General features: G+C 43.5%; 1 protein-coding gene across 2 annotated transcripts; it reads right to left on the bottom strand.

The window, feature by feature from the left end:
• Positions 1-40,822: 40,822 nt before the first annotated feature.
• On the bottom strand, positions 40,823-133,199 carry PAXIP1 (PAX interacting protein 1). 2 transcript variants are annotated; one of them, XM_077808383.1, is made up of 21 exons: positions 132,838-133,199; positions 128,058-128,192; positions 119,825-119,868; positions 111,476-111,539; positions 109,969-110,082; positions 91,128-91,763; positions 85,765-86,500; positions 84,915-85,009; positions 77,303-77,398; positions 75,767-75,904; positions 70,342-70,463; positions 69,565-69,749; positions 69,365-69,408; positions 67,484-67,551; positions 64,564-64,666; positions 57,944-58,112; positions 53,428-53,528; positions 51,575-51,709; positions 51,407-51,482; positions 42,121-42,180; positions 40,823-41,307 (listed from the first exon to the last, which is right to left on the bottom strand). In XM_077808383.1, the coding sequence occupies exons 1-21, from the start codon at positions 132,922-132,924 to the stop codon at positions 41,291-41,293; spliced, it is 3,225 nt and encodes a 1,074-aa protein (XP_077664509.1). In that variant the 5' UTR covers positions 132,925-133,199; the 3' UTR covers positions 40,823-41,290. The 2 variants fall into 2 exon arrangements, with proteins under 2 accessions (XP_077664509.1, XP_077664510.1); XM_077808384.1 differs by lacking the exon at positions 91,128-91,763.
• Positions 133,200-144,179: the final 10,980 nt, after the last annotated feature.

Genomic DNA, 144,179 nt, shown 5'->3' with positions numbered 1-144,179 from the left:
AGAAAATAAATAGAACAAAATGATACTGAAATGAGAGATTATAAACCAGAGTGGTGAAAACACATCCCAATCAGGGTTACCATTATTGTATATAAAATGAAATGCAGAGGTAACTATGCACATCAAGCTAATGAAATTATCCCACAGACTCACTACTAGCTAATGAAATTGCCTATTTAGTATACATTAACCAAGCTGCATCTCAAATTCCAATACAATTGCATTAACACAAACACATAAATGTTCTATCACTAGTGAAAGAGCAGGGATCCTCCTAATTCTCACCACTCAGCTAGAGGGAGACAGGTTCATATTATATCATAACTACTGCAGACATAAGCCCAAGGTACAAAGCAGAGAGATTAGAATTTGAATTTAACCAAGGTTCAGGAATATTCTTATAAAAGGTTCTGGTCCATCTCTCAGTTATGCCCACAGCAACTGACTGCAGAGATTGGAAACCATAGGACATAGTGCATTGTGTGTCCTGCTGGTAAACTCAGATGAACAAGCTCATAACTATGTAGCCCTAGTGTGAAAAGCAATTCTATACCAATGACATCGTGTGGTTCCACATTTATGGTTTTTCAGTGACTCCACGTCAGATTTTCTCACGTTATAAAAGTAAAAGATAGTGTCTTTACTTTGTGCTGGCCCTGCATATTTCACCTGGAATACAGAATTCAAGCCAAGTTCTTTCTGGCTCATGGATCACCAGCAGTAATATTCTGCAGCTGGAACTTCATTAATTAACAATTCTGTTGATTACACTATAAACCAGAATAGAATATAGCTCATAGTCCTGCAGAGATAATATAGCTCTGGGAGTAATAGAAGTGAATTTAAAAAAACAACAACAAAAAACCTACCTTACTTTTACCTCTAAAGTATGACTGAATACAGATAGGAAAGTGACATGATGAGTGAGGAGGTGAGATTTCTACACCCTCATTATTCTGACTATAGTCAGAGAGCCCTATTTATTTTGATGAAAACTGGAAAAACCTGATTTCTCCTGGTATAAAACAGATTAGTCACCTGTGACTAATACACCCAGAAGGCACTTTCTGGGGAGTCGAGCATCTCTAGTATTTGCTATGAAGAGGAAGATATGAAGTCTTCCAGCTTATGGGTGATCTAACGTTTTGAGCACATGCGATCAGGTGGATTAGGATAAGGATAGTTAATCATGTTGGGAATCACAAGAGGTAGACATGGAAACTGTCTAATGAATGATCCAGATTTTCTTCCTGGCAATGCAGGATTGTCCCAGTTTTAAATTATCAATTATTTTGCCAAGGCTAATTGTAAGTGTCCCAAGTGAGGCAGCTTCCACCATTTCCCTTTGCAGATTATTCCACAGCCCAATAGAACATACAGTCACTCCTTTACTTCAGTTTACCTATCTGTAACACAGACATAATTGACCAAGTGAAGTCAGGCCCTACATTCAACTCTATGGCATTTCTCTCTGTTGCTCTGTAACACTATAACTCTTGAACGGTGTATCCAATCAATTCAGAAATCTCAGGGAACATTCTCAGCATCAATGGGAATAACCCTACTGATTTTGATGACAACTGGAAAAGCCTGATTTCTTCTGGTGTAAGCCAGATTAGTCACCTGTGCTTTGCTGATGATATTGACCTGACTGGATTGTCACAAGAAGAGCTACCAAAATTGCAAGAAAGAGTAGCTGTGGAAGTAGAAAAGTTAGGCTGAAAGATATCACACAAAAAGAGAAGAAGATGGTGACATTTAAGTCTGTTGTAAAGGTGAAGCTATTGCTACCCAAATCTGAAGATGCACTGGACTGTGCTGAGCACTTCAGATACCTGGCTAGTATGACTACTAGTGATGCTAAACATCATATAGAGATCCGACATAGAATAGGATTCGCAACTGCTGCTCAAGTGACACTCGGCCGCCTTTGGAGAAACAAAGGTGTTACCGTGAAGTGTAAAATGCAACTGCTGCTGTCTCTTGTCTTCAGCATCTTGCTATATGCACGCGAGATATGGACGCTAAGGAAACAGGGCATTCAGTGGCTTTCTGCCTTTGAATTGAAATGGTACAGATGATTGATACGCATTAGCCATATCTTGGAATTATACTAGATATCATCAAGAGGATCAGACAAAGAAAACTTGAGTTTGCGGGATGTGTGGGCTGGATGGAAATGGAGGAAGATTTCCAAATACCAGGGATTGGTACTAGCTGTCAGAGGCACACCTGGCAACTATGGTTTGACGATGTGGCTGTCTGGACAGGATGTGATATGGCGCACTTCTCAAGGCTGTGTGTAGACTGTGAAATGTGGAAGGAGATTGCTGGCAAATGACTCCCATGTGTTATATTTTGCTGTTCATTGTGATGCGACTTTACAGTGCTTCGCACTGGGAGAGAAGGGAGAGGGAGAGGAAAATCAGTCCCACAGAGTGCCCGTTTTGGAGCCATCAGGCGGAGGAATCTCTCTGAAGCCTCCTGCGGCTCCCTACACATATCACAGGCAGCAGCTTAATATGCTGCTCTCACCACTTAGTACACAGCTTGGCCTACAGAAGCAATGAAGCATGAGACGCTCTCGCGATACCAGCTTTCAAGTGTGTAGAGATCTGTGGATGAAAAGTGCTGCACAGCAACTAATATTGCGGATATCGCTGACAGCCAGCTTCATTGGTGTCCTCCTGTCCAGTGAAAGCTGGAATTTGGGTGCTGTATTGCTGTTGAAATTCAGCTGGAGTTTCATAGAATCATAGAATCATAGAATATCAGGGTTGGAAGGGACCCCTGAAGGTCATCTAGTCCAACCCCCTGCTTGAAGCAGGACCAATTCCCAGTTAAATCATCCCAGCCAGGGCTTTGTCAAGCCTGACCTTAAAAACTTCCAAGGAAGGAGATTCCACCACCTCCCTAGGCAACGCATTGCAGTGTTTGCTGCCTAATCATTTCAAATCTGAAAATCCCACGCTGCAGCCCTAAGCAGACACCTAAAATGTTCAACCGTTAACAACCATCTATATCTTTTCACAGTTTAAATACACTCAAACGCCGACGTGTTTCCTGTGGAAGGATGGGTTTCAGATTACATGCTGAGCAACATGAAGTTTCACATAGTCCTCAGATTTCAAATTGGCATTTATCAGGACTTTTTTTTTCCAAATCCTGCCACTCACCTAAACAGCCAAGCAATCCATCTTCTAGAAATCCTGACTGAAAAGGTTGGCTTCATGGACAAATCCATAGCCCCATAGGCTGGAATTAGATCTCAGGTCTGGTCAGCATTTGGAGGGGAAAATGCAGGTATTATGGAAGTGCTGACCCCCCTGAGTCAATATATTAGCATGGCTCTAGTACAGCAGTTCTCAAACTTCATTGCATCGCGACCCTCGCCTTCTGACAAAAGTTATTATATGACCCCAGGAGGAGGGACTGAAGCCTAAGCCCACCTGAGCCCTGCCACCCCGGGTGGGGGGGCGGGGAGGAGGCAAAGCTGAAGCCCAAGAGCTTCAGCCCCAGGAGGGAGGCCTCTAGCCTGAGCCCCGCCACCCAGGGCTGAAGCCGAAGCCTGAGCCCTGCCAACCAGGGCTGAAGCCCTTGGGCTTCGGCCTCGGGCAGTGGAGCTCGGGCTTCAGTTTTGGTCCCAGGTCCTAGCAAGTCTAATGCCAGCCCTGGAGACCCCATTAAACAGGGTCATGACCCACTTTGGGGTCCCGACCCACAGTTGGAGAACCGCTGCTCCAGGAAGGACCATGCTGCTGGAGGGAGGAGCCATCTTTTAAACAAGGCACAAAGGTTAGGCCCTTACCATCAGAGGTCGTTAAAGAACCCCTGCACTGTTCACAAAGTCAGGAATATTAATCCCATTTTCGGAGGCAAATTCGAACCTGGGCAAGTACTCTACGTGCTGCCTACAGACATTCCTCATCTCGCTTCAAAGTTATTCTTTGCCTCTCTCTCCCAGAGATGCAGAACAAACACTGTGAGCCATCCCAGAAGGGACCACTTTTCACTAGTGGGTGAAGCAACCTTTCTACATACAGCTCTTTGGGTTGAAGATTGCCACATCAGATAAAAAGGCCTATGAGTCAATCTCCTCTGCTCATTTGATTGGTTCAGTCTTTGATGAGCCAAAGAACTGGCCTCCATTTCCCACATATCCATCTTGCTTCAATCTCAACCCTTCAAGGTCAGTTAAAGTTTTCAAAATGTATTTGAAAAAAGTTCTATCTCCTGAGCAAACATTTCCATCTCCTGGACACGGCCTCATGTTAATAGCGTAGAGTGTCTTTCAGCTGTCTTTATGACTGATTCCCTGCTTGGATCCTATTATCACTACTCACTGGGGACACCAGGTATGTTTGAAAGGAGCCAAGTCTTCCAGCTTGTCAGTTCTGAGATATGTCGCCTCAGGCGGCTCGAGATCTTGTTATTCCTTATTCCTTATGTGGTCTCTGGCTAGCTGCTGCTCTCACCCCCTTCCCTGCACAAATGTCTTCATGTTTCAGCTGCTGCCATTTACAAAGGGATGATTTGTCTGCCTCTTCGGACACTGAAGGCCTTTATATTACACACACAACTTTATTCAAGGCTGAGGAGCTGTGAAGTACAGTCTGAGGGCAGGAGGCATTGTTGTCTCATGAGAACCAATAATAAAACCATATGTAAATTGCATTCAAATACAGGCAGCAATTGCAGGTCTGCACCCTGATGTGCCGGTTTTAATTTCCTGAATTTATTTAATTTCCTGGATTTATTTTTAGTTCTTCATCAACTCTATCAACACATTAGTTTTCTCTCTCTCTACCCCCCCACCCCCACCCATGCTGTGGTCTCTAGGTGCAGCTGCCAAAACCAGCACGTCAATAGCCATTCCAGGTGCCTACGTGCCAGCCCAAGCACCCAAAAGGAGGACTGGGTGCCTAAGTATGAACTTTTGGTTCAGTGTGTGTAATATGGCCCATTTACCTAGAACAGGGGCAGGCAAACTTTTTGGCCTGAGGGCCACATCGGGTTTCTGAAATTGTATGGAGAGCCAGTTAGGGGAGGCTGTGCCACGCAAACAGCCAGACATGGCTCGGGCCCTGCCCCCTATCCGACCCCCTCCTGCTTCTTGCCCCCTGACGACACCCCCACCCCCCGGGATTCCTGTCCCATCCACACACCCCTCCCCACTCCCTGTCCCCTGACCGCCTCTGGACCCCCCGCCCCTGACTGCCCCCCACTGCCCCATTCCCCCCCCTTGACTTTGCCCCCGGCACCCCTGCCACCATTCAACCCCCCTGTTCCCCACCCTCTGACCACCCCAACCCGTATCCACACCCCCGCCCCCTGACCACCACGCTGAACTTCCCTGCCCTCTATCCAACCCCCCCTGCTCCCTGCCCCCTTACCGCGCTGCCTGGAGCACCGGTGGCTGGCGATGCTACAGCCGTGCCTCCTGGAGCACCAGGACAAGCAGCCGCGCTGCCCGGCTGGAGCCAGCCACACCACCGCGCAGCACAGAGCACTGGGTCAGGCCGCGGCTCTGCAGCTGCGCTGCCCGGCAGGAGCTCGCCGCCCCGCTGCCCAGAGCATTGCGCCCGCGGCACTGTGAGCTGAGGCTGCAGGGGAGGGGGAACAGCAGGGGAGAAGCCGGGGGCGAGCCTCCTGGGTGAGGAGCTCAGGGGCCGGGCAGGAGGGTCCCATGGGCCGGATGTGGCCCGCGGGCCCTAGTTTGCCCACCTCTGACCTAGAAGCATGACGCCCCAGATTTGCCAAGTTATGCAGATACAAATGTACAGAAATTTGCATATGCAGTTTACAGCAGCAGTACCTGAAATGCACACACAGATCTAGTATTTGCATGTGAACATGGCAAGCTATACTTCAGGGCATAAGTCAAACTCCTGCTACTATTGGGTTAGGAAAAACCTTTCCATGTGACCAGGTTATCCTACCACTGACTACTTCAGGGTTCTTTTGCACCTGGCTCTGATTTATCTGGGGGTCTGATCCAGTCCAGCAATTCCTATGTGCCACGCTGGCCATTGGCACGCATTGTGCACACGCATATCGGGCATGCATGTGTATCAATTAGGCATATGCAAATTTATGCATGTGGTTGCAGGCACCTTAACTTTAAAAATCTGGCCCCCAGCAAATAAAGGTGGGACTGGAACTTACTGACCCACATGTGTTTGTTAGCAGCACACCTGGCATCAATATTATAAATGAGGTTTAAACTGTGAAATACCAATAGGGAATGTTTAAGGAAGAGCTCGGCGAGCCTGTATGGTAACAAAGGGAATGCCAACAGGATGGCTTTGGGGACCTGGGGAGGGTCTTGGAGATCATTCCAGCGAATGGAAAAGAAAAGAATGATTCTGCTAGCCAATGGTAAGGAGGGGAGGGATTTGGAGTCACCCAATCTGCCAGAGGGATGGGTGGCTGTTTATGTTCAACACTCTTTATTCAAACAGACTGGGTACTGACCCCACATGTTCAAAGGATCAGGGCTTAGGAGATCAAACTTTAAACTAGGTTTCAAAGGATAGGTGGGCAGCTCTCGATTCAGCTACATTGCCATGGACTTCCAGGGTAAATAGTCAGAGGGAGGACAGACCTGCAGGCTGGGCTGCTCCAAAGCATTGGCAGCAGGGTCACTCCTGACAGAGGCTAACCAAGCCCATTGCCCAGCTCTGCCGGCTGAAAAGGGGCTGCATCGGGGGTGACCCGAATGCTGCTGTGGGATAGTCTTCAAGGGAAGTGGTGGGTCGTTTAGGACTGGACTGAACCCGACTCCAGGAAAACCTACAAATAGGGAACAGTGCTTCATTGGCTGGGGAAAGGGGAGACCTAGTGGGTCATCTGGTTTATGGCCAGTTTCCAGAACTCTCCCATGAGCACTCTCCAAGTGGGATTTTGACACCGGAGGTAAATCAGACAGATGTGGCCTGCTGTGGCGGGTAAACCTGGTCCAATAATAGTCACAAAGAATTTGACTGCATTTTTTAAAATCAATGGTTTTGGTTCTGTTATTTACAAATAAACGTTTCCCACTCCCTGCCCAGCCCTAGAGAGGCTCAGACACCTATTAGCAAGTTATTCATTATCCTTGTCCTGCCCTGACCCACTGGCCAGTAATTCACTCATTAATACTTCCACCCGCGCTTTCTGCCTGCTCTGCTGGGGGGATTGTGAGATCAACAAGCCAGCCCACCGCTTTGTTTTCCTTTTCTCTCCTTCCTCCACTACCCCGAGGTCATCACTAGTGCCAATGCAGTGCAATGCCGGAGCTCCTTACTGGCCCCGGTACGCAGCACAGACGCAATGTAACATTATTATATTATAGAATTATTTAAGGGATATGACTAGACTCCTCATTACAGAGATTGAGGAGTCGTTCAGTTTCAGAGCGATGTCACCGGAAAGCTGTATTTCACTACAACGAACACACAGCTCGTCGGTTACATCTTATCTGTAAAAGATACCCTATTAAGGAAGTGATCAATCAAACAGGAATATTTTCAACCTAAGGCTATTTATAAAATAGTCAGGCAGACCCAGAGCTTTAAAAGCTCTTCAGAGATGACAGGAGCACAGGCAATGCGCCCTCTAGTGGAAATCTGCCATTAAGTTGTCGTAAGACGTTTGTTTATAAACATTTGAAATCTTATTGGCTAAGTCCAAAGAATGACCCATATAGAAGGCTAAAGAGACAGCCTAGAAATCCCTCAGGCTTTGCATTGTGGTTTCTCTATCATCAGAGCCCCTGGATGGGCATGTTCTAAGCTCATAATTTCCAAAGTAGCACCCCGTCCCCTCATTCAATAGGAGTAACAGACATGCTAGTCAGAGCTAGAAAAAAAACCCCAAACAAATCATAATGTTTATCGGCTGCATAGAGTCCACTGGCATTCACCCTCACCAGCCTTTACCGTCTAATTTTTACTGCAGTAGCATTTAGAGGCTCCAGTCAAGCTTGAGGTCCCATTGTGTTACCAGCCATATGAACAGATGCGGGCACAGTCCCTTTGCCCAAGAGCTTACAGTTGAAGCTGGCAAATATACCCAGTGGTACAGTCAAAATATGGACCACTTTTTAATATACATATCTATTTTTAAATGATAAATCAATACAGATCAGCTATATCCAATTGCCCCTCAGCCTCTTTTGAGTGGTCAGATTTCTAGGGGGATAGCAGAAAGTGTGGGTGTTGAGGGTGGGGATTTGGAGGAGGAAAGTGGAGCGAGCTGGTGGATTGGTCTGAGGAAGGCATTTCATGAATGGAAGGAAGCATGGCCTCATTTACAGAAGTAGAGGACAACTGAGTCATCACGTTGGGTATCACTGCTGGAGAGAAGGAGACGAAGGAGTGATGGAATGAGAGACAAGAGTAGATAAGCAGGGAGGGGCTGAGCTGGGAAGGGCCCTGAAGACAAAGGGAAAAAAAGCTTAAATGTGATGCAATAGAAAGGGGAAAGCCTATAGAGGGATTCAAAGAAGGTAGGGGAATGGTGATATGGTCAGAGAATTAGGCAAGGAAGACTATCCTGGTAGCTATGTTTGGAATGGACTGTAGGGGACAACTGTAGGGGCCAGTGTGGGTGGGAGGGGGCAAGAGAGGAGGAGGCTGCAGTAGTCAAGATGGAAGATGAGGAGAGCCTGGCTGAGATGTATTTTAATGGTGTGGACGGAGAGAAACGGCTGGTTCTGAGCCTCCTAAGCATCTTCCAGCTGGTTTTATAGATGAGGAAACAGGCAGAGAAAGATTAAGGGACAACATGACCAAGGCCACCAAAGGAGTCCATGTCAATGCCAGTATTAGGATTCCTGGCTCCCAATCCCGTGGTTAGTCAAATAGATCAGATGCAGTCACACCATAGCTGAGATAGAATTCAGAGGGCAGCTATCACATAGACATGATACGGTGGGAAATATGAATGATGTTCAGTCCTGGCAGAGAACAGGTATAAAATCCCTGACTCAAGCAGAGATGCACCTATCTGCACCCGGGCTGAATTTGGTCTCAGAGATGTTTGAAAAAGATTGTGGGCAAAACCTCAAGACTACTTGCCCAGCATTTTTCAACCCACACAATTACAATTTCTGGAAGTGAACTGTCTGAGCCCAGGATGAGTAATTCAGCCTGTCATCTGTACATACAGTATATGGCACCTTCCACACAAGTTACTCAGATTGCTTTATTAGCACTAATGAATAAAGTCTCATGCCACCTCTCTGTGGAATGATGGGCCCCGTGTTATGAATGAGGAAACTGAGGCACAGCCAGGTGAGCTGTGACTAGCCCAAGGTCACACAGGGAGTTTGTGATAGACTTAGGGATAGAATCAGGTCTCCTAGCTCCAATCCTGTGCCTTAAAAACAAGACCACTCCACTTCAGCCAATGGATACAGTAGACCGGCAACTCTCAGAAAGTTCTGTTTGGATACATCTATGAAAATTTGGCTGCTTAGCTAAACTAGACTGGTCTAGCAATAGGACTGAAAATTTTGCTAGGGACCTGCTGTTATCAAAATCAGTGGGACTTCTTGTGTGCTTAAAATTCAGCATGTGCTTTACTGCTTCGCTGGATGGAAGACTCAGTGCTGATTGTGTTGTATCTCTCATTTTATAAGAATTCAGTGAGGTGAACCATCTCATCTGTTAGGACTGTCTTTACTTTGCCAACTGATGTGTTGCAGATTCATTATGATGGGTACATCTCTTGTGGCTGGCAGATATCTGCTAAAGCAAGAGTGGTGGTGGTGGTGGCAGTGTGTTGTATTTAATAGTTATTACGTTATTATATTTAAACACAAGGACTCCACATTATGTCCTAGGAAAGTGTGACAGCTATGGTGTAATTTTTAGTGTTAGCCCTGATCCCATAAAAGGTGCAACTGAAAGGAAAGACAGGCCCTGAAGAAAAAAAGTCCTGTTCAAATAGTCCCTGTTTGTTCAAACACATCCAACCCAGGATGGCATAAAACAAACCAGAAGTGCAATGCGTCCAGTGGGTATTGCCACTCTTGGCTTGATGCCCTAGGCAAGGGCTTTAGGATTTTGGCCAAAGAAACTAAAAACAAACACCAGATGGCAGCAAAGGACACGTTGTGGGGAAAGCGTGGCCTTGAATACATTCCCATTTTGTCTTGTGGTTACAAGCGTCTCCCACCCTAAATATTATCCTCTGGTTAAGCTTTTCATGTTGATTAGGAGCTCAGATCCCAATGGAGAAAGTTAATGGGATTTGTGCTCCTAAAACACTTAGGTGCTTTGGAAAATCCCACCCAGAGTCCATCAGTGTTAGGCCCCTTTCTCTAAAAACCACTGACATTTTAAGGACAGAAGGATTAATGAGTTATACTAAATGGCAAATAAAGGAAAAGGAAAAAAAATATGTTGAATTATGAGAACTGAGGCTGAACTGCATTTATGTAGACTCACTATACATGGGCCTGCATGGAAACAACCGTGAACTTAGTAGAGGGATGGAGGCAGCAAACCTGGAGCTGAGCCCATCTAAGCGAGGCAAACCAAACAACAGCTGTGGGAAAGTTCACATCCAGATGTTGCTGAGGCCCATCTCTAATAAATACCCCACTTTCTTAAAGACTTTCAGAAAGCCAGTGGCAGTTATCGTTCAGGATGAGCAGAAGAGTAATGTAGCTACCCCTTGAGAGGTGGAATTTACGGGTTTAATGGCATGCTACCCTGTAGAAGCTCCCAGGAGAAAATGAGTTCACTTAGGTTACCTCCAGTGCCCATTCTTTTAAAGGAGAGAGAGACTGTGAGTCTCAAGATTTTCATAGGTGACTAGTCATTTTGTGTGGCCCAGTTTGGGGGTGCTCAGCTTGAGACACCTTAAAAGGGCCAGATATAAGGAAGGTGCTGAGCACCCTCCTTCTGCAAATCAGACCCCTTTAAGCTGACCATCCCAACACTGAACAAAATCACTAGCCACTTTTGAAATTCTTCCCGTCAGATTTTCCGCTGGCAAAGGAGAGGTTTTTTTATTTATTGCTGAGAAGGCTGAATTTCCTACTATAGGATGGCCCATCTGTAATATTTAGATGCAAACATAATCCTAACCATCTGTTCTCTGTACATCTCTAGCTACTTTCCTGTTTTCTACTCTCTCGTCTTCCTAGTAGCATTCTTACATTGCTGACAGGGACTAATTTATTCAAGTTTAGAAAGACTTGGCAGAAGTGCTAGTGTTTATTCTGTTAGAAGACTCTCTTTCCTTACTACCCTCAACATCCTAACAGCTCTGTAGATTGTTTCTGATGGCAAAGCTTTGCGAAAACATAAAAACAGGGAGAACATGTTAACTCAGCCTACAGAAGACAAGGCAGCATCTTTGTCAAATGATGCCAATGTGTTCAGTGCTGCAGCTGTAAATTTGTATGGGCAAAATTAAATTAACTACAGGACTAATTTTTAAAAATGTTCTAATCATGCCAGCAATACACATATAAACTGTAGAGTACAAAATGTACAACAAGACATAATTAGGTGCACTATTTATTTCAATTAAGGTGTATTATTAGACATAATATTCAGTATCCCTAGGGATGATGCGTCATTAGGTCTCCAAAGGAATCTATGCAAACATCCTCTTGTGCAATGAGTCCACTCTGCATACTGTGTATTCCGTACAATAAGTACAAAAACAGGACAGCTGCCACCTCCTCAGTGATGTGTGGGAAATAATTGCTAGGTGACCATGAAAAATATAGTTTTGTGAAAAATATTACAGGGAAGGGTTGGATAGGAGACACGCAAATCTTTCAAGGTTACAGATTCTAACCTAGTCTCCTAGATCAATGGGGACTGAAAGTTGCCAGCTGGCAGCTGTCCAACAGCTGTCTCAGGCAAGGCCCTATGGACAGATGTCCAGACTGTGGTTGGCATTAACTGCCAGCAAGAGTACTGTTCTCATACAGAGATGCCAAGTATTGAATGAGCATTTAGACAGAACTATGGTCTTGCCCCTACAGGTGGCCCTTCCGGGCCATGGTTGGGATGTGTTGATGGTGAAAAGTGGGGAAGGTTGTGTTCTTGCCGCCTAATGAATAGAAGGTTTGATCCTGCAGGGGGCTGAGTGCTCTGGCCCCAATCCAGCACATGACTTATCCCACTTGAGGCAAGCACACATTTACGTGCTTTGCTTGATTAGGGTCAGGTGTTCAGCGTCTTGCAGGACTGAGCCCAAAGAAAGAACTTCAGAGCTGGCTACCTGATTACCATCCAAAACACTGAAGACATTTGAGGCCAGACTCTGACCCCATTGACTCTGAAGCCTATGGTAAGAGTCCCTTTGACACCAGTAGGACTGGGTGTTGCCTCTTTATATCAACATTTCAAAAACCGACCCCAACACCGCTGACATTTTTCTTGCTAGCTGGGGGGCTGGTTCTCTTAGTTTTTCACTTCTGGGATATGAGAATACAAGATATGGCTCAGTTCTACAAGTGCCTCTTGCACTGAGGTCAATCCAAATATTGTCCAATACGGATTGCAGGACTGGACCCCCCGCCCAGGAGTAGGGGGAATTGGCAATGTTATATTCGACATTATGGGATGTCTGTAGCTGAATGGGAAAGTAGGCAAATGAGCGAGTTCAAGCTATGGCAGAGTGCCATGCTCTCTCAGAAATCTGTATCTAACTTTACATCTGCAAAGCTATACCAAGAGCCACACGCTGTCCTCAGGCCCTGTGTGTGTCCAATTCCAGGTGTGATCCAGAGCAGGGGTGGCCAAACAGTGGCTCACAAGCCACATGCGGCTCTTTTACAGTCAAAGTGCAGCTCACGGAGCCCCCCACACCCCTACCGGGTATTTTACTCCCTAGAGGAGTTTTAGCTGTCCTAAGGATTAAACGTTCTTCAGATCACATTTTAATAGAACCAGAGTGGTAGCTTGCTTGCTTCTGAGCTACAGCATTCGACGTAGTTATGGGGTACATTGCTTTTCTGTTTCCAAAGGGGGAAGAAAGAAGTCCACCAATGGCATTTCTAGCACACCTCTTCTTGCAGAGCAAGTGCTTGGAAATCGGCTGCCTGACTGAGTGTGCTTCATGCATTCAAAGAAGCAGAATAATTTAAAATCTTTCCAAAGCAGGAGGATGGTTTTGAAACTAAGGCACTTGACTGGGACTCAGGAGATCCGAGTTCAAATTCCCAACCTTGCCAGGGATTTCCTGTGTGACCCTGGCATGTCACCTTAATTGGCTCCCAGCCTGCACCATGGGGATAATACTTCCTTTCTCCCACCCTTTGTCTGTCTTGTCTGTTTAGCCTGTAGGCTCTTTGGGTATGTCTACACTGCAGCTGGGTGCATGCCTCCCAGCCTGCACAGCCAGACTTGCACTAGCTTGGCTCAAGCTAGTGCTCTAATAATGGAGTGTGAATGCTGTGGCACTAGTGATGGCTTGGGCTAGGTCACCCAAGCTTGGACCCAGCTGACACCCTAAGTCTGAGCTTGGGTGGCTAGCCTGAGCCACTGCTTGGGTTGCAACATCCATGCTGCTATTTTTAGTGCTCTAGCTCAAGCTGAGCTAGCTCAAGTCTCTCTACCTGGGCTGGGAAGCATGCTCCCAGGGGCACTGTAGACATCCCCTTTGGGCAGGGATTGTCTCCGATTAGGTGTGCAGCACTTACCTAGCATAGTGGGGTCTCAGTCTTGGTTGGGACCTCTAATACAAGGAGCAAACACCACCATTATGAATGGGGTAGCACAGTGTAGGTAAGAGCAGCATTTTTCCCACTGCAACAGTTGCAAGTGGAAATAAGGCCATGGCAACTGTAATTTGGAAAGTGACAGTTATTGCCTAGAGTATGTTTACACGAGGCAAAGAAATTTTAATTAACACTTACAGTGCATTCCAGCCCATTCAGTCTTTATTAACCTGGAAATCCTGGACGCCCCATCATCTCAGGCATTGGCACCGGGACTGCAGGATTGTCTGGCTATGTAGACTCTCTCCTCAGGCCCTACGCTACCAGCACTCCCAGCTATCTTCGAGACACCACTGACTTCCTGAGGAAACTACAATCCATCGGTGATCTTCCTGATAACACCATCCTGGCCACTATGGATGTAGTTTACACCAACATTCCACACAAAGATGGACTACAAGCCATCAGGAACAGTATCCCCAATAATGTCATGGCAAACCTGGTGGCTGAACGTTTTGTGACTTTTTCCTCACCCACAACTATTTCAGATTTCTGGACAATTTATACCTGCTAGTCAGTGGGACTACTATGGGTACCTGCATGGCCTCACTGTATGCCAACATTTTTATGGCTGACTTAGAACAACGCTTCCTCAGCTCTCGTCCCCTAAAGCCCCTACTCTACTTGCGCTACATTGATGACATCTTCATCATCTAGACCCATGGGAAGGTGGCAGTTGAGGAATTCCACCAGGATTTCAACAATTTCCACCCACCATCAACCTCAGTCTGGACCAGACCATACAAGAGATCCACTTCCTAGACACTACAGTGCTAATAAGCGATGGTCACATAAACACCACCCTATACCGGAAACTTACTGACCGCTATACTTACCTGCATGCCTCCAGCTTTCATCCAGACCACATCACATGATCCACTGTCTACAGCCAAGCTCTAAGATACAATTGCATTTGCTCCAATCCTTCAGACTGAGACAAACACCTACAGGATCTCTATCAAGTGATCTACAATACCCACCTGGTGAAGTGGTGAAACAGATTGATAGAGCCAGAAGGGTACCCAGAAGTCACCTATTACAAGACAGGCCCAACAAAGAAAGTAACAGAACTCCACTAGCTGTCACCCACAGCTCCCAACTAAAACCTCTCCAGCGCATCATCAAGGATCTACAACCTATCCTGAAGGATGATCTTTCACTCTCACAGACCTTGGGAGACAGGCCAGTCCTCACTTACAGACAGCCCCCCAACCTGAAGCAAATACTCACCAGCAACTACACACCACACAACAAAAACACTAACCCAGGAACCAAACCCTGCAACAAACCCTGGTGCCAACTCTGTCTGCATATCTATTCAAGGGACACCACCATAGGACCTAATCACATCAGCCACACTATCAGAGGCTCGTTCATCTGCACATCTACCAATGTGATATATGCCATCATGTGCCAGCAATGTCCCTCTGCCATGTACATTGGCCAAACCGGACAGTCTCTACGCAAAAGAATAAATTGACACAAATCTGACATTAGGAATTATAACATTAAAAAACCAGTAGAAGAACACTTCAACCTCCCTGGTCACTCAATAACAGACTTAAAAGTGGCAATTCTTCAACAACAAAAAACAGATTCCAGTGAGAAACTGCAGAACTGGAATTAATTTGCAAACTGGACACCATCAAATTAGGCCTGAATAAAGCTTATGCCCAAATAAATTTGGTAGTCTCTAAGGTGCCACAAGGACTCCTTGTTGTTTTTATTAAAACCAGAACACTCTTAAAAGTTCCAGAACAGTTTTGCAGATAATGCTTTCAGTAGTACAAACAGTTAATAATCTGTTAAAAAAATAAATCAATGCACATTTTCATCATTTAGTGAACAAGTAGGCCTGAGCTGCAAAATTTGGGTGCACATCTAGATCTGAAACTCTCCAATGGTCTTTTTTTATTTCTTTTTTCAGAGTGGAGTTGGAGGGGAGAAGAGAATTTGCTGAGTCCAGTTTGATGGATCTATGTAGCTTAATGGAAAAACATTTCTCTTTCTACGTATGTACTCATTACCATTGCACTCAGACTACACAGCTATCATTGCAGTATAATTGCCCATGCAAGTTCTAAAAGAAACACAAAGGTTCTCGGTTTCTCTTCATCTCCCTAATAGAGGGATTTTTTTAAACAAAATAATTATTGCGGGAAAGCAAATTAATATGGTCCCATATTAATGTACTGCTTATTAAACAGAAAGGAAAACCTTTTCATGAAAACCTCCTCAGACACACACAGCCACAATTATCTTTTAAAATTCTAAATCAAAGCAAATTAGCAGCCTAGTGCTGAGCAGTAAACTTGAATTGATTAGGCATTTCATAGGCAGGATGTGACAGAAGTTTTTGAAGAACTCAATTGCGATTTGTGAATCATGCTTTTTCTGTATTATAAAGAGCTCACAACACAATGATGACAGCTAATGCACACAGGGCCAAGGCTTCAAAGGGACCTCAACCAAGCATCGAGATTTAGCTTGGCACAGTTGGTTGAGCTGAAATGTTTAAACTCCATGTTACCAGCTCTCATAGTTTTATCCCAAGTCTCATTATATTCGGTGTTTTAATTAAAGCCCCAGCTCCTGGAGGCCTTTGAATGCATCAAAATCTAAGCCTTCGGATTTTTCAGAAGTAAGGGTTCAACCTCAGGGTTCAAGAAAAAAGGCTTGAAAATGTGATACCTGAAATCTCAAAAGCCATTAAGTAAACCCAAACTGCTATTTTAAGTCTTCAATTTTTAAGCAAATCTCATTATTCTGGCCAGACCAACTCCTGATTTTCAGTGCTTCGGGTTGGCAATATTGTAAACTACCTGACTGGGAGAACAGTCTATCATCTGTGTCATTAATTGATTGTGGGCATAATTATATCTATAATATGGCAGGGTCAGTTTGAGGCAGGCTGTGAAAATTCTGACCTAGAAAATCAACAGTTCAGTAATAGTTACCTGACTTGGGTGGCATTTATGTCACTTGGCCACAAAGCTTTAAGTCACACGAAGCTTCAAGTTTAAGCTTTCAGCCACGAAGCTTTAAGTTCAGCTGGAGCAAAGATGTCCTTCGGCACCGTGCTTGCAAGAGTGTAATGAAGGATAAGAGGGCACTTTACACTTACTCTACTCTTCATTGAAGTTGGGCAATTAATGGGCTTGCTGGGTTGCTCCGAAGCTGCTTGTGTTCATTCACAGCATGCTAAGGCCAAAGTTTTCAAGTGGGGCTCAGTTTGGCAGACGCCCATTTTAGCTCACAGAGCATGCACCTGTCATCCATTGCAGGTGCACGTTTCGTAGTTGGAGTAGTTTTCAAAGGTAAAAGTGGCAATTTGGCACCTCGTTTCTCTTGGTTTTCAATGGAAGTTAAGCACCCAACTGCTATTTGTACTTTTGAAAATGTCCCTCTTGAGGCTAAGTAGCTCCCCATCTGCCAGTCCAAACAGTGTGAGGTCTAACTACTATTTGAGCCTGCAATCAAGTGTGGGTACAAAATTGAGCTTGGAGAGAAGAAAAGAAGCTTCTTTTCTGGTCCTAAATGTGCTAATCCAAGATGATGATTTTAAATGCCCAGAGCATGCTAGGTGTTTTCTAGACAAACAGAAGACATGACCCCTCCCCTGATAACCATGTGGGCTAAAGGGACGTGACAAGAGACTGCAAAGCCAAAGGGAGTGGGATAGGACCAGGATGAAATGACAAGGACATGACTTTATGTAACCTGGTCTATCAGCATCTTGGTGGTGCATTGTCATTAGAATATAAGCATCTTGGGAAGGGATCTCCATGTAGAGCTGCCAAACAAGCTTGCACACCTAACAGAGCTATAGTTTATCAATAATAAATCTGAGCTAACAATAAACGGATGGAGAAATCTGGTTTCTCATCAGCTCTTGATTTTCTCCAAGACCGAAGCAGGAACCGAACATCGGGAACATGCCGTTCTGACAGATTGTAAAGTACAAGAAAATCAACAAACAAAATAAACCAGCATTAACAAGCTTGTCAAAGAGGAACTGAAACAGGGCGCTGTTGCCTTACCTAGCTCCTCAGAACATCCCCCTTTCCTTCTGCATCAAAGTAAAACTGTCAGTGCTCACCAGTTCCTTTGCACTGAGTCTTCAGGTCAGTGTAGTTGTAAGGAATTGTGTGCCAGAGAGCAACAGCGTCAGCCAAAGGTGACACAGGAGGTAGCTAATGGATTGTAGATAGGGACATGCACAAGTGGCAGACACACTACTACTAGTCATATATTACACCACACACAGAGTACACAAGTGGTACTTGTTAGCCACAACAATCCACTGTGGTCACATTAAGAATTCAGATTTCCCCACCCCCACCCTCAAAACCAACTTTGTAAGAAACAGAAGCCCAGAGGACATCTTCCAGAAGATTCACAGTAGCTAAGAGACCGCAAAAGCCCCGTGTGATGTGCCTGATGCTGCTATGCAGAGGCCAGTCAAATGGAAGGTGCATGTAGGTTTCCTACAAATAGTCCACAGATTAGTGGGCATGATGTTACAGGGCCATGAAACCAAAATCACTTTTCCTTTTCAATTGACTTGTGTGTCTATGTGCAGCTAATTCTCCCTGGGGCTCCCTTCCACTTGATTGTTGTTGGCTCCGCTCTCTTTGAATAGGCCTGGTAGCTATTTGCGTAGGAGGAATGGAGCCTTGAGGAGTTGCCAGTAATGATTACAATGGAAGCAATGCCACATCATCATGCCCCTGCTGACAATTTGTTCAAAGTGGCAGTCATGGATCTACAATAGGGGCGGACAAACTTTTTGACCTGAGGGCCACATCGGGTTTCCAAAATTGTATGGAGGGTCAGTTAGGGGAGGCTGTGTCTCCCCAAACAGCCAGGCGTGACCTGGCCCCCCCCGCCTCCTATCTGACCCCCCCCACTTCTCGCCCCCTGACAGCTCCCCCGAGACTCCAGCCCCATCCAACCCCCCCTGCTTCCTGTCCCCTGACCACCCCTGGACCCTCCACCCCTGACTGCCCCCTGCTGCCCCATCCAACCCCCCCTCTCCTTCCTGACTGCCCCCCTGGGATCCCTGCCCCATCCAACCCCCCTGTTCCCTGCCCTCTGACTGCCCCAACCCCTATCCACACCCCTGCCCCCGACTGCCCCCCAACTCCCCTGTCCTCTATCCACCCCCGCCCCCCTGCTCCCTGCCCCCACTCCCTGACTGTGCAGCCTGGAGCACCGGTGGCTGGTGGCCCTACAGCCGCGCTGCCCAGAGCACCAGGTCAGGCCGCGGCTCTGCCCCGGCGCTGCCCGGCCCCCCAGAGTGTTGTGCCAGCAGCACGGCACGCTGCACTGAGGCTGCGGGGGAGGGGACTAGCCTCCTGGGCTAGGAGCTCAGGGGCCGGGCAGGAGGGTCCCGCGGGCCGTAGTTTGCCCATCTCTGGTCTATAAGGTTCTATACTGTGAAAGTTTTCAGTAAAGAATATGGGTTATTCCCCTGCCAATAAGCTGCCGATGTCAAGGACCTTTAGTGTTAGAAAAGTTGCCTGCAGTAAGATACATACAGTATATCTGTCAGTCACGGAGGCGTACACCCCATGAAGTCAAGATGAGCCACGCCTACTAAAGATCCATCTGAGCCAATGAATTCTGCAAGCAAAGTATGTTAGCCAAATAGGAAACAGCAGTGATACAGAGGAACACCAAAGATTGTTCCAAAATCCATTATATTAATATTTTGATGTAACTGCCACAACACACCTGCCAGTTGAATGTGCTTCCCCATTTACAGATGGAAAAATGGAGGCAGAGATTAAGGGTCTGATAATTTTTTTTAAATGCATATACAATTGCTTGGCTAATTTGCAAGCAGAATTTCTGTGCTTACAAGCACAGACTGGATGATTGTTCATGCAAGTCAGAGGCAAAGATAGCTGCTTCCCTTTACGCATATTTGCAGCAATTTTTGTACATGTTGTTGCATGCGCTTTCCGGGGTGCGGTGGTGGGGAGGGGTTGGTGATTTGACAAGGCCATGGGGGAAGGGAGTGTTAAAGCTGGGAGGTGGACTTGTGAGTTTCTAGCTCCCAGTCTCGCAATCATTAGGTGATGCCTCTGTCTACTGTGGGCTAGGTCTGCGATACAATTGGTATTCAGTTAGGCCCTGATTCAGCACTGCATTTAAATAGGTCCTTTCAGCATGGAGGTAGTCCCAACAGAAGCTAATACAACTCATGTGCTTAAGCTATTGGGCCCAGTACAGTGGCACTTAGGTTAATAGGAGTCTCTCCATTGATTTCAGTAGGGGTTAGGTCAAGCCCTGGTTGAATACGGATGGTACTGTTCACATGATTTAACTGCTTTGCTTTGCTTAAATTCAATTCCTATGAATCAAAGATGGGGGTGATGGGTATTCCATGGAGCCCTCGTTCATCTACTGGCTGTAACCAGCAAGGGAGCTGCCAAGGATGTCAGACCTAATTCTCAGCTCTCATTGCTTCTCTGTTTGATAAGCAGCCAACCAGAAAAGAAGGCATGGCTACATATTGGTACGTTGCTATTTTTCCTAACCAATCTAACATTATGCTAGTTTTAGTGCCTAGTTTGACAGGAGAGGGAAAGTCACTGAGGAACCCAAACTGTTTATCGAGCTGGGTAATTTATGCCTTCTGTTTTTTCTGCATTCTGTGTTAAGCCTTTAGTGCTGCCAAGACAGATGGCCATTCTATCGTCAGTTCAGTGCAGACTGCTGCAGAACATCCTCCCACCCTACACACAGTGGACTCAAAGATGGCATCTTCACCTTTGTTCATTCTCGTTCTCAAGCTAACAGCCAGGTCAGTCTGGCTGGAAGTAGTGTTTGTGATTTATGCACGGGGGCGGGGAAATAACTTCTGAAGAGTTAGAAGAATGAAATCTTGATGACTAAAAAGATTAGGTCAGTATTTGATAGATGACCAAAGAAAAGCCAAGGTGATGCATGAAGTTGTGCTAGTGATTCAAGTTGCAGTGGGGGAAGTTTAGATTGGATATTAGGAAAAACTTTTTCACTAGGTGGTGAAACACTGGAATGCGTTACAAAGGGAGGTGGTGGAATCTCCTTCCTTTGAAGTTTTTAAGGTCAGGATTGACAAAGCCCTGGCTGGGATGATTTTTGGGGATTGGTCCTGCTTTGAGCAGGGGGTTGGACTAGGTGACCTTCTGAGGTTCCTTCCAACCCTGATATTCTATGATTCTATGATTCAAGAGTTAGCTATTAAGTCAATGCTAAGCCAATGCCCCGCACAGTGCTGGAAGCACAATGATGATTGAGCTTCTTTCTTGTGTTTGAAATCCTGCCCACTTGCTGTCACTAAGCTCCTACCATGTGGCATTTATCACCAAGATAAGTGTGTTAGACATTGCATCCTGGCAAAAGCCCCTTGTGGATATTTACTGCCTGGCTACACTCCACCTGGAACTTTCATCTGGATCTTGATAAATTGGAGAACTGGTCTGAAATCAATAAGATGAGATTCAGTAAAGACAAGTGCAAAGTACTGGGGTTGCTTTTGATTGTGGGGTGGGGGGGAGTGGCAGAGCTCAACAGCCCAGAGGTTCACTTCCAGTTTATGTTTTGTGTTGCTAAAGCTCATGCTTCGGGGTTTCAGCCAGCCACCAGCAGGGGTCAGGAAGTGATTATCCCCCATCCCAATGTATTCTGGGAGGGTTTTTTAAAATCTTCTTCCTCTGAGGCATCAGGGATGGCCACAGCTGGAGATGGGACACTGGGCAGGATGGGTCAGGGTTCTGAGGTGGCACCGAGTACTCTGTCTCTCAGCGGCTTAGGTCACTGGTTCTTGCTCACATGCTCAGGGTCTAACTGATCGCCATATGTAGGGTTGGGAATAAATTTTTCCTCGAGCTCAGATTGGCAGTAACCTGGGGGATTTTCACCTTCCTTAGCAGCATGTGGGTGTGGATCACTTGCCAACATTATCTGGGTATAGCTCATTTAATCAATTCTATGCCATTGCAGTGTACTTACAGCACTTGGGTCCCCCCTATTCTCTGAATGTGGCACAGAACAGTCCAGTTTCCTGTGGGCTGTAGTACGTGGTTTATTTTAGAGAAGAGAAGGCTGAGGGGAGATATGATGAGAGTCTTCAAATATGTAGAGGGTTGTTATAAAGAGAAGAGTCATCCAATTGCTCTCATGTTCACCAAGGGCAGGACAAAAAGTAATCGGCTTAGTTTGCAGCATGGGGGAGTTAGGTTAGATATTAGGTCAAACTTTCTAATGATAAGACTAGTTAAGTACTAGAACCAGTTAGCTAGGGAGTTTGTGGAATCCCCATCACTGGAGGTTTTTAAGAACAGGTTGGACAAAAACCTGTCAGGGATAGTTAAGGTGTACTTGGCCCTGACTCCGTGCAGGGGGAATAGACTAGATGACTTCCAGAGGACTCTTCCAGCCCTACATTTCTCTGACTCCATGCCGGATGACTTCTCAGGTTTGAGACAATTCTAAATATTGCAGAATTAATCATCATAAATTAAAAATGCATTTTGAATGTGGCCAGCAGCCCTGCTACTCTGTGCTGTGATCCTGTCCGAGCAAAGCAAGGACAGGTAGGTTTGGTTAGTACTGACTGGGAGACGTCTTTAAAATACACCATCAGGGTGATGCAGGAAGTGGTGCTGGTAACTCAGGAGCTATCAGTCAATCCTCTAACTAACGAGACAAACCTCAAATATATTGAGGGAGCTCTGGGCTGCTAGAGTTGCCATTTTTAAATGAAATGTATGATCTGAACACATGTGATGATCACCCTTATTCTTAATAAGAGTGTCCTGGCGAAATGCAAACACCAATAATTTTGTTCAATCCAAGGGTCTGATTCGTATTGAAGTCAAGAGGAGCCTTTCCATTGACTTCATGAGACTTCAGATCAGGTCTTGAGTGTTTCACTGTTGTAGAGTATTCATCCCCTCTTTTCTTAAACCATTTATGATTTTGGTGAGCTGTTACACAGCTGCTGCATTTCACCCCCAGCGGTAACTGCATTTCAGCGGGTGATTAAATGATCCTTATGTAGAGCTGGTCAGGAACTGGAATTTCCATTCTAGAAGAAATTCTGACTTTTGTGGAGGGGGCAGGGAAGATTGAATCAGAACAAAAAGCCAAATTTTCAAAATTTCCCACGAAATGAAAATGTCATTCCAACTGTGTCAAAATGTTTTCCTTCTAGTTTATCATTTTGACCACGTATATAATATTTTAATATAATATAAAAAGTCTAAATGAAACATTTGGACTTTCTCCTTGCAAAAAAAAAAAAAATTTCATTGAAATCCGCATATTCCTGCAAAATGTTTATATTTTGACAGAACTGCATTTTATGATGGAAAATGGTCAAAAAAATTCCAGCTGCCTATATCCTTGGGAAACAGTTTTGGGACTCAAGATGAAAAGCCACAATTCCAATATAATATCATAATTTAGCAAATACTACTTACAGAACATTTGAAAAAATGGAAGAAAATATTTGCCCATGGTCTTCTTGATGAAAGAGACCAAAAACACCCTACAAGGGAAAGAAGTGGAATGCTATTAAAAACAAGATTTTAATTGGGAAAAAATCCACAGCTTTGTTAATTAAAATTTTGGAAGAATGTCTGTTTAGAATATTAGACACATATGCTTGAAAATGAGTGCAATTCCCCTCTTGCAAATAATAGAGAATTATCTGCAGTGTGGATTGAAGAGAAGGGTTTTGCTCAGAGGATTCATGGTGCATTAAGTCAGAGGTTTCAATGGACAGAAAATGCTTATTCTGACTAAGGGAGGAGAGAGATCGCTCTTTAAAGTCACAACGCTTCTGGTTCTGGGCCCTGATTCAGCTTAAAATGAAACATGTGCGTGCATGGGCACTGACTCTTGTTTCTGTTGGTGTGTGCTTCTCCCCGCCCCGTGAGCAGTGGGCGGGGCCCCAGGGGGAAGAGGCCAAGCAGGGACGGGGCCTCAGGGCAGAGCACGGGCGAAGCGGGAGGCTGGGCCACAGTCTGAGCGCCAGAGCCCACAAAAGATTAATACGGCCCTGCAGGTGCTGAGCTCCCCCTATTTTTTTGGTGGGTGCTTGAGCCCCAGAGCGCCTACAGAGCCAGCACCAATGTGTGCTTGAGTGTCGTACTGAACTGAGGCCCTGGTGACTGTTTGGCTGGCTCAATGCCATAAACTTGAAGAAAACAAAATCACTAATATGTTTTCGAAGGGAGGAAAGGATTCGCTCTCTCGCTCTCTCTCTCAGCATATGCGCAGTGTGCCCAGCCATTTAATTGCATCGTCAGCAGCCAGGTGAAGCGCCGGTAGCCCACGGTCGAAGTCAGTCAACAGACACTCATTAAAGGTGTGCAACGTAGCCTGAAGTTGACTGCATCTACATCGTGGGTCATTAGATAAACCCCGTTTGAAGAGACTGACCGCACAGTTGCCCTGTCCTGTTCGAAACTGTTTCAGAGATGACCACGGGTGCCGTGGTCGGTCAAAACCTGGTGGGCAGATGGCTGGGTCGGTGACAAGAGAGTGATTAACAACTGTCATTGCTGACCACTAGTTACACCAGGAAAGGATTAGAAATGCCACACAAATACCAATGAAGTCTGTTCTATTCACAACAGGATTTGGTTACAATTCTCTGCCACCTGAGAGAAGCTCCCCTCAGTCTTCATCTAGGTTCCTGTACTGGCAGCCAGCAGCACAGCCTCTGAATGCCACACACTGGTGCCCTCTTTGGGCGGCCCAGTCATGCACCTCTACCTGTGGCTGAAATCAATGGAACTCTTCACGTGAGCAAGGGAGGACTACTCACACCAGTAAAGTTTGGATTGGTAATTTAACTTTCAATCCTATCACATGTTTATTAGATGGGGACAACCTCCCCCTCCCCAGTCAAAACTGAATAATTATCCTTCTTCAACCTCCCAAAGACAGCACTTTTTTCTTTTTAAATCCTGTTTTAGAAACTAGAGATGTAGCGATCAACTGGATAGGGCACTGCTATGACCTGTTGTATGACCTTGCTCAAGACAGGTTTCAGAGTAACAGCCGTGTTAGTCTGTATTCGCAAAAAGAAAAGGAGTACTTGTGGCACCTTAGAGACTAACCAATTTATTTGAGCATGAGGTTTTGTGAGCTGAGCTGTAGCTCACGAAAGCTTATGCTCAAATAAATTGGTTAGTCTCTAAGGTGTCACAAGTACTCCTTTTCTTTTTGCTCAAGACACTATACCTCACTGTCCTTCTGTTTCTTTCCCACCTGATGCCTCGCTTGTCTCTTTAGACTGTAAACACTTCAGGGAAAGGGCTGTCATACTATTCATTTGTACAATACCTAGCGCAGTCGTGATTCGGTCACAGTGGAGACCTCCAAGTATACAAATAATAAACAGCAACAAATAATGCCATTTGCACTTGGAAAGCTAAAGGAGAGGTATGGCTGGACAGGAGGCTATTTTGCTGCTGAGCTGAGGATTGTCATTTAAATAAGTTTTACAGGTAATTTTAAAACAACACATAAAAGGTTGCAAGAAAAGCAGTTTTTCCATCTCTAGCTGAGGATATTATTTGGACTTGGCCAGACCAAGCCAACACTGCACCCTGAACATTCCCTGTAAATAACAACTGGATATTTGGGGAATAAAATGGACTTCACTTCTGACCAGTTTTCCTTTAATGTGTTTTCTACTGTAAGACAAAAAATTAGCAGTTTCCACAGTAAACTGTTTTTTCCCTCTACTTAGGTTACAAATTGCTCTCTCAGAGAAAGACATTTAATTGCTAAACTTTATGAGCCAGTATATTCAAAGGAAGAAAACATAAATCATACTCACGTGCTTTACAAATTAAAAAAAGCATGGTATGGCATGGTAAGACAGGAAATGAAGTCGTATCAGTCACTGCTAACTTTCAGATAGGGCATTAGACATTAGGAAGAAGTATTTAAAATGTGAGGGAACCGGGAAATTTATCCTAATACATCAACTCAAAGCATCTTTTCTTGTCAGGCAGCACATCATGAAACAAAGTTGTGGAGAAGCTGCTCGTAAACAAGCTGCTTTATTTCCTTTCTGGAGAAAAAGCATTCGGCTGATGACCCCATGTACAGGAGAGGAATAGACTAGATCACAGGGAGGAGCCAGTATGCGAGCCGAAAATGAGAGCTGCTGGCGGCAATGCAAACCTGAATGATCCTGAAGGGGAAAAAAAACAACCAAACCATCAGCTGTTTTTGAGTTTAGATGGAGACAGCAGGCAACCAAACACTCCATCATTGAGGTCAATTGACATTATTAACTTTTCACATACATAACTGTCGTGGGGCGGCTGCCCCACTCCTATGCCAGATTGGGCTACAGCAGGCCAGAGCAGCTGCGCAAGGCGGCAGCCAATCAGGGAGGGCCTGTTAGAGAGCCAATCAGGGCTGAGCAAGAGGCAATCAATCAGGGCCAGGCTAGGTCCTATATAAAGGCTGCCAGGTGAGAGGTAGTCAGTCTTTCCTAGACCTTCAAAGGGGAAAGTCTGTCTCCTGAGTGAGGAGACCAGCATCTGGGATAGTGCAGCACTGTGCAGGCTTGGGGGAGCAGAAGGGAACTCCAGCCTGGTACCTGCCAGGCTGCAGGACCTGATAGAAGGTGAAAGGGGGCCAAAGGGGAAGTGGCCCAGGGAGGAGAGGCAGACATGGGGAGTGAAGGAAGGCAGGGAGGCTGCTGCCAGAGGGTCCCTGGTTTGGGACCCAGAGTAGAGGGCAGGCCTGGGCCCCCCTCTTGTATTACACCCGGCTGTTAGAAGTGGCCATTGTGGACTGCACCTGACCTCTGACAAAAGGGGTTAAACTTTGGAGGTGTGGTTGGCCACTGCGTCTGGGGTGAAGCGGAAAGACTGCTGCCAACCCACCCCTGGAAGGGGGTGAGTGTGGACTAGGGGGCACTGTCAGAGGGCAGTGAGAAGGGAGCAATGGGGGTCCAGATGCCAACAGACGGCAAGAGATGGATGGGACACCACCAGCAGAGGGCGCACCACATGGATTGAACTAATTCCTGGAAGAACCAACAGGAGGCGCTGTGGTGGTGAGTCCCAACCCTGTCACAATAACCCATAACATTAACCACCAGGAATTATGTGAATTTACCTCAGTGTTAACTGTACCAAGACTAAGAAATGATAATATATGGATACCTTGCCCTTTGGGAGGTGATGAGAGAGAGGAGAAAGTAGAAAGAGTGAGGATGCATGAATGACATGGAATAGGAGGTTGCAGAAATCTAACTGGCCTGATGTTCTGCAGCTGGATGAAACCTCACATTGTCACACATGAGGACACTAGCACAATCAAAGATTTCTGGAATTATATTTTACCCTTAACAAATCAGGCAGAATCAGAATGGTATTGACCAGAAAGAAAAAAAGTTACTTGTTTGTTTGTTTTTAAATGAGCCCCTAAGATTGAACAGATTTCCCTTAGATACTAAACTTCTAAAAGCAGGAACTGTCTTTTGGTCATGTGTTTGCACCTAGCACTATGGAATCCTGGTTGGAGCCCTTCAGTGTTACTATAATACAAATAATATCCTCTTCAGAAAGTAAGTGCTAAGAGCTCACACTAAAACTCCCATGGACTCCCGCAGGAGAAGAATGTGGCCAGCACCTAGTGCTTATGAAAATTCCACCCCTACACTAGATAAACACTTAGTAATAGTATTCTGTGGGTTAAGAGAGGAATAGAATTGATAATGGCAGTGGCAAGATTCAGCTACTCAACCAGAGTGAAACTGTCCCCTGTGTAGATGATCAGCCCAAGGCATATATATATTCCTCAAATAGGTGTGGTGGGGTATACAAACGCCACACTGGGATGGAAAAAGTTAAAGAGCAGTACTGGGCCCAGCTAGCACCACCCCTCCAAGCCTGCAGAGCATGCTTTACTGGAGACAGGGTTAAAAACTGATCAACCCAGCTCAGAAGGCTGGAGAGGAGTGTAAACCTACCCTGAAGGCTACTGCCAAAAGGGGCTAGAGGGGCCTTCCTGAAGTACCAGGACTGTATGCTGAGCCTGGTTGGGGCTGACTGTTTGGTTTCCTTTTCCTTACCTGGGAGAGAAGCAGTGATGGGAAGTAGCCCAGGGAGGGTAACTCAGAGGGTTCCCCCAGGGGTCAAACACTACCGACCTTCCTAGGGCTCTGGGTCAGAGCCTGGTGGAGCGGGCAGGGTCCCCTACCACTGCCCCATGACTCAGTAGATGCTGACAACTGGGCCTCCGAGCCCCCTGAGGACATTATTGGAGTAGGACATTGGTGGAGAATGTGGGCAGCTTAGGGATCTAGGCCCAATAGTAGGCCAAAGAGAGAAAACGGCACAGACGGATACTGAGAATCTGCTAACGTGCATTCTTGAAAATCACCAGCAGCAGCAGACAGCCCAGCAGCAGCTACTGATTAGAGAGATGGCTGCCCAACAGCAGGAGCAACAAAAGCAACTCATCCAGCAAATGGTAACACTCCTACAAGCATCAGGAGCAAACTCAAGCCTAACCAGTGGAGGAGGGAACGCCAGTCCAACTTTGCCCATCCCAGTGAAGCTGACCAAAACGGAGCCCACGGATGTCCTTGACGCATTCCTGGTCACTTTCAAGCAGGTGGCTGTCACAGCCCAATGGCCCAGAGAAAGCCATCCTATTGGGTTCTTACTTGACCAGACTGGCCCAGACCACCTATTGAGGTCTCAACAAGATGACTGTCCTGGACTACACAACTAAGCAGACGCCTTCAACATATTGCCTTCAACAAACCTACCAACAACGGTTCCACCTTGAGAAATGCCGTGCAGTGCACGGCCATGAGCAGTTGCTCAAAGCCTGAAGCAACACCGCTGTCAGTGGCTCTAGCCAGAGGGTATAGTGGGGTCCAAGTGGCAGATAAGATCGTCACGGAGCAATTCACCCAAATCCTACCAATGGGAAGACGTGTGTGGGGTGAGACATTGGCTGGGGCAGTATCATTGGCAGGGAACTACCTGATGTCAGTTGAACCAGAGGCTGAAACACTGAAAGTCCGTCTGGCTCACCCTGGATCCTGTTGGAGCACCAATACCTGAATACTGACAAGGTAACAGGGAGCTTGGGTGCACAACCCTACTATGGGGGGCACAAGTCCACCCCACACTGACCAGAAGCCCCCCACTTGGCCCTTTGAATGACCTCACCCAAGGGGATTCCCTTTCTTGGGAGAATCAGCCAAGAAACCAAATATTCCCAGTGGGAGTGCTTTGCATATGGTCAACAAGGACACTTCAGAAAGGACTGCCCATTCATGGATTGTAATTACAGGCATGACTGGCAGCCAATAGCCAGGCCTGAAAGAGGAGCCTTGGGAAGATGTGGGTCCCAGTACAAGTGAATGGGGTAGCCATATAAAGGCTGATGGACTCAGGCTATAGCCAGACCTTAGTCCAGGAGAGGCTGGTGGGGACCGGAGGTAAAGATGAAGATATAATCTACCTCCAGTGTATCCATGGGCACATATGACTCTACCCAATGTGAGAAGTACAACTGACTGTACAAGATGATATGGAAACAGTTCAGGCTGGAATGGCAACAGACCTGGCCTGTTCAGTCACACTTGGGGGCGACTGGAAGTTCTTCAAGGAAGTGGTCAAAGGGTGGTGGGATATCTCTATGGCGAAAGTGGAGCCAGGGCCTGGAGACCCGGGAAGGCAGGATATGGCCACAGTAGCCGAGGAGGAGCCACGGGAAAAACATGGCTCAGGAAGAGAGAGACCTAGGAGAAGGACCATCCACACGGGGAAAAGGCCCATCATCCGGACCCATCTAGGGCCATAGGAGTACCCTACTGCCTGTCAACCTCAACCTGATGTCCAGCGATGCGGACTTTGTGGAACAATGAAGAAATGACCCCACCCTGAGCTGAGTTTATGAGCATCTGGCCCATGCAGATGGTGAGGTACTGGATCCCCAGAGTTAAAAGCATGGCCCATTTTGAACTGACAGGGGAGAGGGCATACCACATGATGAAGGATCCCAAGACGGGGGAGGTAAAGATGCTGCTCCTAGTAGCAAGGAAGTACTGGGGGGGGTATTACAATTGGTCCATACAGCCCCATATGGGGGTCACTTGGGGAGGGAAAAGACATTTTGATAGAATGACCCTGAGATTATACTGGCCAGGTGTCCACCTGGAGGTGCAAGACTATTTTGCTGCATGCCTGGAATGCCAGAGGACCAGAAGGCGGTCCCAAAGGCCACTACCCATTGTGTGAATTGGAGTCAACATGGTGGGCCCATTAGAGAAATCCATTGCGGGCACAAATATATACCAGTAATCTTGGACTAAGCTACCAGATATCCCAAGACTGTCCCATCTGGTCTGCAACAGTGGCTGCCATTCCTAGCGAACTCATAAAACTATTTGCCAGGGTGGGAATCCCAAAAAGAAATATTGATGGACCAAGGGACAAATTTCACCTTCTAATTGATGAAGTAGCTATGTGACCTAATGAAGGTAAAATCCTTAAGGACATTAGTCTACCACCCCCAAATTGACAGGCTGGCCGAACAATTTAACAAAACTTGTTTAACAAACAAATTAAAAGAAAATTCTGAGTTTGTGACCACTGGGACTGCCTGATCCCGCCTCTTTTGTTGGCAGCCTGTGAGGTGCCCCACTGGGTTCTCCCCATTTGAATTATTATATGGGAGACACCCAAGGGAGATCCTGGACCTCCTCTGGGAAACATGGGAAGAGCAAAGCACCAGGACAAGCAATGTAGTGAGGTATGAGAGACAGCTGCAGGAGAAAGTGAAGACAACCTATAGAAGGTGCAACACGCCCAGGAACAAACCTATAACAAAGGGGCCCAACTGCACGAGTTGCAGCCCAGAGACCAAGTGTTACTCCTGCTACCAACTCAAGTCCAAGTTGTTGATTAGCTGGCAAGGCCCCTTTGAGGTGATAAAAACGGTAGGGGTGATCAATTATAAGTAAGGTTAAGATTTAGTCATGGGTAATTTTAGTAAAAGTTATGGATAGGTCACGGGCAATAAACAAAAATTCAAGGCCCCATGACCTGTACTATATACCCCTGACTAAATCTTGGGTATTCTGGGGGCACAGCTACTGCTCTGGAGGGGTGGGCTCCAGGGCACCTGCTGGCTCTGTGTGGGCCTCCAGGGCACCCACTGGTCCTCAGGGTGGGCTCGAGGGTGCCCACTGGTGCTCGGGGTGGAGGGAGCTCCAGGACTGCCGCTGCTGCTGCTGGGGGTGGAGGTGGCCCGGGACCGCTGCTGTGGGGGGGCAGCCCAGGACTGCCGCAGGGGGCGGCCTGTGACTGCCACTGTTGCAGGGGAGGGTGGTGCTGCTCTGGCAGCCCTGGGGTCATTCTCATCTGCCAGCTGCAGAAGTCACAGAGATCCTGGAAAGTCATGGAATCTGTGACTTCTGTGACAGACTTGCAGCCTTAATTATGAGATCCAGAAACCCGGGAAAGGAAGTCTGACCTGATACACCTAGATAATCTGAAGGTCTGGAAAGGGCACGAGGGGCTCCCCATCACCCAATTTTCCCCTCCCCAGTCCCAGAGCTCATGCCTCAGGCCTCAACCCCACAAAGCTATGTGACAGTGCCTGGAGGAAAGGGTCTGCAGCCCGCATAAGAGCGACAAGCATGCCAGCTGATTGAATCGTTCCCAGAGGTGTTTTCAGCGGTACCCAGGTGGACCTACTTGATGTTATATCATATAGACACCAAACATGGGAGGAAGGTATGTGAGAGCCGGAGGAAGATGAGGGAGACAGTTCACCAAGTTATGATAGAACTGGGAGTCCTTGAAGAGTTGTACAGTGAGTGGAGGAGCTCCATCATGCTTGTACCAAAACTGGATGGGTTGACATAGTTCTGTACCAACCTCTGGAAGATAAATGCCATTTCAGGGAGGTGTTTGCAACACCTAACTTTGAGGAACTTAGAAAAATCACTGGACCAACAATGGGATCAACAGAGACTGAGTTGGCACCTACACTATACGTGGAGCAGATGTGTCTCCGCATGTGGAATACACATCAGGATCAGCACTCCAAGGTTTTCTTTCTTTGAAATGTACAGTAAGTTTCCCTTTTAGCATGTCTGTTTTCTTCTTCATTCATCCATATGTGCTTCTTGTGAATTGTATCTAATTATTACTCTGTTATTCCTTTAGCCCGATTGGGTTGGTATTTCTTTACTCTTCCTGTGCATATACCTTGTATTTGAAGCTTGTGTGAGGAAGGATTTTTCCAGTGGTTAGAGCTCTAGCCTAGGACATGGGAGACCTACATTCAACTCCCTGTTCCACCAGACTTGTGACCTTGGGTGTTGAGGATAAAACCATTAAAGATTGCGAGGCGCACTGATACTACAGTGATGGGGGACATATCAATACTCTAAAAGAGAGAGCAAACTGGATTCTCAACATAATGTGAGGGATAAATGGATTCTCAGAACCAGAATGTTAGTATTAACACATCAGAATGAAGACTTTCTACAAAGAATACCCAGGAATGTTATGAGCTAAAAATGTCTGCTTCATGTTGCTGTTTACATTATTCTGGAAGGGAACAAGCTGCTCATTTTGTCCTCTGAAGGAGAGCCATTAGGATCAAGTCAGACACCAAGGGTATGTGTGCAATGCAAGCCCAGGGTTAGTGGAACTTGAGTTAGCAGACCCTAGTCTGTTAACCCAGGGCTTGAGTGTCTACACTCATTTGTAACCCTAGATTAGGACTTGTTGAACTCTGGGCCTCAATCTGGAGCTCCAGTGTCTACACTGCATTATGCAGGCCTGAGTCCAACCACCTAGATCCCAGACTTCCTAGTGCCATCCCAAAATGTGCTTCCTCTAGCCCTTTGTTTTTTGGTGTAGTGTGGGAAAACTGGACTGCCTACCAAACTTGACTGTCCAGAAGACACAAAGTCAGGCTGTAGGATTGTGGAATACTGTTGCAGATTCCCAGAGCATGAGTCCGGTGGGGCTGTGCCTACACTGCAAAGCAATAGGGCTTGAACCCTAGGACCCAGCTTGACTCCAGCTCAGAGCTTCCACCCCCTTGGGATCCTAGGTCCCTGGTTCCAAGCCCTGGACTAGCATGATTTGTGTGTAGATGAAAGGGGGGTTAGGTTTGAGCCTGATTTCAAAAGCTGGGCTTACATTGCAGTATAGATATCGCCCAAGTAACTAACTCCATAAAATGCACCATTCTTTGAAAATACTCTCTCAAAATCTAATATTGGAATCCTGCATCAAATCCTCCCTTGACCACCAATCATACACCCAACATCTGTGCAAGCCAGTTGGCTCTGGACAGCTCCTGTGGTTCTTGAAGGACTATTTCTTGGCAGATTTTTTTCTTTTACTCTAATTGAAAGGTTAATCAAAATCCTTCATATTGTATGTTGGCTACATAAACACTGTCTCCACTGATGATGAAACAGATGCTTTACAGCTCACAGTTCTCAGGGGGTTCATTTGTTCCATCATTGCATTAACTTTTCTTCAAGCTACTCTATGCAATAACTGACAGTATTTTGGATAGCTTTCATGAAATGAAATTGTTACCTTTAAGAGGCTACAAGATTCTCCTCTTCTCACTGTTCTGTATTTCTGGTAAATAGTAATACATCAACATCATAGCTGCTGAAGAGAGAAGAAATTAATCTTAAAGGTCAGAACAGTTATAAAAAGATACAAGTAGGGCCAAATCCAGCAGTTCTATTTCAATCCCTAGGCAAAATTTCTATCCCATTCAATGCTACATTTGCCTGAGTAAAGATGACAGGATTTGCACTGCAGTAGATAGCTCTAACAATTTTAGCAGTAAGATCCCAGTCCTGCAAAGGCATATGCATGTGCTTAATTTTATGCACCGTGAGTAGTCCCACTGATTTTTGCCATGAGTAGTTACGCACACATGAACAGAGGCAGCTAACAGGAGAGTTTCAGAGGGAGTAGCTCCAGCAGCAAATTCTGTGCTTGGAGGTAGTGGAACTTGGTGGATGGTCTGTTTGTGAGCTGCTGTTCTGTGTATACAGGTTATGTAGCTGGGCCGTGGGCCTGAGTAAGCCCTTGGAGCTTTGATCACTGCCTTGCTAAGGCTGAAGGGCACCAGCAGTGTCCTGTTCCCTTTCCTGCCTGAAACCAGAAGGAATTTCCTGTGCCTGAAGCGTGAACTGGTGGCTGTGCTGGAGGGAAAGACTCCTGAATGGGAGGACAAGCTGAGACACTGTTGAACTCCTGGGCAACCAAGTTCAGGAAACACCAGGAAGGAAGAATAGAGTTGGCTGTAAAGAAAAATCGGTGAGAGGGAGTCAGGCAGGAAGCCTGGCAGTTCATAACCACCAGAAGTGAGTATTTGGCACTGGTGCGATCGCTGCTGCAATACTGTGTCCACTTCTAGTGCCCACAATTCAGTTGATAAACTGAAGAGGGTTCAGAGAAGAGCCATGAGCATGATTAAAGCACTAGAAGACATGCCTTCTAGTGATAGACTCTAGAAGCTCAAATCTAGTTAGCTTAACAAAGAGGTTAAGGGATCTTCTTGTTGTGTCCTCATACTGCTTCTTGCTACATCTGTGCACATGACTGCCCAATCAATGCACTCCACCAGGCCATATTTTGAAGCTCTCTGCTACAGTCATAGGCATTGGGGCCAGTGGCATAGCCCCACTTGATCATTGCATCTCTAGTCTGGCTAGCTCCTGTGTGGAGTTGATTAAGGTAACACCATATAGTCCTCAACTGATCTGTAAAAAGTGGAAGGTGGGACTGATCTGTAGCAAGTGGGAGCTAGAGCACACAGGCTATAGGGTCATTTTCTACTCTTTGCCATAACTGTCACCCAGACAAGGGTTCAATGTTAGGTGTTTAATGGTGGCAAGAAAACTTTGTTGTGACTTCAGTCGACTAAGCATCCTGGTTATACAGTGGATGTCTTGGATCTGTGCATCACCTTGTACACTTGACTCTTAACAAGTTTGTGGTGTATATATAAGGAGCAATATCTGCAAGGATGTAGAGGCTGTTGAAGTGAGAGAGCCTAAGGCATCCTGCAATATAGTGGCCTGCAGTGTGAGGGGATCTGGCCCGCGGTGTGAGGGGATCTGGCCCACACTGCACAGACTTATTCAGCAGAGAAGTAGAAAAGGGCCAGTACTGTTCCATTGATTGGAGAATGGACAGGTCAGCATCCCACTTTGATGTAACCAGCTTGCTGATAATGTTTCAGATGCCAACCTTGGCTTTAGTTTTCTCAATGTGGACTCTACAGGAGAATGCACAGTTGAGTAACTCTGCGTTATACAAGATTTATGGAGTTTGTGCTTGGTTTTTGAGCCAGAATGCACTGACTTGTGACTTTACTAGGTTTAGCATGCAGTTCGTTGGCTGCCTAGTATTTGTCTAGGGTGCTAAGTGCATTCACCAGAGTACTCTCTAATATGCCAAACTTCTTAGGCTGTGTGTCACAGATCATCTGCGCAGATAAAGCATCTTGTGCAGGGTAGGTTGGCTGGTCATTTGTGCAGATGTTGAAAAACCTAGATGCTAAGACACCTCCTTTTGGGGGGGTGGGGGTGGGGGGAGACCCATTCTTCTGTTGTTCCCATTGGCTCTGTTTGCCACAAGTTCATGAAGACTCTTCTGTTCTCCAGTATGGTCTGTATTAGCTTTGTGAAGTGGTGGCTCTTCATCACCATTGATACCTTGGCAAGGAGCCTGTGATTGACTGTATTGTAGGCGTCTGAGAAACCAACAAACACTGCGTCCATAATCAATCCCTTTTCATATCCATCGTTGATATATGGTCAAATTTGGAAGCTGTCCAGTATATAACTGACCTGGGTGAAAGCCAGCCTGTCATATAGAACAGTTACATCAGTAGGTTAAGGGGTGACTTGATTAGTCTATCAGTACCGACATGGGTGTGATGGGGCTGTGGGTTGCAGCCCTGCCTTTACAAAAAGTACAGACTGCACTGAGACCTTCTTGTTTGTGAACACCACTATGTAGTTTAGTGTTCTAATCCCTCCTCCCATACATAGTGGTGTCTCCACACCATTACACACTGTATCTCAACTTTCTAACCCTTTTCCCAAAAGGGGTGTGTGGTAAGGTGTCACTGGTTCTCCAAGCCTTCTATTTCTCTCCTTCTCTTCCCCCCCGAAGCACTCCTTCCTGTGCCCTTTTATATGGCTTCCCTATTAATGGGCTAATTGACTCATTAGCCTCAATCTGGCCTGGTAATCAAGTACACCTCTGTCCAATTAGGTCTTCTCCAGGAGATCCTAATTAACACTAATAGTGACTAGGAGTACTGACTTAAATGCTAGCCTTCAGCACTCTGCCACAACTGGGAACAAATATTTAGTAATGGGTTCTTCAGTCTAGCAGAGAAAGGTATAACACAATCCAATGGCTGGAAGCTGAAGCAAGACAAATTCAAACTGGAAATAAGGTGTAAATACTAATTAACCATAGGAACAATTTACCAAAGGTCATGGTGGATTCTCCATCACCAACAACTTTTAAATAAAGAGTGGATAACTTTTTATTATTTTTTTCTAAAAGATCTGCTCTAGCAATTTTTGGGGGGAAGTTCTATGGCCTGTGTTATACAGGAGCTCAGACTAGATGATCATAATGGTCCCTTCTTGCTTATGAACCTATTAATTGCAGGATCAGGGCCTAAATTTGTTAGGAGATTAATCTTTGTAGTGTACTGTGAAGACATGAAGTTTTGTAGAACTCAGACTGGCACAAATGATTATGCATTGAAAATATTTCTGCTTCAGAACAATTGCTTTAAATGCAAGGCCAGGAGCAACAAACGCAGGGTTTTTTGTTTTGTATAACAAAAAACCTCTTAACCCCCACAAACTGATGCACAGCACAGAGAAAATGCTTTTTAAACAGCATATAACAGCTAACACATCAGTTTTAATTTTTATATCACAATCTGTGAAATTCATAAACATACCAAAAGGGAATATTACCCCATTTAATTTAAAAGTTTTTTATTATACAACCATAGAATAACAGAAGTGTAGGACTGGAAGGGACCTCAATAGATCATCTAGACTAGTCCCCTGCACTCAAGGCAGGACTAGGTAAAAACAAACCACTCAAATGGTCTATTCTAATCTTAAAAACCTCCCGTGACCAAGATGCCACAACATCTCTGGGCAATTTGTTCCAATGCTTAACTATCCTGACCGTTAGGAAGCTTTTCAGCCCATTGCTGCTTGTCCTACCCTCAGAAGTTAAGGAGAACAATTTTTCTCCCTCCTTGTAACAATTTTATGTACCTGAAAACAGTAACCATGTTCCCCCTCAATCTTCTCTTCTCCAGACTAAATAAACCCAATTTTTTTCAATCTTTCCTCAGAGTTCACCTTTTTTAGAACTTTAATAATTTTTGTTGCTTTCCTCTGGACTTTCTCCAATTTGTCCATATCTTTCCTGAAATGTGGTGCCCAGAACTGGACACAATACTTCAGCTAAGGCCTTCTCAGAGCAGAGTGGAAGAATTACTACTTGTGTCTTGCTTACAATGCTCCTGCTAATACATCCCAGAATTATGTGGTGTGTTCGGTGTGAGGTTTTTTGTCCCCCCAAGAGTATTACACTATTGACTCATTTAACATGTGATCCACTATTAATCCCAGATCCTTTTCCACAGTACTCCTTCCTAGGCAGTCACTTCCCATTTTGTATGTTTGCAATTGATTGTTCCTTCCTAAGTGGAGTACTTTGCATTTGTCCTTACTGAATTTAATTCTGTTTAGTTCAGACCATTTCTCTAGTTTGTCTGGATCATTTTGAATTATAATTCTAGCCTCCAAAGCATGTGCAACCCCTCCCAGCTTGGTATTGTCCACAAAATTTACAAGTGTACTCTATGCCATTATCTAAATCATCGATGAAGATCTTGAACAGAACTGTAACCAGGACAGATTCCTGCAGGACTCCATTCAATATGCCCTTCCATGTCGACTGTGAATCACTGATAACTAGTCTCTGGAAACAGTTTTCCAACCAGTTATGCACCCACCCTAGAGTAGCTCCATCTAGGCTTTATTTCCTAGTTTGTTGAGAAGATCACGTGAGACTTTTGATAAAGTCTTAGGCTGTCTACACTACAGCCTATGTTGCCAAAACATATGTTGCTCGGGTGTGAATATTCCATCCCCTCAGAGACATGTTACACCGACATAAGCATTCATGTGGACAGCACTATGTCGGTGAGAGAGCTTCTCCCACCGACATAACTTACACCACTCATGGAGGTGGGGGTTTTTATGCTCACAGGAGAGCTCCCTCCCATTGGTACAGCTGTGCCACTGAAGCACTGTATGTATAGACATATCCTTACTAAAGTCATGATATACCACTTCCCCCATCCACAAGGCTTGTTACCCTGTGAAAAAAGCTATTAAGTTGGTTTGACATGATTTATTCTTGACTGTTTCTTATCACCTTATTATGTTCTAGGTGTTTGAAAACTGATTGCTTGATTTCCTCCATAATCTTTCTGGGTACTGAAGTTTAAACCGATTAGTCTAATTCCACAGGTTGTCCTTATTCCCTTTTTTATAGATTGACACTATTTGCCCTCTTCCGGTCCTCTGAAATCTCTCCCATTTTCCATGTGTTTTTGAAGATAATCACTAATGGCTCATATCTCCTCAGTCAGCTCCTTGAATATTCTAGGATGTATTTCATCAGGCCCTGGTGCCTTGAAGACATTTAACTTGTCTAAGTAATTTTTATCTTGTTGTTTCCCTAATTTAGCCTCAGATCATACCTCATTTTCACTGCCTTTTGCTATGTTAGACATCAGATTGCTGCTAACCTTTTTGGTAAAAACTGAAAACAAAGAAGTTGTTTAGTAATTCTGCCATTTTCAGATTTTCTGTTATTGCCTCCTCCCCTCCCCCGTCATTGAGCAATGGGCCTATCCTATCCCTGGTCTTCCACTTATTTGTATAATGTTTTCTTGTTACCCTTTGTCTCTAGCTAGTTTAGTCTCATTCTGTGCCTTCGCCTTTCTAATTTTGTCCCTACATGCTGCTCGTTTGTTTATATTCATCCTTTGTAATTTGTCAGTTTCTCCTTTATGTAGGACTCTCTTGAGTTTCAGATCATTGACAATCTCCTGGTTAAGCCAGTGTGGTTTATTGCCATACTTCGTCTTTCCTACACAGTGGGATAGTTTGCTCTTGTGCCCTTATAATGGCTCTTTAAAAAACTGCCGATACACAGCAGAAATTCCTTTTGAATGAAAACAATAACCCATCAGGAAATACCCAGCTAGTTGACTCCAGCTGCATTTTCGCACCTCTTATGTGATTCCCAGAAGTATTAAAATTAAACAAATACTGTGACGGTTGATTTAAACATCAACAATGAGAATTATTTCACTGCTGATTAAACCCTACAAGAAAGAGATCATATTACAAAAAGCTGCACAACTTGCTGAGTGGCATCCAATTTTGGTGTCAAAGAGGTGGAAGTTTGGAGAGTCTTGGTTTTTTTGTTTTTGTTTTCCCCTGTTCTGATCCTGGCTAACATCTGCTCCCTTTCAGCCTCTCCACCTACCCTGAAGCAAGAGACAACTTATTTCTCATGGCTTTGTCACTTGTTGATAGGACAGCCATACCAAAACTCATGCCAATAAAACCTTTGTCACCATCATTTTCTGTACCCCCCACACACAAATCACTACTCAGAGTAAAAAGATAGGAAGTGAAAACTACAATGCTAAAGAAAACTTAAGTGATAGTTCCTGTAGCTTAAGATATTTTCCATGGTGGTAAGAACCTAGGACAACAAGGCTGTTTCCTTAAATATCTTCACACTTAACTCTCAGATTCTAGAAGAGTGCAGTGTACCAACATTCACTGCTTTCTAAATAGTTTCAGAGCTCTTACTGACAATGTCCACATGCCCAAGAGTGAGACTCTGCAGAGGCAATTCTCAATGAAGAATCAATATTTATTTTGAATGATACATGTTTCAACAACAACAAAAAAATTTCAATAGATATCACTAGAACTGGCAAAAAAGTCATGAAAATTTTTAGCAAAATTTTTAACTCAATTTTATCCAGCTCTAAGATCAGCAGTAAACAGACTGTATAGTTTGAAGATGTCATGTACTATAGCAACCCCAGGGAGGAGCAAAAAATGGTTAAGAAATCACATCAGAGTGCAGGACTCCAGTTCAGCAAGGTACTTAACCATATGCCTAACTTTAAACATTCCCAGAAGGGAAGCAACAGAGAGGTCAAATACCACAGAGATTTTATGTATTCTCTAATAAAGGAGTACTTGTGGCACCTTAGAGACTAACAAATTTATCTGAGGATAAGCTTTTGTGAGCTACAGCTCACTTCATCAGAGTGAGCTGTAGCTCACGAAAGCTTATGCTCAAATAAATTTGTTAGTCTCTAAGGTGCCACAAGTACTCCTTTTCTTTTTGCAGATACAGACTAACACGGCTGCTACTCTGAAACCCATGTATTCTCTAAAACAAAGTACGTAGTTTTAAATTAAATAGTATTTGCTTCACCAGCAAGCACAAACTCTTCGGGGGAGAGGTAAACATAACTGCTTGTTGATTAAGCAAAATATAGGTGCTCTCAGACTTTTTTAAATTTATTTGTTGATTAGGATTAGGAATCTAAAGCAATAAATAAGATGTAATGGCATGTGTATTGCAAGAACAGTTCACTTTTGATAAAATAAAAGTGAAAATTGAGAGATTTTAAAAAATATTTCATAAAATTGATTATACAGAAGAAAGTTATCACAACAGAGTTAAGAGTGTGGGCTGTAGTCACTCCCTCCTCCAAGTTTATAAATGTGTTCCTTCCAACACATTTATACACTTACAAGAATTTCCCTTTAATTTACCTGGCTTTCATATATTTACATACCCCAAAAAATAAACTTATAATCTTACACCACTTGCAAAAATGATTCACTTTCTTTTACCAGAGTGCCATAACTGCACAATATTTAAAAAAACACCACTAAAATTTAGAGTAAAACACTTATAGTACATTTATTTAAAACTTGGGAAAAATACCAATATAAAAGAAAATAGAGTAAGAAATAAAGTACAAAACATTTTCAGTCTTCAAATCCATAACTTAAGAGACAGCAAGCCCTTTTTATTTTTATTTTCACATCCAAATTTTCCTTTAGGTTGAAGTACCATAGTTAAAATGTTTAAAAACTAGCAAACTAATTATATCTAAAATGGGATCTTTTAAAACAGTAGTATAATACAAAACATAGTAAATTATGTTTTTCTCATAATAAAATTACACATCCTAAAAAAGATGCAGTTTATTTTTGCTTTCCTGCTTTGAACTGCTCATCATCCCAAGGAACACAGCTGGAAAACAGCACTCACAGGAAGTATTAGTTACTTTACACGGTGGCTGGAACAGCTAGATTTAATGCTCCAAGGACTCCAAAGCAATAAGGCATTTTACTATCCATCAAGTAAATTTATATGTAAGTTTGTTAAGGGAACACAACTTTGAAAAATCAGTGCAGAAAACATTTACATAAAACATTAACTCAAAGTATACTACTTGCTTTTCTTAGGTGAATATTACTGATAGCTACAGGGTTTACAACATTCTGGACTAATGAGCTATTTGCTACTTCTAGAAACCACTGACATAACATTAAGCAAAAGTATAAATTCTATGTTCAATCTAATTTTTTTTATGTTCAGAGTAATCTTTTCTAGAATATACTTCAAACAAGCCACAAATTTTTAGGATTCCTCCCCCAGCCCACCAATCAATTACATCGTATTTATGTAGTACCTTCTTTATCCATCTTTGATACATTATTGCAATCCAAAAATGTTTAGTTTCAGTAATCCAGATAAAATCTGACATTTTAAAATTAATTATTCAGATCACTCCCCAACTCACCTACCGCAAAGTGTTCTCTGCTTTGGGGCATCCGAAGTAATCTGTCAGGTACTGGGAAAACAGCAAGTAAGTTTTCCACAAATGCACCCAAGTCTTAAATTCAAGACAAAGCAGGCAGTGTCTAGATAGGTCTAACTGTGCAAAAAGGGAGGAGGATGAATATGACAGAGGAGATTACACATATGAGTGATTGTAATGCCTTCTGTGACTGGAAAAAAGTCACCAAATTCATTCCACTTTAAATTGAACCTACATCTCCAGAAACCACAGACTAACGTTGTAACTTACCTTGTCTCCTAGTATATAAATACATTTAGTAAAACCACAGAACCTTTCCCAACAATCACTGAAGCATTTCTTGGTTTTCATATAAAAAGGATATGATTCATAATCCAGTGTTTGAGTAAGTACTCCAGTCAGAACAAACTCAGCATTATGGACATCTAGAAATATTAAAAAAAAAGATTAATATACTACAGAGAGAGCCTTCTTCATTCTACATCACAAGGAGCATGGGGGAATCAGCTGAGATATGTCCACTGACAGACCTAGAATTGAACACTGAAGAACTGGAAGATGGGCATTCTCTTAGGATTGTTTTACTGTGACCATATTTCCTCTACCAGTGCAACACAGCTGAAGTCTACTGACTTGGCCTATCTGCTTGACCACTTGCCTGAAATGGACCCTGATCCTGCGCAAAGTTCTGTTTGAGAAAAACCCTGTAAATCACTGAAGCACCCCAGGAGTGCAGTCCTGTCAGTGAAGCACTACAGGAGCACATAGGGAGAGGGGTCTGTCCACACGGAGTTCAGTGCAGGATCAAAGCTTTGGTTAGGAAGGTGGTGTTTTTTCCTTTTGTCTGAAGCGTGATTACTGTTGGTTATTGCACTGGGTCCGTATTTGTGGCTACTGCATATAGACGTTCAAGTACTGTCTGTGTGGATCCCGCTATTGGTGTTTGGGCATCTCATGCACGCAGGTTCAGAAAGTTTGGCCAGCAGTGTCAACTGGGTCCGCACATGCACCCTGCATGTCCCAGTTTCCCAAACCCAAGGGCATAAAAGGGAGTGCAGCCCCAACTGCCATTCAGTTCCCTCTGACTGCCTATGGCAGCGAGTTGAAACTGCCTACAGTCCTCCCTGCTACACACAGCAGAGTCAGAACGTCTCTGTTTGTCCCCTCTCCAGCGCAGGATTAGTTTGTGTTCTTCGGTCCTATTGACAAATTTATTTTCTTCAGATCCTTCAGGATTGGTATCAAGGCAATTTCCCCACCTCACACCAAACACAGACCCAAGTGTTTAAGCCCTGCCCTTCAATGATGGCATCATATCTGTCTATGAAATGGATTCTCACCCTGTGGTTCTTAGGGGGACGCGTCTCAATGGGTGCTCCACTCTCGGTGTACTTGTGCCCCCGTGCCTTTGATGGGAGATTTCTCATAGCGGCGTCTGTTCGGCCTGCACATGCACTACGTTGGGGTGGCTCCGGAGCCACACGCGGCTCTCCAGACGTTAACGTGCGGCGCCTTGTCTAGGCACCGACTCCGGGGCTGGAGCTACAGGCCCCAACTTGCCAATGTGCCGGGGGGGGGCTCACTGCTCAACCCCCGGCTCTGCCACAAGCCCTGCCCCCACTCCACCTCTTCCCACCCCCTCCCTTGAGCCTGCCATGCCCTCGCTCCTTCCCCAACCTCCCCCCACTCCCCCCCGAGCCTCCTGCATGCCACAAAACAGCTAATCAGGATGTGCGGGTGGGCGCTGATCTGCGGGGCTGCCGGTGGGCAGGAGGCGCTGGGAGCGGGGTGGGGGGCTGCTGATTTATTACTAAAAAGAAGAGGAGGATTTGTGGCACCTTAGAGACTAACAAATGTATTTGAGCATAAGCTTTCGTGAGCTACAGCTCTCTTCACTGGATGCAGCTGTAGCTCACGAAAGCTTATGCTCAAATACATTTGTTAGTCTGTATTCGCAAAAAGAAAAGGAGGACTTGTGGCACCTTAGAGACTAACATGGCTGCTACTCTGAAACCTGATTTATTACTGTGGCTCTTTGGCAATGTATATTGGTAAATTCAGGCTCCTTCTCAGGCTCAGGTTGGTCATCCCTGCGCTACGTCGTCTCATGCTCCACACCGCGTGCAGCATATAGTGCTGTGCAGAACTGCCCTCAGTTCCTTCTCTGCTGTGACGCTCCACAGCACACAGCTCCAAAGCAGAGGGGAAGGAGGGCGAACAGTGAAGCACCTCTAGGGAAACACCTCTCAAAGAGCCAGTTACTGCACTGAGTAACCATTTCTTCTTCTCGTTTGAGTAGTGTCTCCGTCTGTGCTCCATTCTAGGCGACTATGAGCCGTTCCTCTTAAGGAGGAGGGGGCTTCAGAGTTAAGTCCATATTGAATAAAGTAATAACAAAGCTAAACACAGCAGAGATGACATAACTGTGGATAGTGGAGGGGCACAACTGAAAGGCTTTGGGAGGGGCAGGTGATCTCCCCACGTGTTGCCTCTGCTTCCACTCCCTGACTCACCTCAGAAGGTGGTCTACAAAGCTGGCAGTGGGAAGTGCTTGCACTCCAGCAGCAGGGATGGAGAAGCAGCCCCGTACACCGAGGGGGAAGGAGCTCAGCCTGCAGCCAGTCACCCTGCTTCTTATTCCCTCCCCACGCTGCATGGACAGACGAGTGCAGCCACCAGGGGAGCTGCTGCTGCTTTGCTGCTGGGCGCCCCAACAAATCGGGGCGGGAGGGGAATGACACATGACCCGGCATGCCCGCCCCTCCACGCGTCACCTCTGAAACACAGCACCAGAAGCAGAGTTGTGAGGTTTCGCATAGTGCTCAGCAAAGGCATGTACAGGGGTCAAAGTTGCAGTGCTACATTTTCAGTAATGGGAACATTCTTCAAAAAGGCTTAGACAGACCACACAGAATGAGTACGTATGTCCAAGGCTGCTTGGAAATTGCAAGATTGATAGCAACAACTAAAACAGCCGGATATCCATTTGGAAAGCCTTGAGACTGCAGACCTTTCTGATCTGTCCCAAATTGTTTGTCTCAATTGCAGACACTTTCTGAAAGATCTAGTCCCATCAAGACAGAAGGCCAGGGCTCTTCTCACTCGTAGAAATTTGGGGAGAAATTGTCATGTGACTATCTTTGAAAAATAAAGTGAAAGGGGGAGTATGCCATAAGGGCCTCTATTTCCCCAACTCGTCGAGCTGACGTGATGGCTACCAAGAATGCCATTTTCATTGATAAATGGAGAAGTGTACATGTAGCCACTGGTTTGAATAGAGCTCTCATAAGACATTTAAGAACCAAGCTAAGGTCCCAAATTGGAGTAGGGTTATTGACTTGCGGAAAGAGATTTTGGAATCCCCTGAGGAATCTCACTGTAATTGGATAAGCAAGCATGGAATAATCCTTTATTGGGTAGTGGAAGGCTGTGATGACCGTAGCTAGACCCTACTGGAGCTCAGCAACAAACCCAAGTTTGTTTGTTTTTTTAAAACTTTCAGGATGTATTCCAGTGTATCTGACAGCAATGAGGTTACTAGTGGAAAGGTCACACGAAGCAGTGATATTCTGTCCATTTCTGCAAGTGATTGTAGCACCCTGACTGCTTCCTGCTGCGTAACTGTACTCTTTGTACTCCCTCCGAACAGGTTGTCTCTGAACCTGTGAACAATCGACTAGCCATGCTTTGAGACAAAGAACTTAAGAGATTGGGACAAAGGATCTTCTCATGTTCTTCGGAGATAAGATAAAGAATGGTCCGGAGAATGATTGGTGAGCAAGCGGCCAGCTGTATGAGGTAAGAAAACCATGTTTGTCTGGGCCATATCTATCTGGAACTCTTAGAATAACTCTGCCTTTGTCCTTTTCATCTTCAGCAGAATTTTGGATATTAGAGGAGTCAGAGGGAAGGCATACAACAGACCTGATGTCCACTGAAGGTGAAAGGATTGGTGACCCTGCCTGCCTCTGGAGAGAAACTGAGCACATTTCTTGTTTCTGGCCATGGCGAACAGGTCTATCCAAAGGATGCCCCATTGCCAAAATATGTGGTGAAATGCAGTGGAATCTACTTCTCACTTATGGTTCTGAGAAAAGTACTTGCTGAGTGTATCCACAGTCACAATCTGAGCACCTGGAAGGTAAGCTGCTGTGATGGTTAAAATAGAACATGCCTGATATGTTGTCCACCATGACCTTTATGTGTTTGCCCTGATCAATGGTAGAAATTGGATACATGCATATGATGTCCCTGAACTCTAGGAGGTTGATGTGAAGAGAGGCCTCCTGAGAGGTCCACCTGCCCTGGGCTATGTGGGTGTCCAGATGTGCTCCCCAACCTAACAGGGATGCATCGGTCGTTATAACAATAATTGAGGAATGGCAGGCAAAAAGGACTCCTGTGCAGACGTTGTGAGATTCCTTCAACAAAGGTGGGTATGGAAAATAATGTGGTTAGTCTGGGTCTGCCTGGTGAATAAACCGTCCTGAGCCACCCTTAAAGGCAACGCATTCACAGTCTTACATGGTCTATAAATGAAAATGTCAGCTGCTATATGTCTCAACAGCTGTGGACAGTTCTTGACTGGAGTCTGTGGGCTGATCTGGATTGTGCTATGTTGGATAGGGCCATGAATCTGTGCATTGGGAGGTAGGCTCTTGCTGCTATTGAATCAAAATAAGCTCCTATGAATTCTAACCCTTGTACAGATCAAGGACTTGTGAATGTTCAATTGTAGGCGCAGCTCAAGGAAGAGGTCCATGGCCTTGCAAGTAGCCAGTGAAGTTTTGTCATGAGAACAACCTTTCAGAAGCCAATCATCTAGGTAAGGGAACACCAGAATTCCTTGTCTGCGGAGGTGTGCTACTACTACTGATGTAACCTTTGGGGCAGATGAGAGACCAAAAGGGAACCCTGCTCTGAAAGTGGTCCTGACCAACAGTAAAACATAGGAATCTTTTGTGAAACAGGTGGATCGCTATATGGAAATATGCGCCCTGAAGGTTGAGGACTCAGACTCAATCCCCTTGGTCCAGAGATGGCATTACTGCTACAAGTGTCACCATTTTGAAATTCATAGAATCATAGAATCATAGAATATCAGGGTTGGAAGGGACCCCTGAAGGTCATCTAGTCCAACCCCCTGCTCGAAGCAGGACCAATTCCCAGTTAAATCATCCCAGCCAGGGCTTTGTCAAGCCTGACCTTAAAAACTTCCAAGGAAGGAGATTCCACCACCTCCCTAGGCAACGCATTCCAGTGTTTCACCACCCTCTTAGTGAAAAAGTTTTTCCTAATATCCAATCTAAACCTCCCCCACTGCAACTTGAGGCCATTACTCCTCGTTCTGTCATCTGCTACCATTGAGAACAGTCTAGAGCCATCCTCTTTGGAACCCCCTTTCAGGTAGTTGAAAGCAGCTATCAAATCCCCCCTCATTCTTCTCTTCTGCAGGCTAAACAATCCCAGCTCCCTCAGCCTCTCCTCATAAGTCATGTGTTCTAGACCCCTAATCATTTTTGTTGCCCTTCGCTGGACTCTCTCCAATTTATCCACATCCTTCTTGTAGTGTGGGGCCCAAAACTGGACACAGTACTCCAGATGAGGCCTCACCAATGTCGAATAGAGGGGGACGATCACGTCCCTCGATCTGCTCGCTATGCCCCTACTTATACATCCCAAAATGCCATTGGCCTTCTTCGCAACAAGGGCACACTGCTGACTCATATCCAGCTTCTCGTCCACTGTCACCCCTAGGTCCTTTTCCGCAGAACTGCTGCCTAGCCATTCGGTCCCTAGTCTGTAGCGGTGCATTGGATTCTTCCGTCCTAAGTGCAGGACCCTGCACTTATCCTTATTGAACCTCATCAGATTTCTTTTGGCCCAATCCTCCAATTTGTCTAGGTCCTTCTGTATCCTATCCCTCCCCTCCAGCGTATCTACCACTCCTCCCAGTTTAGTATCGTCCGCAAATTTGCTGAGAGTGCAATCCACACCATCCTCCAGATCATTTATGAAGATATTGAACAAAATTCTGTGCCTTCACAAATGTGTTGAGTTGCCTTACATCTAGGATGGGTTTCCAACTGCTATTCTTATTTTTGGAACCAGGAAGAACCTGGAATAAAAACCTTTCCCTCTGTGCTGCATGAGAACAGGCTCTATAGCACCCAAGAGTAGGAGAGCGTCTTTCTTATCTTAGAAGGGGCTCACGAGAGGGTTCCCTGAAGAGGGATGGGGAAGGGGGATTGGCAGGAGGAAGAAAAGTGACCTCGATTGGAGTACTTGATGGAGATGATTTCCAAAACCCACTTGTCTGTAGCGATAGACTCCCAAGCCTGCCGAAAGTGGTAAAGGCAGTCTCTGAAGGGAGGAATGCAGGTGAATCATTGCAGTTGGTATGAATGGGGATGGGAGCTCAGTACCTTGACAACCCTGTCAAAACTGGTTTTCAAGGTGGAAGGGTGAGAGGTCAAAGGTTGGGAAATGGGTACTTTTCCTCTCCTCTAGAACTTCTGTCTCTTGTGTTGAGGTTTATATGATCTCTGGGAGCTTGAAAATTGGACAGGGCAGGATCTCTGCACTGTGTGGGACTTACTAAACTTGTGGGTAGGTATATAAATCCCCCAAACACACGAAGTAGTCCTAGAGTCATTTAACATGTGCAGAGATGTGTCTGCCCTGTCAGCAGTTTAGTGCCTTCAAACGGGAGGTCTTTGACCATATTGTGGACCTCCTTTGGAAATCCGGAGAGCTGCAGCCAGGAGGCCCTCTTCATAACTACCGCTGTAGAAACGGAACGAGCGGCAGTATCAGCAGCGTCGACAGAGGCCTGCAGAAATGTTCTGGCAAGAAGCTGGCCTTCTGCAATAGTTGCTTGGAACTGCTCTTTGTTCTGTTGGTAGATGCTCAGTAAAGGAATTCAGCTCGGTATAATTTGGATAGTTGTATTTTGCCATCAATTGCTGGCAGTTGGCTATTCTGAACTGTAAAGTAGCTGACAAACAAGATTTTCTACTGAACAAGTTGGAACTCTTATGATTTCTATCATAGAGCAGACATTTAGTGTGGTGCTGCCTTCTGTGTGCATTAACCACCTTGACCACCAGGGAGTTAGGAGAGGGATATGAAAATAAAGATTCTGAATACTTACAGGGGACATAATATTTCTTATCCGCTCTCTTGCACATGGATGGAATTGTGCACAGGGTGTGCCAGATAACCTTTGCAGGGTCTAGGAGACCTCATTAACAGGCAGGGCCATGTGGGCCGATAAAGCTGTATGAAGGATGTCAAGCAGCTTACGATATGGCTCTTTAACCTCCTCATGAGGGATCTTCAAAGAATCCACGAGTCTCTTGATAAGGTTCTGGAACTGCCTAAAATTGTCAGCCAGGGATGGTGGAGGTGGCTTAACAGCTTCATCCGGGGATTAAGGAGAGATGTTGGCTGGTGGAAAGACCTCTTCATCAGTCCTAGCTTCCTGTTCCTCAAAGGCTTCTTCCTGAGGTTCTGGGGCGGGGGGGGGGGGGGGTGTGTGTGTGTGTGTGTGTGTGTGAGAGAGAGAGAGAGAGAGAGAGAGAGAGGGTGATGAAGGCTATCTATCTCTCTGACAGGTGGTACTTGAGGCCCTAGAGAATTGCTGATGGTAGGCCACTTAGGGGCCCAGTATGGCCAATGGGGTGGTGCATATGGCATGGGTGGAGGCATCCATGGGTGCTTCTATCAGAGAGAGATGGTGGCTGTGGACATCTCTCATGAATGTGATTAAATTCCTTAGAGGCCTCTGGAAAAGTGCCTTTATAAGGGTGGAGAGGGCAGCCTTGGACAGATATTTGAGAGACCGAGGCAAGATCTTCATCAGAATCCTCCTTTTCCAGATCACTCTGGAGTGGTGGAGCACTGGAAGAAACAGAAGGTAAAACTGTCTGTACTGGACAGGTGTCAGGAGAGCTGCAGGTCGTTGGTACTGAGAGCAGATCAGAGTCAAACAATGGTGAGTCAGGCATCTTGGAAACAGCGAGGTCTTGGGGAAAACAAAACTCTTGCAGTACCGAGAGTGTTGTCAGTACCACGTCCATGGCCTGAGCCGAAGTAATGGTGGCTGAGGGAGTTGAGGGGACTATGTGTCTCAAATGCTCTGAGGTGAGTCCAGATGGAGCCTGAACAAGTACCAAGTGAGAAGAGGTAGAGCTCTTCTTGCTGCCTTGCTTCCCTGACTGTACCAATGGCCTACTGGAGCCCGACGATCTGGAGTCTTTAGGCTTAACCGTGTCCTCGGTACTCGAGAAACCAGCAGCCTAGTGGACGCCAGGTTGGAGACCAATGGGTGCTGAACTAGCTGGTGTCCTTGGCCACCAAGGCTTCTCTGAGGTAGATTCCATTCCTGGAGAACTCAAAGCACTGTCTTTGGAAGACTTTGAGAGGAATCGTGGGTTCTCTTCTTAGATGGGAGACAGTAGAGGTAGCCCACTTATTCAGACACCAGCATATAGCAAGGTGCAGCGAGGTTCAGAGGCTGGGTGCAGCAAGTTCTCCATCATGAGGAGCTGAAATCTGATCCTGTTTTTTCTGGCTCTAGATTTTAATGCCAGGCAGAAGTTGCACTTTTGGGATATATGAGATTCCCTAAGGCAATGGATGCACTAGGAGTGTCTCTCACTCACTAGCACTGCCTCCCGGCATGATAGGCAGCATCTGAAATCAGGATAACCAGGCATGCCCATAATATATATCTTTCTAGTTGTTGTTAATGTGTAGTTATATATGAATAACTACACACTAACAACAACTATTATAAGAGCTATGGGGTCCCAGTTGAGGTAAACATCAACACGGATGGCTGCTAAGGCTCTGTCTCAGACCAAGGCAGTTAAGAAGAAACTGAGGGTGGTTCGCCCACAGAGTGCTATATAACCACGGTGTGGAACATAAGACTGGGTAACACACATGCACAGGCCAAATGGGCACTTATCTGAATATCTAAACGCGCAGAAGGAGCAAGCACACCTAGAATAAAGTACCCAGAGGGACACTACTTGAAGAAAAATTGATTACTCTGCCTTGGAGACACTGACAACTTCAAAATCACATTTCCATCTGAAAATGCTGTACCTACTATTTAAATTATGAGGATTTTAGGAGATATACTGAGATCAGAAAATAAACCTAAAACAGAGAAAGATATGCAGTTTGTGCATTTGTTGCTAGTCAACTGCATTTTCTGTCTTATGAATTGGTATGATGACATTACTCAAGCACTACTGAGTTGGCAAGGACTAACCCTCTTTTTGGTCCTGGAAGAGTATTCTGCAGTAGCAGAGATGAAACTGAAAGGCAGCAGAAAATCTGCACATAAAGGTGGCAGGAAGGAGAAGGTAGGGGTCTCACCTATTGGGGGACAGTAATGGGTCTACTCAAGCATCAGCAGGTGAACAGGAAAACCCCTATATATTCTATTTTAGAACCGAGGACATAATATTAAAAAGGTGCTTCGTCATATTTGGATTTTTTTTTTAAGTAGACAGTATTCCTTTAGCTGCATTTTAATCTAGGACTGTTCCCAGTAATAGGTGCATGTACTTAAACAATGAAAAATAAATACAGTCAACAAATTCATGATTTGGAATTCTATTAGTAGTTCACACGTACCTATGCCTCTGGCAAAATATTCTCGACATAAGTGAAGATCATTTTCACAGGATATCAAGATTATCGCTGACAAACTCTACATTAAAAAAAATACTAAATATGAGTTCAAATAAGAGAACAATATATTTTATACATAATAGTTAGAAAGCCAAGCGATACTGTACTCACTTTGTTCTGTTTGTGTTCCATAAGTTTTCGAAAAGAAGGTTGTTTGGATAATACTTTCCCTCCTGCACATTCCACAATTGCCTTCATGGTGGAAAGACTAGGACAAATTCCAGGCGTAATGTAAAAATATTTTCCCTAAAAACAAACAATGTTTTAAAAAACACACACATACACCTATCAATAAGATGTAAAAAAAGGGGAAAGTAAAGGGTACAACTTTTGATCCTTTAGCACCTGATGTGTTGTATAGTGCTGACATCCACTATAATGCAAGGGTCATTTTATAAATTATGAAGCAGATCTTCAGCTGGTGTAAACTGTCACAGCTCCATTAAGAGCTATGACAATTTACATGAGATAAAGATCTGCCCCTATTTACCTAAAATCTTTCTGTGACACTTACAATAATGACCATAAAACCTTCAAATGGTAAATATTTTCTGAATGAATATTAAATATTGAATGAATATTAGGTAAGGATGTAAAAAGAAACACCCTATTTCAACTGTGTGGTTGCCCAATGGCTTGCAAAAGGACTTCTACAAAGAAAAGTTAAGTCTTATTGTCCAATTTATAACCACTAAATTTCTATTTCTATCTAATTTCTGTATCTAGCTATCTAATTTCACAGACAATTTCTTACTGTCCAATTTATAACCACTAATTTCTATTGTCTGCCAACAAAACTACAACTAGCTTTCTGCCTGCTTGAGACTCTTAATACAGGGGATCATATACAGTGTATTTTATCTGTTCCTACTTGCTAGAGGGAAGATATGTTCTTGCCATCTGAACTGGTGAAGAGATGCTATTTTAACTTCTTTGATCCTCCAGCCAACTTTACTTCCAGAAAAAAACTGAAGTTTTACATTATTTTTGGCTTCTGAATTTCTGACTGAAGTATGCCAGGTGCAAAAGGTTTTATGCTAGATCCCTCACGAGTTATTTTGACATGCCTAAAGTGACAGATTAAAAAAAAAAAAATGTCTAGGTAAATTGGTCTCTGTTAAAACAACACTTCCACTCCAAATCTCAAATTGTTTCGTATAATGCACAATCCTGGGGCAAAGTTCAGGAAAGTCATCTTTTAGATGAGATATGTCTCATTATGTATTGCTTTCAGGACAAAGGTGAATGTGTTTTCTTGTTTGCTGTGAAAACACAGCACAGAAAGGCCAACAGAAACAGTTTTTCTTTAAGTATAAGAATAAAACCAACAGTGAATAGATGTAGTGTATTCCAATAGCAATACTATCTGACATATGATTTTAGTAATTTCCAGGTTATTTCATTGTAAGTTTTTACATGAAATATTTAGAAATCTACCCATACAAATATTCTTAGAAGAATCATATCATTCTGCTCTTAACAGGAGTCTGAAAGTGAAGTGATTGTACAGATGAAACTAGTTTGCATATATGTTTTCTATTAAGAAGTCAGACTGCTTTGAAAGATTATGAAACTGCATTACAACTTTGGCTCTAAGTGGAACTTTAATTCAAAGCTAACAATAAAAATATCACACTTGTATCAACATTGTGCAATAAACATATATATAAGATTGTTTCCCCTATAAGTGCATGTATAAATTTCAGCTATAAATAGCAATAACACATTCTAGAGAGTACTTTCATTTGGTTTTAGACACCCAAGTTTTTAGCCTTTTGTGTTACTCTGCCTTCTTGCAGAGGAAGGCTGTCTTATTACTTAAGCACATGTTTGGGAAAAGCATTGATAATTATCAGAAAAATGTACTTAAGATTGATCAAATGAGCGACCAAGCATGTTTTGTCCTTTATTGTAGCAATGAAACAAAAAATATGTATTTACGCATGTTATTAAAATGTGTGTACCTTAAAAAGCGGAGCCACTTGTGCTCTCTTTAGAGACTCCTCTAAACTGAAGCAGAAAAGCACCTCAGCTTCTGCATCTCGGAGCATGAAGTTCTGCTCATCTGAAAAAGAAAATATACACATTACAAATGTGACAAAGGAAGAAAAGATGTCAACGTAACTCTTTATCCAGATTCAAACCCTATTTCAAACTTAGTTATAAAAAACTAATGGTAAAAAAAATTAAAAATCTCACTTGTTTTGATGTGACATGAACATAATCCCATTGTTTTTAAGAAAAAGCTGCCTTTTATTGAAGTCAAGCAACTAAAAAATGTTGTACATTTAAAAGTCACGACTCCTGTATAAAATGTGTTTTTATTATTATTTAATTTTACTATTATTATTGATGATCAACCAAAATTACTGACTGACAAAAATTCTTAATATTTCTTTATTTTTGTTGTGTTTACTTTGTCCATTTGACAGCATTTTCTATCCTATATGGGCCCCACAATTTCTGTACTGGAGAGCTTCAAGCCACATTAATGCATTTATCCCCATTTATGAAACAAAGGCACAAAGTGGTTAACTGAGTTGTGCCCAAGACACAAAGGAAATATGTGACAGCCCATGGAATTGACTCCCAGTCCACAGCCGTAGCCACCTGGCAATCTTTCCATTTGTTTCCCCTGCATAGTCAGTCAGCATTCCCTTTTGCTTGGGCGGGATTTTCTTCCCTCAGGTCTCTCACTCACACCCCATCCCTACCCTCATACCAAAACAGGAGAGGGAAATTATTATTATTATTTTTTTTAAAAAGCATAGTAAAATCAAAAAGACAGTAGGGTGACTTGGGATAGATGTTGTACCTGAAAATACATAACTCCTTTTACTACAATCGATTACATTTCAAACTGATAGTCTCCCTTCAGTTCTATACAGTGTGAGAATGTCACATGTTTTAGTTACACCTTTTAATAGCTTTCTTACAGTTTATTGTTTTGTTTGATATGGCTGGACAAAGCAAGATAAAACTCTACCTCACGTTTATAAACAAGAAAATATTTCCTGCTTATTATCTATAGTTTTAAGTCTTTGCAGTGGTTTGGCAGCAACACCATGTGTTTAACTAACCAAATAAATAAAAAGTTCAAACACATATTATATATATTATACATACACACACACACGGTACTGTGAGCTTTTACAGGTAGTCGTCGTACATGTAGGTACCAATGACAAAGGGAAGGATAGAAGAAAGGTGCTGGAAGCCAAATTTAGGCTGGTAGATAAGCGATTGAAGTCCAGGACCTCCATGGTAGCATTTTCTGAAATGCTTCCAGTTCCACGCACAGGGCCACTTAGACAGGCAGAAAAGCAGGGTACCAATGTGTGGATGAGACAATGGTGTAGGGAGGAGGGGGTTTAGATTTATTAGGAACTGAGGAAACTTTTGGGAAAGGGGGAGTCTATACAGGAACGATGGGCTCCACCTAAACCAAAATGGAACCAGATGGCTGGCACTTAAAATTAAAAAGGTCATAGAGCAGTTTTTAAACTAAGGGCTGGGGGAAAGCTGACAGGTGCAGAGAAGTACATGGTTTGGACAGAGACATCCCTAAGGGGAGGATCTATAAATGGAGATTCTCTATGTCCTAGTAAGGAGGAGAGGATGGAAGATGATAAAATATGGGTAGGATATGATTAGAAACAGTTACATGAAAAAGAGTCCCATTCAATTACAACATGTCATGGCAGACAGCTAAAAAGCGACAAGTTTTTAAAATGCTTACATACCAATACTAGAAGTCTAAATACTAAGATGGGTGAACTAGAGTGCCTCATATTAAATGAGGATATTGATATAAAACAGGCATCACAGAAACTTTGTGGAACCAGGATAACTGATGGGACACAGTAATACCAGGGTACAAAATATGTCAGGAAGACAGAACAGGTCGTGCTGGTGGGGAAGTGGCACTGTATGTGAAAGAAAGGGTAGAATGAAATGAAGTAAAAAATCTTAAACAAACCAACCTGTCCCATAGAATCTCTATGGATAGTAATTTCATGCTCAAATAAGAAGAATATAGCAGTAGGGATATACTACTGACCATGTGACCAGGATGGTGACAGTGATTCCGAAATGCTCAGGGAGATTAGAGAGGCTATAAAAATAAACTCAATAATAACGGGGGATTTCAACTATCCCCATATTGACTGGTACATATCACCTCAGGACAGGATGCAGAGATAAAGTTTCTTGACACCTTAAATGACTGCTTCTTGGAGTGACTAGTCCTGGAACCCACAAGAGGAGAGACAATTCTTGATTTAGTCCTCAGTGGAGCACAGGATATGATTCAAGAGGTGAATATAACTAGACCGCTTGATAATAGGACCACAATATAATTAAATTTAACATCCCTGTGGCAGGGAAATCATCACAGCAGCCCAACATGGTAGCATTTAATTTCAGAAGGGGGAACTACATAAAAATGAGTTCTGCGGAAAAGGACCTAGGGGTGACAGTGGACGAGAAGCTGGATATGAGTCAACAGTGTGCCCTTGTTGCCAAGAAGGCCAATGGCATTTTGGGATGTATAAGTAGGGGCATAGCGAGCAGATCGAGGGACGTGATCGTTCCCCTCTATTTGACATTGGTGAGGCCTCATCTGGAGTACTGTGTCCAGTTTTGGGCCCCACACTACAAGAAGGATGTGGATAAATTGGAGAGAGTCCAGCGAAGGGCAACAAAAATGATTAGGGGTCTGGAACACATGACTTATGAGGAGAGGCTGAGGGAACTGGGATGGTTTAGTCTGCAGAAGAGAAGAATGAGAGGGGATTTGATAGCTGCTTTCAACTACCTGAGAGATGGTTCCAGAGAGGATGGTTGTAGACTATTCTCAGTGGTAGAAGAGGACAGGACAAGGAGTAATGGTCTCAAGTTGCAGTGGGGGAGGTTTAGGTTGGATATTAGGAAAAACTTTTTCACTAGGATGGTGGTGAAACACTGAAATGCGTTACCTAGGGAGGTGGTAGAATCTCCTTCCTTAGAAGTTTTTAAGGTCAAGCTTGGCAAAGCCCTGGCTGGGATGATTTAATTGGGGATTGGTCCTGCTTTGAGCAGGGGGTTGGACTAGATGACCTCCTGAGGTCCCTTCCAACCTTGATATTCTATGATTCTATGAGGAAGTTAGTGAAACAGCAATTAAAAGGAACAGTGCCAAAAGTGAAATCCTTGCAAGCTGCATGGAAACTTTGTAAAGACACCACAATAGAGACTCAATTTAAATGTATACCCCAAATTTAAAAACGTAGTGAGAGAACCAAAAAAAGTGCCACCGTGGCCAAACAACAAAGTAAAAGAAGCAGTGAGAGGCAAAAAGGCATCCCTTAAAAAGTGGAAATTAAATCTTAGTAAGGAAAATACAAAGGAGCACAAAAGCTCTGGCAAGTGATGTGTAAAAATATAATTAGGAAGGCCAAAAAAGAATTTGAAGAACAGCTAGCCAAAGACTCAAAAAGTAATAGCAAAAAAATTTTTAAGTACATCAGAAGCAGGAAGCCTGCTAAACAACCAGTGGTGCCACTGTACGATCAATATATATATACACACACAAGCACACACACTTCCAGTCCTAAATGCACTTTTATCCACAAGTGCATTGGACTCAAGCTTTCATCTTTACTTAAGAAAAATTCCTGTTAAGCACACCTCCTAATTTAATTTAATAAAAGAGGTGGATCAACATTAGTTATTTTTTCTTTGTCTACATTACAGTCATGCCTACCAACATAATGCATAAAATGTGCACTTTTGTTTTTGACGGTTTTTCCAAATAAATAAATTAATAAATCCCCTCCCACCCCCCAAAAAAACCCAACCAACCAACCTGGACACCTAAAAAGTAGCAGAAGTGCAAGTGGGTGAAGCACTCGTTAAAATTATGGTTGGCAAAAACAGAAATACAGAAAAGGGAGGGAGGGTTATGAAGGCTTGAAGTAATATTAGTGCATACTATGCTATTTGATAATTCAGAAAGTTTAAAAAATAAGGAATAATGTTATTAAAAGTTAAGAAAAAAGGAACTAGTTTTCTTTCCTTTGGGTAAAGTAATTGGTATTAAACCATGCGTAAAGCTGAATGCAGAGGACTTTAATTGAAAGAGAAAAAGTTAATAGAAAACCAAAGTGAATTTTGTTCCTGTGATAGCACTAAACCGATATCAGAACCCTTATGCAACCATGAAATATTTTTAAAAAATTAAACATTTTGTCAGTTCTAAAATACAAAACAGACTGCTAAAGTCTTAGCTGTCAACTATGTGGAGAATTATGTTTGAAGTTTTACATACAATTTATTCATACAATAACTGAATGCCTAATATCACATTCCAAAAAGGCTGTCTAAACAAAGTCAACCACCAAAACATATGTTTTGTTCAAATATAATTACCACCCTTGCATACTTTTTTTTTTTAAAGTTCAGTTTATCGATAGTGAATGAGTGATTCTAGTATTCACTTACCAACAAATTTCTGGCATTTGAAACACTCTTCTAACCACTCCGGAGTTACTATGTGCTTGACTACTGAAATTGCTGTCAGGAACTTTACAGTACGGGTCACTTTGCTGGCAACTAAATGTGTGCATTTCTGTGCAGATTCTGCTACTTCACCCCCAAGAATGTAGAGTTTCTGAAAGTTAGAATCATAGAATTATAGAAATGTAGGGCTGGAAGGGATCTTCAGAAGTCATCTAGTCCAGTCCTCTGTGCTGAGGCAGGACCAAATAAACCTAGATCATCTAGATTACCTAATCTGTTCTTAAAAACCTCCAATGATGGGGATCCCACAACCACCCTTGGAAAACTATTCCAGTGCTTAATTATCCTTATAGTTGGAAAGTTTTTCCTGCTATCTAACCTACATCTCCCTTGTTGCAGATTAAGCCCATTATTCTTGTCCTATCTTCAGCGGAGATGCAGTACAATCGACCCCTTCATAACAGCTCTTAATATATTTGAAGACTATTAGGACCGCTCCCTCCCCTCCATCAACCAAGTCTTCTTTTCTCAAGACAAAACATGCCAACTGTTTTTTAACCTTTGCTCACAGGTCAGATTTTTCTACTCCTTTTATCATTTCTGTTGCTTGCCTCAATTCCAAACAAACTAGGAACTGAATACTCACTAAAAACTAAATGATATCTCATCCACAGCATCATTATGAAAAACAGCAATATTATGCAATACAAACGAGGTACCGATTAAATAAGAAACATAGGATATTGATGGCTTTGTCTAAAATGCACATTAACAAGAGGTCCATCATAAACTCATTCCTGTATCTATTAGAACTGGTTGGAAAACTGAATTTCCATCAAATGGGAAATTCCACATTTTAAAATTGAAATTTCTTGCAGAAGAAAAATTAAAAAAAAAAAAAAAAAAAAAGATTTGGAATCATCAAAATATTCCAATTCACTAATGTCCAAACATTTTGATAATGTTAAAACAATAAAATATAAATAAAATACAGCTGAAACAAAACATGTCAACATTCTCAAAATGAAATGGGAAAGTCAAAATGAATCATTTTGGACTTTACTGAAAATATCATCAACATAGACATGTTTTGCAGTAATGTTTATTTTGACAAAACTGTACTTTTTGACAGAAAATTGTTTGGCCTAAATGTTTTGAGCAGGTCTAGTAACTATTAAATAAAAATATATATTTTTGGAGACATGTATCCCATACTAATCACAAGAAAATTACAAATAGATTCTCACAAATGCAGTGAAATCTACCGTGGTACAGACTACTGTGAACACCACTATTTAACAAGGAACCAGAATTATTACTATCAAATATAGCTCAATCATGAGCATAGTTGTCCTCAATTCTTCCTGTTTGAACTAGAAATACTTCTCCCCAGCCTGAATTTACATTTTTAAGATTACATTAATAAAAACATTAAAAAGGATAGAGTGGGAAGCATAAAGCAGTCATCAACACTACTGCAGCCCAGAGGCTGCGTTAGCTGCTATGTAGTTCTATAGTGATGCTCTGTTGATTGCTAGTGGTGATGGTACTAAGGTAGGCAGACTCCGTGACACCCCAGCAAATCCTCCTCATATCATGCTTACTTGGGCGATGTTCAGGCAAAAGTATCTGGGCCTGAGGGAAGATGTGGAAGTTTCATTCCAAACCAATGAAACTCCCCAATATTCACTTTCTGTAGAGCACATATATGCATCTTATAAATGCCAAACTGGTAAATCTATGAAGTGTACACACTTCCTACATAAAATAAATAGGTGATTTTTAAAGTTTCAATAGGTTTACAAATCTATGCCATGTAAATATCAAAGACAAAACAATTGTACCAACAGTGAGCTTTTGTTTAGATAAACATTATACAGTATAAATAGAGGTTACTGGAGGTTCTTCGAGAAGTGTGGTCCCTATCTGTGTTCCACACATGGGGATGCATGTGCACCATGTGCCTGAGTCTGGAGATTTTTACTAAGCAGTGTCCATTGTTCTGCATATGTGCAGTTGTTCTCCTCATGCTCTGAACCTAGGGTATATGTGGGAGGCGGTGCAGAGTGGCGCCTCTCCAGTTCCTTCTCCTACCACAAATCCAGTTATGATCTACAGCAGAGGGGACGGAGGACAGGTAGTGGAATACAAATAGGAACCGCACATCTCAAAGAGCCTTAAGTTACAGGTTAGTACCCTCCTTTTCTTCTTCGAGTGGTGGTTCCTATGTGTATTCCGCATGTGGGAGATGAGCAAGCAGTAGTCTAACAGGAGATGGGTGCACGGATGCAGAAATGATGGCTGACTGTAATACCTCTGTCCTCATAGTTGTATCTGTAGTAGAAGACTGGACCAAAGTGTAATGTTTTGTGAAGGTGTGAAAGGAGCTCCAGGTAGCTGCCCTATATATCTCTAGTGTCACATACATGCAGTAGAGGTTGCTTACACTCTGATGGAATAGGCCCTCACCCTCTCTGGGGCAGGGATGTGAGCTAGTTGATAACAAAGGATAATGCAACCAGAGATCTATTTAGAAAGTCTCTGTGCAGATATAGCTTGACCACTCAATCTCTCTGCTATAGTAACAAAAAGTCTCTAATTACCGTTTTTCTTTGCAGATAAATGCCTGTGCTCTTAGGATGTCCAGAGATTGAAGCTTTCTCTCTCCTCATCAGAGGCATGCAGTTTTGGGGGAAAATATCTGGAAGTGGATGGTTTGATGAATGTGAAACTCTGGAATTATTTTGGTGATGCATTTTGGGTGGGGGAAAAGAGAGACCTTTTATTTATAGAAGGTAGTATATGGTGGGTCTGCCATCAGTGCTTCCAGCTCGCTGACTCTCTTGGCTGATGTGATGGTGCCTAGGAAGGGAACCTTCATTGACAGATGAGATATAGAACATGTGACTAAAGGTTCAAAAGGAGGTTTGGAGAGAGAAGAAAGAATGAGGTTGTGGTCCCAATGAAGAATTGGCTTCACCAGCGGTGGGAAGGATCTAAGAAGTCCTTTCAGGAATCTAGTTGTCATGGGATGAGTGAAGATAATGTCAGACAATATGACAACCATACTATCAGGATATCCTGGGACCAGATGAGTGGGAGGAAAGCATTGCTGGCCGGGTGGACTGCTCTTAGTTCCAGTAAACTGATAGGCACCCTGGACTCCAAAAGGGTTTGGATGCCTTGTGCAGTATATTTGTCCAGATAAGCTCCCCAAACTAAGAGGGAGGCATCAGTAGCAATAGTTGCCTTAGTTGTAGGTGTGAGGAAAGGAGTCCCCACTCAAACTTTCTCCAGCTTTGTCTACCAGATAAGAGAGGCCAGAAACTTGGACAAACAGTTATTCTGGCATGGACATTGACTTTTTCTGGTGAGAAGATTGACTGAACCTAATTTTGCAGGCAAGAAAGATGAAGCCTGGCAAATGGTGTCATGTATGTGCATAAGGCCATGTGACCAAAAAGGGAAAGGCAAGTTCTGACCGAAGTCAGAGGTCAGAGAATGACCTGTTTTATGAGCTCTTCCATTGCATGGAATATCTTGATAAGTAAATAGGCTCTTGCTGTAGTTATGTCCAAGGTGGCTCCCATGAAATCTATGGACCTTGTGGTAGTCAAAGTGGACTTTTCTTGGGTGACACTAATTCCAAAGGAAGATAATAAATGGAGCAGGAATTGGGTAGCCAACTGGACTTCCTTGTATGATCTGCCTGTCATAAGCCAGTTCTTAAGTTACAGGAAGATGGTAAACCAATTTCCTCTTATCCAAGCTGCCACCACTGATGACTTTTGTAAAGACCCAGGGTTCCGTGGCTAGCCCAAACTGGGCTCTGTATTGGTAATTGTCTTCACCAAGAAGGAACCTGAGGAACCTTCTGTGGGATGGGTGACTGTCTATATGAAAATTAAAATTCCGCATGGTCACACTGGCATCAATAATTCCCCAATAATTCCCTATTTAACAAACAGTTTGCCCTCTTACAGAGAGGGAATTATTGATGCCAGTGTGACCATGCGGAATTTTAATTTTTGGATGAATAATATATTTAGTTGGCACAGAATATGAGAATCAGACTCCATCTCCCATTCATTTTGCGGACTAACGTGTATGAGGAGTAGACTCCTTTCCCTTGATGCTGAGATGGAACTCTTTCTATGGCTCCCTAGTGGAGAAGGGAGTCCACTTCTTATGCAGAATTTCCTCATGTGACTAGTCCCAGCAAAGGAGCCGGGAAGGAAGTTTGTGGATAGGGATTGACAGAAACTTGATCAGATAGCCATAGTGAATAATTTCCATCACCCATTTGTCCGTTATGAAAGCCCTCCATTTGTGGGCAAACTGGATATGGTGGCCTCCAAAAAACTGAAGGGTAGGATGATGTGGCATCAATAAAGGGATACAGGTCTCAACAGTCTCATCAAAAGAAATTCTTTTGGTGAGAGTAAGGTGTGGCAATTGATGATGCAGGAGCTGTGTATCTTGGCCTTTGTATTGTCTGTTTGTGTGGTGGTTCCTGGGAGCACTGGTGGTAAAATGACTGAAGAAGTGGTCTGTACCATTGCTTATGATGGTTCCTCTTAGGTTTATGAATAGATACCCAGACAACAAACTGTTGTCCTCAAGTCCTTGAGAGAGTGGTGAGATTCATCAGTCTTTTCATTGAACAGGTTGACTGTATTAAAGGGGAGATCTTGAATGGTACTCTGCTCCTCGCCAGGGAAACCCGAGGATTCTAACAGGAATCTCTCCTCAGGACAATGGCCACAGCCATCCCTGTGGACACAGTGTCTACAGCATCTACTGCCACCCGGAGAGAAGTTTTGGGCAATAGTTTTCCTTCATCAATTAAGGACTGGAACTGAACTTTATCTTCCTGAGGGAGCTTGTCCTGAAAATCCAACAAACTCTGCATAATTAGTGACGTTGTATTTAGGAGGAAGGGCCTCATAATTTGAAATTCTAAATTGGAGTGAGGCAAAAACCTTTCCTCCTAGGAGGACTAGTCACTTGGCACTCCAGTCCGAGGGTGTAGTTTTGGGGTGCTGCAGCTTGGATCTTTCAGTGGCTGCTTGTACCACCACAGAGTTGGATGATGGGTGAGAGAATAGAAACTCTGCCCTTTTAAATGGAACAAAGTAGCGCTTCTCAGCACTCTTTGGGGTGGGAGCGCAGGAAGCAGAAGTTCTAGCTGGATCCAGGATAGCCTTGTTGATAGGGAGGGCTGCTCAACTGGGACCCAAAGGTTGCAAGATGTGAGCCTTGCCTAGGCTCTAAAAGCAGTGCTGGTGTTTGTCACTCACTGAAAAGGAGTGGGGGGCGAGAAACACAATTCTGTAACCCTGGGACTCTGGGCATAATCCTAGCCTCCCGTGGATGATTTCCCCAGGATGGGGAAAAACAACTAACTAACTATACTAGTACTTAACACTAAAAGAGTAAAGTAGTAAAACTATTTACAATATTTATATACAGACTGAGGCAGTCAAAGGATGAAGCTGTGGACACAGAAGATTCTGACTCAGGCCATGCGATGATACAAAGGAACTGGAGAGGCTCCAGTCCTCACTGCCCCTTATACCCTTGGTTCAGAGCACAAGAAAAACAATTGCGCATATGCAGATCAATGGACGCTACTACTAAAAAGTCTCTGGACTCAGGCGCGTATGTACCCATATGTGGAATACACCTCGTTGGGCTAAAAGTTATGAGGGAGGTCCTCCTCCCTGAGAGGGGTGGGGCTTAGGACACACCCCTCTGCTTGGCATCTCCCACTGGTTGGCTTAGGCAGGGATCCATTTAATGTGCTTGCTTTTGTGACTCCCATTCTGATGAGTCTATCTCTCCACATGCATTGTATAAGGAGCCTTAGCACCTAATTCAGGCTTTGAGAATCCCAGGGATTTTCTAGGCATGGTTAGGCATGTTGAGGCTGAACATCGCTACACCTAAGTTCATTTCTGAATCTAGCTCCAAGTACATAGCAAGGTTCAAAGAGGGACTGGACTTATATATGGGTAACAAGAATATCCAGAGTTTTAACAATTAGTAAGTTTTGGAAGGATATAAAGCCTCATGCTTTAAAATGTAAAACAATGTCTGTGAAGAAGCAGGATTAAACATTCATGGGAGACAGATAACTCGGAGTAGGCAGATGTGGGGTAATCTTGCGCCTTCCTCTGAAGCATCTGGTTCTGCACAGAGTCAGAGACAAGAAACTGCACCAGATGGACCTTGGGTCTGATTCAGTATCGTAATTCATATGTTCCTCACCTGAACTTGGTCATTTAGTTTGCTATTGGAGGTACAGAAGGTACCCCCACCCCTTTGAAAATGAACACAAGGAAAGAAAAAATTAGACACAAGCATGAAGTACTTGAGTAAGGCTAACTTGGATAGAAACTAGCAGATAAAACTCAATATACCGAAAACTATACTCTCTACTATTTTAAAACCATTCCCTACAATTTTCTCTCTTTATATCCATTAGGCCTGTTCTGCTAAAGTCTTGTAGACACAAATTAAACTTGATGTATTCAGGAAAATAATCTAAAGTTGCTAAACGTTCCAACATATTGTGCATAAGTGACAAATATGAAAGTCACCTTGATATACTGCTGGACTTGTGTAGGCTCAAATCCTGTGAAGAGCACCATTGGGGTCAATTCTGGTGAGAGCTTTTTAGTAGGTGGTGGTATGTCCTCAATTCTACAAAATAGAAAAATACAGGACATCATGAAGACTGGGACCAATGTTTTTATTTTAAAACCACTGAAGCACAATCTTGCAAAATTTTACTCATGGGACTACCCACACAAGTAAAGGTTTTCAAGATTTATGACTTTTTGATAAAAGGTTGCCAACCTGAGAACAAGATGTGTTTAAGTTGGTTCAAGGCACAGACTGAGCACAGTCCTGACCCAGTGGAGGTCAGACTATCTCCAGAAAGGCTTCTTAAGCTGCAGCACTTTTCCAGAAACATATTGGATGCCCTGGCTGCTTTTCTTATTTACACTTGTAGATAAAGTTAAACATTTCACCATTATAAAGGACTGTAGACTTTACACAGTGAATGGCAGAATGATTCCCTAGAGAAAAATCACCAATGTCAAACCAATCATCCTGCATGATTTTAATCTAGAGTTAAGCATTTACATTAACAGGCAACATATTGTTTGTGCCATGAATGCTAACCCTTTAGAAGTCTCTGCTCAATTGCTCGGCCCAGTTTTGGAGACAGAGTGAAGAAATCTTTCACAAGATGATGTAGTCTCAGATTCATGAAAGGCTCATGAGTTCACTTTTTAGTGTATTTAAAAAGAGGCCTTTGCAATTATTATGTTTTTATGTGAATATGGTGTTTCCATTTCACTTTCTTTTGTCCATTCTCTCTTCCCCTCCCAACCTTTTCTATGTTCTCTTTGTTTCTTTGCCTTTTTAAATCCTTTTTTCAGTTTTGCTTTCTATTTTTTACTTCCATGTTTTCCTCTCCACTTCTCATCCCGTTTCCTCTCACTGTCTCTGCTTTCTTCCCGTTACCTGCTTGTGAAGCCCCCAGTTCTCTGCCTCTCTAATTTCTCCCCCGCAATTTCTCCAAATCCTATCCTCCCCTCTCTCTTCTAGTTCACTACCTGGGTGTACTCTCTTTTTTCCATCTCCTCCAGTGCATAGTTGGCAACTAGGGCTGTAAAGAGATTTAAAAAATGAGTCGCAATTAATCCCACTATTAAAAAAATGAATCGCGATTAATCCTGCTGTTAAACAATAATAGAATACCATGTATTTAAATATTTTTGGATGTTTTCTACATTTTCAAATATATTGATTTCAATTACAACACAGAATACAAAGTGTACAGTGCGTACTTTATATTTATTTTTGATTACAAATATTTGTACTGTAAAAAACAAAATTTACCTAATACAAGTATTGTAGTGTAATCTCTTTATTGTGAAAGTTGAACATACAAATGTAGAATTATGTACAAAAAAACCTGCACTCAAAAATAAAACAATGTAAAACTTTAGAGCCTACAAGTCCAATCAGTCCTACTTGTTGTTCAGCCAATCGCTCAGACAAACAAGTTTGTTTACATTTGCAGAAGATAATGCTGCCTTGTTTACAATGTCACCTGAAAGTGAGAACAGGCACTTGCATGGCATTGTTGCAGCTGGCGTCGCAAGATATTTACGTGCCAGATGCGCTAAAGATTCATTTGTCCCTTCATGCTTCAACCACCAGAGGACATGCATCCATGCTGATGATGGGTTCTGCTCGATAACGATCCAAAGCAGTGTGCACCGACGCTTATTCATTTTCATCATCTGAGTCAGATGCCACCAGCAGAAGGTTGATTTTCTTTTTTGGTGGTTTGGGTTCTGTAGTTTTTGCATCAGTGTTCCCCTCTAAAGACTTCTGAAAGCATGCTCCAACACCTCATGCCTCTCAGATTTTGGAAGGCACTTTAGATTCTTAAACCTTGGGTCAAGTGCTGTAGTTATCTTTAGAAATCTCTCATTGGTACCTTCTTTGCGTTTTGTCAAATCTGCAGTAAAAATGTTCTTAAAATGAACAACATGTGCTGGGTCGAAGACTGCTATAACATGAAATATATGGCAGAATGCGGGTAAAACAGAGCAGGGGACAAACAATTCTCCCCCAAGGAGTTCAGTCAAAATTTCATTAATGCATTATTTTTTTAACGAGTGTCATCAGCATGGAAGCATGTCCTCTGGAACAATGGCTGAAGCATGAAGAGGCACATGAATCTTTAGCGCATCTGGCACGTAAACATCTTGCGACGCCAGCTACAACAGTGCCATGCAATGCCTGTTCTTACTTTCAGGTGACATTGTAATTACGAAATGGGCAGCATTATCTCCTGTAAATGTAAACAAATTTGTTTCTCTTAGCGATTGGCTGAACAAGAAGTAGGACTGAGTGGACTTGTAGGCTCTAAAGTTCTACACTGTTTTGTTTTTGAGTGCCGTTATGTACCAAAAAACCCAACATTTGTAAGTTGCACTTTCATGATAAAAAAAAAAGTGTACTACAGTACTTGTATAAGGTGAATTGAAAAATAAGATTTCTTTTATCATTTTTACAGTACAAATATTTGTAATAAAAAATAATATAAAGCGAGCACTATACACTTTATATTCTGTGTTGTAATTGAAATTGATATATTTGAAAATGTAGAAAAAATCCAAAAATATTTAATAAATTTCAATTGGTATTCTATTGTTCAATAGTGCGATACTCACAATTATTTTATTTTAATTGTGATTATTTTTTTGAGTTAATCGGGTGAGTTAACTGCGATTAATTGACAGCCCTAGTGGCAACATGTAGAAAATTTTTGCCAGATACAACCATCTTACTAAGTAAGGGCTTCGATGGTTCCAGGCAGACAATTAATGGACAGTTTTGTGGACGTTCTCCTAAGTTTTTTAATAGCAAAGGAAACAGAAGCCTGTGCAAAAGGAAGTTAATGAGCTTTTGTCACTGGTTGCCAGTTATTCTTACCTTGCCCGTTTAGAAGAAGGCTGAAGACTTGATTCATTTTGCTTTGGTTTCAGGGGCAATCTCACACCCTGCAATTAGACCACCATACATTTGTGTCTGAAGTAAGCACAAACTTTCTGATTAACCATCCTAGTTTTTCTGTTTCACAATAAAACATTTAACTCCTATATTTTAAAGCAGCTGTTCTCAACCAGGGCTCTGGGGACCTCTGAGGGGGCCACAAGCAGGTTTCAGGGGGTCTGCCAAGCAGGGCCGGTGTTAGACTCCCTGGGCCCTAGGGCAGAAAGCAAATCTGTGCGGTGCTGAAGCCTGGGGCCCCAAGCCCTACCACTGGGCCTGAAGTTGAAGCTTGAGCAAATCAGCTTTGCGGGGCCCCCTGTGACATGGGGCCTCAGGCAATTGCCCTGCTTGTGACCCCCTAACACCAGCCCTGGCTTTTATATATAGAAAAACAGTTGCTGTGGCACAGGCAGGCCGTGGAGTTTTTATAGCATGTTGGGGGGGGGGTGGCATCAGAAAGAAAAAGGTTGAGAACCCCTATTTTAAAGTATATGAAGGCAACTAAATCTACATGTAGGTGAAAAATGTGTGCTAGCACAGGCTACATTTCAACTGGCAACCTAGAAATTGAAGGCTGCATATCCTATTGCTGCCTACTTAGTCAATCAGTCCCTCCATAAATATTGTGGTAAGTACCAAATAGTGCAGGCACACAAGACCATATTCCTAAGTATCTAAAATCCATTTAAAAAACTGGAAGACGGCATCGGGCTTAAGGTCAGGTGTCAGGGATACTTTAGTACTGGTTTTGTCCACTGCTGAGGGCTTGAAAAAAATGGAATTATTTAAAATATTTTGACAGCTAAAAAAAAAGTTCAAATGATGTAGAGGTTAATCAGCTCTTGCTTACTAAAGAGTATGGTAATAAAACTGACATAACAAATAATCCAGAACAGAAAAGATAAGGCAAGTATTTTGTGTGCAATGTGAAATTTTATCTGAATGCCATCTGTTGTACAACTGAACTGTATATTCATTGGTGCAAACTAGAATTAACATAAAATCGAGTCAAACATTGTGAAATTGTTAAAAGCTAGAGAAATGCTAGTCTAAAAGTTTTCAAGATCATAAAATAGGTTAATGTTATTATACATTGACAAAAAAGGAAATTCAGAGTGGAAGTTGTCACTTCAACCTTAATTTTTGTATTTATATTAGTCTAAATAAAATAAAAGAACTTTTATATAGTCTACAGTATGGACTGCAATATCAAGAAAATGTGAGGAAAATGTGGAACAGTCATTCTAAATTTCCTTGCTTTTGACAGTTTACACTACAGTCTTACCACATTTTTTATCAATACAACCTTTTAGAACATAATATTCTTAAATAAGATAACAAATGCCTTTCACTTGGAACCAAATCCGTGATTTTGGGACTTCATATTGTGTACTCATAACAGTACTCGAAGCCATATGAATGGAACAATTCTGCCTTAATTTTGCGCAGTATAAATATTATGCATTAAGGCCAAGATTTTCAAAAGTGACTAATGATTTTGGTTGTCCAACCTGAAACGTATTAAAAGGGGCCTCAGGTTCAGAATGTGCTGAATACTGATCCTCTGAAAACCAGAATCCTTTAAGAGATTTCAAGTGGGCACCCAAAATTGCTTGGATTTTGCGAAATGATTTCTTTTCTTTCTGCTGAAGCATGAAAATAAATTAACATGGAGAACATTATCAAATACAGGAAGGAGGCTTTTTAAAAAAATATACTTTTATACCCATCCTGATTTTCACCTACTCTCTCATACATGGATACAACAAAGCCCTAGCAATAACTAGTTGAAAACATAACTGAAAGACTAAGTCAACATACCATTAGTAGCTCTGATGATACCTTCAATGGCACTCTCCAAGCATCTACAAGGGGTGAAGAAAAAACATATAGGACTGTGTGAGTAATTTGTTACAAAAAAGATATGACACAGTCCAATATGACTGAGTACAATTATAATTTTGTCCAGTAGGCTAATCTCTGTGGTATACAGGATATTGTGAATGGAAATTCCCACTTACCGAGGAGGTTTAAAATTAGATGCTGAGTAGGAGAAAGTGGATCCTGAAGATTGAACACTGTATATCGGCTATGCTGAATCTGCCGTAACGCTTCAAAATTTCCAAGCAATATATCGCAAAGCCACTGTGCGTTTACACATGGTATCCTCCATTCTTTAGCTTTCTCATACTTTAACCCAGTAGGCCTTATTGTGGGAGGGGAGGAGGGGGGAATATTCACATTAGTAAAAAGGTACTTCAGTAAGTTCTAGAATACCAACATTCTCTTTTCAGCCTACCCTGTGGGTATTTTTTATTGGTAGTTGCAGCCAAATACTGTTTTTCCTAAGAGATGTTTTTGCTATACATGTGAGTGGTTGGTGAGCTAGAATTTCTGCCCAGAACAGAAGATCTAAAATGGCTCTAGCTGAAGACCTTTTAACCAATCAGTATTAACCATTTACTTATAAATGGCCTAATAACTCTACCCTCTCTTTAAAAGAAATAAAATTTACACTTAATGGCTCAAAAGTTAGCTTTCTAAAGTCAGAAGTAAAAAATTATAATTACTGGAATATAACAGGACTTAGAAATATAATTAATAAAACTGGGCATCCATACTGCAGTTGTCTGGATCACTCTAGGAAAAAAATAATTAAAACATAAGTGCCTTTATTATGAAATAGCTATAAATGAATAACATAGCAAGGAAGTCACTAACATAATCAAGGATAATTTTGTAGCTAGACTGGAAATAGGTTACTGAAGATTTGAATGCTGTTGAAATAAACCACTTACTCTTTACAGATGAGAACTGTGTTGCTGCGACACAGATAGCCTGTGTATTTGGCCCCTGCTAGGTAAGCCATTAGTTTGAGATCATCTCTGTCACTATCAACAAATCCGGTCACTGAGATAATCTATTGTAGAAAAGAACGAAAGTTACAAATAATAATAGTCATAAATAATAATAATAATAAAAGAACTAGGCAGTATTTACACAGATGCACACAAAGGTTGCAAATAAATAAGAGATTATTCTTCTCTAGCCTGGTGAACTTGTCAGCGTGTCTCAATGAAATGGAGGTTACTTATTGTAAGTGGAAGTTCTTGGAGAGGAGTGGTCCCTATCTGTATTCCACGTGTGGGTACACATGCACACCGTGCACGTGAGTCCGGAGAGTTTAACAAGCAGTATCCGTTGGACTGCACCTGCACAGTAGGTCTTGTGCTTCTGAGTGAGGGTGGATGCCCCCCACCCAGTTCCTCTTCTTACCGCAAATCTAACCAGATCCAAAGCAGAGGGGATGGAGGACAGGTAGTGGCATGCAGATAGGGATCACACATCTCAAAGAACTTCCAGGTACGGTAAGTAACCTCCATTTCTTCTTCGAGTGCTGGCTCCTATGTATATTCCAAACGTGAGTGAGTGGCAAGCTGGAACGGGGGTGTGAGGAAGCCAGAAGCAAAGATGCTTTCAATACTGTAGATCCCACTGCTGTATCTGCAACAGAGGCCTGGACTTCTGCATGGTGTCTAGCAAACGTGTATGGAGCTGGTGGCTGTACCTATGTCCTGCATTGGGAGTTCCTGCACAGATCCGATAGTGGTGGCTTGTATTCTTGTGGAGTGGGCTGTGAGCTAGCCTGTAGCATTTGACAATGAAGCCAGAAACCCACTTAGAAATTCTTTGAGAAGATATGGCCTGACTTCAGGATCTCTCTGCAATTGCAATAGAGGGTTTTGGTGACTTTCTGATAGGTTTGGTTCTTTGCATGTGGGATGCCAAGGGAGTGAAGTCTCTTCTCTTCAGGAGAAGCATGGGGTTTTTAGAAAAAAAGACAGATAAGTGAATACGCTGGGTGATGTGAAATTGAGAGAACCATGGGGAGAAATTTAGGCTGGAGGCAAAAGGATACCTCTTCCTTCTGAAAGACCTCTGGGGAGGATCTGCCATGATGGTTCCCAGTTTGCTGACCCTTCTGGCCAAAGTGAGGGCCACTAGAAACACTACTTTCATGGATAGGTGGGACATGAAGCACATTGCTAAGGTTCCAACGGTGGTCTGGTGAATTTTGACAGCACGAGGTTAAGATCCCATAGCGATATAGGTTTAATAACTGGCAGGAAGGCCTCAATGAGACCTTTCATGAATTGTGTCATAGCTGGGTGGGTAAAAAGAGAGTGCCCAGCTACTGGAGGGAAGAAGGCACTAATGGCTGCAAGGTGGGCTTATAACAAGCCGATCAAAAGACCAGACTTCTTTAGAGACAGGAGGTAATCTAAAACAATCAGGATGCTTGAAGTGACTGGGTAAGACTGATTGTGCTGTGCAAAGGTGGAGAAATGCTTCCATTTAGCTAAGGAGCAAGTCCTAGTCAAATCTTTCCTACTTTGGGTAAGTGTAGCTTGGACAAGGGGAAGAACAAGAACGTTCTACTTCCAACGGCCATTCAAACACAAGGTTTTGGGGTGGAGCGAGCTCAGGCAGGGGGTCTTTGATTCTGCCCCTGTCCTGCATTAGGAGTTCTGGGAAGGGGTGGAGCTTTACTGGAGGGTGGGCTGACATTGACAGCAGCTCTGGGAACCAAAACTGCACCAGTAGGGTGCTAGGAGAATGATGCTGGCCTTGCTGCACCTCTTTCTCAGGACCTGTGGAAGCAGGGGAATGGGAGGAAAGGCATACATGAAAACGTTCGTCCACAACAACAGGAGAACGTCATCTTGGAAGTCATGGCCTATGGCTCCCCTGAAGCAACATAGGGGAAGGGGTTTTTTGTTTGGGACGCAAAGAGGTCCCAGGAGGTGTGCCCCATTGCATGAATATGTCTGTCGGAATAGGCTGTGGATTTCCTGCTTGCAGTCTGCCTAGAAGTACCTGCTGAGGTTGTCTGCTAAGGAGCTGCGAATACCTGGGAGGTATGCTACCTGGATAGGAATGTTGTGCTTGATGGACCAGTTCCAAGCCTGACTGCTTCCAGACAAAGTGGGAGAAATCTTGCTTCTCTGTTTACGTAGATGAGGCAATGATATTGTCTGACATCACTTGGATATGGAAGGCACATATAAGTGGGAGGAAGGCCTTGTATATGAGGCGGAGTGCCCACAGTTGCAATTATGTTGATGTGTAGCCTGGCCTCCTGTGTCCCGTCAGTGTGATTGTTCAGGTGGGTGCCCTACCCCAGAAGGGAAACATCTGTTACAATGGTGCCAACAGGAGTGGGAGTAGAGAAGGGGGCTCCCATTCTCACCTTTTCTAGGTTCGACCACCATATGAAGGAAGCAATGATCCTGGAAGGAATGATCACCTTGGCGTTGATGTGGTCCTTGTTGGGCAAGTAGACTGAATTGAGCTGGGCCTATAGGCATCATAGATGAAGCCTGACAAAGGGTGTCAAATGAGTGGCCTCACTGGGATAGGCACATTCTCACTGTAGTCTTTGGTCTGCAGGATATCAGAGAAATCAGGTTGCACATCATTTGAAATCTTTCTGCAGGGAGGAGGGAAGGCACCTGTAGAAACAGAATCCAATGTTGCCCCAATAAAGTTGAGCATCCTCGTGAGGGATAAAATGGACTTTTCTCTGTTCAGACAAATCCCCAGGAATGCGAGAAACTGAATGAGGAATTGTGTAGCTGACCTGACCTCCCATCGAGACCATCCTACCAGGAGCCAGTCTTCCAGATATGGAAAAACTGTACGGCCCTAAGGTCTCATCTGGGCTGTCACCACAGAGGCTGTAGTAGGGATTCCACTTCCTGTTAAAGAATCACCTCGTAAGAGGGGTCCCTGAAGGGGTACCAGGAAGAAGGTTTGTAAAAACAGAAAGAGAGGAACTTTATAGAGGATGCCTGATGGATGAGCTTCAAGACCCAACTGTCCGTCATGATTAGCTCTCAACTGTGGGCAAAGAGTAAAATGGCCTACAAAAGTGGCAGGAGAAGGGGTATGTGGCACCAGTGATGGTAAGCATGGATCTACCGTGGATCCTATGAGGGGGCTGAGAATGGGTCACAATCATGGTGGTAGAGAGGGCTGAAAAGCAGAGCCTCTGAGTCTTCTCTTTGCATGGAGACTTGGCAGGACATTGGTAGTAGAAAGCATGAGGAGGGGGAGGCGGTCTTGGTTTATAGGTCTGACTCTGGTGCCTCCTTTTTGGAGCTGGTATGTAGATCCCCAGGAAGTGGAGGGTCGACCTCGAGTCCTTTAACGAATGAAGAGTCTCATTGGTTTCCTCATCAAAGGGAAGGTCCTGGATAGTATTCTTTTCCCTGGGAAAGACCAAGGATTGCAACCAAAAATCCCTTCTCATAACCATACCAGTGGCTAAATTTCTTGATGCTGCATCCACTACATCAACTGCAGTCTGAAGGGCTGTTTTTCCCACTAACTTGCCTGCTTTAGAAGGGAGAGGAATTGGGGTCTGTCTTCAGGGGAAAGTTTGTCCTGAGAGGCTACCAGCCTAGAATAGTTGCTGAAGTTGTACTTAACTAGCAGGCCTGGGAATTGACAATGCAAAATTGCAAGCAGCAGAAGAGAAGACCTTTCTCCCCAGAAGGTAGAGTCTTTTGGAGTCCTTGTCTGATGGGGTGGTCCAAAAGTATTGTGACCTAGTCCTTTCTGTAGCAGCCTGTATCACCAGGGAGTTGGGGGTAGAATGGGAGAACATAAATTCGGCTCCCTTTGCCTGGACAAAATAGCCCCTCTTGGCCCTCTTAGGTGTGGGGGCGCAGAATACTGGAATATGCCAGAACAACCTCACTGGTTCCAATAAGGCTTCGTTAACCAGGAGAGCCAACTTACTTGGGCCCTGAGGCTGCAGAATGTTCAGCGGTTCATAGGGTGCCTCTTCAGCAGGCATAAGGGCTCTACATCAGCGTTCCTCCCACTCCCACATGCCGCGGCTGAGGCACTGCAACTGTTCTCTCCTTCCTAGGGCCCTGAAGCTAGACTGGACTAATTTACACCAGGGGCACAGCAGGACCCTAGCTGCATCAGAATACAGGGGGCACGAAAGGTAACTTCAAGCTAATTATGCTCCCTCAATATACTCCCGGCTCAAGTGCAGGACCTCAGTAACTGAGATCTGGGACCAATGAGATCGGTTTCTATACGGCAGTGAACTGAACAGTACTGACTGACTACTTGATTTCTTGCAGTCTGACCCCTACGAAGTCCTCATCAACCTTTCTTTATTGAGAATGCACTCAAGATTAAATATTTTAACACCCAAATTAATAGGTTGCTTTTGGCCTTTACAAATCCTGCTTCAGGCATCAATGCAAACATTAAATTCTGCTCATTGAAAAATCTTCCAGTCTTCATTGCCCAGTTAACAGCTATATTAGGATGATGCTTTCTATCTCCTATGCTACATGTCCCTCCTTACTTGAATTCAAAATCTTCTCATAAAAGTTACAGGAACTGAAACTACTGGCTTTGGCCCCAACCATGCAAACATTACTCAGTGACTTCATACACAAACGTTTGAAGGATCAGGACCCATATGGGGAAAGTTCAATGTCTTGTGGCGGGTTTTGCCGTTAGTGTTAATGAAAGTGGTGCAACTAAGACGCCATCCACTGCACTCAAAAAAATATCATTTCTCAACCTTAAGTATCAAAATCCAATCTCTTGAGTTTGTGAATGGTTAGTTATCAGCCAAAGAACAGGTTTCATTATTCTTTTTGGTCCTGCAAATTGGGATTTCCCAATGCTGAGCTTAAAAATGAAAACATAAAAACTGCTACAGTTGCAAGAACATTAGCATCTATGAAGTTAGAGAAAAGTGATCACAGTCTAGAGGTTAAAGAACAGGGGACCTAGATTCTAATCTCGATTCTTGCTGTGCGATCCTGGACAATTTGCTTAATCTCTGTGCCTTAATTTCTTCGTGTGTAAGAGGAAAAACTATTAAAGGGTGTTGTTGTGAGGCTTAAAACTCATTAATGCGTAAAACACTTTTAGATCAATGGATGGTACACACCATAGAAGTGAAAAGTTCTAACTACCACTTGTAAGAACAAGAGAAAATCCTTTATTTACATCTATCTGAAGCCAATTCCACCACTGGGAAAAGGAGTCCACATTTTACTTCAAATAGGTATTTTCTGGATATGTACTGGATACTTAAATGCTGCCCCAATACAACAAATATTCAATACTCGGTGCAATTAAGCTTTTAAAGAAAATGCTAGTTGTTTTAACTTCAGGTTTTCTTACGTGCTGAGAGCATGGTTTTCCTCCTGGTGGGAATGCCACTGGAAAATGAAGGGCTCGATGTGGTGGTATCATTTTCTTCTTCTTCAAGATGGAGTTCAGCCAGTGTGCTGTGATGCACCTCTTCCTTTCTCTCACAGCCTACCAACACATGTATATACAGTTAGAAGTTGTTACTTTTGCTTTAACTTATTTTAAAAACAGTATGCTAGGACACCCATGTAACCCATTAAAAAGGCATGTTTTGCTCTTTTGAGCTCCCAGAGGATATACTTCTTTTCCCCAGCCCTTTAGGTGCCCTCTTTCACACTACATCTCCTTCAGACATACCACGAACATGAGACCTGGGTGTTCCAGAATATACATTTTATTTCTCTTGTAATATTATGGAGGAGCTGGTCAAAGGAAACGGTTACCTATAGTAACTATAGCTCTTTGAGATGTGATGCAGATGTGTACTCTACTTAGGTATGTACACACCCAGAGCACCAGAGCCAGAGAATTTGCCTAGCAGTACTAGTTGGGGGTGACGCTTGTGCCTCCTGGGTGTAACCCCTCCCCTGGCTCCATGAGGCAGCACCGCCGTGACCCTCCTCAGTTCCTTCACACCAAAAATCAAGAGTATAGACTCCAGTGCAGAGGGGATGGAGTGGATGTGGAATACACATTTATATCACATCTTGAAGAACCACAGTTACAGTAAGTAACAGTTTCTTCTTTGAGCAGATTCAGATGTGTATTCCATTTAGGTGACTCACAGGCAGTACCTGCATAGGTGGGGCCTGGTATCTACTTAAACAAGGACCGCTCTAACAAAGTTTGCATCTGCTCTGGATGCCGCAGGAATGGCATAATGGTTGGTAAATGTATGCACAGAAGACCAAGTGGCAAACCTGCAAATATCCAATTCTGAAACGTCACTTAAAAACAACATTGACATAGCCTGTGTCCTCAGAGTGAGGACAAGTTTTATACTGTATGGTTCCACTTTATCACTTATTTTCAATTGTATGTACAGATCACGTATCTGCTGAAATACTGAACATTGTAGTCTTACTTATAAAACAACTTCCATTTAAAAGGAAAATGGTGAATTAATGAGATCAGATCACAAGTTGTCAGAAAGACAAGCACACAGCAGGTTAAAAAAGAAATAATGAAAAAAATGTAAATATTTAATGTAGAACTACTCTAAAAATCTATTTTCTAGTCTTAAATTGCAGGGTCTCATAATTTCTCCAATTCTTTGTATTGATACTCCACACTGTGAATCTAATAACTGTGACAGTTTCACATATGCTGTCAACTTCTTTCCCCACTGGAGCTATGAAGTTATTAATACAGTGACAAATCTTGCACTCTTTACTGAGACAAATTCCCAGAAACAGCAATGGAATGTGTTCTGTCTTAGTGAAAACTGAAGAACTTGACCAACAGTGTGTTATTTATTCTGTACAATAAAACCTGCAAACACTGACATACTTCAGTGATACTTCAGTACATGAGCATGTGTCAACTTATGTTATTAATTTTGCTTACCTGAACATACATATTACTGACTTGGCTTTCACAGAGAAGATGCGTACATCTGCTTGTAAGCGTAGGGTCCACAGTGCCGCCATGTGCTTGAATGATCTGGTAAACCATTAAAACCAAATTTTTAATTAAAATGTTCGTTAACCTAACAAGTCCACAGTTCCAAACAGAGTCCTCTGCTTAACAGACTTCATGTTAGTGGAGTGTTTTTACATCTTAAGTGCTGGCCTCAGTTAAAAAAAGATTGCATATTTGCAAGAAGCAAGAAAGTTTTGCAAACAAAGCCAAGTTCTTTCATACATCAATCCATCAATATGACAAGTGCGTTCTCTTGCTTATTCATCTTTAAAAACACATTCATTCATAATGATTTAAAAATGCATTACTTGGGAACAGCTTCTCTTTGTATGAATTTAAAAACGACAGTTAACTGTTCCGTAATTGGTGTTCTTCAAGATGTGTTGCTCGTGTCCATTCCATATTAGGTGCTCGCCACATGCACCAGAAGTTTTTCCCTCAGTGCTATCTGTAGAGGACCGGCTTCGGCACCCCTTGGAGCGGTGCGCACAAGTCACGGTATAAAGGGCACCACCGGCTCCCCCCACACTCAATTCCTTCTTGCCGGAAACTCAGACAGTGGGGAAGGAGGGCAGATCATGGAATGGACTTGAGCAACACCTCGAAGACCACCAGTTATGGAACAGGTAACTGTCTTTTCTTCTTCAAGTGCTTGCTTATATCCATTCCATACTAGGTGACTCCCAAGCAGTACCAAGGAAGGCATGTAGGAGTTCATGGACGTGTAGACTGCAACGCAGCTCTGCTGAACCCAGCGTCATCTCTGGCCTGCTGAGTGATGGCATAATGCGCCATGAATGCGTGAACCGAAGACCACACTGCGGCTCTGCAAACGTCCTGGATGGAAATGTGCGCCAGGAAGGCGGCAAAGGATGCCTGGTCTTTGGCCGAATGGGCCCTCATGATTGGTGGTGGTAGGACCTGTGCCAGCTCATAACACAACAGTGGGCAACCTGCAAGCAGCTCATCAGGGTAATCCACTGGCGGGCCGCAAGACAGTTTTTTTACATTGACCATCCGCAGGCACGACTGCCCGTAGCTCTCAGTGGCAGCGGTTTGCCGTTCCTGGCCAACGGGACCTGCGGGAAGAGGTATGGGCTGGCCACCGCTTCCCACAGCTCCCATTGGCCGGGAACAGTGAACTGCTGCCACTGAGAGCTACGGGCGGCCTTGCCTGCGGACGGTCAATGTAAACAAACTGTCTAGCGGCCAGCCAGTGGATTACCCTGACGAGCTGCGTGCAGCCCGCGGGCCACAACTTGCCCACCACTGTCTTAACAGGACCGGATACAGGAGATGATCCAGTTGGACATCCTCTGCGAGGACACCAGAAGGCCCTTCATTCTGTCCGCTGTCGCGATGAAGAGCTGGGTCGACCTGTGGAAGGGCTTGGTACGCTCCAGGTAAAACCCCAAGGCACGTCTGCAGCCTCCTTTCCTCACTAGTGGTGTGTGGCTTGGGACAAAACACCGGGAGGAAGATCTCCTGGTTGACATAGAAGGAAGACACCACTTTCGGCAGAAAGGCCGGATGGGGTCACAGATTAACTCTGTCCTTGCAAAATACTGTATACGGCGGCTCCGATGTCAGGGCTTTCATTTCTGACACTCGTCTCGGTGATGTTATCGCCACAAGGAAACACTTTCCATGACAGGTGGGAAAGGGAGCAGGAGCCCATAGGCTCAAAGAACAGACCCATGAGCCTAGAAAGAACCAAGCTAAGATCCCACAGTAGCACAGGAGCCCAGACTGGCGGGAAGAGCCTCTCGAGACCTCTCAGAAATCTGATTGACACGTCGTGCGAGAACACCATCTGACCTTGGATAGGTGGGTGGAAAAGGAGATGGCCGCAAGATGCGCCATGATGGAAGAGAGGGCCAGTCCCTGGTTCTTAAGATGAAGCAGGTAATGTAAGACAGATTGTAAGGAGGAGCACAACAGAGACAGGTGATGCTCAGGTGCCCAGTGGGAGAACCTCGTCCATTTGGTCAGGTAGGTTGCTCTGGTGGAAGGCTTCCCGCTTTCCAGGAGGGAGGACTTGCTGGACCTCATCAGAGCAGGCCTGCTCCTCCAGGTTCAACCATCCAGCATCCATGCCGTGAGGTGGAGGGAGGTGAGGTTGGGATGGAGGAGGTGCCCATGATCTTGCAAAATCAGACATGGTCGGTCAGGAAGGGGCTAGGGAGTGGCTGCTGCTGGGTTCATCAGTGTGCTGAACCAATGTTGGTGTGGCCACGTCATGATGACTGATCATGATGACTTGGGCCTTGTCTCTCTTGATCTTTTGACAGGACTCTGCTAATGAGCAGGATCGGTGGGAATGCATACATCAGACCCCCCAGCCCCCGCCCTCCAACCATGACAGGAGGAAGGCGTCGGAGAGAGAGCCCTTGCCCAGACCCTGCAGGGAACAGAACTGATGACATTTTCTGTTCTGTCTGGTGGCGAACAGGTCCACTTACAGAGTTCCCCACCTCTGGAAGAGCATTTGGGCTACCTCCGGATGCAGCAACCATTTGTGGGGAAAGAAAAAAGACCTGCTGAAGTGATCTGGTCATGTTGGGGAGGTGACAGGCCTCCAGGTGCATCATATGCTTGATGCAGAAATCCCACAGTCAGAGAAGCCTCTTGACAGAGCTGGGTAGCATACTCCCCCTTGTCTGCTGATGTAAAACATCGAGGCCGTATTGTGGGTCAATACTCTCACCACCTTGCCTGACAGATGTGTCAGGAAGACCCCGCAGGCCAAATGTACCACTCTGAGATCCATGATGTTTATGTGCAACATCATCTCCTCCGGAGACCATGTCACTTGGGTCTGTAGCTCACCTAGATGCGCTCCCCAACCAATGTCCGAAGTGTCTGATATCAGTTCGACAGAGTGGAGCAGGCTGTCGAACGGAACTCCTTCCAGGACTGCCTTGGGATTGGTCCACCATTGCAGGGAGGTAAGTATCACTGGTGGGACAGTAACAACCTTGTCCAGGTGATCTTTGGACTGGAAATAGACTGTCACCAGCCATTGCTGCAAGGGTTGCACTCTGAGCCTTACATGGTGGACAACATATGTACATGCTGCCATGTGGCCCAGCACATGCAGACATACCTGGGCTGTGGTTAGAGGGAACGCAGAGACCCCCCCCCGCGATGAGGTCCAACATCATCTGGAACCTCTCCTGCTGCAGGAAAGCTCTGGTGCAGGTGGAGTCAAGCACTGCTCCAATTACCTCTATCCTTTGCATCGGAACGAACATTGACTTTGACTTCTTGTCATTCACCAATAGGCCCATGGACTGGCATGTGACCTGTAGCATCGCGATGTCCCTTTGGACTGGAGACCTGGAGCAGCCTTTGACCAGACAGTCATCGAGATATGGGTATATTTGAATACCCCGATGCCGGAGGTAAACTGCTACAACCAACATGCACCTGGTAAACATCCTCGGTGCTGTTGCTAGGCCAAAAGGGAGAATGGCAAACTGGTAGTGGTCCAATCCCACTGTGAAGCACAGGAAGCTTCTGTGTACTTGAAAGATCACAATATGAAAGTATGCATCCTTCAAGTCGAGGGCAGCATACCAGTCTCCCGGATCCAGGGAGGGGACGATGGAGGCCAGGGAGACCATGCAGAACTTCAACTTCTTTAGATATTTGTTGAGGTCTCGCAGGTCCAGGATGGGTCTTAGAAAGTACCACGAACAAAATCCCTTGTTCCTGTACTTGCGAGGAACTTCTTCCACCACTCCCAGCTGCAGCAGGCCCTTCACCTCCTATGTGGAGAGACTTTCACGAGAAGTGTCCCTGAAGAGGGACAGGGAAGGGATTGGGGGTGGGGATGAAAGAAACTGGAGGGTATAGCCCTGGGCCTCTGCGTTGAGGATCCAGCGGTCTGAAGTTATTGCGGTCCATGCAGGGAGGAAAAAAGAAAGAAAGGTGGTTGCAGAAACATAGGGAGGATGGATTTGGGGTACAGTCTGGTAGGTCGCCCTCAGACGCACCCTCAAAAAGCCTGCTTGCCACCCTGCCTGTTGTGGTAGGCGCCCAATTGCGTAGAGGGCGGAGGTTGGTGGCTCTGGAGACGTTTGTGGCCTCTGCTCTTCTCATGAGCTATCTCCTGCCTGGGTTGGCTCCTTTGGCCCTGGGGTATTGCAGCTTGAACCGCTTATGGGCTGGACCTGGGATGTAGAGCCCTAGGATTTTCAATGTAGCACAGGAGTCCTTCAACCTATGTAATTTATTGTCTGTCTACTCATCAAACAGCGCTTGGCCATCAAAAGGGAAGGTCCTGTATGGACTGCTGGGCCTCCATCAACAAACCCAAGAGAAGGAGCCAGGAAGCCCTCCACATGGAGATGGCTGAGGCCATGCTGCATGCCGCGGAGTCCACCACGTCTGAGGCTGCTTGCAGGGCTGCTCTGGCTGCAGCCTTGCCCTCATCGAGAATCGCCCGAAACTCCTTCCTGGTGTCCTCGGGAAGCTAATCCTCAAACTTGGCCATGGCTTGCCACATATTGAAGTCATAACAGCCAAGGAGGGCTTGGTGGTTGGCCACCCTCAAATGGAGGATGAATAAACTTTGCATCCGAACAAATCTAGCTTCTTTGAGTCTTTATTCTTAGGAGTAGCTCCTGGTTGGCCTTGTCTCTCCCGCTCATTAACAGTCACTACTACCAGGAAGCTTGGGGCCAGGTCGGTATATAAGGACTCATGATCCTTAGCCAGCACAAAGTACTTCCTTTCTGCTCTCTTGGAGATGTGGGGCAGGGATGAGGGAGTCTGCCACAGGGTGTTTGTGATCTTAGACACCCCTTCATGGAGGGGCAGAGGCACCTGGCCAGTGCAGTTGAGCAGAGGACATCGAATAGGGAGTCCAACCGTTCCTCCAACTCCTCCGCCTGGAGCCCCAAGTTAGAGGCAATTCTTTTCAACAGTTCTTGATGAGCCTTAGCATCATCCTGAGGAACTGCGTGAGGGGCCCCCGCAATTGCCTCAACAGGCGAAGATGAGGAGGAAGCGGGTGCCATGGGGTCTGCGTGAGACTGAGGGGTTCTCTCTTCAGGAATGGCCCACTCTGGGGGAGGGCGGGATACTGAGGCCGATGGTTTGTTCGAGGCCCCCGCCACCGCCCTGAGCCCTTGTGAAGGCTGGGTAAAGCCCCATGGGTTACATGGGTACCAGGCAGCCGGCCACTGGCCCTGCGGCCATGGGGTAGTTGGCGGTACCGCTGATGTTGAGGGGACCACCGGTATTGGGTTTTGGTCCACCAGCAATGACTCCTGACCGGTGCTGGAGCTCGAGGCCGAGTGGTTGCTTTCAGGTGACCATGAGCGAGTAGATCGGCTATTCCGATCACTGTGGTGCCAATCACTGTTCCTGGAAGGGAAACTCTCCACTCGGGACGAGTCCGTTCTGTGGGTCCTCAGGGACCAGTGATGTTCAGCGAATCAGCGACGGCATTCCAGTGATCTAATCCTCATGCTGCTCAACCAGTACCAAGATCTGGAGCGGGACCGGGAACTGCATTGGGTCAGTCTCCATGAAGACCTTCCTCCTGACCTAGGGGATCTGTGTTGCGAGGACGTGTACCGATAACTCCACTCCTGTGACAGACTGTCTTGGGCCCGTGACCAGAGACGAGCCATGGGTGAAGCACTGGGCGGATTTCTATAGACCTGTTCCAGGTCACCGGCGAGGTGCCTCTTAAGTCCTGCAGGCGGTGCCGTCAGTCTGGACACTGGCGAGGGCTTTGCCGAGCTTGCCTCTCTGCCTTCAAGGCCTGGTGGTTCCGTCCCCCACGATGGGGAGTAGTGCCGCTGAGACAGGGACTTACAGAAAGGACCCAAAGCGGGTTTACCCTTAGACCGGAGTACTGCTGTAGCCAGTGTGGGCAGCTCCAGTAGCACCAGGATATCCTGTGCTGCCTGCAGGGCCTCGGGGATCAACAGGATCTCTAACTGACAAAGGCCCTCATCACTGTCCAGAGTGGCAGCCATGGGTCGGGCAGGCTGGACCGCTCAACCTGAGCTGGGGCCCAACTCCCGGTAGGAGGCATTAAGTCGCCCTCCTTGGGCCCTGGCTCCCCTCTTACCCTCTCCTTCCCCTTGTGGGATGTAGGAGATCTTCCTCTCCCGGTCTTCTTTTGCTGGGGAGGCGGATTAGCGCTGGTCTATCGACGGCGCCAGTGGGGAGCTCTGCACCGACACTGTGGTGCTCGGGGCAGAGTCGGACCTCGACTGCTCTGGTGCCAGAGTCAGAGCCAACTCCATTAGGAGCACTTTGAGATGGATGTCTCTCTTCTTCTTAGTCGGAGGTTTGAAGGACTTGCAGATACAGAACTTGTCACTGATACGCGACTTGCTGAGACACCTTAAATAACTATTATGCAGATCACTGATGGGCACTGGTTTCTTGCAGCGATTGCAGGGCTTAAGCCTGGGGACCAAACCTAGACTAATTCTCATTCAGGACTAACCAAGTAAATCACTCTAACACTAACACAGTATGGGAAACTTAACTATGTACAACTATATTACAAGAAAAGTTTGAAACACTGAACGAAGTGAAAAAAGCTAGCCGAAGCAGCAGACGTTACAGAACCATCATTGGTGACAAGAAGGAACTAAGGGTAGGGGGAGCTGGCGGCGTCCCTTATTCCGCAGCATGTGCACACCACTCCAGAGGCTGCCGGAGCTGGTCCCCTACGGAAACCACGGAGGGAAAAACTTCTGACACCGGTGCATGTGGCGAGCACACATACCTAATATGGAATGGATATGAGCAAGCACTTGAAGAAGAACTATTAGCATTTGAATGAAAGGGAAGAAACGGACTAGAGTTTACACTTTTTCGCTGAACGACAAAAGATGCATTCTCATCTTTAGAAGTATTAGAAAAACAAATATGTAATAACTATTAGTACTCTTTAGAAAACTGAGCAGGGCTTAGCTATAAAATTAGCTTACAAAATAATGCATTCAGCCTGGATAGTAAACACCAAGTCCATACAGAACATTCACTGTTAACTGTATTTTATTATGCAAAATTTGATGTGGATGATCTTGGTAACTTTGTCTACAACCTGTCCAGCAGAAGCTCCGAGAAGATCAGCCTCCTCTCAATTAGAAAAGAACAGGGTTAGGTTTTGCCAATATTTATTCATCAGCAAAGGTGAAAATACATTACTCTCCCATCTCATTTACCTCCACCAGATGTGTGTTTCACAGCCTACTTAGGCCCATTTAATAGCTGAAGTTATTATGTGTGCACAACTTGCCAGAAAATGCTAAATCGTGCTGCCAATAGCAGCGTTAACTGAGCCACATTGCATATCTGGCATTTTCTATTCCTGTTTTGTCTGGTTAACTCTGTAGTTTAATATTACTGTTGATGTCAAATTATATAACAAAACATCTGGAATGTGTAACACAAAGTCTGTAGTGTTTTAATACCACAATACTTGCAATCTTTGCATTATAATGATTTTACTTATCAATCATATTACATTAATTTGGTTCTTCTGAATACGGTGGAATCTTACCCGTTTCCAGGTTGCTAACAGCTGTTTGTCGGACATCTGTTCTGGATAATCAGCAATTGCAAAAACACAGCCCAACAGGAAATATTCTTCTGGAACTAGAACAGTTTGCAGATGAAAGAATAGCAAATTGTAAACTAAAGCAGTTTGGAGGCTATCATTTCAGACCACATTTGTTATATTAAAATTTCCCACTATCAGCTATGGAATAAATGAAATTTGAACGTTCGTTCTTTCTTTTTAAAGAATTTAATGCTCAAAGGTTCTAGAACTGGACACCCCAGACACTGAAGTCCTGCTTATCAACAATTCAGCTCAAGAAGTGTATTTTCCCCCAATGTGAAATGAAAACTACGTCAACCAAGAATTATATGCTGTTCATTTCACATAAACCACCACCAGTCAGATGGAAAAACTTTTCAGCTGATACCAAGACGGGCAGGAGCTGAAACAGAAATCTAGAAGTGAATGGTAATAGAATATCAATTTCTCTCATGAGCCATCTAGCTTCCCCAGCCTTTTGAATATTCTTCCTCAACCTCTCTCTTTTTGAAAATTTCCCTCCCTGCCTCTCAAAAAATAAAATTGTGTTCTGCTTTTATATGTACAGTACACATGGACTAACACTGTAGTCACAGAACAATATATGCATTTAGATGGTAGTGGCGAAAAAAAACAACCCCAGAAAATAAAAATATCTCAATGCGTTGACCTTTCATCGAGTACTGGATAGTCTCCAGTTATTATGTGTTTACAGTAGATTATATTTTTGATCAAGAACAAAATTTTAACCCAACAAACATTTCATACGACTGGCCATCACTTTCAGGATTATAAATCAATCATTACTAACTCTCTAGGGCTGGATCATGTCCAAACAGCTGATGCTGTTGCAGCTGTGGCTGCTGTGGTGGCTGGTGATGTTGTTGTAGTTGCTGGGCGGGCACCTGATGTTGGAGTGGCTGAGATGTTTGAGTCAAATGTTGCGGCGCTTGAGTTTGCAGTTGCTGCTGTTGATGTTGCTGATGTAATCGCTGTAAATGCTGCTGCTGCAACTGCTGTTGCTGAATTTGTTGCTGTTGCTGCTGCAGTTGTTGCTGTTGAATGTTCTGCTGCTGTATTTGCTGTAACTGCTGCTGCTGCAACTGTTGTTGCTGTAACTGATGCAACTGCTGTTGCAAGGCATGCTGCTGTTGGAATTGCAGCTGTTGCTGAGGACGGTGAAGTTGTTGCTGAGGATGTAGCTGTTGCTGTGGAAACTGTAGCTGCTGTGCAAACTGGTGTTGCTGATGGACTTGCTGTTGCTGTTGTGAAAACTGATGAGGCTGTTGCTGTGGGAAAGGTTGTTGAGGAATCTGTGGTTGTTGCTGCTGCTGCTGCTGTTGCTGCTGCAACTGCATGAGTTGTTGAGGTTGAAGGTGTAAAAGAGGGTGGTGCTGTTGCTGCTGTGTTTGATGCTGTTGTTGTAATAAATGTGTTTCTGGAGTTAATTTCACTTGGCTAAACAACACGGCGTTTGTGTGTCCCTGTTGGCTATGGTTTACTTGTTGTTCTAAACTTTTTGTAGGTGCTGAAAGGGATTGCAAGATCTAGAAAACAAAGATTAATGTTGTGACCTTTCAGATATAAAAATATAAACAACAAATTTGAAAAATATTTAGCTTTTAAAAAATGAATATAATATGCCTATGTTTTACATACCTTTCAAAGTAAACAAAATCCTTCATTTATGTATGTTATTATATCATCACTATTAGAGCATTCAAAAATGGAAAGAGCATATTTAAAGGAATAATTGCACTACAAATGGAATAGCTAAACTGTAAAGAAAACATGAAAGTGGAAATAACTCCAAAAATCTGTGCAGAAAGTCCCAACTGTCTAGGTTGTTTGGGAAGGGGAATTCAGCACAGGCCACCTTTTTCCCTCCAAAAATCTTTTTGTGGGCATCCCAAAATGGATCATGCTGTAACAGCACAAACGCTAGCAGTCGCAATGCAGTCAAAGGAAGTTGTGATGTTATGAAACTATTTATTCTGATATGGCCTTTACAAAAAAGTTTAAAAGCCGCTAAAATATGAGGGGGATTTCTTTTTAGTCTGTCTATATTAATGGCAACAGTCATATACTTCTGGGGCTTAATTTTCATTTTGTACTTTGCAGTTCACAATTAAGAAAGATTGCCTCACACTTAACAGAAGCTCTGATACCATATATATTTAATTTTGTTAAAAAAGGTACTCCATAACAGAAAAACTATGCAAACTGTCAATAATACCAAAATGTGTACTAAAACAGCAGATACTTTTCTAACATTAATAAATAATCAACTTCAAAAAGCCACAGAAAGATACAGTAGTCTCCATGAACTACTAATCTACAAATTTCATAAAAGTCTTTCAAAACACGAAATATTCATGAAGAGGAATCTAGAAGTTATACTGAAACAATCAAAACTGGTTTATTGGACTACTTCACTACACAAAATCTGAATTTACTGATGAAAAAAGACTAAAATAAATCGTATTTAAAGATGGCAAATTAAGATGATAAACTATCCTGTTCCCCCGGCTTTCTTGTTTAGTTCTTTAGCATCTGAAAAAATCCGATATTGTGTCCAAAAAAAAAAAAAGAAGGGAAGGTCAGGAAGCCCACTTTCATTTTTGTTTAATACATTTTCACTTTTGGCGCTTCTGTGACTTCAGTCTTCCCGTACAATAGTAGACAGAAATGCCTTCTGTGCTCGCGCCAGCCATCTTACTCAATGCAGCACAGTTTATGAGGGCCAGCAACCATCACAGTACCCACAAGCCAAAAGCAAACATCCCTTGTTAAAAGAGATGCCACTACTCAGGGCTGTTACTTCATTTGGTGTCAGGACTGATCAGCAGGCAGTGCAGAGCTGCCCATAAGAGACAGTTATGTGGGCCTATCACTTCAAGATTCTGAACATATCAACAGATAATGAATTAAATTAATGAATTTTGTCCTCCCAAATTCCCTGTTAGATACAAAAATACAACTACCCCAGAAAAGATACAATTACCCCATTTTACGGATGGGAAACTGAAACATAGAGGAATTAAATAATTGTCTCACGGATGCATGGGAAGCTTGTGCCAGAACCAAGCACTGAACCTAAATCTCCCGAGCCCTAGTTTTGTATCTTAAGCACAGAACCATCCTTCTTTCTAGAAGCAAATCCTTTTGAGATGACCTCCCGCACAAAGTCTTTACTACAGTAAATTTTATTAGAAACGTCTTTTAAAAAAATCTCTGAGATTGTACAGGATGCAGCGGGAAGAGGGAAAACAAGAATTCTAGTGGAAGGGAAATTAAAAGCACAGCCAGCATTAGATTTTCTGTTTCAAATCAAACAGAAAAACACAGAAAATCTTAAAGGTCTGATCCTCCTGTCTTACACAAGATCCCCATTAATATCAATGGCAGTTTTTGCATAAGGGCTGCATAACTGGTCCCAGTTGTGAAACACATATCAGCAACATCAGTTAAAATCTGACATAGACAGACTCATAGGTTAAAATGAAAGCTTAAGTGAAATTCGCATTAGTTATATTTGGTTGTTCTACTGCTACAAAAGAGGGAAAAAACATCTATTTTAAAAAGTTGCTTAGTGTCTTCAAAGGCCAAATTATTAAAAAGACCTGCTTGTACATGCTTTGTTGTGTATGCATGTGCAATTGAAAGCCAGATACCGGCACAAGCAGAAAGCCAAGGAGACACCTAGTGATCTACACACACGTGTCTCATTTACTCAAGCAATCAACAGTTAAGTATGCACAAAAACTTAGGACTGCAACCTTGTGTGTGCATCTCATGCCTCTTCAAATATTATATATAGGTCTAATTTACCTTTGCAAATAAAAATAATTGAGAATTTAGCACGTCATTCCATTTTGTCTATAGTGCGTAGGCAATGTTATGTGGTATGCACTGCTCTGCCCACCAATGGAAAGGCTGTCAGACATCGTAGGCCCCTTCTGAGTCCATCTTAAAAGGAGAAGATGGGGCTAGGACAGCGGTCCTCAATTGGGGTACCTGTACACCTGGGGGTACGCAGAGGTCTTCCAGGGGGTATATCAACTCATCTAAATCAGTGTTTCTCAACCTGGGGGGGCTGCGACCCCCCCCAAGAGTTGCGGGACAGGTTTAAACAGGTGGCAAGTGCAGGGCTGGCATTAGGGCATGGCAAGCAGGGCAACTGCCTGCAGCCCCACACCACAGGGGGCCCCACGAAGCTAAGTTACATGCTTCAGCCCAAGACTGCAGGGCTCGGACTTCAGCCCCACACAGCGGGGCTTGGGCTTCAGGGGTACGGTAGTTTGGGAAGACTGAGAACCACTGGGGTAGGATTTATTATACATTAAAAATATTACATTTGTTCCTCAATCCCTTCTCATTTGTTTCTCTTATCCACCTGTTATATCTTTTAAACTGCAAGCTCCTTGGGGCAGCGACTGTTATGTGGTCTATGTTTGTGTAGCAGTTTGCAACAATGGATCCTGACCTTACGGAGGCCTCTAGAGGCTATAATATAAACATTACGTAATAATAAGCACACACAGAGAGGATAGCTTTGGAAGGATCCTAGTATGCAAGGAGATCTGTATATTGATTCCCACCTCATCCAAGCACAGAATCCAAAAGGTCCCATAGTCTGCAGGACACACAGCAAACAAAGGTTATATTTCAAGATGTGGGGCAAAACTCTCAGAAGTGCCTAAGTGACCTATGAGCCCTAGTCCCATTTTCTAAATTGACTTAGGCACACGGGAGCTTTCAATGTGATTTAGGTTCCTGAGTGACTCAGTCATTTCTGAATATGGGATGTGCCTTCGTATGTCACTTGGGGTCTGTCTACCCTGCAATGCAAGCCCAGGGTTCAAACTCGGGTTCAAGGCAAAGCACCCATCTGTCCACACATAAATTGTGCTAACCCAAAGGTGAGACCCAGGGTCCCAGGACCCCATTGGAGTGGGAGAGTTCGAGCCTGAGTCAAACTGGGATCCAGGGTTCAAGCCGTATCACTTTGTAGTTTAGATGCAGCTCCACCGGACTTGTACTCTGGAAGACTACCAAAAGTATCCCATGATCCCATGGGCTGACTTTCTTTGTGCTCTAGATAGTCAAGTTTGATGGACAGTCAAGTTTTCCCACACTGCACCATGAGAAAAGGGCTAGAGCGGCCACATTTTGGGAGGGCACTATGAAGTCTGGGATATGGATGATTGGACTCACTCCTGTATAATGCAGTGTAGCCTCTAGAGCCCCTAGTTTTGGAACCAGTTACAAATAAGCGTAGATGCTCAGGCCCTAGGTTAACAAACCCAGGTCTGCTTACTTGAGTTCCACTAACCCTGGACTTACACTGACGTGTAGACATACCCTTAGGCACTTTTGAAAGTTTTACCCTGGTCCAATTGTTGCATATTCAAGTACAATTATCTGAATAAAATTCAGTCTATAAGAGTCAAATAAATTCACCAGCACCTTGCCTTTCCCCACTTCCATCCTTTCAACATGCATTCACTGAAATCTAGTAGTGTGTTTATTTCAATGCATAATCACTCATTTCATATTCTTTTCTAGAAGAACTAGATTTAACCATAGCTATTTTACACCAAAACTATGTGGATTGCACTGGAGATAGAACTTCTAAATTAGGACTTTTGCAACTGTACCTTGACTGTACTGCATCGCAATTTAACATTACTCAGTAGTACTAAACACTGAAAATGCACAATATGAATCAAACTGCACCTCTTTGAGAGAGCCATCAACTTTAAAAATTTTCTGAGTATAGTACATGGCAATTTATTGCACTGAATAAAAGTACTGAAGGACACAAAGTTTGGTTTAATAAACAGGGTAACTAGCTTGAAGACTGTGAATCACTTTGTGCTCCTGCCAACAGTGAAAGTGCCTAATATGAATCTTGGTATCAAATGCTGGAGTTAAATCCTGATTTTTGTAATATCATTATATTCCACCAGTCCACAAATTTTTTCCTTTTGTAACGCTAAAATACTAATGAATAGGTTTACTACTGGGGCAAAGTTTAATCTAGCTGTATGTAATCTCTATGTAACCTGGGAATATTTTACCCCCCTTATCATATTTTGAGGATTTTGAAAGGAAACAAAGTTCTTTAAAATGTTAGCCCAATATTTTTTAAATTAAAAATCCAACACTTACATGTGCTACATTTGATGGTCTATTAATCTGCTGAATATCAGCACTATTAGTAATGTTTCTTAATGTCCGCACTGCTGGACTCCACGTAGTCATCATTTCTGGTCGTTCAGAGCCTTGGGTACCTTGAACGGAAGCCATAATATTACCTCTGATTTCCGGAGGCAAAATATTGCCTGGTACTGGTGGGACATTGGCACATAAATTAATTAACCCAGAATCCTTGCCTTGAGGCAACCTGCGCTTGGCTGCAGCTGTCTGTGGGACTTCAGCTGGTGTCCAGTTCAAATTCCTTTCTTGCTTTTCAGGAGAGGAATCTGAGGAATCATCAAACATCAATTCCCCTTTTGTTTTATCAGCACTAATAGATTTTGGTGAAAATGCCTGGTCACCCAAAGGGGATCCTTCTCGAGATGATGCTGGGCTTGATAATTTTTCATCAGTACTAGCTTCATTTTGAGAATCTTGTTCTTCATTTTCTGCGTCTTCCTCTTCCTCCTCCTCTTCCTCCTCATATATAATTAGACGTGGATGATAGGATATCTCTTCTTTTTTAGCTTTATCAGATATAGAATCTAGTACCCAATCAGGTGTCACAATTTTAATGCTCTCTCGTTTACAAGCGCATTCATATTTTTCCTGTGGACGAGGCATAAGAAAAGACTATAAATAGAATGTATTAGGTATCCCCTCCCACACATAACTAGACAAGATTTAATTAATTCTAGTGATATGAATAAATATTAGCTCTGAATATGATTTCATATACACTTAGCCGACACCATCACTATCCACTTTTATCTTGGTGTCACAGTGTACATGACTACACTGGAATCCGTAAAACAGCAACAACTGAACATTTACAAATTACACTTTAACAAAACCCAAACTAAGAACCAAGAAAGAAGTGATGAGACATATTAAGTCAAGTAAGGCAACTGCTTTCAAACAACCAACTCTTACCCTTTCAGTTGAAATCTATTAAAACTCATGTAATTATTCATTCACTTATGGATGCACTTTAACAACTGCCATGTCATTAGTTTGTTATGCCACTAGCTTTAAAAATATGGTCAATAACCGTGACAGTGACATTTTTAAATAAAAGACCACTCTTGCTGAGAAGTGGTGCTGAATGGTTCTCATCCTGAGTAAAAGGATCCAAACTATTGAGAAGATATATCAATCTGTTGGATGATAACATCCAGTAACCTCTCTTACCATAGTGTGGCCTGCGTTACACTAAAATATTAGGTCGACCAAGCTATGTCACTGAGCGGTGTGAAAAATCCACATCCTGAGTGGAGTACTTAAGTCAACCTAACCCTGGTGTAGACAGAGCTAGGTCAATGGAAGAATTCTTCCATCTACCTAGCTACTGCCTGTTGGGGAGATGGACTACCTATGCCGATGGGAGAACTCTTCCCTTTGACGTAGACAGTGTAGACACTAAAGTCTTACAGCAGCACAGCTACAGTTGTGCCATTGTAGTGTTTCAAGTGTAGACAGGCCCTAAAACTCAACAGTCACTGGTGGCATATATTAGTCATCAGATTTTAATATTAACTTAAAATAAAAAAGACAGTAAATTAGAACTTCATATGACCACACATAATAAAAGTGTGTAACAAATTACAATATAATTTCTTCAGACAAGGGACTTGCATTAAGAACTGATTCAAAACCATATTTTAAAAACGAGCACCATTTTTATTTTTCAAAGTCCAAGCATAATCTGAACAATTTTTTAAACAGTTCCATTCTTGACCAATCATAACTTGGCAAAAGACATTTTTCAAACTTAAAATATTTAGCCTCTGGATTGAAAGAAAGCATAAGAATTTTCAACTGCCAAAGGTAAATGTTTTAAAAAAAGTTATAGGTAACTGCAGGTTCAGAGGACAAGTGCCTTCTCAAGCTTAATCGGAGCACTGCAATAATATAAAACAGCTCCTTAATTAGCTACTCCTGTCTGCTATTAAACACATATTTCTCCTCTCTTGGAGTGGAGAATTTCTTTTGTTGTTCACAGTTCGATTTCTCTGTATCTAGTGAACGTTTAGGCTCTTCCAAATGGAAGAGAGAAAAACAGATCAAAACCGAAGTTGTCACAAGCACATTATGTTTTCCACAATGTTTTATAAAGCTGTACAGTGCAAAATCTGGAAACTAGTTTAATAAGTTTAATTTATAATGCATCAAGACCAAATATAACTGAAATAAATGTAATTTGAACCTAGTTCTCCACAAGATAAGTGAAACCAACACTGATCAGACTGTACCTATTGATGTTTTAAAGTATTAACATCAGTATCACCATAAGAAAACGTTGAAGAAAACCAAAATCTGGCATGTCTGTGAGTTGGAAATACTAATTACTCAATGTTCACTTTATTATTAATGGAAAAGTCCAATATATGAATCATAAGTGTGTTCATGCAAACTAAACTGTGAACTTAAACATTACATTTTAAATAAGACAGGTAAACGAATCACCAATATCCAACAAGGGTTGTTAGGCTTTAAAAGCAATCCAGCACTGATATAATTGCTCTGTGTGTGCGTGCGCATGCATATAAAAAAAGAAAATCTAGCACTGTCGTCACATTCTAGATATTTTCAAAAGGGACCTACATGAAGTTAGGCATTCAACTAGTGGGAGTTTGGTCCCTAGCATTCTTATACTCCTTTGAAAAACTCAGGCTAAAAGTATATTTTGCATTTCTTTTCTCCATTCTTTGGTGGTCTTGTATATTCAGACTGTATCTCTTCAAGGCAGGGGCTCTCTATTTCTATGTATTTTTAAAGAACCTGGTACATTCAAATTATGATCCTGATTGGGACCTTTGGATGCTACCGAAATAAAATAAAAATAACTATATTAAAAATCCTAAACATAATCTGAAAGACTTTTTTTTAAAATCAACTAATTGTGAGGTTAATATGCTAACTGTCCCAACCACTAGAAGTAAGAGAGCCACTCAACACTGATTTCAAACAAATGTTTTCCTCACTTATTAGATCACAGATTGCTGTCTCCCATGCCAAATGATACCTGTACCATGAGACTGTTGACATCAGAGCCACAAAGGAACCTTAGTGGATCTTATAGCTAGCCTAAGAGGATCGAGTCTTCTTCTCATATGACATGTTGCAGCTTTTCATTTCATTATTTTAAATCCCCAAAGCTGTAAACTGTTAAATTTTTTACAATTTTTGTGTGTGTGCGTGCAAAACCTGACCTTCTACAGGCTGGCTCCATGCTCCAGCACAGTGCTGTAGAAGTTGTGACATCACCAACATAAGCAATGCTGGGGCATCACTTGAAAAAAGGGGCCAACGATCTATTATTTTGTGGGACCTGAAAACAAAGTCAAATTCAAAAATCAGTTATGTGCTGCAGGCTCTCTTCAACCTCCTACGTGGGGCTTTTAACACACACACTCCTACATTAAGTTGTTGCTTTTAAGAGTATTGTATTTAAAACAAAGTGCAATTTGGTTTGGTGAGCCTCAGTATTTTAAAGGCATTGTACAAAATAGATTTAAGATTCACATTAGAACTATATTGATGTGACCATATCTGCGAGTGGAGCTGCTACGCAAAAACAAACTAGCAAGTATTTTAAGAACACAGTGAACCTATAAAATAACTAAGCCCACACTGCTAAAAGACCAAATGTGTAATAAAAGCCTTTGGACAAATCCATGAGGCTCTAAACTACACCACACTTCCTACCATAGAATTAAGCAACAGACATCCTATCGTCTGTGGCCAATAAAACTGTTCAAATCAGCAGGACAGTCACACTTGTGCAGGAAGTTGCCGTATTCAGATTTAATGCTACTATTAGTTAGTCTGCTTTATTTTCTGGGGTGTGCAGACTGTCAAGATTATACTTAACAGTCTTTCTAAAACAAAGATGGGCTGCAATGGAGACACTTTGACCTGTTCCATGGGAGGCTTAAGCAACAGCAGACTAAATAAAGGAATTAGGGCACCTCTCTTCCTTTGTGATCATTCTCACTTCAGACTCAAAGTACAAAAAACAAATTGGACACAGAGTACATGATTTTCATTCCAAACCTCATGGAATCTCACGGTGCAAATAACTTCAGGAGAAATTTAAGTCATTCAGATATTCAAGCACTTAATTTGTACCTCAACTAACAGTGGCCACAAAATTACAACCCCAAAATGGATGCCACTTTTTGAAAATCTAGCACCGAATATTCATTCCATGGTTCCGATTTTGCTGAATTAGTCGTGAGGACTAAAGAACATAAGATCCTGGGTATCTGAAGGATCCCTAAAAGGGGTACATAGATGAAAGTAAAGGGGAGAGAGAGAGAGAGAGAGAGAGAGAGACACACACACACACACACACACACACTCCTCAAAATGAAATCTAGACAGTGCAACCAAGGGAAGTAATGGTAACATCCTATTGCTTAAAGCACTTAAATTACATTTTACAATACGCTAGTAAGTGTGCTACTATATTATCCTCAGCCTCTCAGATCTCCCCTTCCACCAGCAGAAGCCAGAACAGCTCTATCTGGGGGATAGGTCATTTTCAAGTGTACCAGATTTTGCTAGTCATTAGAACATAAGAATGTAAGACTGGCCATACTGGGTCGGACCAAAGGACCATCTAGCCCAGTATCCTGTCTTCTGACAGTGACTAATGCCAGGTGCTTCAGAGGGAATGAACAGAATAGGGAATCATCAAGTGATCAGTCCACTGTTGCCCATTCCCAGCTTCTGGCAAACGGAGGCTGGGGACACCATCGCTGCCCATTCCGGCTAATGGCCATAGTTCCACACCTCAGCAGAATTAGCCTGCCTCTGCCACAGCATGTTTGCCGACTGGCAGAGACACACAGGCTTTAGACGAGAGAAAAGTGCATCAGGCAGGAAGCCAGGACCACAAATTCAAAACTCACCTCTTCTACTCATTATTGTTTACATTTCTCTCTATTAGGCCTGTACTCCTACCTCAGTATCAGCCCTCCCCAACAACACTGATTTTACAAATAAGTTAACTGTGGAAATGTAGAAGGTCACTTCAGACAGAGCTCAGAACAGGACTTTAACAGAGCAAACAAGTCTCAGTCATACTGCCTTACAAACCCCATGTGCCAAATCTGAGGATAACTCAAGAATTAGAGGTCTGTGCTAGGGATCTGAAGGTCCAGAGTTCAAATCCAGTTTACAGTCCATACGAAGAGTCCTTACGACTGCAAATGATGGCATCTGATTTTTCCAGCTCTCATTTTTAAACACAGTTTATTTAATTCACACAGTGAGAAAGCTTCCTTTAAAACTGAATTTATAGTTAAAAATCCATTATAATCTATAATGGTACAATGCATAACAAAATACAGGCGCCTCATGTTTAACAGTCTGTTACACATTTCTATTGCTTGTATTGCACACTGGTAGATTGGATGGTTGAGAGTCACGGTCCCGGTTCACCACGGTCCCGGTTCACCACACTCCACTCCTACCCAAATCTATAAGGGAGCCATTGTTAAAATATTAGCTCAGCAGCTTCGCCTCTTACATTGCTCATGTTGGGGCACAGCACCAGCAGGAGACATTCTGGATTGGCCTAAAAGCTATAGCTCCTTTTCCTCTACCAGCAACAACAGCCTTTCACACCCACGCCAACTTCCTGACATCAGACTTTTACAAACAGATCTATGGTCACTTTACAGATGAACAGCTCTCTGTTCCTAATTGTGCACATTACTCGTCTACATAACCATGCATTGTTGTTTCTATTATCCCTGCCTCACCCCAATTCCCACAAGCCTGCTGCCTCTTACCTTTAATGAATTAGTTTGTACACATTTTGGGGTAACGTCTTTTATAGCTCCCTGCACAACTAGGGCCTCTGGGTGCTACTGTAACACAATTAGCATCCCAACCTACCCTAGTCCAAGTTATTCTACTCCTGAAGCAAACCTCAACCTCCCTGCCCACCATGTTTCTCTCCATCATGCTCTCCCTATTTCCATTCTATTTACTCTCTTTCATAATAGAAGAGGATGTTCAATTAAATTGAATGACTTATTTAAAACGGATAAGAGAACAATCTGTGGGCCTCACCCCCACAAGATATCAGAGGCCAAGCATTCAATAGGATTCAAAAAAGGATTGTACAGATAATAAGGATACTACATTTACATTAATAGAATTAAATACCAGAAAGGATATAAACCCTCATGCCCAGGACCTAAGGAAGATACTGCTTGTATAAATCAGTTAACCCATAACTGCTCACTATGGAGTTTCTTACCCCTTCCTCTGAAGTATCTTGTTCTGGCCATTGTCACAAATCAGATGCTGGTCTAGATAGACTACTAGTCTGATACAGTATGGCAATTCCTACAATCCTATTTCCTCCATCAACTTCTCTTTCCATCCCTTTGGTCTCCTTCTCCCTGTCCCAACTTTCTACTTCTCCCTTGATCTTACTTCCTTTCCTTTCTTACTTCCTTTCATCCCCCCTCTCCCCACTCACTGCCACCTCATTTTAAACATCCCTCCACCACCACATAGAGACAGGAAGACCTCTACAAACCCAAAATAAAGGTAAACGTGGAACCCGCAAAAGCAAACTCATGTTACATTTGTAAGCCTTAGCCCCATGACCCCTACCTGCCACCTTTTTGTTTGTCTCCCTTTGTTATGTTATCTTTACATGGAAAGGCACAGAAATGACTTTTTGTGTGTTTCCGTGGAGCGCCTGACAGAGTTCTGGGCATTATGTATAAAAGGTATGACAAAGTTCCTCCTCTGCCCTGGTGGGTCCTGCGCTTATTGGCGGATTTTCTCACCTCAGAGGTTCACGGCAGCTCTCAGTTTGGCCACTTTCGTGGCTCAAATCTGCCGTTCACTCAGTTAGCCTCATCACTGGCCAGCATGGGGAAAGGAAGAACAACAATCCCTGCAGTCTCTGCTGATCCACCTAGTGGATCGGGGAACAGGCCAGAGACCTTCCCCCCTGGTGGAACCCACAGTCCAGGTCAACTCCTCTGATATCAAGTACGGAGTTGGGGGGATGGAGGGAACCCGGGCCCGTCCTCTACTCTAGGTTCCAGCCCAGGGCCCTGTGGATTGCAGCTGTCTACAGTGGCTCCAGTAACAGCTACGTGACAGCTACAACTCCCTGGGCTACTTCCCCATGGCCTCCTCCCAACACCTTCTTCATTCTCACCACAGGACCTTCCTCCTGATGTCTGATAATACTTGTACTCTTCAGTCCTCCAACAGTAGGTGTTCTCACTCTCAGCTCCTCGCACCTCTTGCTCCCAGCGCCCTACATGCACAGCACAAACTGAAGTAAGCTTCTTTTTAAACCCAGGTGCCCCGATTAGCTTGCCTTAATTGATTCTAGCAGCTTCTTGATTGGCTGCAGGTGTTCTAATCAGCCTGTCTGTCTTAATTGTCTCCGGAAGGTTCCTGATTGTTCTAGAACCTTCCCTGTTAGCTTACCCTTAGGAAAAGGGACCTACTTAACCTGGGGCTAATACATCTGCCTTCTATTACTTTCCTGTAGCCATCTGGCCCGACTCTGTCACATATCCCCCCACTCTGCTCAACACTACAGGGTTGGGCAACTTGGGACGACAGGCAGTGTACTCAAGACAAGCCATCTGCATTGCCATAGTGGCTTCCAGCCCGATGTTGTATGGTGAATTGGAAAGGTTGTAGGGACTGGAACCATCTGGTCACCCTTGTGTTCTTCTCTTTATTTCGCTGCATCCACTAGAGGGGTGCATGGTCGGTCACAAGGGTAAACCGTCGTCCCAGAAGGTAATAACGTAGTTTTTCCATGGCCCATTTCACAGCTAGGCACTCTCTTTCAACCACGGCATACTTCTGCTCTCTCGGGAGGAGTTTCCTGCTGAGGTAGAGGATTGGGTGTTCTTCATCTCTGACCATCTGCGATAGGACAGCTCCCACTCCTACTTCAGATGCATCTGTTTGTAAAATGAATTCTTTGTGGAAGCCTGGGGCTATAAGCATGGGGTTACTGCAGAGGGCTGTCCCTAGATCCATGAATGCTTTTTCTGCGACATCTGTCCACTTCACCATGTCTGGACCCCGGTCTTTTATCAGGCTTTTATCAGGTCAAGGGACTCACCCTGGTAGCAAAATGGGGAACAAATTGTCGGTAGTACCCCACCACACCCAGGAATGCCCGGACTTGCTTTTCTGATTCGGCCGGGGCCAATTTTGGATAGCCTCTAGTTTGTTTAGTTGGAGCTTGACCATGCCCTTTCCTACAATATAGCCAAGGTATTTAGCCTTGGCTAGCCCTATAGCACACTTGGCTGCGTTGGCTGTGAGGCCAGTCCGTTTTAGCGTGTCCAGAACCGCTTCCACCTTTCCTAAGTGGGCTTCCCAGTCGGGGGTGTGAATAATCACATCATGCAGGTATGCCACTGCATAACTGGTATGGGGCCATAGGAGCTTGTCCATAAGATGCTGGAAGGTGGCAGGTGCCCCATGCAGTCTAAAAGGAAGAACAATAAATATATTGAAACAGACCCTCTGGTGTAGAGAATGCCGTCTCTTCTTTCGCATCTTTGGCAAGGGGAATCTGCCACTATCCCTTTGTTAAATCAAGGGTGGTCAAAAATTGGGCATTGCCCAGGCAGTCAACTAACACATCGATACGGGGTATGCATCAAATTTGGATATCTCATTCAGCCAGCAAAAGTGATTACAAAACCTAGTGGTGCCATCGGGCTTGGGTACCAACACAATCGGGCTTGACCACTGACTGCGGGACTCTTCAATGACTCCCAGCTCCAACATCCTTTTTACCTTTGCCTTGATCTCCTCCCTTTTTGCCGCTGGGACCCGATAGGGCCTTAAAGTTACTTTTGCCCCAGGGTCTGTGATAATGTGGTGATATGCTTTAATGGTCCGACCTGGTTTGGTTGAAAACATGTCCTGGTATCGGCTGATCATCTCAGTTACCTCCTTCTTCTGGTTTGGTGTCAGATCAGGGGATATCCAGATCTGCTCCTGCATGTTATTTCCCTGGAGCGGGGTCTCTTGGGCCACTACACACGCCTCTCGTTGGTGCCAACGCTTTAAGAGGTTAATGTGATAAATTTGTTCTTGTTTCCGGCATCCTGGCTGCCGCACCTTGTAGGTTACTTCCCCCACAGGTTCAACCAACTCATAGGGCCCCTGTCATTGGGACAAAAGCTTGCTTTCTGTCGTGGGTACCAACACCATCACCCGATTCCCTGGTTGGAACTGTCGGACTTTTGCCTGGTGATTGTAATGGGTTCGCTGGGCCTCCTGCGCCTTTTCCAAATGTTCCCGTACAATAGGGGTGACCCGGGCTATCCGTTCTCGCATCTGCAACACATGGTCAGTTATATTTCTCCCCTCATCAGGTTCCTCTTCCCAGATTTCTTTTGCAATATCTAGTATGCCACAGGGGTGGCGTCAGTGTAATAATTCAAAGGGGGAAAATCCAGTTGAAGCCTGCGGTACCTCCCAGATTGCAAACATAAGGTAGGGTAGTAGGGTGTCCCAATCCTTCCCGTCCCAACTTACCACTCTCCTTACCATTGCCTTGAAGGTTTGGATAAACCTTTCTACCAGCCCATCAGTCTGCAGATCATAGACTGAAGTTCTCAGAGTATGTATATGGAGCAGCATACTGAGATCCTTCATTAGCTTCAACATAAATGGGGTACCTTAGTCTGTTAATATTTCCTTTGGTAGCCCCACTTGGGCAAAGATCCCCACCAACTCTTTAGCTATCGTTTTAGAGGCCGTGTTCCGCAAGGGGACGGCTTCTGGGTAGCGAGTAGCATAATCCAGAATGACAAGTATATATTGGTGGCCCCGAGCTGTCTTCTCCAGGGTCCCACTAGGTCCATGGCTATTCGCTCGAAGGGGACCTCTATGATGGGAAGGGGTACTGAAGCTACCCTCAAGTAGGGATGGGAACAATGCAGCTGACACTCCGGGCAGGATGCACAGTACCTCCGCACTTCTTCATGTACTCCGGGCCAGAAGAATCGTTGCAGGACTCGTGCCAGGGTCTTCTCTACCCCCAAATAAAGGACTATGGGCCAGACTTAATACAGCATTCTGGTGTTTTTGAGGTACTAGGATCTGCTGTACCTTCTGCCCCTGTACTGGTGCAACCCGGTATAAGAGATTCTTCTTCATTATGAAGTAGGGTCCTGGTCCATGGGTTTTCCCTTCCATGGGGACCCCCATCTATTTCGGTCACCTCCTTCCTAATGTTGTCGTACCTTGGGTCTTCAGCCTGGTCCCGTCCAAAATTTCCTCTCCCGGGGCTAATCTGCCCGAGATCTAGGGAGCCAGTCTCTGTTGCCTCTACTGGTTCAGAGGCATTAGGGTGTGGGTCAGACTTGGGTGCTTCTCCCTCCTAGGTGGCCTCCTTTTCAGCTGCTCGGGTCTGCCTACCTACAAGAGCGACCCTCTGACTTTGGGCCAGTATTCTGGTTCCCAAGGCCTTAGCTGCCCTTCTTTCCCTTTTCGTCTTTCTACGCTGTCTGGGAGTGGAGAACAAATTTGGGGATATTTCAGAGAAGGTTGGGGGTTGACAGTCTACTGTGGATGCCTCACTACTTTCAGGGCTTCCCCGTTTCTCCAATTCCCCGACCGGGAGTAAGTCTTCAAACCCTGGGAAGTCCCTCCCTATGAGCACCGGGTATGGGAGTTTAGGGACTACACCTGCTGCTACCTCAGCAATGTTCCCCTGAATCTCGATTTTTACTGGGATGGTGGGGTAATAACCAACTGTCCCATGGACGCATGTTATCCCTGTACGCTTAGCCCACAGCAGCTGACTACGCTTCACGAGGTTCCCTGAGACAAGTGTGATAGTACTCCCCGAATCAACTAGTGCTGTGGTCTCTACCCCATTTAGCTTTACTGGTCTGGTGTACATATGTGGGGTTAGTGAGACCCCCACAAGGAGGATTAAGGTGCATGGGTCTGCCCAGTTCCCCAGGTTACACTGCATAGGCTCCTTGGCATTGGGACACTGTGCAGCTATGTGTCCCCACTCCCCGCAGGTGTAACATCTGTATGGAGCCCTAGGCATTCCCCGGTCTCTTGGTTTGGGCAGTCTAACATCACGATCCTCTTCCCCCTCAGTGCTCCGACTCTTTGTGGCTTCTGGTGGGCCTTCAGCCCTTCTCTTTTTCCCCCTGGGCTCTCCTGGTGACCCAGTCACCTGAGCTCTAGGGCTTGGTGCTGCTAGTTTAACCCGGCGTGCTTCTTCCTTAACTGGTCGGGTCAGCTCCCTCACCGTCCTTCGCCTTTCTACCAGCGTGACAACCTCTTCGTAGGTGGAAGGTTCGTTCTGGCTTACCCAGGCACGAAGGTCTGGCAGTAGTCCTCATGTACCCGTTGATCACAAGAACCTCTACTACCTTCTCTGAACTCTGTGACTCAGTTCGTAACCACTTTCGTGCGAGATGGATGAGGTCATATAATTGGGACCATGGGGTTTTGTTTTCCTGGTAGCTCCACTCATGATATCGCTGGGCCCGCACTGCGGTCGTTACCCCAGATCTGGCCAGGATTTCTGCTTTCAGCTGGGGGTAGTCTGCTGCAGCCTCTTCAGGCAAATCATAGTAGGCCTTCTGGGCCTCCCCACACAGGAATGGAGCGAGGATGCGAGACCACTGCTCTTGGGGCCAAGCCTCCCACAGGGCTGTCCTCTCAAAGGCCAGGAGGTATGCCTCTACATCATCCTCCCGTGTCATCTTCTGCAGCTAATTGCTGGCCTGCATGATCTGCGTCCCATCATGGCCGTGGGGGTTCAGCTCTGTAAGGGCCTTTACCTGGTTTACCAGTTCCTGCAACATAGCCCAGTCTTGAGCAGCCTGGTCCATCAGCAGGCGATTAGTCTCTTGCTGCAGCTGCACAGCCTCCTGTTGGACGGCTGCCTGGACACAGGTAGCCTCCTGCTGGGCAGCCGTGGCTTGCATCAGTGCCTGCACTACATCCTCCATTGTGGTGAAAAAAAAAAATCCCTCTCCCTCCCACCCCCCAACATCCTCCTTCTTCCGCTGTGCTGTGCACACCAAATCCCATTCCTGACACCAGTTGTGACAAAGTTCCTCCTCTATCTTGGTGGGTCTTGCGCTTATTGGAGGATTTGCTCGCCTTGGAGCTTCACGGCAGCCCTCAGTTTGGCCATTTTTGTGAACCCACGGTCCAGGTTGACTCCCCCTGTGTCTGACCAGGAGTTGGGAGGTTTGGAGGGAACCCAGGCCCGCCCTCTACTCCGGGTTCCAGCCCAGGGCCCTGTGGAATGCAGCTGTCTAGAGTGCCTCCTGGAACAGCTGTGCGACAGCTACAACTCCCTGGGCTACTTCCCCATGGCCTCCTCCCAACACCTTCTTTATCCTCACCATAGGACCTTCCTCCTGGTGTCCGATAATGCTTGTACTCTTCAGTCCTCCAACAGTATGCATTCTCACTCTCAGCTCCTAGTGCCTCTTGCTTCCAGCTCCTTACACGTGCACCACAAACTGAAGTCTGCTCCTTTTTAAACCCAGGAGCCCCGATTAGCCTGCCTTAATTGATTCTAGCAGCTTCTTGATTGGCTGCAGGTGTTCTAATCAGCCTGTCTTAATTGTCTCCAGAAGGTTCCTGATTGTTCTGGAACCTTCCCTGTTAGCTTACCGGGGAAAAGGGACCTACTTAACCTGGGGCTAATATATCTGCCTTCTATTACTCTCCTGTAGCCATCTGGCCTGACCCTGTCACAATATGCATCGAGCTCAAAACATAAAACATAGTGTTTATAAGCTTTTTAGGGCAGAACGTAGGGCTTAGATCCCCCAATACATAGCACATACGCAGACCACTGTGCCCGTGGAAAGCCCCAGTGAAGTCAACAGGGCTCCACATCCACATCAAAAAATCAGTTTTGTTATGATTGAGGAGAGAGGATTTGTAGGTTTAATAAAAGAAGTGTGTCTTCAGAAGGGGTGCTTAAGGAAGAGGGGAGATTAGGTCAGGAAAGGAGTTTCAAACTTCTGTACCAGAATAAGGGAGTCAAAGATATCAAACAGCTGACCTCCTCCACAGGAATAAATGCACCGTCAAAAAAGTGTGGAAAAAATACCCAAGATATTTTTCTGTGATAGAAGACCAAAAATAACGAAGAAGCCCTATAGCCCAAGGAAGGGGAAGGGGAGAGCAGCTAAATTCTCCTGTGAACAAACACAATGGCTGCTTTACTAATAGCATATCATCCTGCCAGAGCAAAAACCAAAGTCTAGGAACACTATTAGTTTTTTCTGCACCATTTGATGAAAAAGTTAATGTGGCAGGTAAGCAGATGGAAGGAAAACTGAGAAATGACTTCTGTGTACCATACAGTGGAGTCGCATCTTACGCGGGGGTTAGGTTCTAAAATCAGCACGTAAGGCGAAAATCGCATATAGTCAAAAACAGAGAGAGATGGAAGAATGAAAGAATAAAAAAGTGAGAAAGACTACTTCAATGTCGTTATGCGCAAATCGGAGTGCCTCAGGATGGCCAGAAGTTTTGTCTATGATCAGCAACACTTTAAAGTCAAGTCCTTTCTCTTCGAGGTACCGCTTGACCTCCGGAACCAATCCAGAAATAATGCTGTTGTCACCCAAGCCTTTTTATTTGATTACCAGAACACAGGCAGGAGATTTTTGTTCCTGCCTTTTAGGGCACAGGGATTTGCAGCCCTGTAGAGCAAGCCCGGCTTTATTAAATGTCCAGCCGCACTGCCACTTAACAACACAGTCACATGGTCTTTAGCTGCTTTGAAGCCAGGGGCTTGTCTTTCTGATTTTGAAGTGTAAGTGCGGTTGGGCATTTTTTTTTCCCAGAAGAGCTCAATCTCGTCAACATTAAAACTTGTTCCGGAAGATAGCCCTTTTCTTCTATGATTTTCTTTAATTGTTGGGGTAGGCTTTTGCTGCCTCTTCATTGGCAGATGCAGCTTCACCAGTAGTCTGAACGTTTCTGAGGTTGAAGCGGTTCCTAAAACTGTTAAGCCAACCTTGGCTGGCTTTGAATTCCTTCTCATCAGAAGGCTCTCCCTCTTCGGCGGGAGGTTTGAACAGTGCATAGAGGCTAAGAGCCTTTTCTCACAATGTGTTGCCATCGATAGGCACACATTTATGGTTCATGTCTTCCAGCCATAAGTTTAATGCCTTTTCAGTCTTTACTAAAGTCTTACCATGCACTTGGCTCGTCACCTTAGCAGTTACTGGAGTACTTGACGCCACAGCTTGATGAATTTCTCTCTCTCGAATCTTGATGGCACAGATGCTACGTTCGTTGCGGACATATTTACGCGCTACGGAGACCGACATACCGTCTCTCGATAAGTCCAACACAGCCAGTTTTTCCTCCAGCGTTGGAACAGATCGCTGTTTCTGAGGTTGGGCACCAGATGAAGTAGTTGGCTTGCGTTTAGGGGCCATGTTGTACAAAAAATACAAAAAATTTATAAATCGATTCCCGAGAGCTCTCCTGTCGACTCCTGTACAGTACTCCACCGCCACGAGTTATTGTTATTTTTCTTTTTTTTTTGCCGAATGCATATAGTTGAATTCACGTAAGTTAAATGCGCGTATGATGCGACTCCACTGTGTTAAGATGAATCCTCTAGCAGCAGCAGGAGTATACTGCATGTGTGGCATTAGACAGGAAGAGAAAGGGGAAAGAATTAAAGAAAAAAAGGGGATCATATGACATGCAAGGTGAAAACCCGTCCCACTTTCCACCCCCTCTCAGATTCTGACAAACATGCTCAGGTCCCCTACCACAAAACAACAAGAAAACAATTTTTTCAAAAGTAAAATTTGCTTTCAGTGCTCATATAAAGTAAGGAGGGTATCAATAAGGAAGATGAGTTTCTGAATGGGTTTAGGTCCTTATGGCTAAGCACCAGATACATACTACACAAATTTACCAGACACAGAATACTATCATTCCTCTGACTATTCAGATGATCTACTGGAGGGAGCTAATAAGATTGTGGACAAATTTTAGAAGCCTACTTTGACAGTCTGTGTCAAAGAACCTGGAGATTTTTTAATGTGAGCAAAAAGCAGGTAACCTGTAAAACTTATAACTAAAAATAATGTAGTTATATCTGAACACTGAAGAAAACATAACAATGGGACAAATTAATTTCACTCACTACTGCACCGATGATCCTCAAATGAACTGTTCAGTAAATATTTGTATTAGGCACTGAAGGAAATACTTATTTTGCTTAATCTAAAATAAACTTGTTAAACGCACCTAACATTTTTAATACAAGACAGTTTATTTGCAAGTAAATGCAAATAAACCAAATCTTCCACTCAGTTTCTGGTGCTTAGATATTACAGTGTAGATGTGATACTTCCTGGGGGTAACCAGGATTGTGAGACACTTCACTACCACCTGCCCTTAGGGTCAGAAGCCTTGTCTATGCCTGCCATGGGTCAGCTTCCTGACTCAACCAGCCACAGGCAACACAAGCTCTCCTCTAAGCCTATGCAGGCCCCTCTCTCTCTACATGTTAGAGAAGGGGTGGACAAATTACGGCCCTCCGGATGTTTTAATCTGGCCGTCGAGCTCCTGCTGAGGAGCGGGGTCAGGGGCTTGCCTTGCTCCACGCGGCTCCCAGAAGCAACAGCAGGTCCCCCCTCCGGCTCCTAAGCATAGGGGCAGCCAGGGGGCTCTACACACTGGCCCAGCCCAAGTGCCAACCCGCAACTCCCACTGGCCGGGAACCACGGCAGGGGGTCACCTGCGGACGTGGCAGTGCGCAGAGCAGCCTGGCTGCGCCTCTGTGTAGAAGCCAGAGGGGGGACATGCCACAGCTTCTGGGAGCTGCTTGAGGTAAGCGCACCCTACAGCTTACATCCCTGACCCCCTCCTGTGCCCCAATCCACTGCCCCACCCCTGATCGCCCTCCCAAGCCCTCAGTCTCAGCCCAGAGCACCCTCCTGCACCCCTAACCCCTCATCCTCAGCCCCACCCCAGAGCCCTCACCCCCTCCGGCACCCCAACCCCCAGTTTTCGTGAGCATTCATGGCCTGCCATACAATTTCTATACCCAGATGTGGCCCTCGGGCCAAAAAGTTTGCCCACCCCTGTGTTAGAGATAGGCAACTCCTGAGCCTTCCAAGCATCTCCCTGGCGTGTCTAGCCTCTGCTCAATAGGCCATTTGCAGTATTCAGGGATTCATTTCTCTCAAAGAAGCAGTATATCCCAGCTTCTCAGTTACAACTTAGATCACCACTCCACTTAACATACAGCACTCAAACAAGTTTATAAATAAATACAAGCAACAGTTTTATTTACCAAAAGAATAGAGATTCAAGTGATAGCAAGTAGAAGTACTGGAAACAAATGGTTACATATAAAAGAGTCCTAACATGCATTCTAGAACCTATAAATACTTCATGTCTTATAGAGCAGAAGTTCACTCCCAAAGCCCTTCTAGCATTTTTCATCCAGGAAGGCTGTGATCCCTTTTTCATGAGACAAGCCATACTGTCAGCTTGTCTCCTTGGTGAAGGATGCTGGGTGTTTCTTGGTACCCTTAGACCAGTGGTTCTCAACCTAGTTACTACTGTGGCCCGCAAATGCGGCCCACAATATGTTATGTGGGCTGCATCCAATACTACCCACATGGCCCTGAGGATGTCACATGGGCTGCTGCTGTGTGCTGATCAGGCCGCAAGCTGACCATGGGCTGCAAATTGAGAACCACTGCCTTAGACATATTACAATAGTCTTTGTTCTTATTCATACACAAGACATTCCCTGCTGACTGTTTTCTCTTGGGGTCTCCCTCTCTTGTGGGCTTTGCAATCATTTAATTAGCATCTGGCTCCATATGTAAATAGGCTTCCATTATAAGACACACAATATATAATGACCAGATAGACAAATAAGCGTCTGCTACTTCTTGAAAGGAACCTGTTTAAGACAAGTCACCTTTTGGTTTCCTGCCTTAACTCCAAGGCTTTGAGAACATAATTTCCAGTACAGAGAAATAACTCCTTAAATACTATACTTACATACATTTCAAAATGATCATGGCGACCAGTGGGTTACTGCGTCTTGACAGACACCTCACATGCCACCCTTAGGTGAACTTAATATGCATATATCTGACCCAGAGGATCCCTGTAAAACCCTATGCATCCCCTATGCCCTCTGGCACTAAGAGGTTCCTGGGTCACAATAGACATATCAGTCATTTCAAGGCTTCTGAATCATTCAATGTATGCTTTGGATACCAGTACTACGTACGTACTGGAACCTATTAAACTGTACTGGTTGATATAGTGTTTTAGTTTTATTTATTTATTTTGGAAGGTGGGGAAAAGGGGGGGGGAAGAGAGGGAGGAATACTAAGATTCCTGCACACAATCAATAGGAATACCTTTTCCTTCTCCCAACTCCAGGCCACAAGAGGCCCAAAGATTTCCCAGATTAATTTTATAGCTGTGAAAAAAAACAAAAATCACACTGTTGGTGGGATGGTAGTAAATTGAATCAATGTACTACATACAGACACTATGTACTTTGCAAACATTTATAAAAAAATTATTTCTCAATCAAAAATTTCCAAACTTGACAAAGGTCTACACAAGTTTAAAGTATATATTTTAGACCCCCAATTCAGCAAGCCTTCAGACACACGCTTACCGTCACAATTTTTTTAGACCATTCACATCCATAATGTCAAGCATGTGTTGAAGTACTTGCAGGATCAGTGCCTAAGTTACCAAAGAACAAAACAAAAACCAAGGAAAACCTTGCTGTATCAGGTAGCTAGAAATGTCTAAGTAGAATATTTTGTGGTTTGGTTTTTTTAAAATATTTAATTATGGTTTGAGAACAAACACACTAGGACTTTTTTTCTCCTGACATAAGTAATTATACTGGAACTGCCATAACTAGAGCATTACTAATAGGACACTATAAGACTCTGTACTGGTGTTGTCTCCATGTGCCATCTTTAGCAAATCCCTTAGCCTCTGTTATTCAGTTTCCCCATCTGTATAAAGACAATACCACTTATTTAATCTGAAGGTTAGCTGGGGTTTGTGAAGAGCTCTGAATATTAAAAATTATGTATAAATGCTCAGTATTTTTCATCAAAATATGGTGCAGTAATTAGTGGGACAAAATAACCCTTCATCTTCCTCCAAGAGGAAAATCCTTTGGGGATTTTGTTATTTAGGGTTTCCTTTTGGATTCTTCTCCCCATACACATACCCCTAAAATGTCAACAAAATGGAAGGCACTGCAAATCTTTTTTCAGTGATAGTCCAGTAATAAGATTAGAGAGTCAATATGTTGTTTTACAGTATTTCTACTCTAGCCTTGTAATTTTTCTTCAGGACATATTCTGTTTATTTCTCAATCAAAAATATTCCAGGATATTCCTTTATAAAGAACATATACTAACTAATGCACATGCTCTACTGACTAGTGATTATGAGTAACTAGGAAGGCAACTGTAAAGCCAGTTATTTATCAAATAACTATTTGATGTCTAAAGTTTGTATGCAGCTACAAATCAGATTAGAATACATAAATTGAAGCTGGGATATCTTTTGAATTAATCAAACTCAAAGCTTTAGGGAAAATAAATATGAGACAATTAGCTGCAAAGCATTAACATGATCAGTTCAGCTGTTCAAATCCAGCAAGCAATTTGAGACTCTAAAGAACTTCAGGAAAGGTGAAAATTGTTTGATTATTCAGAAGCAAATGAGAACTACACCAGGAAAGATTGTACATGTCATAAACTCTTACCCCCTTTGGCTCAGGCACAACCAAATGAGTACACTTATTATTGAGGCTCAGCTGGCAATCCCCTCCATAAAAAGTAATCAAAGCCCACAGCACACTTCGGTCTTCAGATGAAATCTAATAGGAAGTTAAAAATAAACCTTTTAGATCTATGCAACAATACTTCTTTTGCTTGAAGAGCATTATTATAGCTTGTAAAATATTGTTTAGCAATTTGAATAATGTTCTACTTCCTACCATTTTTAAATAAAGGATTAGTATGAAAGTTTACACAAAACACTGAAGGACAATTCCTGAACCCATACAATGAAAAGAAACTTTAGAGATGTTCCTCACTTTTGCTAACCTGAAATTAAGGTATTATTTTGGGGGGAGAAGGAGCAAGTAACAACTATAGTACTAAAATGCAAATATCAGGTTTTGTAGATTCATTCAAGACAGCCTGTTCATTTAGCTTCAACCATTACCTTACAAAACTAGCTACTCGAAAAAAAAACCTCTTGCAAGTAAAGTCCATAAAGCAGTCCTTTTTATTGTATCAGCATTCTCCAACCTAGGGAATGTCATTATTGACTAACAACCAAAAATCTGTAGTTTATCCAAGGCAATGGCTACCTAATTCCTAGGCATTTTATGTAATTGTAATGACCAAGACACCCACAGCCTTAAACAAATCCCAATTTCAACATTCTTCAGATTTTTAAGGATGAGGATAAGTTCATTTGAAGTATTAACGTCTGTTACAGAGAAAGGCACTAACAAAGTAAAACAGAATTAAGACCAGGAGACCACATACAACAACACAAGACGACAATCAGAAGTGCCTGTTGCCTCTAACAGATTACGCTCTATTCTACCTGACATGCCAGGTAAACCTGGACAATCATTCATATGCAACAGAAAATTAACATTTTCCTGAAAGCACCAGCAATATAACACCATAGGGCACCACCCTATAAAGGTGACTGCACCTGTTCACACACGGATTTCAATAGGAATGCTCACAGTGTTCAGAGTTAATCAAATGAATACATCTTTCCCAGACTCTAGCCTAGCCTGTCTCAAATTTTAGATGTGGCACTTCCAGTAAAGTGTTAGTGCACAGAAGAATAGGTATAATCATAGTGATCAGTTATTCTGCTTAGTGCATGGATAACAAGCAAAACAAAAACAACCCAGAAATAAGAAGTTGTAAAAAATTTACAAGTAAAAGACACTCAATTCCTACATGCTGCTCTCTGCACACTATAGTTTCTCTTTATTGCTAAATGCCATATAAATCATTCCCCTTTTATGCTAAGTGTTGAATGATTCTTGGATCCCCATGTCTGATATCCAATTAAGTATTTAGTCATATGCTGCTCAGGTAGCAGTTCACCTATTGTACACCAAAGAAGAAAAGTCATGGTACATATAGAAAGATAAGGAAAACAAGAATCAGAATACAAAAGTATACAAATGTATTGTAATTATTCTAAGTTATATTTCTTTAAAATCGTTATATTCTCACCTGAGAGAGACAAGCAGTGACTCCAAAAAAAATCTGACATGATTCTGGAGAGAAACCATTCACCCTGGACAACAGATGTCAAGGACATAACAAAACCAAAATGGAAATTTCTTTAGGGGTTTCAGAAGAGAATTAACGACATCATGCACAGCACTTCGCATAGATTTTATCATTAAAAAAGCCAAACCAATAGACAAACAAACAAAAGCTAGTCCTTCAAAGTGAGAGTTTTTTTTCTTCAAGTTGTAAGTTTCAGTGAAAATTCAAAAGTTTCTAGTCAAACTGATCCAGATTACTTCGAACTACTGTGGGGGCGCAAATGGTACTCCTCCTGGACAGCTCTCTCAGCACATTCTATCCCACTAAAAGAAAAGAAAAAGAAAAACAACAAAGACATTAAACCATCAACTTATTTTTCAGACATGTATCTTGTCTTTATAACCAGGAGCCCTCCATACTGGAGGATCACAATCACATAACTCTGCTTGACTTTTTGATATTTTATTCCTGCTTGTCTTAGGATTTAGCTCCTGAACATAACACTAACACACTCATTGGGACCATTCGTATGCGTCGAGTTAAGCATGTACAGAATAAGGACCTTAATTTTGACTTAGTTTTGTTCCTCCGCCCCCACCAAGTGTTTTGGAAGGGAAAGGGAATCATAAATATTATAAACAATACTAAGATTTCGCCTTTTGGATTTCATTGTCTTTTCAGAGTAGTTGAAACACAGCAGTGAAATGGTGCTCTTTTTGTAAAAAGTCCAACAAAATCTAATTAAAAATCTATTTGTACTTCACAATTTATACAGAAAGCGTGTGTATACTTCTTGCTGATATACTCCTGTTCTCTGTACAGTTGAGGGCACCAGTGAAACTAATGAGACACTTGGAAGTTATTCACTGAGCTACTGCTGCTCAATATGCTATGAGCAGCTGCTAAGCCAGAGACTGCATCATCACACTTCATCCAAGCAGCAGAGGATTCTGCCTTAGCTCTTTTTTCTTTTTTAGCGATATCAAAGTGAAACTTATAAGAACTTTCACCAGAAAGGTATAACTTTCCTCATCTGACCACAGCTTAATAGTACTATACTAAAAACAAAACAAAAAAAAACATATTCAAAGATGGCGATAGCATGCTCATTATTGTACATTTCTATTAGCTAAACCTGTAACAGGTTGTCTGGAAGAGCTCTTCTTCAAATGTTTACAACGTTCAGCAGAACTTTGAGGATAACAAACATTTACAGTCATTTTATATAGTACTCTCATACGCCTCCATGGCTTCGCTTTTTTCCCCCTTTAATATACACAGGAGAGCTTTTGCCTGGCCTTGGTTTCTGATTGAAAATACTGATTAGAGAATGCTGGAAACTGCCAGGCGTCAGAAGGAAAATTCTTCAAATTAAATCAGCACCCCAGAATACACAGGACGTAAACATGCATGTTGTGGTTAAAATTTGCATAGTGTTATTAGTATGTTTAAGAAAAAACACACATTGTTGAGACATTATTTTATACAGCTGATATAGATATAAATACACACACACTTATACTGTAACTGACATCAAAAATGCAAAAACCTCTATGATTACACCTTTAATTCCTACATTACCATAGAGTGCCATGAACATATACGGCACCTTGTAAGTAATAACTAAACCATAGGGACTGAAGAAAGACCATACATAGCAAGTGGAAAGCTGTCAATGACTTCCACAGCACACTAAAATTTACAAGAATATAACCAGTTTTACTGCTGTTACAGATAGTGTTCAAACAGCAATAAGATTAATGAAAAGTTTTTATACGTTTCACTTTAATACTGCTTAGAAACATATAATATAAGGCAGAGGTTCAGTCCTCTGCTACTTGGTGGAGGTCTATTCCCTGCATTAGCAGCTGCTCATAGCATACTCAGCAGCAATAGCTCAAGAGCTCGAGTTTCAATGGAAATCTCACTTGTATACCGAGCAAGAGTGAAACCGATCCTTTTCATTCTGCCTCTAAGAAAAATTACAAGAAGCAGAACAAAGGTGTGAAAAGTGGGAGTGGAAGACGAAAGAACGAAAGAGAAAGAAAGAACTGTAAAGCTCCCATTTATTTGCCAGTAGCAAAGAAGGAGAAGAGTGCAGACTATCTCCTACCATCTGTCAGAGCAGTAAGAAAGAGAGAAACTCCTCCCACTGCCTCTTCGGTTGCTAGTAGGAGAAAGTATAATTGCCCCTCTTTTCAGGATGGTAAAATAGGAAAAGTGTTCTGTGCTTACCTGAATATTTCTTTTCTTTGAGTAATAAGAACAGCAGATCCATTACAATGTGTATGTCAACCTGCTTGCAGGCTGGGGACAGAACCAGATTTGTCAGATGCTGGCACCAGGGGAATGCCCTGCTCCCATAAGTTCCCTCCCACTGAGATAACTTCTACAGCCAGGATAATTCAATTTCAGTTCTGGTCACCCCATCTCAAAAAAGATACAATAGAATTGGAAAAGATACAGAGAAGGGCAACAACAATGATTAAGGGTATGGAAAAGCTTCTGTATGAGGAGTGATTAAAAAGACTGGAACTTTTCAGCTTTGTGGAACTCGTTGCAAGGGAATGTAGTGAAGGCCAAAACTATAACACTGTTCTAGATACATTCATAGAGGATAGGTCCATCAATGGCTATTAGCCAAGATGGTCAGGGATGCAACCCCATGATCTGGGTGTCCCTAGCCTCTGACTGCCAGGAGCTGGGACTGGACGACGGAATGGATCACTCAAGATTGACTGTCCTGTTCATTCCCTCTGAAGCACCTGGCACTGGCCACTGTCAAATGACAGAATGCTAGGATAGATGGGACCATTGGTCTGCCCCAATATGGCTGTTCTTATGTAAATATACCTTCCTAAATAGTAGGTTGTGTTAACTATATTTTCAGAAAAAAGCATAAAGGTTTCTCCTACTACAAAGGATGGAGAATTGCACTTAACAACAAACCCAAATCTTTGGATGTCCATTGCCATCTCTATTCTGTATGATCCATTTGTGTGCAGGATGGGCCAGATCTGGGGACCTTGTTACTCTAAGAAAATAAATTTCCATGTAATCACAGATAATTTTTCTATTCTTCATTCCAAGGTCCACAGAGCTCTTACAATGGGATTTTTATAGCTATGTGCCACCAGGGTAAGAAGCAGGGAAATCCTTTTAATATGGATATCCAAAATGAGGTAGTGCATATGTTATATCCTCCATCTTCCACTGGGCAGTAAGCATGGAAAAGACTTCTGCCAAAACTAAGGAAATGGCATTCACTAAGACTGGATGACCGGATGACCAATATGCAGAATTTGGTGAAATTATGTATTGAGAGCTATGTGGCAGTCTATCAGACCTCGATATTCTATAGGAGACATGACTACCCTGCCCTGAAACTGTCAGTGCTCCTAAGGACTGGACTTTGATGTTTAACAGACCAAGTCTGTTATCTATGGAAGGAACAGTGCTCTGAGACCTCAATTAATCACTGTGTTCTACCTGGTGGATGCTGTATTCTCTCTTTCTGGAACCTTTCCTGAAAAGAATCAGGAGAATCTACAAACAAACAAACAAGCAGAGAATATACAACTGGAGCTAGATCTCTGAAAACAGGTAAGACTGAGTAAGAGGCAGAGGAGATACCTATTTAGTAATTCCAGGTATCATATACACTTTAGAGCATAGAAGCATGCCTGTGAATGAGTTCAGAATTCATAATAGGCTCCAATAAGAATTGGATTTTTGTTTCTGATACTACTTGCTGTCCATTATGGCCATCTTCTGTTATTCTTCTAAGATGAAATCTTGTACTTGACAGTATTTATCCTCATCCCCAGTCAATGACTGACTTCCTTGCTACCATATGTGTGTGTTTGTCCTGAATCCAAGATACTCCAGGAACCGTATCACTCGGTGTGTTTGCTTCAGCTTTCTCTTGGTACAGATCCCTCATCAGAAAAATTGTCTAGAAAAAGATACGCAAATTTCCTTCTTCCCTAAATCCAGTATTATTGATACCATGATCCTGGAGAGAGTCTGTAGGGAGCACATTGAAACACCAAATGAAAATGATCCAAGTTAGGAAAAGATAAGAATTGTCTGAACATGGTAAAATGGGAATGCTCTGAAAACAAACCTCCTTTAGATGCTTCAGACAGGGCCCTGCTCTGCTTCTCCCTGGTTCTCTGAGGCTAAAAATAGGATGAGGAGCAGGCTGTAATCCATCACCAGATGTGCCTGACTGATGACTGAATTCATGTGATAGCTTTGCATGGGTTGCTGAGACTGGAAACCAGATAAAATTGTTTCTGTAATTCTTGCGTAGCTCCATAAGGTATGACCTCTGGACAGTGTCCTGTGACCACATTTGATTAAAGCTATAGATATCCCTATAGATGCTGGAAAAACCTCAGAAGGGTATGGGGAGTTCAGGGGAAGCTCCCAAAAATTAAAATGCAGCCCTGGGACACTAATCTGGTGTAATGAACCAAATTGTTAGTCTGAACATTTGAAATAAATTTTGTAATTTTCCTCAGAAAAGCTCTGCATCCAGGGAATCTGGTTGAGCCACCTGCTGCTGGGGAGGCAAAAAAGAAAACAGAAGGAACTTCAGAAGGCAGGGCATTCCCTTGCTACCAGTCTCTGACAGGTCTGGTTCTGCCCCTACTCTGCAAACAGACTGAAATACCAATCGTAACAGAGCTGTGGACCTCAGCATGAAGACAACATGCTCCAAAAGAACTTATCAGACAAGTCAAGAATGACATAAAATATAGGAGCCCAGCAGGGACAGATACAGGACATGATCCTCCCCATATAGGACATGCTCTTGCTGTCTCTGAATAAGTAAACAAACTCTGCAGTACAGCATTCAATGTGGAATTTCAAAAGTGATTAAGTGTTGGCCTAATTCTGCTGCCAGTGAAGTTGTGGAAGTAGTAAGGCCAATGCTGAGCACTTCTAAAAATCCTATCATAGGATGTTTTCAGATTATCCCTTCTCACACTTTCTAGCAGCGTCCCCTGGACCCATAAGGGGTGCACCCTCAACAGCTATCAACTTTTTTATCAGCTTCTGGCAAGTAGCTTTAGTCTACTGGCTAGTAGTTATCTGGTAAGTATTTCAAGCCCTTTTAAACATTCAAAGGGCAGAAAACGCGCACTGCATCTTTGGCAGTCAAAAAGAATTCTATCCTTTTATACCTTTAGAATCTGGTACAAAGGGAAGAAAAGGTAACACAAGAGTCTGAGCTCATCTGCCAGGCAATTCTCACAGAAGGAAAGCATCAGCCTGAATCACTGTCTGTTATAAAGGCTCTCCTAGGACCAAATTTTCAAACACGCTTCAAACTTCACCCTTGCAAGAAGGCTGCTTCATTACCCAATCTGCATCCCTGGACAAACATGCACAAACTGGTGAGGTAGGCAACTACCTGGTTTCTCTGTGCACATGCAGACTGCTTATGCACAAGTGTAGAGGCCTGTCTGAAAATTTGGCCACCAACATCCAGAAATTACAATGATAACATGGTATTTTTCTGGTTACCAGTGTCTCCACAGCTTGCATTTTACTAAATGTAGAGATTGTAAAAAAATTCTGAATTGATGTCCTAAAGACTGTGCTGTATCTGCAGGAGCTGCATGGCTTCCCCACACTGCCTTGCCAAGTGCAAATCCTTCCTTTTCACAAAGCTATTACTCTATATCTCACCTATCAGAACATTTTCAAAAAACGAGCCTGGGAACCTAAATTCATAATTTTGCTAGACCCTAAAAATCAGGAACAGACTAGAGACCCTGGATTTATGGTTTATTACAACATTCTATAACCCACAAACAACACCCCCTCACCAACCAGGCTGCTTTCCTCCCAATGACTGGAGAGGTGTTAATTGATCACTTCACTTGAATGGTCCCTTGAAATATGTAGTAACTACTTAAGCTAAACAATTTGTTCTATCTTGTATTTAGCTGTGACACTCAGAGTAAGTTTCCCAGACTTGAAGAAGAGCTCTGTGTAAGCTTGAAAGCTTGTCTCACTCATGAACTGCAGTTGGTCCAATAAAAGACATTACTTCACCCACCTTGTCTCTCTACTATCCTGGCACCGACTTGGCTACAACACTGCATAAATCCTTCTCTGGACATCCCTATTGGCAAAAAAGTGTAAGAGCTTGTCTACGCTTACCAGAGTTCAACATACAGCGATCGATGCATCGGCGGCAAATCCATCTCCCGTTGACTCCCGTACTCCACCAGAACAAGAAGCCCAAGGGGAGTCAACGGGAGAGAGTTTCCAGTCAACACTGCATAGTGTGGACCCCGAGGTAAGTACATTGACTTCAGCTACGCTATTCACATAGCTGAAGTTGCTTAACTTAGATCGATCTCCCTGCCCAGTGTAGACAAGGCCTTAGTGTCCATGTCCATTCAATCTTTGCCTTAGCAAAAAAGCCAAAACGTTAAGTAGCCTGTAGCCTTCAACTAAAACAACATCTAAGGATGGCAATGCTACAAACTGAAAAATACACTAAAATTTTAAAAATCTACACCTTAAATAAACAGTACATAGAAGTAATATAGCATGGGGAACGCACTACCACATGCTCCAGTGTTATGAATGCTATTAAAGAAGTCACCTGGCAACATGGGCAGCAACCCGGCTGGGGGAGGCTAGTGCCCAGTCCTGCCCCTTCCACCCAAAGCCTCGCCCCGGAGAGCCGGGAGGGCGGGTGGCACAGCCCCAGTCCTGGAGCACTGGGAGGGCAGTGCAGCCCCAGCGCCAGCCTGAGCCAGGGCCATGGTACAGAGTCAGGGGAACTGGCAGGATGGGTCTGGGGTTGGAGTGTAGGCGAGGCCATGCCTGCCTGTTTGGGGAGGCCTGGCAATAATTATTACAGATAAATTATACCACCATTTGTACATGTTCAGATCTTTAGAAATTCACTTATTTGACTGAAATTTCCATACTTTGCCTCTGCTGTAAAATTATTTGTTTTGAAAGTGTAAACTCTGAAAAAGTGAAAAAAAAATCCCCACTTTTCCACATTTTAAAAGAATGTACTGCTTTTCCCTTCTTCCCAAATAATTCTCAAATGGCTCAGCTTTGAAACTTGCCCTGCTAATAGCCTTCACAAACCAGTATGTCCATGACCAAAGCTTTTAAAACTTGGCAAAATAACGTGATTTTAAAAAAAAAAATCACTCTTGGACATACTAAATCAATCATCTGCTAACCATTTCTGCAATACCTAATTAAGGCCCATCACTCTTTGTTACATTAATACTGCATGTTCTCCCCAACAAATCTGACATGCATAGGGGTAGCTACTCATGGGCTGCTGCTCGGAAAACTTGCTGCAGAGATACTGTACATAGCTCATTGAAACAAAACCAAGTTACTGCAAAACAACTGCCACAAATTGAGGGCATTAAAAAAATAAAGGGATAACCAATTTAGAGTATCTGGACCATGGACCAATATACTGCAAATTCAAAACTTTCATTAAAAAGAAATAATTCTAGCCCCTTTATACAAAAGATACAACCATCACAACATAAAGAGACATGCTGCTACTGAGTTAACCCAGACTTGCAGAAAACTGTCTCAAGGCAGTAGTAGAACCAAAGGCTGGGGAACTTGGCACTTTATTCACCTTCACTGAAGGTTTAACTTAAAAGCCTGACTGAAACCACTGAATGCTGATAATGCTGAAGGTGTCTTTGCAAGTCATCCATGCAACTCCCACCCGCCCCCCAGTCTTCATTTTTTATTAAATGGAAATACAATACATTGTAAAATACAACACTTAGGTCAGAAAAGGTTGCAAAATTAAAATAAAGTCAAGAAAGTGAAAATTTATGGTTATACAGCAACACTGACTCAGCCAACCTGCACAGTGTCTTCTGATGCACATTTTTACAGCATAAACACAAATAAAGCTACATTCTTAATCAGAAAGAACAGGAATAGATAATACTAGACACATGAAGTGTAGCTGAGTTACTATTTATTATTTGCATTGTGATGACACTATTATTAGACATTTTGGCCCTGATACTGCAAATGTGTACGCATGTGGTTTACATTTACTACCACAGGTAGTAACAGTGGGACCACCTGCATTAGTAAGGTTAACCACGTGTGTAAATGCTTGCAGTATCAGGGCCTTATCTTCTGTATTTCCTGATTTTTTGGCTTTAACAGTGTGCGCATATTGCTGCAACAGATTTTAACATTTAATATGCAAAATATATACTTTAATTTTTACATATTTTTCATACGTATGTTACAATTTGAACAACTCAATAGGAAGGATACGGCAGAAGAGCTCCACACTGAACAGACAAAATCACCCAGGAAGGCTGCAAGACAAAATTAATGAAGTATATTTTTAGTGAAGTATCTACAGCAACACATACAAACAATAGTTTGATTTCTGTCTGTATTCATTTTAAAACCACTCTTCAGTTCTACACCTTTCATCTTAAGATCACCAAGTGCTTTATAAACAATTTACTTAATTCTCACAACAGCCCACGTGATATTACTAGCTTTTAAACACAGATAAACTGAAGCACAAAAAATTAGTGCTCACAGAGCAAGTCAGCAGCAAAGACTGGAACAGAACCCAGGTTTCCTGACTTCCAGTCCCCGGCTTTAAACACCATATATTTGGACTCCCTTAAAGATATGAAGAATTCAAAATATGTATTTATTTTGAGGATTTAATCCTCTTTCCCGTCCCAAAGATTCATTTTGTTTTTCCTTAAACTTTTTTCCAGCTTTACCTTTTCCATTTTCTCTATTTCTTTTCCCTATTTTAGCCACACACTATAACTACTTTTAGTCCCTTTGATTTCCCTCTCTCTTCATACTTAGGCTTATCTTCTTGATTTAAAAAAAGAAAAGGAGTATTTGTGGCACCTTAGAGACTAACAAATTTATTTGAGCATAAGCTTTCGTGAGCTACAGCTCACTTCATCGGATGCATTCAGTGGAAAATACAGTGGGGAGATTTATGTTCACAGAGAACCTGAAACAATGGGTGTTATCATACACACTGTAAGGAGAGTGATCACTTAAGATGAGCTAATACCAGCGGGGGGGGGGGGGGGGGGGGAAGACGACCTTTTGTAGTGATAATCAAGGTGGGCCATTTCCAGGACTTGACAAGAACGTCGGGGGGGGGGGGGGGGGAAATAAACATGGGGAAATAGTTTTACTTTGTGTAATGACCCATCCACTCCCAGTCTCTATTCAAGCCTAAATTAATTGTATCCAGTTTGCAAATTAATTCCAATTCAGCAGTCTCTCGTTGGAGTCTGTTTTTGAAGTCTTTTTGTTGTAATATTGCGACTTTTAGGTCTGTAATCGAGTGACCAGAGAGATTGAAGTGTTCTCCGATTGGTTTATGAATGTTATAATTCTTGACATCTGATTTGTGTCCATTTACGTAGAGACTGTCCAGTTTGACCAATGTACATGGCAGAGGGGCATTGCTGGCACATGATGGCATATATCACATTGGTAGATGTGCAGGTGAACGAGCCTCTGATAGCGTGGCTGATGTGATTAGGCCCTATGATGGTGTTCCCTGAATAGATATGTGGACACAGTTGGCAACGGGCTTACAGTGTGTATGATAACACCCATTGTTTCATGTTCTCTGTGTATATAAATCTCCCCACTGTATTTTCCACTAAATGCATCCGATGAAGTGAGCTGTAGCTCACGAAACCTTATGCTCAAATAAATTTGTTAGTCTCTAAGGTGCCACAAGTCCTCCTTTTCTTTTTGCGAATACACACTAACACAGCTGCTACTCTGAAACCTTCTTGATTTACAAGCTCACACTATGATGTTATCAGATCAGATTAAACAGCTGAGAAGTGCTGCCCTTCTACTTGATAAATGTTTTAACAAGAAGTTGGTACTACTACATGAAATTAAATTATTTAAATTAAAGCCATTAGGAAGTGGAAAGCACTGTTAATGCTTCTAAGCCCCTCCTCTGCACCTAAGACTTACAGCAATCTCCTTGTTTGTGAATACAGAAGTAAGCCACAGAGCATTCCATGCAAACCATCAGCCATAGCATACAATGTGTCTGCAAGTGCCCCAGCTGAACAGATCCATATCTACTGTATACAAAAGCAGGGGCACTGAGTTACCAGAAAAGATAAAAGTTAGAGAAGCAGCATGGACAGGGGACCGGCAGTGGTGGATTAGCCACTGGGCCAACGAAATCTGTGCCCAGGGGCCCCGGCCAATTGAGGGTCCCCAGAAAAATGGGTGTCCCCGTGCCCCAACCTGCTTGGCACTCCTGCTGGGGAGCGGGGGAAGTCCAGGCGCCCCGACCCTGGTCCCTGGCAGGAGTACTGGGCGGGGCAGGAGCCCTGGGTAGGAGGGGGATTTCTCCACATCAGCTCCCTGGCAGGAGTGGAGGGGGAACAGGGGACCCCCACTTGCTCTGGCCTAGGGTCCCACAAACCCCTAATCTGCCTCTTGGCACCAGAATGGGTAAGTATCTGGAACCTGGGGTCTGTTTCCCAGCTGTGTGTGTGAGACTGGCAGGGAAGTGTCTCAAGGTCACACAATTTTGTGCCAGTTTCCCCACCTATGAAATGGGGTGTGTGACCAAATGCAACCCTGTATTTACACCCAACACACTAGTTTAATAATCATTGTATAACATACGCCTTTTGATGCATCATTTGAAATCTAACAACTCACTGGTCAATAATATCATGGTGAAATGTGAGTAGCAACATTACAGGTAAAGTTATGAACATAAGCTGAAACTATGGCTGAAATGTGTTTACCAGACAAGTCTGGGAGGAATAAACTTGTTCCTTAAAGACAAAGGACAAGGTAACGCCTCTAGCCAGGTTTCATCAAAGCTGACTGGCAATCACTGGTCAAGTGGCCATTCTTTGGCACTGGCGGGGAGCATGAACAGATCGATCTGCATTTTAAGAAGTAACATGGAACCTCTCACCATGAGACTCCATGTCTCCATCCTCAAAGTGAAAAGAAATTTTATCTAGGGGTAACCCTCAAGAAGATGCATTTCAAAGGGTGATTAGACTATAAGTTTCAGACTAACAGCCGTGTCAGTCTGTACTCGCAAAAAGAAAAGGAGTACTTGTGGCACCTTAGAGACGAACCAATTTATTTGAGCATAAGCTTTCGTGAGCTACAGCTCACTTCATCGGATGCATACTGTGGATAGTATAGAAGATCTTTTTATACACACAAAGCATGAAAAAATGGGTGTTTACCACTACAAAAGGTTTTCTCTCCCCCCACCCCACTCTCCTGCTGGTAATAGAGTATCTAAAGTGATCACTCTCCTTACAATGTGTAAGATAATCAAGGTGGGCCATTTCCAGCACAAATCCAGGGTTTAACAAGAACCTCTGGGGAGGGGGGGGGGGTTTAGGAAAAAACAAGGGGAAATAGGTTACCTTGCATAATTACTTAGCCACTCCCAGTCTCTATTCAAGCCTAAGTTAATTGTATCCAATTTGCAAATGAATTCCAATTCAACAGTCTCTCACTGGAGTCTGGCTTTGAAGTTTTTTTGTTGTAGTATCGCAACTTTCATGTCTGTAATCGCGTGACCAGAGAGATTGAAGTGTTCTCCGACTGGTTTATGAATGTTATAATTCTTGACATCTGATTTGTGTCCATTTACTCTTTTACGTAGAGACTGTCCAGTTTGACCAGTGTACATGACAGAGGGGCATTGCTGGCACATGATGGCATATATCACATTGGTGGATGTGCAGGTGAATGAGCCTCTGATAGTGTGGCTGATGTTCCCTAACGCCCCTACTCTACTTGAGCTATATTGATGACATCTTCATCATCTGGACCCATGGAAAAGAAGCCCTTGTGGAATTCCACCATGATTTCAACAATTTCCATCCCACCTTCAACCTCAGCCTGGTCCAGTCCACATAAGAGATCCACTTCCTGGACACTACAGTGCTAATAAACGATGGTCACATAAACACCACCCTATACCGGAAACCTACTGACCGCTATTCCTACCTACATGCCTCCAGCTTTCACCCTGACCACACCACACGATCCATTGTCTACAGCCAAGCTCTGCGACACAACCGCATTTGCTCCAACCCCTCAGACAGAGACAAACACCTACAAGATCTCTCTCAAGCATTCTTACAACTACAATACCCACCTGCGGAAGTGAAGAAACAGATTGATAGAGCCAGAAGAGTTCCCAGAAGTCACCTACTACAGGACAGGCCTAACAAAGAAAATAACAGAACGCCACTAGCCGTCACCTTCAGCCCCCAACTAAAACCCCTCCAACGCATTATTAAGGATCTACAACCTATCCTGAAGGATGACCCAACACTCCCACAAATCTTGGGAGACAGGCCAGTCCTTGCCTACAGACAGCCCCCCAACCTGAAGCAAATACTCACCAGCAACTACATACCACACAACAGAACCACTAACCCAGGAACTTATCCCTGCAACAAAGCCCATTGCCAACTGTGTTTATTCAGGGGACACCATCACAGGGCCTAATCACATCAGCCACACTATCAGAGGCTCGTTCACCTGCACATCCACCAATGTGATATATGTCATCATGTGCCAGCAATGCCCCTCTGCCATGTACACTGGTCAAACTGGACAGTCTCTACGTAAAAGAGTAAATGGACACAAATCAGATGTCAAGAATTATAACATTCATAAACCAGTCGGAGAACACTTCAATCTCTCTGGTCACGCGATTACAGACATGAAAGTTGCGATATTACAACAAAAAAAACTTCAAAACCAGACTCCAGTGAGAGACTGTTGAATCGGAATTCATTTGCAAATTGGATACAATTAACTTAGGCTTGAATAGAGACTGGGAGTGGCTAAGTCATTATGCAAGGTAACCTATTTCCCCTTGTTTTTTCCTAACCCCCCCCCCCCCCACCAGAGGTTCTTGTTAAACCCTGGATTTGTGCTGGAAATGGCCCACCTTGATTATCATACACATTGTAAGGAGAGTGATCACTTTAGATACTCTATTACCAGCAGGAGAGTGGGGTGGGGGGAGAGAAAACCTTTTGTAGTGGTAAACACCCATTTTTTCATGCTTTGTGTGTATAAAAAGATCTTCTATACTTTCCACAGTATGCATCCGATGAAGTGAGCTGTAGCTCACAAAAGCTTATGCTCAAATAAATTGGTTAGTCTCTAAGGTGCCACAAGTACTCCTTTTCTTTAGACTATAAGTGAGGGTCAAAAACAACCCAGGTATTCTAACTTTCTTTCTCTCCATATCTGTCTCTCGCTCTCTTTCTCCTAAGACAACAAAGGAACCAGACTCTGGAATTTGAAAGGGTTCTGACCTGAGAATTTGGTCAGCCCCATTGCTGGGAACATGTGTAAGGATTTTACCTCGAACTAAGTCTTGTTTGCTAAGTTTTAGTTACCAGAAAACATTTTATCTTTATTTCTCTTTTAACCATTTCTGACTTTAATGCCTCATACTTGTACTCACTTAAAATCTCTCTTTGTAGTTAAAGATCAAAACTAATCCAGAGTTACCAAAAACAATGAGGAGTCCTTGTGGCACCTTAGAGATTAACAAATTTATTTGGGCATAAGCTTTTGTGGGCTAGAACCCACTTTACTGGATGCATAGAGGAAAATACAGGAGCAGGTACAAATACATGAAAGGATGGGGGGGTTGCTTTACCAAGTGTGAGGTCAGTCTAACAAGATAAATCAATTAACAGCAGGATACCAAGGGAGGAAAAATAACTTTTGAAGTGGTAAGAGAGTGGCCCATTACAGACAGTTGACAAGAAGGTGTGAGTAACAGTAGGGACAAATTAGTATTGAGGAAATTAAGTTTAGGTTTTGTAATGACCCAACCACTCCCTGTCTCTATTCAGGCCAAAGCTGATGGTAACCAGTTTGCAAATTCATTTCAGTTATGCAGCTTCACATTGGAGTCTGTTTTTGAAGTTTTTGTTGTTGAAGAATTGCCACTTTTATGTCTGTTATTGAGTGACCAGAGAGACTGAAGTGGGGGAGGGATAGCTCAGTGGTTTGAGCATTGGCCTGCTAAACCCAGGGTTGTGAGTTCAATCCTTGAGGGGGCCATTTGGGATCTGGGGCAAAAATTGGGGATTGGTCCTGCTTTGAGCAGGGGGTTGGACTAGATGACCTCCTGAGGTCCCTTCCAACCCTGACATTCTATGATTCGAAGTGTTCTCCAACTGGTTTTTGAATTATATGATTCCTTATGTCAGATTTCTGTCCATTTATTCTTTTGCATAGAGACTGTTTGGTTTGGCCAATGTACATGGCAGAGGGGCATTGCTGGCACACATTGGTAGATGTGCAGGTGAATGAGTGCTCTATTTAAATCCAGTGTTGTATTTAAGTTGAACTGTTTGGGTATCTCCAGTTAAAAAGCAAACTGTTGGATACTGATCCCTTATAGGGGCAACAGACCTCTAACATCTGAACTGTCCAGGAGACAGCTGGACAGTGAAGAACACACGTTTGGGGGAAATTTTGGGACTGGGAGTGGGTTGGGGTCATCTTCCAAGTGGTACCCAAGGCTGGTGGAAGCCAGAGTGTGACTGGGGCGTGGCTGGCAGGCTGCAGCTATACAGATGCTCAGGGTGTGACCTGCATACTGTTTGACTGTTTGTTAAGGACCCAGGTTGGGAGCTACGGCAGCGAAGCATAGTGGAAAGAAAAGGAGTACTTGTGGCACCTTAGAGACTACCCAATTTATTTGAGCATAAGCTTTCGTGAGCTACAGCTCACTTCATCGGATGCATACTGTGGAAAGTGTAGAAGATCTTTTTATATACACACAAAGCATAAAAAAATACCTCCTCCTTGTGTGTATATAAAAAGATCTTCTACACTTTCCACAGTATGCATCCGATGAAGTGAGCTGTAGCTCACGAAAGCTTATGCTCAGATAAATTGGTTAGTCTCTAAGGTGCCACAAGTACTCCTTTTCTTTTTGCGAATACAGACTAACACGGCTGTTACTCTGAAAGCATAGTGAGGCACCCAATGTTGAAGGCAGGTGGTAACACAACCCCCCACTGATCTGGATTGCAGCCCAGAATGTGATAGGGAGAAATGATACTCCCCTTCCACTGATCTCACAGATGAAAAGCATTGTAAAGAGAGCTGTATTAGTAAAGTATTATTATCACTATTACTAAACCGAAGAGCCAAAATGGACTTGTTTGATTTGTGTTTAAATAGAAACCTGCTCCTAATGGTATTTCATTTTTGACTTCCACTATGTCCTGTTAGTTTTCTTGCATTTCTACAGTATCATGCAAACCCATGTACTACAGTAGAACCTAAAAGTTACAAACACCTTGGGAATGGAGGTTGTTCGTAACTCTGAAATGTTCCTAACGCTGAACAAAACAGTATGGTTATTTTTTCAAAAGTTTACAACTGAACATTGACTTAAGACAGCTTTTAAACTTTACTTTGCAGAAAAATGCTGCTTTCCCTTTTTTTTTTTTTTTTTTGTGGGGCAAGGGGTACTTTATGTTTAACACAGTACGGTATTTGCCTTTTTTTTTTTTTTCGTCTCTGCTGCTGCCTGACTGAAGACTTCCGATTCCAAATGTGGTGTGTGGTTGACTGGTCAGTTTATAACTCTGGTGTGCGTAACTCTGAAGTTCTACTGTACAATATATTACGAGCCACCAGAATTCAGTATTGCCAACTTCTAGCATTAAAAAAAAATAATAATAATAAAAATCATGAGTCATGACCTCTCATCCCCAAACCATGAGATTTTTAAAATAATATATTCTAAGATCTTTATATTGACTTTCTGTCTCTTAAATAATTAGGTTCACATTTTCAAGCTTATTTACACAAACATGAAATCAAGAAACATAGCTTACATTAAAAAAAAAAAAAAAGTGAGATTCTGGTGTATTCACAAGATTCCTGCACTTTAAGAAAAAGCACCAAAAGACTCACAATAACATCACAAAAGCTGGCAACACTGAGATTTATATGGAATCTATTTAGGCTTTACTTTTTAAAAAAAACAGGTCTCTGAATGTGCATGTGAAGAAGAAATGTATATGCAGACTACTTTTTATAATAGTATTTTATTGCCAGCAACTGCAGACAGACTTTCCCAGGCCAAATAACTGTAAAGTGACTAGGACCACAGCACCCTAGATAACAGAGGAAGAAGAAAGGCGAAGGTGATAAAAAAAATTGGGAAGGACAATGAGAACAAACAGGCAACTAATAACCAAAAAAAAGGGGGGAAGAGCACAGTGCTGGTAAAAGGGTTATATGAAGCTTTGAAAACCTGTAACTGTCATTCAGAAAACAAGTTGGGCACCAAATTTAGAGCAGGTTAGACACCCCTTTCCTCATTTTCTTCACACATCAGGTGAACATGAATGATACTTAAAAAAAACAAACAACCCCAAATTACAATGAATTACAGTGGAAAACAATTATATTAACATTTCTACTGTGTTATACAGTAGTTACTCACCTTTACCACAGGAAGATCGAAGACCTCACGAGATTCTCCAACCTCGGGATTGTCCCCATCTTCCGAAATAATGTGTGAAGCCAGTGCATTATAAGAAACCTCCTTTGCTTTCCCAGCTTTCAGAAGCTGAATAACCTAAAAACCAAAGAGCAAGACAAATCAAAAGGTCATCTGATAATTTTTGGTTTGAGAAAAATATTAATGTAGCAACACTAACAACTCTTGGGGGTTGGAGAAGTAATATTTCACTTAGTTCTCTTCTTATTTTCTTATAGAAATCATAATTATGTTGTAGGCAAGGCTGGTAGCACTGCCTAATATTAAGTTTGCCCCACACTGCCCATTAAAAGACCCTGTTTTCAGTTGCTTATAACTTTGCCAAACTTTAACCATTTGGCTGAAATTTTACATGGGGAATTATACTGAATTATTTTGGAAAATTTCATAAGTACGTAAGAATGACCATACTGGGTCAGACTAATGGTCCATCTAGCCCAGTAGCCTGTCTTCTGACAGCAGCCACTGCCAGATGTTTCTAAGGGAATGAACAGAACAGGCCCTGTTGTCCAGTTCCAGCATCTGGCAGTCAGAAGCACAGGGACACCCAGGGCGTGGGGTTGCATCCCTGATCATCTTGGTTTATAATCACTGTTGGAACGATCCTACATGAACTTGACAATTCTTTTTTGAGCCCAGTTATACTTCTGGCCTTCACGAACATCCCCGGTAATGAGTTCCACAGGCAGACTGTGCATCATGTGAAAGTAGTACTTTCTTATGTATGTTTTAAACCTGCTACCTATTAATTGGGTGACCCCTAATTCTTCTGCTCTGTGAAGGGTTAAATAACTCCTCCCTGTACACAATTTCTCCACACCGTTCATGATTTTAGAGACCTCTATCCTATCCCCCCTTATTAATCTCTTTTTCAAACTGAACAGTCCCAGTTTTTTCCATCTCTCCTCATATGGGAGCTGTTCCATACCCCTAATCATTTTTGTTGGCTTTCTCTGTACCTTTTCCATTTCTAATATACCTTTTTTGAGACAGGGTGAACAGAACTGCATGCTGTATTCAAGGTGTGGGTGTACCATGGATATATATAGGGGCACTACAATATTTTGTCTTATTATCTATCCCTGCCCTAATGGCTCCTAACATTGTTAGCTTTTCTGGCTACCTTGGCACAGTGAGTGGATGTTTTCAGAGAACTATCCACAATGACTCCAAGATCTCTTTCTTGAGTGGTAATAGTTAATTTAGACCCCATCATTTTGTATGTGTAGTTGGGATATTTTCCAATATGCATTACTTCGCATTTATCACCAATGAAATTCATCTGCCATTTTGTTGCCCAGTCACGCAGTTTTGTGAGATCCCTTTGTAACTCTTCAGTGTGCTTTGACTTAATCGGGGTTCTCAAACTTCATGACACCGTGACCACCTTTGGACAATAAAAATTACTATCCAGGAGGGGGGACTGAAGCCTGAGCTTTGGTCCTGGGTCCCAGCAAGTCTAAGCCAGCCCTGGCGCCCCCACTAAAATGGGGTCGTGACCCACTTTGGGGTCCCAATCCACAATTTGAGAACCACTGGACTTAACTATCTTGAGTAATTTTGCATCATCTGAAAACTTTGCCATCTCACCTTTTATCCCCTTTTCCAGATTGTTTATGAATGTTGAACAGCAATGGCCCCAAAACAATTCAGTCGTTTACGAGAACCAGACTAGAAACTAATACAATGTTTTGTCCATGTTAAAAAATGCTGGCAACCTTTTATTTGAACCGCTCTAGTGTCCCGATGCTTTGGAGCAGTCTGCTGAGACTGGGAGCTGGAGGGGAAGAGAAGGCTGGTTGGGCAAGCAAACTGGGGTGGAGAGCTGGTAAGGGATATGTTGGAGGAGGACTGGGACAGAGAGCCACATTGCTGGTAGAAACAGGGGATTCACTGAGATTGGACAGCTGAGAGCAGAGTAGGACCAGTGTGTACAGGGATGGGGCGAGGAGACAAATCTGACAAGGAGCTATGATGTGAGGGGAGAATTAGGATTGGCTGGGCAAAGAGATTGGGACAAGGAGCAGGGGGCAGGAGTGGGAAGATGGGAGACACAGATCAGATGAGGAGCTGGAAGAGGTGAATGGGGACTGGGTGTGGGAATGGGGAGAGACTGTGATGAGAATCCTGAAAAGGGCAGATTGGGACTGAAAGGGTAAGAACAGTGGGAATGGGACAAGGAAGTAGGTGTGGGAAAGAGACAAGACTGAAAGAGGGACAGGGTAGAAGGGCTAATGCTTGGGACGAATTGCCAAAGAGTCTGTGCCTAGTAGGGTACATTCCACTCCACAGGCTGGACTAGAACTTATGATTGCTGAGGCTAACTATCCCTCTGTTGTCAGCAAATATCTATGAAACCAACTGGCAAATGTGCTGGTCCACACAGAGGATGACAAACTACTACTGCTATTAGTTACTCCATAATGGAGGTCTGTTCCAACAATAGCAGAGATCTCTTCACGGGATCTAAAGATTCCAACCCTGCTGATGACCACTGTGGGTGTCAATATAATACCACATGTTAGAATTTCTGTTTTAGTTTTTTAAAAACCTAGAAAGTTACACATAAAAAGCTATATTGAAATACCACTATTAACATTGCCAGGTCAAGCACTCAAAAGTTAGGAAAAAACAAAATTAAGACTGCTTAGTAAAATGGGGATAATACCGTCCCCTCACCTCACAGCAGCATTGTGAAGATTTAATTAATATATGTTTGTGAAGCACTTTAATACTACAGTGAGGGGCACCACAGAAATACCCTTGAGAAAATTAATAATTCTGTCTCCACAGCAGAGTTTGAATAGTGTGCAGTAAACAAGGCCACACACATTGAACAATGAGGATAAAACAAAATACTGAATAGCTAGCTGCTTATTAAGTAAGCAACATCCATACTTGCAAGGAATGAGGCAGGGGTCTTATGGGAAAAATAATACCTGATCACATAATTAAAAGCTTTTCATAATGCATATGCATAAGGGAGCTGAATTTAGGTTGCACAGGCAACATTAATTCTGGCATTTCCTACCTTTTGGGTGCTTTACTTTGCTACTTTAATAATAAAAACATTTTTTGGTGTGTGTGTTTAATAGTATTATAACTACAAAAACAGAACAAATCTAGGTAAATTGTCTCTGAAAACTCTGCCATTTTTTATTTTGTCTCTGACACAAGTGCACCCTACCATTTAGAAACCTCCTGCCCTGACAACACCACCTGCTCCCTCCATCCCTCCGCATGTATCCCTGCAGGTGGTACTTCAAGTTCTGTTTTATTTTCACTCGTGGAATGTTTGTGATTTCTTAGAATGGTCTGATTGGGGCCTTGTGTGCTACTTACTGACAATCAGCCAAAACTTTGTGAAGAAGTTAGACTGCAAGAATATTCTGATTTACTTTAAAAAGTAGAGAAAAGTTCTTTTAATCAACTCCAGCAGTTAGTTATGATAGGTTTTTTTATACAATTCTAATACTTACAGAGATGAATGTTTCAAGTTTATCATATGAAACTATAACAAGTCCTAAAAAGCCCCCAAATCACATTTTTCACATGCAAAAAAGTAATAACTGCCTGCTTTAACAAAGTTATGTGCAAATATAGTAACTAAGTAGGCTGCTCACACGCCTAGCCCACACATGTTAAAGGGTATTCATTTTCAATCCAAGAACACAATGACAAGGTTCTCTGTATGTTCTCCATCCCCCACAAGCTAACTTTCTGCATAAAAGCCAACATGACCAGTATGCTCTGGAGCTGGGGAGAGAGTTGCCACTGGGGTCAGTGCCCATGGTCGGGTGCTGCGGGGAGGAATTATCAGTGGAGTCAGTGCCCATAGCTTGGAATTTGGTATGGGGTGTGTGTGTGAAGGGGGTATGTCAATGGGGTCAATCCCTGCAACCTGGAGTTGGGCATGGACGAGAGGGAGCAGTCAGTGCCCATGGCTCGGAGCTGGTCGGAAGGGTCTGTCAATGGGGTCAGTGCCTGCAGGCTGGCACCAAGCATACAGGGAGAGAGAGACTGCCAGTGGCTGTCACCTGGAACTGGGCATGGGGAGAAGGGGCCTGCCAGTGGGATCTGTATTGGCCGCCTGGTGATGGGCAAGGGGGAGGCTGCCTGGCAGCGGGGTCAGTGCCCACGGGCTGGCCTGGGGAGGGGCAGAGGGGAAGGAGGCGGCTGTCGGGGGGGGGGGGGCGCTACAGGCTGGCCCCAGGGAAGGGAGGGCTGTGCGGGAGTCTGTATCCGCGGGTTGGCCCGGAGGACGGTGGGGGGCTGTCGAGGGGGGTGGTAGAAGGGGCCGTGCCCACAGGCTCGCCCAGAGAGGGGGCTGCCGCCGTCGGAGGGGGCCGGGGTCAGCGCTGCCCCAGCGGCCTGGGGCACTGGCTCGGCCCGGGGCAGCAACAGCAGGCTCCCGGCCCGCCTCTGTTCCGCAGGAAATCCCTCTCCCCAGCCCCGTCCCGGCAGCTCGGCGCAGGCTGCTGTGGGGCCTGCGCACCGGGGGGCGGCCGGCCGGTTCTACGGCGCGCGGGGTCGACAGAGGCTGCAGCCCATTCGCCCGCACCCCCCTCAGAGAGGGCGCGAGTCCCTCCCCACCGCCCCACCTTTGCGCGGCGCGAGCTTTAAAGCGGCGCGAGCTCCCACGGCTGTCACCGGCGCGAGCCGCGCGGAGAAGCGGTGGAAGAACCCACAGTGCCCAGCGGGGGAGGGGGGGGTGACTCGGTACCTTGGGGTCGATGTCTCCCACAGCGAAGAACTTGACATCTTTGAACATCTCCTCGGGCACTTTGAGCTCCTCCCCGCCCGCCGACATGGTCCAGTCCGTGCGGAGCCGCGGCCCGCGCTCCCTGGGACCAGCCTGGCGCTCACGTCCCCTCCCCCGTCAGAGCAGCCGAACCGCGGGAGCAAGGCGCGCGCTGCGGAAGGCACCATCCCCCGCCGGGACCCGGGGGGAGACTAAGCCGAGCGGTCCGATCAGCGTCCCCGACTGCCACGGACTCCGCTGGCTGCGCCTCCGGGCACGGGCTCTCCCGGAACCAGGGCCGAGCGCCTGCGTTCAACCACGCCGCGCAGCCCGTCACTCCCCCCTCTCGCCACGTTCAATGGACTCTCCTCCCCAGCGAACGGGGCAGGCGGCAGGGCTGCCTGGTCCCGCCCATTAACAAACAACAGGGAGGAGGGAAGCCGCTCCCCTCGCAGGCCCCGCCCCTCCCCTCCCTCATGCTCTCCCTCCCCGTGTCCCCTGCTCCCCCGCCTGCCCCGTGCCTCCCCCTGCCCCCCCCTTTCCGGCCTCAGCCCTTCTCCCCTCCCCCATCTCATGCCTCGCTCAGACCCACCCCGCCAGCTTTCTCCCCCATCCCCTCCCGTCAGCTCCCCCCGCTCCTCCTCCTCCTCCTCCTCCTCCCGCCTGGGCACACGTGGGCACCTCCGGAAAGGAGCCTCCACGCCCCCGGCCCCGGCCCAGGCGGGGGGTTGCTCCGGCTCACGCAGACCGGCCTGCTGTGGGGGAGGGGGAGATGTCTGGCTCTGTCCCTCGGCCTCCCTCCCCGCTGTGCAGCCGGCTGGCGCGGTCCCCTCGCCCCTGCAGGGAGCGGGCTGCGAAGGGAGCTGTCGCTCAGGGAAGCTTCTGCGCAAATAAAGGTGTTGGTCTCCCAGGTGCCCCAAGTCCTTAAGCTTACAGGGGCAGCCCCCTACCCGTGCCGCTGGAAGAGTGCTGGTGTAGCCGCCTGTTGTCGGGGTGGGGGGAGAGCTCTCCCCTCCACACACTAAAAGCCGCTCACGGGGCATCTCCCACGGACATAGCGTTGGGCACACACGTGCTTATGCTGGCAAAATGTACGTCACTTGGGATGTGACCATTTCCCCCCCATACCTCAGACACAAAAGTTTTGCCAACATAAGTACTAGTGTAGACATGGACTAACTCAGGCCTTTCCAGTCCCCAGTGCTAGGAGGGAGCAAGCCCATTTATTGCCCTTCTCCCTGCCCTGTGCATTCCATGGCTCCCAGTTACAAACATGAGATTGGAGCTGCTCTACTCCATTTTAAAACACTGGTGCACGCAAAGATTCAAGTCCTATATGTTACCTCTGGCTTCTTCATCACTCAAGGCTCCATTCTCTGTCCATGGGGACCTAATCAATACTCAGTGACTAATCATTGCCTGCTGTGATAGTTCAGGTACTATAGATAATGTCCTAATGAGTATTAATATTTGTACAGATTTACATATGTCAAGCAATCCAGTAGTAAATGCCTCAGGGAACAAAGTATTCTGGGTTCTTTTCCCAGGTCTCAGAGTAGCAGCCCTGTTAGTCTGTATCCGCAAAAAGGAGTACTTGTGGCATATTAGAGACTAACAAATTTATTTGAGCATAAGCTTTGGTGAGCTACTGCTCACTTCCCAGGTCCGCTACTGATCTGCTACTCTCTGTTCCTGAACTTCAAGCCCTGATTCAGTAAAGCATTTCAGCACTTGCTTAACTCCCTTTGATGTCAATGGGACTTTAAACTTGTAAGTGCTTTGCTGAACTGGGACCTCAGTTTCCTCAGTTGTAAAATGTGGATAATAATTTCTACCTCACAGGGGTATTATGACAGTTAAGTATTTACGGCCAGATGCTGCTACCCTGATATTCGATATTACAGTAATTCACTCGGAGTAGTTTAATTGAAAAAGCTACTTGTGAATTAAGGTGCTGCTCAATGAGTGTTAGTGGTGGCAGAATCTGGCTGCTAATGGTTGTAAGGTGCTTTGAGAATCTTGGATGAAAAGTCGGACAGAATGCTAGGATTATTACTTAGTCACAACATTTTATTAGGTTACGGAATACATGAACAAAAATTGCAGACTATATAGCAGATATCAAATGCATGCTAATTTAAAACAACAAATTTACTACAGATAGTGACGGATTTATTAAACACATACTGGATACAACAGACAAGATACTAAAAAATACACCAGGCATAATATACAGTATACAACGTAAGGGCAACATAGAAGGAAGTAAGACAATTCATAGGACAGTTACAGGGAGAATTTTTTAAATTATCATTAAATATTGAAGACCCAATTCTGCTCTCACTCACATTGAAAAGTATCTTACTCTGGGAGTAGCCCCATTGAATAAGAATAATATTCTCTCAAAATAAGCTACTACTCAATTTGAGTAAGTGAGGCAGAATTGGGTCCTAAATAATTATTGCTTAGATATGCTTACTTGCTGTCATACTCCAAGTTGTTTAATTGCTATTTGTATACAGGTCACCCCCAAATATTTCTATTAAAATTATTATTTAAACTTCCTGATACATTTTTCTTCTTAAAATTCACATTTTCCATGGAATATTGTAACTACTTCAAAATTAGCAATCACATGTGGTTTATGGCTATTATGGTTTAAGTCCTTTTAAATATCATTTAAAACAAATCTTAAAAGAATAAGTATTTTAGCAGTTGTGTTGCTATTTGTAGATTTTGGCTTCTCTCCTCTCCACTCTTTTAGAATTGCTCTGACCAAACTTATTAGCAATCTTCTCATGGCTAAGTCTAAACATTTATTTATCATCAACACAGTTTATTGTTCTCTCTTCTTAAGCTTTCTCTATGCTGTTGGCTTATAAGTTTCTGTGCTAGGTCTACTGCATCTCCTCCTATCTTCCTGATGGGTCTTTCTGCATCTTCAGTGGATCCTCATTCTTCCCTCTTCCCCAAATGTCTGTATCCATCAGGTTTCTGTCCTCAGTTCCATCATTTTTTATTCTGCATACTCTTCTCTTGGTGATCTCACTCACTCCCATGGCTTCATCTGCCGTCTCTCAAATCTAATTGCCAAATTTGTCTCTTTACCAATGACTCCTCGTCTATCATCCAGTGTTATATCTTCAAGTATCTTGTACTGAATGTTCCACTGCCATCAACCCCCACCAAAAATGAATTTCTTATCTTTCCTCCTGATTCCTCTCCTCTACCTATCTTCTCTATCGCTATTAACAGTTCCCCTTCTCCTTCCCATCTCTCAGGCTCACAATCTTGGTGTCATCTTCAGCTCTTCTCTCTCCTCTTCCTACATAGCCACTCTCTAAGCCCTGTCCTTCCTGTAGTGTCATCAAAATCCATCCTATCCTCACTAGCCACACTGCCCCACTGTATGGTCCACACCTTGACTGCTGAAACCTCTCCTCTCCCTTTGTAACGGCTGAAGTCAAATTTCTCCCCCTCTGCTCTCCCTCCATCACACACTTTATTCCTTGAATCTGTTTGCTTACTTTGCCTCTTACTGGATCAAATTGAAATTCCTAGTCCTCTCTGTCAAGACCTTACACAATCTTGTTCCCTGCTCTCATTCCTTTCTATTCCTGCCTTTGCTCCCTATTCTTCTCCCAATCAATTCACTTTATCACTCCCTATATCTCTTTTTCACTCCTGTTTTTGTGCTTCCTATATACTGTCCCTCAAAGTCGACACAGTTTACCACCGCATCCATCAAGACCCCCCCTCCTTTTTCAAATCCCTCCTTAAAACCTACTTGTTCCAGGAATCCTTTCTTCCAACTTTTCTTCAGCAATCTCTCATCACACTCCCTTCCCTGAACAGTTGACCTATGTCTTGCATTTCTTTCTTTTTGGGTATCTTAGGGCCCAGTTCTACAAAGCCTTACTCACATTTTCATTACTCATGGAAGAAATCATTGAGACTTGGATTTTCCTAGTACTAATCCTTTAGATTGCAAACTCTTCAAATCAGACACTATGTTTTACACTGTTTAGAAAGCACATTGCAAATAGACAGCGCTATGTACATGATTTTTAATAATAAATACCCTTGCCCAGGCCTCTGCTTCAGTAATGCTAGGCAGAGGCAAGCTGGGCCGCTTTGATTTTCCAATACGATAGAATCTCAGAGTTATGAACACCAGAGTTACAAACTGACCAGTCAACCATACACCTCATTTGGAACCGGAAGTATGCAATCAGGCAGCAGCCGAGACAAAAAAAAGGGGGTGGGGCGGGGCAAACAGTACAGTCATGTGTTAAATGTAAACTACTAAAAAAAAATAAAGGGAAAGCAGCATTTTTCTTTTGATTAGTAAAGTTTCAGTGCTGTATTAAGTCAATGTTCAGTTGTAAACTTTTGAAAGAACAACCATGTTTGTTCAGAGTTACGAACATTTCAGAGTTACGAACAACCTCCATTCCTGAGGTGTTTGTAACTCCGAGGTTCTACTGTATTTATTCAGCAAGACAAATCAGGAGCAGAAGAGATCCACCTGATATTTAAAATCCCATCAACCTGACAGCCTCTTTAAAATATCAGATGTTAAGTATGCAAGGTCAGAGCCCTGCACATGTTTAAATCATTGAGACCTATCACTTAATGCCCATTAATAAGGTGTCAGTCTTAACCAAACTGTTTTTCCTGGCCAATTATGATCAAGATCTCAGGATGAAGTTTAATTCCATCTGGGCATGTTTAATGCAATGTGAATAAAAAGGGGGAAAGTCCATAAAACTGCACCACAGACAGAAATCCATTTTATAATCTTTAGTCTCTAAAAAGGGTGCATTTAAAAAACAATGCCTTACAGCTGTAAAGTTTTTCCCAATATGTAATTTACAGTTTCTCTACTGCAGCCTTTTTCTTTCAAAATATCTTCCTGATGGATTGGTACATTTGAAAAAACCCAAACTACTGGATATTTAGAATGAGGAATACTTCCCCGCCCCTCCTCCCCCCAAACAGGTTATAAAAACTAAACAGAGATAAGATTTTAGGGACAAAAGCTTTAAGTTCTAAAATCGGAAGACTAAAACTCAGGTCCTTGATCCTGAGATTCATGACAAAACCGCCATTGGCATGGAGCAGGATCAGGCCCAAAGATTATACCAGTTGAGTATCACAAATTTTTCTCCCTGTCTTTTGCAACATCAATGATTGCTTCCATTTCCCCCCCATTTTTAATAAATTCTGTTTGAATGCGATCAAATTTAAAACAAAAAGTGGGGGGAGGAGGGAGAAAGTAGCAAACAGTAATACATTTTTTGCAAAGGGAAATAGTTTCCAATTTTCTCCATTTGTTTGAATTTGTCTTTTCCCAGTCAGCAGAGGCTCCTTTCTTTCCCCACAGTATATGAGTATCTGCCTTCCACTGAAGTCAATGAGAGTTACTTGTACCCTGAGGGGCAGAATCGTGCAATGAGATTGGGAACATTAGTGCTGGTCTTAATGTAGAAGGTAGTTCTTTTTCAATTCAAGATTCCTTGGGGCATTTCAAGAGACAGTTTTTAATAGCATGTGAGATTTTTTAAAAATTTCATTTATTAGTTGGGCTGGCCTCAGAGACTTATGGGAAGCCAATTTACAGAGTTGTGTAAATTCATTTCTGAAATGACAGTCACAGTAGTCTCTGTCAGAGGCTCTTAAAAATGAAATATATATGTAAAGTTCAGGAAGTTATTTAAGCCAGGTTCATAATTTTGCATGCATATAGAGATTTATAAATATTTGAAATGAACTGTAATTTCTGTGGGATTTTTAGAGATTCTGGGCCTGATTTTTTCCTTTTACATCCGTGTAAGTCTGGAGTAATGCAACTGAAGCCAATTAGGAGACAGATCTAATAGCTCTGCGCTGCAGTAAAACTGCTTGTGAGAAAGAATTAGGCTCTCTCTGCCTTCACAACATAACTGAGACACAGTCTCTTTCCCACCCCACAATTACTTTTTATTAGAGAAAAGAAATGTTATTCTCATACACATCCCATCCAGACAGTTATTAAGGACTTTATTTTGCTTTAGGTTTATTTTGTAGCTGATTTTTCTGCCAGAAATGGTGAAGTCAGAGAAGTCAACTGACAAATCTAGCTAAATCTTATATCCTGATATTCACATCCCTGACTGATGCAGAGTAGTATCTTATTCCATGAGCGGCCCCACTGATTTCAGTCTGACTACTTATGAATTAAGGTGCTACTCAATACAAGTAGGGCTATCAATCTGCCCACATATGAATATCTTATCTTTATCCACGTGAGTAGTCTGGTTGGCTTTAAGGTGACCACTCACGTGGTAAAGATTACTCCTATGATTGGATATTCTTCTGAAACATCTGCTCTAGGAATTATTTTGGAGAAGTTCTAACCTATGTTACACAGGAGGTCAGACTAGATGATCACAGTAGTGCCTTCTGGCCTTAGAATCTATGAATCTATCAGTAAGAATTTGCAGGCTCTGTCCCTTAATTAGTTTCTAAATTAGAGGGGGATTAAATTAACTAACCTATTTTTAATACTCTGTATATTTAATGAGTCATCTTCCAACAAGTTATTTTCCAGTTTATGGCAAAAAAAATTACATCAAGTTCTGCATTTATGTTTATAACCTATTTTATGATCAGAGAGAATAGAGAACTAGACTGAAAAATCCTGATGGTAAATATTATACCCTTCTCACCCCCCCCCCCAAATATTTATCAGATATTAATTTCAAACTCTGTTTACAGGCCAACACCTGGACCCATGTCCAATCTGTGTCTCTAGCATGATGTCAATAACAGTTAGTGACAAACATACTCTTTCCAGCACTGTTAGGGTTACAAGTTTCTTCAGCTGAAATGGGGGCAATTCACAATAAGAGGATTCAGTGAAATCATCGTTAAATACTAATCTACAGGAACAACTCTGGCGGTGAGTGCCCATTCACTCCTGTCTACTGGTGTCTGCTGCTAATGTACACAGGACTGGGTGGACAAGGCATAAAAATCTGGAGAGAAAAAGTTACACACGTATCAAGTCTAAAGATTTTTGTTCTGTTTTATTTTTTAACTACAAACAAATCCCATCCGATTTCCTTCTTCCCCAGGAACAGGCTTATCAGTTGTAGCATTTTGTAATTATTTATCTTTCCAGATTAAATAAATCATATTGTTGAATTTTATATTACTAATATATATTTACACATGCAATAGAATATAACTATATAATATGTTGTATATAATATTTTGCATATGTATTATATACTATAAGCAAATAAACATACACCATAACAAGAAACTGTGCATGTAATAATACCAATTTTCATATATCTTCCCTCACTCACTTCAGACATCACTTCTATATGAATGCCAGGAGTGAACTCCAGGTCCACTGAAATCAATGGGAGTTTTGCCATTGACGTTAATGAAACCAGGATTTCACACAAGCTTAATATATATGGAATTAAGGAACATTTACATGAAAAAGTCCTTTTGTATATTATATACTTTAAATCTGATTATTAGACAATAAGTATGGCTTTCCAGTATTCCTGTGTTGTACTAAATTTCCATTTGTAGACCTTGATCCTTCAAGGTGTCTGTATTATCAATCCCAACGTTCAAGACTCAGCCCCCCAAAATCAAATTGGTTTAAAAATCATGAGTTTGTTAAAAATTAATAAATTTTAGGGGAAGGGGGGTTATTTGCCTTTGGGTTTTTGAGCCTTTAGGGTTTACATTTTCCAGCGTTTTTCCTCAACCATGAGGGCTAGAAACTTCGGTTTTATTTATATGAGAACTGAGATTCTCATATCATTGCATGACTACGGCTGGGGCTTGTTAGGAAGAGCTGAAGCAAACATCATAAGAGCTGGCAATGCTGAATGGCTTCTTGTGAGGTACTGAGCTTCCTCAACTCCCATGGAGGTGCTCAGCACCTTACAGAACTGGGACCTTACTCTGTTAGAGAAACATATGAGACTTAGGCCCTGCCTATAGTGAGGTTTTTGCACTGATGGTGTAATATGCCCTCATAAATTACTAGAGTAAGTGACACCTGTGCAAATCCTGTTTCGCACTGGTGTGGTGTGTCTACATTGGGGTTGGCACCAATGTACCTGCATCAATGTAGTTACAACTGCACAAATTTCCAAAATCCACATGTGCCCTGAATAGCAAACTTGCTGCATAAGAAACATATCAAATCCCAGTGTACAGTATGCATACATTTATGGCCACATTTTTAAAGGAGTTTCAACCTGACCTTCACTTTAGCACAGCAGTTTTCAACCTGTGGTCTGCAGACTCCTGGGGGTCCACAGACTATGGCTAAGATTTCCAAAGGGGTTGGCACTTCCATTTGAGATTTTTTTTTTTTTTTTATTCGTGGACCCCTAAAAAAAAGGGTTGACCACCACTGCTTTAGCATGTACACAAAATCACTTTGTCATGACCTACAGCTCCCAAATCAGGGCTGCAGGGTTCCTGGAGGTCACCACACTTCACCCATCCACTGGACAGCTTACTGGCATCAACTAGAACTGAGACTCCATGAAGCCCAGCTTCAGTAGACACCTCCACCCCTGGGGCCCTGACTGGTGGAACATTGAAGTGCCTGATTCGACTGCTCCCCCTACTTTAGCCTGAAGGAGGAGCAGGAAATTGTCTGGGCTCTACCCTGATTTGACCTGCTCATCCAATGCTACCTACTCCTGTCTCTGACCTGACTCCTGGTATCTGACTCTTGGTTCCTGATCTTTGACATATATCCTGATCCTGATCTCCTGGTTTCCTGACTCAGTCTGATTCCTGGTATCAGACTCTCAATTACCAACTCAGCTCCTGGTTCTGAACCCTGGCAAGTGGGGGGACCCAGCTGCTACTCTAGGCTAACCACTAGACCTGACAGCCCTGACACTTACATGTACAAGTGCTAGTGTGCAGAAATACATGCAATTGGCAGGATTTGCATAAACACTTGCATGCCGTTCATATGTGCAAATGGCTTTGCTTGACTAAATTATCTGTGTGCACAAATGATGGATCTCTCTTTCCCAATAAACTGTATTTTCACAAAAAGATATATTATCCAAGAAGTTTGTTAGTTTCAAGCTGTTGAGCTGTTTGTCAAAATAGGCATGCTTGCTACATTGTCAGCAAGCTAATTTTTTTCAGTGTGAGTTAACATTGATAAGAATCTTTTCTAATCATTTGAACCTAAATCTATAAAAATATGTACAGACAGGACTAAACTCTGGCTTGAGATGTACATGCACATTTCTATTGTCTTCAATGCACAGGCAAACATGATATAAAATTTAAAACTTGTCTTTCATTTGTGCGGTAACACTAGGGCTGTGTCTACACTGCCACTTTCAGCGCTAAAACTTCTGTCATCCAGGGGTGTGAAAAAACACCCCCCTGAACGACAAAAGTTTCAGCGCTGAAAAGCGCCAGTATAGACCGCGCTTTATTGCTGGGAGCCGTGTTTCCGGTGATAAAGCTACCACCGCTCATTTGGGCTGGATTTTTTTTTTTTTAAATCGCTGGGAGAGCTCTTCCACGGCGATAAAGCGTGTCTACACTGCCCACGTCACAGCGTGTAGTGTAGACATACTCACTGAAACGCATGTGCAACAGATGCTTTCACCCCCAACTGTTTGTCAGCTTCAGAGCTGCAGTGAGAATGGTTTGTCATGTGTTTGAGATTACAGAGGCTACAAAAATAGAATACTCAATAATAATGGGGGATTTCAACTATCCCCATATTGACTGGGAACATGTCACCTCAGGAGGGGATGCAGAGATAGAATTTCTGGACATCATTAATGACTGCTTCTTGGAGCAGCTGGATATGAAACCCACAAGAGAAGAAGTAATTCTTGATTTAGTCCTAACTGGCCCACAGCATCTGGTCCAAGAGATTAATACAAAACTACACAAAAATTAGGAAGCTAGTTATACAGAAACTAAAAGGAACAGTCAAAAGAGTGAAATGCCTGCAAGCTGCATGAAAACTCTTTAAAACCACCATAATAGATGCTCAAGTTAAACGTATACCTCAAATTAAAAAAAAAAAAAAAACAAACAAACAGTAAAAGGACCAAAAAAATTCCACCAGAGAAATTCTATACAGAGTAAAAGAGGTGATTAGAAGAAAAAAGGCAAACTTTAAAAATTGGAAGTCAAATCCTACTGCGGAAAAGAGAAAAGAACATAAACTCTGGCAAGTCAAGTGTACAAGTATAATTAGGCAGACTGTAAAAGAATTTGAAGAGCAACTAGCAAAAGACACAAAAACGAACAGCAAATTCCTTTTAAGTACATCAGGAGCAGGAAGACTGCCAAAACATCAGTTAGGGCCAGTGGACAATCAAGGTGCTAAAGGAGCACTCAAGGAAGATGAGGCCATTGCAGGGATGCTAAATGAATCTGAGGAAGTGCCCCAGATTGAGGTGTCACTAGAGAAGATTTTGGAACAAATTGATAAATTAAACAGTAGTAAGTCACCAGGTCCAGATGGTATTCACCCAAGAGTTCTGAAGGAACTCAAATGTGAAACTGCAGAATTACTAACTGTGGTACGTAGCCTATCGCTTAAATCAGCCTTGTACCAGATGGCTGGAGAATAGCGAACATAATGCAGATTTAAAAAAAAAAAAAAAAAAAGACTCCAGAGGTGATCCTGGCAGCTACAGGCTGGTAAGCCTAACTTCAGTACCAGCCAAACTGGTTGAAACTACAGTAAAGAACAGAATTATCAGACATATATATGAACACAATATGTTGGGGAAGAGTCAACACAGATTTTGTAAAGGGAAATCATGCCTCACCAACCTATTAGAATTCTTTGAGGGGGTAAACAAACATATGGAGATGGGTGATCCAAAGGATATACTGTACTTGGACTTTCAAAAAACCTTTGCTTGAGAGCTTTTGGTTAGGGACCTTGTCAAAATAAGCAGTCACAGGGTAAGAGGAAAGGTCTTCTCATGGATCAGTAACTCGCTAACGGATAGGAAACAAGGGGTAGAAATAAATAGTCAGTTTTCACAACAAAGAGAGGTAAATAGATCTGTACTGGGATCTGTGCTGTTCAACATATTCTTAAGTGATCTGGAGAAAGGGGTAAACAGTAAGAAAGCAAAGTCTTCAGATGATACAAAATTACTCAAGATAGTTAAGTCCAAAGCTGACTATAAAGAGTTACAAAGGGACCTCATAAAACTGGGCGACTAGGCAACAAAATGGCAGATGAAATTCAATGCTGCTGCGTAGCCTTTTATTTAAAGTGAATTTTGTCATGTGGCATT

Source organism: Eretmochelys imbricata, chromosome 2 (genome assembly GCF_965152235.1).
Source record: "Eretmochelys imbricata isolate rEreImb1 chromosome 2, rEreImb1.hap1, whole genome shotgun sequence".
NCBI classification, from domain to species: Eukaryota; Metazoa; Chordata; order Testudines; family Cheloniidae; genus Eretmochelys; species Eretmochelys imbricata.
The sequence above is the reverse complement of the archived record's forward strand: the minus strand, read 5'-3'. Positions and strand labels throughout refer to the sequence as shown.

Bases quoted from the DNA above. Each gene is read 5' to 3' on its own strand.
- PAXIP1 (XM_077808383.1), bottom strand. From the start codon at position 132,924: ATGTCGGCGGGCGGGGAGGAGCTCAAAGTGCCCGAGGAGATGTTCAAA. The intron at 70,464-75,766 runs GTAAGAAAACCT...TTTCTACAATAG, and splicing joins GAAAACCATGCTCTCAGCAC to ATTATCTCAGTGACCGGATT. The intron at 69,409-69,564 runs GTAAGTGGGAAT...CACCCCTTGTAG, and splicing joins TCTAATTTTAAACCTCCTCG to ATGCTTGGAGAGTGCCATTG.